A 143185-nucleotide genomic window follows, 5' to 3' on the forward strand; every position below is an offset into this window, starting at 1 on the left:
AACTCTGAGAATGTCAGCTGCTGAGGATTTAATAGCTGACAGTTGATGTAAGGTTGTAAGCTGTAAATCGGAAGCTGATGCAAAGACTGTAAGCTGATATAATGAGGTATCTATAGATATAGGTGGCCATTAGAGGGCGTTTCTCTTTCTCTCTCATCGTGTATCTCATTTCTCTCCTTGTGTCTGTAGCTGAGTGGTAAGAAATTTATCTACCATGTGTTTGGCTGTATATATGTATATATAAGCCACTATTAATTGTCTAAAGGCTTTGTGTACTGTGTGCTGTGTTTTGCTCCCAGGGTTTATCTCATAATAGTCACTCAGCCAAAATGCTAACAGAGAATTCCTAGGGAGGAGCCTTTTAAACTCTCTTTCCCCCAACCAGGTTTTATGACTACTTTGTCCTCTGGAATGAAGCCCCTCCTTTAAAACAAAAAGTTAAGTCCAAGGGGGAAGATTACTAGGAAATCCTAGGCTGTAGATCAGGGGTGTCAAACTCAAGGCCTGGAGGCTGGATCCAGCCTGCGGGTTGCTTAGATCTGGCCCACGAGGCTGCCCTGGAAACAGCAAAGGACCGGCCTGTGGTGCATCTGCCAGCAAAAACGTAGCTCAGGAGGGCTGCCCTCCCGAGCTCCCTTTTCACTGGCAGAGGATTGCAGGAGGCTGTCGCAGCTGAAAATGGAACTGGAAAGCCCAGTTTCACTGGCAGAGCAGTCGGGCCACCTCAAGCGCCCCAACACAGGTGACATCGAACTGATCACATCCACCCTGGCTATGCCCACCCCGGCTCTCCAAGTCAAACACAACCCTGATGTGGCCCTCAATGAAATCGAGTTTGATACCACTGATGTAGATTAACTTGGAAAGAGGTTTTCAGAAATCCTGGAAAGTCGATTTTTAAACACATCTGTTATGAAAAAACAACAACATGGATACTTTCAGGTACTGGTAGTACTGAAAATAATATTCAGTTCTCCCTTTACCTTTTCATGGGCCACCACCATTGTCTCTGGAAATAGCAAATAACTAAAGGAAAGAGAAAATGTTTGGTGTCCCTTGAGTGATGTGCCAATGTTTAAGAACAAACAGGTTTCACAATCAGTTTTCCCCCAAAGACCTGCAATTTCAAAGTGAAACCTGTACCCTTATAGGGCAAGTATTTCAACCTTCTCACATTGAGTCAAATGACAGCTGTCTAGGGATGACACTTACTTGGTGGTTGAACTCTTTTGAGTCCAGATGTAACCAAGTTTCATGGATTCATTCTGACATCTAGTGGTCACATCCTCTATTTGCACACTTGTGTTGCACATCCATTATTTGCACAGAAAAGCAATGGCAGATGACTTCTGTATTGTGCCAAGAAAAGTACACTAGACAGATGTGCCCATAAAATCACCAGTAATAAAAGCCTTTATGCTGCAGGAGAATGCCATAAACCTGATTCATACGTCATGCTAAATTATAACGTGGATTTTGGTTTTAGCTCAATTCAACATGTTATGCAAATGTGGGCAGAGGTCTATAAAATCAAGGTTTGTGCTTAGTGTGTTGCATGAATCCAGTCAATTGTGGTTTCTTAAAAAATCAAGATTAAAGGTAAAGGTTCCCTTTGCACATATGTGCTAGTCGTTCCTGACTCTAGGGGGCGGTGCTCATCTCAGTTTCAAAACCGAAGAGCCAGCGCTCTCCGAAGACATCTCCCTGGTCATGTGGCCAGGATGACTAAACGCTGAAGGTGCATGGTACGCTGTTACTTCCCACCAAAGGTGGCTCCTATTTTTCTAATTTCATTTTTTACGTGGTTTCGAACTGCTAGTAGGTTGGCAGAAGCTGGGACAAGTAATGGGAGCTCACTTCGTTATGCAGCGCTAGGGATTCGAACTGCCAAGCTGCCGACCTTTTTGATTGACAAGCTTGGTGTAGTATATAAACCAAGCCACCTACCCTTGCCTCTAATGTGACTTGAAAACTAGCTTTAGACTTTCATCTGAAGGGAAAAGTAGCTCTAAAATAGCCTTGTTCAGTTGCTTTTGATTCTTCATGAGCCAACTGACAACAGATCAGAATTTTATATCCCAAAGGGCTTCTCTAAGACCTTATAAACTCCCACTGGTATCATGACTGATAGCATCTAATCATCTTGTCCTCTTTGAGTTTCTTTTTGGTTTGCATTTGATTTTCCCACACATTAGGATCTACTCCAATAAACTTTTGCCTTCCTATTTATATGGCCAAATATTTCAGGTTCAGCTTTATCATTCCTGCATCCCAAACCAGCCTGATTTCACCTCAATCTCTTTTTGAATGAATTCTCTTTTCTTGAATCAAGGATACTCTCAAACATTGCCTCTGGCACCACAGTTCAAAGGAGATATTCAATCATCCAGGTCATGGTTGTCCCAAAGGTGCTTTTTCAAAAGGCAAGGATGATGACTGCAAGGAATATAAATCCTTCCATTACCCAACATTCAATCAGAACCGAAGAAGCTTCAGGATGTCCAGTGGCCTTTTGAAAAACCACTTTTGGGACAATTCAAAGATATCTATTTTTCTGTGTTCAGCCTTTTTCTTGTCCAGTATTCACAGTCATTTGTTACAACTGGCAAAGCCATAATGTTAACAATACACTTCTTTGTTGTCATTGTGATGTCTTCAATATTTTGTCTAGATCTGTCATAGTAACAGACACCACTATGGCTACAGTTACCATCCCTGTGAATTTTTGAGCCTAGAAACATGAAACCTGTCCGTTTTAAATTTGCTCAAACATCAGGTAAGGTTGACCGTACTTATCACGATTTTAGGTTTTTTAAAATAATGATCTCAACAGAGCTTTTGCCTTCTTTTTCTTTCTACCATGTGTTGGTATTTTTCTTCTTCTTTAATAACGTCACAACTTTCAATCCATAATTCTTCAAGCAATCAAATCTGATCAATTATTTTTTTCCTTTCCCATCACTTAGAAAATCTATGAACGCTACAGAACTTTCAGTTGATTATGTGCCATAAAGTCATTTTTGATTCCTAGGAACAACTTAGACCAGCGTTTCTCAACCTTTCAAACCGGTGGACTTCAACTCCCAGAATTCCCCAGCCAACTGTGTAGGGTGGGCGATTCTGGGAGTTGAAGCCCACACATTTTAAAGTTGCCAAGATTGAGAAACATTGGTTTTAGATGGGTTTTCTCCATGGGGGTCTGATCCTAACATGGCCCTTCAGTTCGCCCAAGGCTGCAGCCATCACCACTGTAACTGAGTTTATTCACTTTTCCGCTTGTGTTCTCTTCTTATCTTCCCCTCCAGCTTTTCTAGGGAGCCACCTCTTTGCATAAGGTGTCTGAAGTAGGATAATTTGAGCTTAGTCATTATTGCCTAAAGCTATTGTATAAAATTCCAACTTTTGCTTTGATAGACTGTATTACTATCTTTAATTTCTTTTGTTTATGTATATGTACTGGTGTGTGTGTGTACAGAGAGAGAGAGGGAGGGAGAGGGAGGGATGGAGGGAGAGGGGGAGGGAGGGGAAGAGGGGGTGAGGGAGGGAGGGAGAGGGAGGGAGGAGAGAGGGAGAGAGAGGTTTAAATTGCCTTGGCGACCATGAGTGCTCACCAGTGCAAAAAGGCCGTGCTGGTGGTTCAGGGGCTAAGATGCTGAGCTTGTCGATTAGAGAGGTTGGCAGTTCAGTGGTTTGAATCCCTAGCACCGTGTAATGGACTGGGCTCCCATTACTTGTCCCAGCTTCTGCCAACCAGCCGTTTAAAAGCACATAAAAAACGCAAGTAGAAAAATACTTCCCACCTTTGGGAAAGTAACAGCATGTGTTTAGTCATGCCAGCCACGGAGACATCTTCGGAGAGCGCTGGCTCTTCGGCTTTGAAACGGAGATGAGCACTGCCCCCTAGAGTCAGGAACGTCTAGTACATATGTGCGAGGGGAACCTTTACCTTTATACTGGACATCAAATGAATACATGCAAGCAAATAAATCGATACTATTCTATCAGGGCTGTCAAAAAAAGTTCTGGACGCCAGCCGGGAGAGTTTATGTAACTCTATCTATCTATCTATCTATCTATCTATCTATCTATCTATCTATCTATCTATCTATCATCTATCTATCTATCTATCTATCTATCTATCTATCTATCTATCTATCTATCTATCTATCTATCTATCTATCTATCTATCTATCTATCTATCTATCTATCTATCTATCTATCTATCTATCTATCTACCCAATCTATCTATCCATCCATCCATCCCAGTCAACTTCGCTCATTCATTCTGGCGTGCAGAATGTCGGCCTCTCGGAGATACGCCCCCTTATCCCGCCCCCTTATGAAATCCCAGCCTATAGAAAAACAACTTCGGGAAGAAGGCGAAACAAGCCGCGCTGCGTCTAAGTTCGCGCAGGCGTATACCCAACCCCTCAAAAAAAATAATATATAAAATGCGTTTCCATCGCGCCCGACCGCACTCTTTTGCCCGCCTCTGGCTCCGCCCTTCCCTCACCCGCCTCCGCGTGCTTTTTAAGCGCGCCCGCGCGCCGGCTCCATGCGTTCGTAGCCTCTGGTTTCCTGCCGACCTCGCAAGATTCTTCTCCAGACGCGGACGGGCTCTTTTTTTTTTTTTTTAAAGAATAAAGCCTTGGGAGGGCTCCGCGTCCACGCGCCTGCGCAGTGGACTGGCCCTGTGGAGGGTCAGTATCGGGGGGGGGGGGGGAGCAGAATTCGGGCGCGGGCGCGGAGTGTCTTTCCTGGGCCTGGCCCGGGAGGAAGGGGAGGCTCTCGGGCATCGCCTGTCAAACGCCGGAGCCGGTTTGCTTCGTGCTGGGATAACAGCTGCACCGGGGCTGGCCCTTGACACGGGTACGACGGTGGAGGGGGGGGAGGGAGGCTGTTCCCCAGATCTCTCCTCGCACTACAAAGCCCATCATCCCCGTGTGGACCGGGGATGAGATCCGACCCTGGATCTTCGGGGTGGGGGGAGGGTGGGGGATACACAAAGCGGCTGCCATGGCTTGCCTTTCGGGGTCCTTTCGGGCGACCCCCGCGTTGCCACGTGTACCGGAGGGGGTGGCGGCTGCAGACACGAGCGAGGTTGCCCGGATCTTTTGCGCGGGTTCTGACGAATGCAAGACCTCCAGGCGGCTGCTGGTCAGCTGAGTTTCGGGGACGTCCTGTGGGCGAAGGTCCTCTGGATGACACCCCCCCTCGAGCCTGGAAATGGGTTTGTTGTTGGGTAAACGGGATGGAGCTGGTCGTGGGAAAGCAGTCCAGGAGGTTTTGCATTGGTGGCCCTAAATGCCGGGGCTGCACTAAGTCAGCATCAGGATGGGGTTCTGGGCTTTCTTTTAGCTGACTTAGGATAGTGTTTCTTAAACTCTTGTCTCTCCAGATGCCTTCCTTTCTACTCTTAAGTTGAGATAGGTAGGTAGGTAGGTAGGTAGATAGATGATAGATAGATAGATAGATAGATAGATAGATAGATAGATAGATAGATAGATGATAGATAGATATAGATAGATAGATAGATAGATAGATAGATAGATAGATAGATAGATAGATAGATAGTGTTTGTGTGTATTCAAGTCAAAAGGTCTAGGAAGATTCTCACTCATCCAGGTTATATATATGTATAACCTGGTTGTCTGAAAGATGCTTTTTTCAAGAGGCAAGTGGACTTTCTGGTTTTTCTTTGAAGACATTTTTCTTCTTATCCAAGAAGCTTCTTCAGCTCTGACGACCATCCAGTTAGAGCTGAAAAAACTTCTTGGATGAGAAGCGAAATGTCTTCCAAGAAAAAAAAAATCAGAAAGTCCAAGTTGCCTCTAGGGATGCGGTGGCTCAGTGGTTAAGATGCTGAGCTTGTCGATCAGGAAGGTCGGCAGTCTGGCGGTTCAAATCCCTAGCGCCGCGTAATTGAGTTGAGCTCCCGTTACTTGTCCTGGCTTCTGCCAACCTAGCAGTTTGAAAGCATGTAAAAATGCAAGTAGAAAAATGGGAACCATCTTTGGTGGGAAGGTAACAGCGTTCCGTGCGCCTTCGGCATTTAGTCATGCCAGCCACATGACCACGGAGACATCTTCGGACAGCGCTGGCTCTTCGGCTTTGAAACGGAGATGAACACCGCCCCCTAGAGTTGGGAACGACTAGCACATATGTCCGAGGGGAACCTTTACCTTTACCTGTATTGCTTTTTCCATGATTTCATTGAGAATATTACCTTATACCTCTAGAAGACCCTATATTATCTATCTGTTTATCTGTCCGCTTGCCCATCCATCCAATTTCTATATCACCTCACACTTAAGCGACTCTAGGCAGTTTAAATACCTATAACCGAGGCTTTCTAATTTCAGATTTTTAATCTGATGTGAAATATTTAATTGCTGCTATCTTTCTAACCTTTCTCCTGATCCATTGTGTTCTTCGTTTATTTTAATGTATAATGGACCCATATGATGTTCTTTTGTGGAATAAAAAGATATATAAAATGAATTAGCAATTGCTCCCATTTTCACTGTTTTTTTAGCCTCCGATTGATCTGGGAACACATGCGTTTTGCTGTCTCATGATCCTCTTAATAAAACATTGTTTTTCAACCTTGGTAGCCTTACGATGTGTGTCAAGGTTGGAACACACTGTTTTAAAGAAAATGAAGGATTGTAAATAGAATAGTTTGCTAAAGTCTTTAGTTGTTCTGACCTTTCTCAAAGTGAGTAACTTGGTACTAAGTTATGTATGGTAGAGACCATAAAGCCTGGAGGTGTGTTTGTTGCTAATTCCTTAAAAGGGCCAGTTTATGGGGAGAGGCAAAAGTAGAAAGTGGGTCTGATTTTCATTAGTATTAATGAACTGGAAGCATGGCGCTTTATTTTATTAAACAGTACTGCATATATAGACAAAGTAGCTTGTAAAACATAAAGCCAAGTACAAAAGAAAAAGTGTAATCTTATATGGAAAACAAATGGGCAGCCAAATCAATAACAATGTAAAACTGAACACTGGCTTTAAATCTGCAAGATATACAATAAATATAATCTTGTTTTATGTTAAGAGATATGTATTGGTCAGCAAGACTGATCAACTCCAAAACCAATAAATCAGTGGCGATATTTTATGAAACTCGACTTTTTCCCCCTTTTTTTAGACATTGAAACAAATGAAGTACATTTTGGTAACAGGTGGTGTCATCTCAGGGATTGGAAAAGGAATCATTGCCAGCAGCGTTGGGACGATCCTCAAATCATGTGGATTACACGTCACTTCCATTAAAATTGACCCTTACATTAACATTGATGCAGGCACCTTCTCTCCTTATGAACACGGTAAGACGAGATGAAAACCCCTTCTTGATATAGCAGCAAGGACTGAGTATTTCCACATTCTAGTACAGAAGGTACATTTTGTAGAGTAGAGTAGAGTAGAAATAGAATACAATAGAAATAGGAATAGGAAAAGAAAAAGAAAAAGGAATAGAAAAGAAAAAGGAATAGAAAAGAAATAAGAATAGAAAAGAAATAGGAATAGAAAAGAATAGAAGAGACTTTGTGAGTCATCTAGTCCAACCTCCTGCTCAAGCAAGAGACCCTATATACCATTTCTGACAGATGGCAGCCCATTTTCTTATTTCTCTACTTTAAAAAAAATAGAATACGATACAGAGAGTCCAATCTGTGTATTGGGCTATTTTATATTATTTATATTTATAATTTTTGCTTTCGTTTTTATTCCATTTGCATTTTCTTTAACATCAGCCCCTCTCCTACTCATGCCTATAAAATGGGCAGCCATATACATGGACTTCAATGTGTTGAAGTCCATTCATCTTTAAAAGGAGGCCTGAGTGAGAAACACTGCTGTAGATGGTTCAGGCAACGAAAGCGACAGGCAGCAGAGATCCTTGCTGGGGTTTGGTCTACAGTGGGAAGCAAATGTTGAGGCTCCTTCGGAAAGTTGCACAGTAGATCCTAGGATGGTTCAGCTGGCGTTGCCATTGCTCACCAATCGGGAATATGCTAGGCTTGGGAAAAAGGTTTTGGAGGGACGCTTTCAGTACACAGACCTGGATAGGCGGAAGAAGGCGACACAAAGCTTACCTGTGGTGGTCATTTTGTTTTAGGTGAGGTCTTTGTGTTGGATGATGGAGGAGAAGTGGATTTGGATCTGGGTAACTACGAACGGTTTCTTGATATCCGGCTCACAAAGGACAATAATCTGACCACTGGGAAAATATACCAATATGTCATCAACAAGGAAAGGAAGGGAGACTACTTGGGTAAAACGGTGCAAGGTAAAGTATTAAACATGGATTCATTCTCCTTTGGCTGCAGACTTTGTTTAATTTCAACCATAAAGACCATGTATTTTATGTACTGTAGCTTATGTAGCTTACTGTAATGTGCTCTACATGGGGCTGCCCTTGAAGAGTGTTCGAACACTCCAGCTGGTCCAGAATGCAGCCGCGCGAGAGATCGTGGGTGCACCCAGGTACACCCACGTCACACCTATCCTCCGCGAGCTGCACTGGTTACCCATTAGTCTCCGGATCCGCTTCAAGGTGCTGGTCGTTACCTATAAAGCCCTTCATGGCATCGGACCTGGGTACCTGAGAGACCGCCTCCTGCCGATTACCTCCCACAGACGATTAGATCACACAGGTTAGGCCTTCTCCGGATCCCATCTGCCAGCCAGTGTCGGCTGGCGACTCCCCGGGGGAGAGCCTTCTCTGTTGCAGCTCCAGCCCTCTGGAACGATCACCCCGTGGAGATCCGGACCCTCACTACCCTCCCGGCCTTCCGCAAAGCCGTTAAGTCCTGGCTGCTCCAGCAGGCCTGGGGGCTTTCGAAATGTCCAACCCCTCGGAAATTGTGACTGTTGTACATTTTAATATGTTGTCTTGTGTATTATCCCCCTCCCTTGTTTTATTGTAAGCCGCCCGGAGTCCTTCGGGAGTGGGCGGCATACAAGCTCAATAAGTGAAATGAAGTGAAATGTACTGTACAATACAATACTATACTATACTATAGCAGAGTTGGAAGGGACCTTAGAGGTCTTCTAGTCCAACCCCTTCCTTGGCAGGAAACCCTGTACCATTTCAGACAAATGGCTATCCAACATCTTCTTAAAGATTACTGTAGTTTATGCACTGTAGTTTTTATGTACTGTGGCCACTGTCTCTCTTGGTGTTTTGATAACCTGGAGATGAGTAATTTGGGCACTTCGAGACACAGTTGAAAGCATTATTTAAAAAACATTTCTTTCCAGTACTACAAATAAATAAAGAAGAGAATAATTGTTAGAGCAACTCAAGGATGTCTTTAGGGAGTGGTCAAAAAATTAAGATATCAGCCACAGTGAAACAAAGCTTCATAGTAATCAAAGCTTCATAGTTTTTTTATGTGTGTCATGTACACAGAGCTTTGATTGCATCGTTAAAGTCGCCATCTTGACTTTTTTGACCTTACCCTGCTGGCATCCCTGGAACACCTAATACTATTCTAGTTGTATTTGCATGTTGCTGTAAGCCAGAACAATGGAGACTTTACTCAGGAATATGTTCACGAGAATGCAGTGTCACTAGCCAACAGGAATGATAAGGTATCCAGTAACCTTATTGGATAAAACAAAATAGCCAAATTGGTTAGAGTTGGATCGCATCTAGATTGAATTAATAAAATCAAATAACCAGAAATTCACCAAGAAATGAATGTTCAGTGTTAACATGAGATGATTCTAATTGAAACCAAGTATGTAGCCAGAAAAAGGGACGTGGTGGCTCAATGGTTAAGACGCTGAGCTTGTCGATCAGAAGGTGGGCAGTTTGGCGGTTCGAATTCCAAGCGCCGTGTAACGGAGTGAGCTCCCGTTACTTATCCCAGCTTCTGCCAACCTAGAGTTTGAAAGCATGTAAAAATGCAAGTAGAAAAATAGGAACCACCTTTGGTGGGAAGGTAACAGGGTTTCATGCGCCTTCGGCGTTTAGTCATGTCGGCCACATGACCACGGAGAATGTCTTCAGACAGAATTGACTCTTCCGCTTTGAAACTGAGATGAGCACTGCCCCCTAGAGTCAGGAACGACTAGCACATATGTGTGAAGGAAACCTTTACCGTTAACTTATATGATGTCAGCCCTGAAAACAGGAGAAGGGAGGTAATGGGGAAAGAAATCATGATGAAACCTATGTAGCCAGAAATTATTGAAACAATAGCTTTTTAAAAATTATTTTACAGTTGTGCCCCACATTACTGATGCCATCCAGGAATGGGTGATGAGACAAGCACGGATCCCAGTGGATGAAGATGGCATGGAACCCCAAGTCTGTGTGATTGAGGTTGGTGTCCATGGCCTTCTGTGTCTCTTGCCAGGACTTCAGATAAACTAAACCTGTAAGATATTGGTTGATGATTACCACCTGGGTATTGCGAAAGGTACCAAAAAACATTACCATACTTTATGGTCATTAATCAGCACAAGAAAATTAATATGCAAATATCCAAAATATCCAAATTGATAATGCCAGGATAATTGGGGGCTATATGCTGACTCTGTAAACCACTTAGAGAGGTCTTTAAAGCACTATGAAGTGGTATATAAGTCCAAGTACTATTATTAATGGATAATTAGAACTGCAGAAAAAACAATGGCTACCAACCTGCCTTCCATTGAGGACCTGTATACTGCATGAGTCAAAAAGAGGGCTGTGAAAATATCTACAGACCCCTCACATCCCGGACATAAATTGTTTCAACTACTACCCTTAAAACGATGCTATAGGGCACTGCACACCAGAACAATTAGACACAAGGACAGTTTTTCCCCGAATGCCATTTCTCTACTTAGCAACTAATTTCCACAACGCTGTCAATAATTTAGTTAGATTGCATTACTATTATTCTTCTCTTCCTTATTCTCTTCCAACTTATTACTAAAACCATGTTGCTTGTATCTTTCAATTTATATTCTTATTTGTTTCCTAATACGATTTGATAGCTTAAACCTGACTATCACTAAGTGTTGTATCTTTTTATTCTTGATGAATGTATTTTATTTTTCTTACATACCCTGAGAGCATATACACCAAAGGCACATACCTTGCGTGTCCAATCACACTTGGGCAATAAAGAATTCTATTGCTATAGTTAAGAAAAGTACATGAAGGGATTTGGCTGAAATATTGTTAAATTTGAATATGGTAAAAGGAGATGGGGGACAACGACAGGGTTTGTGCTTTGAAGAAAAGAGCTTTGCATTTAATTTTCGATGTCTGTATTTTAGCTCGGAGGAACAGTGGGAGATATTGAAAGCATGCCTTTTATTGAAGCATTCCGCCAATTTCAATTCAAAGTCAAGCGAGAGAACTTCTGTAATATTCACGTCAGTCTAGTTCCCCAGGTAAGATTCCATAAGGCAGTTCCTTGTAGTATTGGTCCCAGAGAACCAAGGTTGCTCTTTGCTAAGGCTTTGGGTTATGATATCCAAAAGGTTGGGAATTGTTTCTTTCACCTTGCTTGTTCTGTTTGTGATGATAGGAAACTGTTTGTGGAATTAGATGGCCAAGAAACTACCGTGTTTCCCCAAAAATAAGACAGTCTTGTTGTCAGCATTCCAAGTATCATGTAGAATTAAATCAGAATCAAAGGCAAAACGATCCTTAAAGTTCCAATTTAATAAAACAGACATCTTAGCACATCTGTGTTAATCCCAATACTAGAAATGCCATCAAATTCCACCCAGTTAAAAGTTCATGATCTTGTCCCCACACCCACAATCCATCACATGGTCCAATCTTCTTCTTCCACGCTGGCATCCACACCCAGCTTCTTCCAGTCAGGTCTACTGGTGCGGAGACAAAGGATGACCTTGGCTTTTAGTAAAGAATGAAAACAATACATTCCACAATCCTACTCCTTCTATTCCCCCCTCCCATCGACTATACTAATGAAACAGCATAATGAAATAAGACAAAGTGTGGCAGGCCAAAATTCTAAAAGGAATATAAATGCAGGCCTGACACTTGTTTTCTTTTGACCCCCGAAATAAGCACTTGTTCTTATTTTCGGGGAGGTCTTATTATTTTTGAGGTGCAGGAGGCGGCAAGCGTGGTCACCTCCTGGCTGTTGCTGTGTTGCAATATTTTCGGGGGAGGGCTTATCTTAGCGCATGCGCTCAAAAGCTCGATAGGGCTTATTATCCAGGGAGGTCTTATTTTCGAGGAAACATGGTAGACAAATAAACAAATGAATAAACGGACTGCAAGAACGACCTGAAGGTTTTCAAAGAAGTTGGGAAATAAATCTGATCTTAATTTGACACGTCGTCTTCTTGTTTATGTTTCTTGGCTTGTCTTTTTTAGCCAAGTTCTACAGGGGAGCAGAAGACAAAACCCACCCAGAATAGTGTTCGCGAACTTCGGGGCCTGGGTCTATCACCAGATCTAGTAAGTTTTGATACGATGTATGTAAAAAAAAAAAATACTGGCTGGATTTCAAACGGCTGTCAGGCTGAGGCTGGGAAGATGTTTTTCAGCAATTTGAGAAATATAAAATAAATTGCTGTGAAAGAGATAATTATCTGTTCCCAGAAGCTGAGAAAGTATAATGTGGTTAATTGTTCTTTGGTGAGCTAACCAAATTCTGTTTGAAGGCTAGATTTAAACCTTGGGCAAATCTTTTGAAGGTTTCGCTATTTTCTTTACTAGATCGTGTGCAGATGTTCCACGCCTCTGGATACCTCGGTGAAAGAGAAAATTTCCATGTTTTGTCATGTAGAACCAGAACAGGTAAAGTTGCTTCATGTTAACAGCAACGTTTGGCATAGATGTGCGTTTTCTGCAGGCTTTTGATTTCATGTAATAGTTTCTGCTTGCACAGAACAGATTTAGATTAGATTTAGATTTAGATTTAGTTTATTTGTATGCCGCCCTTCTCCGGGAGGGACTCAGGGCGGCGAACAACTCGAAAGGGGAAAAGGGGATACAAACACAATACACGTAATTAAAATACACAAGAGTCATACAGCCATACAAGTCGAGAGGGGAGGGGAACTCATCAACCCCAGGCCTGCCAGCACAGCCAGGTTTTGACAGCTTTCCAGAAGGCCTGGAGAGAGGTGAGGGTCCGAATCTCCGCGGGGAGTTCATTCCAAAGGGCCGGAGCTGCTACAGAGAAGGCCCTCCCCCGAGTGGTAGCCAGATGGCATTGGCTGGTAGACGGAACCTGGAGGAGGCTGACCCTGTGCGATCTAACGGGTCTATGGGATGTAATTGGCAGCAGGCGGTCTCTCAAGAAGTTATGAACTCCTATCTAACTTATTAATTATCTAGGGGAAAAAAAAGAAATGTACAAGGTAGATTTTCAGTCATTTATCACCAAATCACAGTGATGACGAATTGTAAAACAGGTGTTGAAGCATTTATCTGTAGGCTGCTGGTTGCCTATCTTTCCTTTTCATCAAAGCTCGGGAGACCCGCATCTATGTCAAATCAAGAGAATTCTGTGCAGCTGACTTTATGTACGGAAGCCCCCTTTTTTTCCAATTAGCTGGGACTTGCAATGCAGCGCGGCAATTAATATTTTGATTTTCTGTTTGCCAAAGCAGCAGTTAATTCTGTGCGTCGTTATGTGTATTTGCAGATACGGCTGTTAAGATCCTAGTAATATTTGCTTAACCAAATAATTTGCTTTGCTCCAACAGGTGATCTGTGTCCATGACGTCTCTTCCATCTATCGTGTTCCTCTGTTGCTAGAGGAGCAAGGAGTGGTGGATTATTTTAGACACAGGCTCAACCTTCCCATTGAAAAGCAGCCCCAGAGAATGCTGATGAAGTGGAAGGAGATGGCAGACAGGTGAGAGCTACTCTGGGCAAACAGTAATTCTGGCTAGTTTCACGCCATGCAGTAAACTTTTAAATCTAAGACGACAAAGCACAATGGCTGTGCAGTTTGATATCCGCAAAGAAAGCGTGTTATTGCTTACAATGATGTCCTGGTTACCCCAGCCAGCTAAGACAATCACTGGATTCCCACAACAATGAACCATATGGCACCCAAATGTAGATTGCTATAGTGTAGACCACACCACTTCAGACCACAGATGAAAAGGATAGGACAAGGAATCCTCCATTATAATTGTGGAGCCGTGACGGCACAGTGGTTAGAATGCAGTATTCTGCTCACTGCTACACCCACATTACACCTATCCTCCGCGAGCTGCACTGGCTGCCCATTGGTCTCCGGACACGCTTCAAGGTGCTAGTCGTTACTTTTAAAGCCCTACATGGTATCGGAACTGGGTACTTGAGAGACCGCCTCCTGCCAGTCACCTCCCAAAGACCTATTAGATCCCACAGACTAGGCCTCCTCCGAATTCCATCTGCCGGCCAATGTTGGCTGGCGACTCCACGGGGGAGGGCCTTCTCTGTGGCTGCTCCGGCCCTTTGGAACGATCTCCCCGTGGAGATCCGGACCCTGACTACCCTTCCGGCCTTCCGCAAAGCAGTTAAGACCTGGCTGTTCCGGCAGGCCTGGGGCTGTTGAACTATCCAGCCCCATTCGAGGTTACGGCTGTTGTAGAATTTTAAATTGTTGTTTTTTATTTTATTTTTTTGTATTCCTTCCCTTTTTATTGTTAGCCGCCCTGAGTCTCTCAGGAATAGGGCGGCATACAAACTTAATAAAACTAGAAACTAAACTAGAAACTAGAAGTTCAATTCCTTCAATCCTAATAGGCTCAGGGCTGACTCAGCTGTCCTTCCGAAGTCGGTAAAATAAGGACCCAGGTTGTCGGGGGGCAATTGGTTGACTCCGTAAACCACTCAGGGAGGGCGGTAAAGCACGGTGAAGTAATATATAAATGCGATAGCTATTTTTTAAAAGGATTTTTTTGGAGATATACAGTACACTGGACTAGTCTTTTTCCTGGCTTGAAGACCCAATTTGCTTAACTTGGCTCTGGCTGAGCTAAGTTTTAGTTTGCAGAATGTCTTTCATGAAGCCACCTCTGCATCCAAGCTCATAGTGTACCTTTTTAAATGTTACAGTCTACTTGCTTTGGACAGAGAGATCCGGGTTGGGGGGGGGGGAGATGTAAATGTAATAATAAATAAATAAAATTAGCAGTGTTAATAATTTGCATTTTATCCAATTTACTGCATGTGTGGATTTTGATGAGGGTGGTAATAGTGATGGTGCTTTGAGTTGGAATGGAGTCTTGGTTGCTATGTGGACAAATCTGTGTCATTTTTCTAGGTAGCAGTTTCAGAAATGGTTGCTCTGGCCTTCTTCCTAGGATCAGTCACCCCAGCTGGTTTTTGTGCCTATCCATGTTTTCCTGTTTCTTTGTTGTTGTTATTTGTGAAATCGTGTCCGACCCATCGCGACCCCATGGACAACGTTCTTCCAGGCTTTCCTGTCCTCTACCATCCTCTGGAGTCCATTTAAACTCCCGCCTACTGCTTCAGTGAATCATCCAGCCACTTCATTCTCTGTCGTCCCCTTCTTCTTTTGCCCTCAATTGTTCCCAGCATGAGGCTCTTCTCCAGTGAGTCCTTCCTTCTCATTAGATGGCCAAAGTATTTGAGCTTCATCTTCAAGATCTGGCCTTCTAAAGAGCAGTCAGGGTTGATCTCCTCTAGGACTGACTGGTTTGATGGCCTTGCAGTCAAAGGGACTCGCAGGAATCTTCTCCAGCACCAGAGTTCAAAGGCCTCAATTCTTTGGCGCTCAGCCTTTCTTATGGTCCAACTTTCACAGCCATCCATTGCACCTGGGAAAACCATAGCCTTGATTATACACACTTTTGTTGGCAGGGTGATGTCTCTGCTTTTTAGTATGCTGTCTAGATTTGCCATAGCTTTCCTCCCCAGGAGTGTCCCCTATTTCTAGTCCAGCATATTAACCAGTAAATTGTCTTGTGAGATTATAATGTTAATATTGGCTTTCTCATTCCAAACTTTTTGATATTCACTTTTTAAATACGTGCTTTTGGTTTTTCACACAGATACGATCGCTTATTGGAGACCTGTTCTATTGCCCTGGTTGGCAAATATACAAAGTTTTCAGATTCATATGCCTCTGTCATTAAAGCCTTGGAACATTCTGCTCTAGCAATCAATCACAAACTCGAGATAAGGGTATGCTTTTTCCACTGACTACCTCCCCAAAAATATTTTTTTCCTTGCTTGGTTTCGTTTGAAACTTAAAATCTATATGGGTGTCTGCCCTGAGTGGATATTCCTATGGCACCTAAAATGCTATTACTGGCACAAATTCTACTATGTTTACCAACAACGACAAAAACCAGCCCACCCCATACAGTCCAGCAATGTTAGAAATGATGGAGCTTATTAATGTGATAACAGTGATGCCAGCATTGGGTCACAATGTGTAAGAGACTCTTTGGGATGTTGATATTGTGTCAATCCCCCAATTGGCTACTGTACACTTTTCCATAGCTATAATAAACACAATGGGGAAAATGGATCAAAAGACAGAGTACACCAGCATTTCTTAGTGTGGTTCAGGGACTTCTGAGGGTCCCTCAAGACCGGGGTGTCAAACCTGATTTCATTGAGAGCTGCATCAGGGTTGTGTTTGACCTCAGTGTGTATATGTGTGTATGTGGCCAGGGTGGGCGTGGCCAGCTCGCCGTCATTTGTGTCGGGTGCTTGTGGCGGCCTGATCGCTTGCTGATCACCCCTGAGCTCTGTTTTCACTGGCATAGGGTTGCAGGAGGCCATCGCAGCTGAAAATGGAGCTTGGATGAGCCACGTGTAGCCCCCCTGAGCTCCGTTTTCACTGGCGGAGGCACTGGTCCTTCGTTGTTTCCAAGGCAACCCTAAGGGCCAGATCTAAGCACCCTGTGGGCTGGATCCAGCCCCCGGGCCTTGAGTTTGACACCGCTGCTCAAGATCCTCTCGGATGCACGAAATAAAAACTATTTGCCAGATATGGAAGATATTCCTAGAAATGTAAAATATATCTTATTATTTTTTATTTGTTAAAATAGTTTTTCACGAAACGCTTTATGTTAATATGTTTAATATTATTTTTATATGATTCAATAAATGTTCTATGTGTTAATTTTAATACAGTATTAATCAATGTAACCTACACAAACAAATGCTCTTTTGGGACCCTTCATAATTTTTAAAAGTGAGAAGGTCTTGAGAGCGAAAAGTTAAAGATTGGCATATGGAATTTCTTCTGTTCCTCCAAAGAAGACCGAAGGTTCTTTAAGAACGTTGATTGCATGCACATGTGACAACCCCCCCCCCCTGCTCTCTGTTTTGGGCCTAGCAGGCCTTCCTGAAGCCTCCTGGGACCAAAAATGAGGCACAAGGAGGGCAGGCCCCCTTTCGCTCCCCTTGCCCTCTGAGCATGCACACGCAACTCCCTCGCATGCATGGCGGAGACCTTAAAATCCGCTGACCAGCGGGAGGCGCAAATGCAGTAGAGCTGAGCTGGGGTGATGGCTCATGTGCACCCAGAGAGGACTCTATGTGCCCCTTGTGGCACCCTTGGCATAGGTTTGCCATCACGGGTCTATAGACTGATTCGATCACACAGGTTAGGTCTCCTCCGGATCCCATCTGCCAGCCAATGTTGGCTGGCGACTCCCCGGGGGAGAGCCTTCTCTGTTGCAGCGCCAGCCCTCTGGAACGATCTCCCCGTGGAGATCCGGACCCTTACTACCCTCCCAGCCTTCCGCAAAGCCACTAAGTCCTGGCTGCTCCAGCAGGCCGGGGGGCTCTCGAAATATCCAGCCCCCCGGAGATTGTGACTGTTGTATATTTTAATGTTGTTTGTGTATTATTCCCCCTCCCTTTTTTTATTGTAAGCCACCCGGAGTCCTTCGGGAGTGGGCGGTATACAAATCAATAAAACTATAGCTATAAACTATAACTTGGAACAGAGTTTTTTCAAAAGAAAAATATATATCAAAGCTATCATTTGGTTTCTATTTTGTCAGTTAGTAGAAAAATCAAGGCAATGATCAGCTAACCTTGACATTCAAGGCCTAACATGAGACAATCTTTTTCTTTCTTTCTTTCTCTCCAGTATATTGATTCTGCTAATCTGGAACCGGTTACATTACAAGAAGAACCAGTTCGATATCACGAAGCCTGGCAGAAGCTGTGCAGTGCTGAGTAAGGCATTCGTCCTCTTCCTTGCTATGATGAGAAAATGTCTCCTCTTTTTATGGAAGGTGTTTTTGTGCTTCTCCCAGCAATAACTTTATTTTTTATTAGGCCAGATTTGTTGAGTCAGTGTTAAAATGTCTTCCTTTTATGAGTTAGGCACCGGGCCTTGTTTCCTGTTTCTGAGCAACAGGATGAAATATATCGGAAACAAGCTTTTATTGCTGGCTCTAATTCCAGCTGGTTTGGAATTCTATTTAAAGAAGAGGGTGACATATAATAGGATGAGAAGGAACCTTGGAGTTCTTCCGGTCCAATTCTCTGCCCATGGCAGAAATCCTCATTTCATCCAGAACAAATGGTTGTCAGTCTTTTTTTGAAGACTTTCAGTGGGTGGAGGACCCACAACTTCATGAGGCAGGCTGTTTCACAGCTTCTTAGCTCCTTCGGTCAGGAAATCCCTCCTTATTTGGCGCTCTCACAATTAAAATTCCACCCATGGCTTCTTGTTTTATCCTTGGATACTCTGGATAATAAATCCAACACCCTCTTCCTTGTGACATCCCTTCATGTTTTGGAATGCCGTTATCATAGCTCCCTTCTCTTCTTTAGGCTAAACGTAGCAAGTTCCTTTAACTGCTTTTTTGTTTTGTTTATAAATATCATTATAAATAAATGCCATGTAGAAGTTCCTTGTCCACAAACCACATACTGCAGATTGCCTCTGGGTGATGATTATATGATGGTGCCACAGAATGAACAAATGGGATCCCCCCGAGCAGTGGTGCGTTTCAAAAATTTTTCGAACCTACTCTGTGGGTGTGCCCTCCTTTGTAGGAGTGGCTTGCCGGCCATGTGACCTGATGGGAGTGGCTTGCCGGCCATGTGTTTTCTCTCTCTCTCTCTCTCTCTCTCTCTCTCTCTCTCTCCCTCCCTCCCTCCTTCCTTCCTTTTGTATCTCCCTTTTTCTTTTTTTTCTTTCATCTCTCTCACTTTTTCTTTCTTTCTTTCTTTTTTTATTTCTTTATTTCTTTTTCTTTCTCTGTGAGCCTGTGTGTGTGTGTCTGTCTGTCTGTCAGTGGTGGGTTTCAAAAATTTTTGGAACCTCTTTCTTCTGTAGGTGTGGCCTGCTTTCTGGGTCCACTGGTGGAACCTCTTCTATTCTAACTGGTTCGGTAGATTTGACGAACTGGTTCTACCAAACTGGTGCGAACTGGTAGGAACCCACCTCTGCCCCAGAGCTATTGATATAGGTGTCAGGGGCTCTCTAAAGCTCACGTAGCAATAGCACTTAGCCTTATACACCGCTTCACAGAGCTTTTACAGCCTTCTCTAAGCAGTTTACAGAGTCAGCCCATTGCCCCCAACAATCCGGGTCCTCATTTTACCAACCTCGGAAGGATGGAAGGCTGAGTCAGCCTTGAGCTGGTGAGACCCGAACTGCCAAACTGCTGGCAGGCAAGCAGGCAGCAGAAGTAGCCTGCAATATTGCATTCTAACCACTGTGCCACCATGGCTCTTAGTAGTTTTCCTAGAGGTTTCTAGAGATTGAACTTTGGACAATCAGCATTCAGTAGAGGGGTGTTACTATGATACGCACCTCTGTCAAATTTCAGCTGGAAATCCCTGCTTGGCTGAAATATCTTCATTCTTGCTTGTGACTGATGTTGCAAAAACACCCCATTATTTTGAGCGGTGTTTCTGGATTTATTGTCTCATGTTGGCGGTGATACTATTTGCACAAACAACAATCTGGATAAATTCTTGCTGGATTAACGCTGGGCTAAATCATGGTGGTTTCCACTAAGATTGTTAAGTAAAGCACCATGGCTGTGCTTTATAAACAAAACGACTGGGATTGTTTTCACTAAGCCTCCTTCGTTCAGACTAGGTGGAGTGCATTGTGGTGTGTATTTTACTGTGTGAATCCAGTTCGTTTTCAGAGGACTAGGATAAATATAATGCAAAAGGTGAAGTGAGTGCTCAGGTTTATCCAATAGGCTTCCTCCTTCTTTGTTTAGCGGAGTCTTGGTTCCAGGTGGTTTTGGTGTTCGAGGCACAGAAGGAAAAATCCAAGCCATTTCTTGGGCAAGAAAGCAGAAGAAACCTTTCCTAGGTGAGAAAATATGCTTGAATGTTATTATTTTTTTTGTATGGAGAAAGATGTAGCAGAACTTTAGTTTACAAGGCATTGGGCCTATTCTTTGATCTCTGTGTCCAACCATTTCTACCTGTCCAGTAGGACCAGTAGGATGGGTGCCCTCCAGATTCTTTCAATTAATCAGTGTCATCTCTTGAGAGCCAAGAAGGATGTGCCAAGGCACATGCCCTCTGGAAGAGCATCTCTGCAGAGTTTCATGTGACCCACCCTTGTGATGTTCCCAAAGTCTTTAAAGACTTGGCTTTGTTCCCAGGCCTGGGGATAGAGTGATTGCTGAGTCCGTTGAATTTTCTTCAGCGTGTTGATGTTTGTTTCCTCTTGCCCATACATAGCACGTAGCAACAGCACTTCATAGTGCTTTCCAGCCCCCTCTAAGCGTTTTACAGAGTCAGCCCATTGCCCCCAACAATCTGGGTCCTCATTTTACTGACCTCTGAAGGAAGGAATCAACCTTGAGCCTGGTGAGATTCGAGCTGCCAAATTGCAGTCAAACCGGCAGTCAGCAGAAGTAGCCTGCAGTACTGCATTCTAACCACTGCGCCACCACAGCTCATGATCTTTTTCTCATAGTTCTTTATTACAGCATAAACTGTTGGGTGGCCTCCAAAGTTAATCCAATCAATCATCAATCAACCAACCAATCAATCAATAAGATAAATAAAATTCAACTAATTGCTTTGAACGTGAACCAGAATTGAAATGGTCCTTTCTGTATCAGCTTGCTTGACATGATAAAGAAATATTCTTCAGTATTATCCCAAGAAACCTATCTGATTTCTTTGAAATCGTGTGTGGCCAGACTGATGCATTATTGTAAGGCCATAAATTATCCTGTACCCGATCTCCAGCTGCTTATGTAAATTCTAATAAAGAAGGGTAATAGGAATTCTGCTATGTATTTGAGAATACCAGTGCATATTTTTTAAAAATATATCTCCTTGCTCTGTTTTCTACAGGAGTCTGTCTGGGAATGCAGTTAGCTGTTGTGGAGTTTGCCCGCAACATCCTTGGCTGGCAAGGTACAGGCGTGGGAAGATAAACATTTGGGTCTGTCTTTCAGAATGTTAACCCTTAAAATCGCTTGTGATATAATTGTTGTAGGGTAGCAATACGCTGGGAACATTTAAATCTCAATAAAGCTTTTTATACTTAAGGTAATTGTACTTGTTTCACTTTACCCAGTTTTCACAAGAGTTTCTAAAGGAATGAGCTTTTAATTCTCTAAACTGTTCACAATACAAAACACAAATCTCCATGTTTTTCTTGCTTTGTTTACTAGCCTAAGTGTAGAGGTCTTAATAAGAAAGCACCTATTTACAATGTTCAAACTTAAGTAGTGGATTATTAAAATATACAACATGGTATGTTGATGATTTGGGTAGGATAGCGTTGACCAGTATATGTGAATCGTTTGCTCCGAGTCTTGGGTTACATTGCCTTTCATGCTAATTAATGGAAAAGCTGCTTTCCACTGGAAATGTAGATTTCTTATGTGATCAAAGCCTTATCATCCACAGATGCCAACTCTACCGAATTTGACCCCAAAACTACACACCCAGTAGTAAGTGTGATGATACTTTTTAAAATCCATTGTGGTTTCTTTTCATGTGTACCAAGAACATTTGTTCCCTCCCTCCCTTCTCACAGCAATTATTTTGAAAGGAAATGTAAAAAAAATGCCCTGATTAGAATGAATTATGATGAGAATAATTAGACTTCCCTATAGTGTTATGATTGATGAACTTCTGTTAAAATGTTGTTTCATATTTGAAGTTAGGTGTTTTGAGAGTTGCTCTCCCTCCCTTTTTTTTGTAGATATGAATGTCCATATTTTATTTTATTTAGAGCCAGTGAATCTCTCAATTTGACCAAATAGGATGTGTGTTACATTTACTTGACTTTCCTGTGGCCCGCCAGTGGCCAGCAGAATTGGCAGCAGATTTGGACAGTGAGGAGGTTGGGGAGGAACATGGACCAGTCCTGGAATCTGGGGAAGGCTCTGAGGAGGGCTCTGTGTCGGAGGCAGAGAGGGGGGGGCGCAGAGCCGACTGGCAGTTATCAGCTGCCTTCAGAGTCAGACATCAGTGAGGCAGATGAACAGCCGGAGTCTGTTCCCAGTGTGCGCATGCGCAGAGTTGCCAGACAAAGGGAACAGCTAAAGAAGAGGGATCGACTTAGGAATAAGACCACAGGTGGATGATGAACGGCCCCTTCCAGAGGAAATAAAAGAGGAGCGAAAGGGGAGTGGAGTTTGCAGGAGACAATTAGTTCGCTTAATTGGTTCATGGCTCTTCGCGAAGTTTTGCAGATATTGGCCTGGCAGCTCTCCGAGCTAGATAAGGTCTGTGACTGTAAATCCTCCCTTGAAAGACTTTTCTGGATGTGAATGAGCAGAATTCACAGCAAATTAATGAAAGGGGTTTTGTTGGGATAAGGAGTTTGCTTCATGCTCTTGGGAAGCCTCGGTCAGAACAGTCTTTCTATTCAAGAGTGTTGTAAATACCTTAAAAGTAAACTTTTGCATGTTTGTATATGTGTGTTTAAGTTACATATGCATATAATGTTACACATTATGCACTCGCGTGAATACACTCTAAAACTCATGATAGACATGGCTGCATTGGCAGTTAGAAATGGGGGGTTTAAGCCCTTCTGATGGATTACCAATTTCGGAAACCATCAATTTTGTTTTTAGATGCTACTAAACCCGTGCAAATGAACCAACTTACATATTTTGTTTTTCCCTGCATACTTGCTTAACGTCTTTAGTTGTCTTAACTTCTTCTCCCTCATATCATACTCTTGGACTTCTCAGGTAATTGACATGCCGGAACACAATCCAGGTCAAATGGGTGGAACCATGAGGCTGGGCAAGAGGAGAACTATCTTCCAAACCAAGAACTCTGTCATGAGTATGCTATCCTTGACCTTCCTTTCTTTTGACCCCTGATTGTATTTTGATTATACAACTACTCAGGCTGCTTAAAGTAAGGGAAATTATAGCTAGCATCCGTCCCACTTTGCTAGGACATTTGGGACAATTTTGATGACTTTGGTAGTAACTCTACAAAGAATATATCTATCTATCATCTATCTATCTATCTATCTATCTATCTATCTATCTATCTCTATCTCTCTATATCTATCCATATCTATCTCTATCTCTATATCTCTATCTATATATTTCTCTATTTATCTCTCTATATATCTCTATATCTCTATTTCTATATATATATATATCTATTTATCTATATCTCTATATCTATCTATCTATCTATCTATCTATCTATCTATCTATCTATCTATCTATCTATCTATCTATTTTCTCTATCTCTCTATCTGTATCTATATATCTATATCTCTTATTTCTCTATCTATCTATCTATCTATCTATCTATCTATCTATCTATATCTATATCTCTATATCTCTATATCTCTATATCTCTATCATCTATCTATCTATCTATCCGTAGATTTTCACGGGTGTAGGTATGCTGGTCTTGTTGTATTCGGATCTTTTCCCGTGTAAGATTGAGATCTTGGCAACGTTTCAGCGAGGTCTCACTCGCCATTTATTTGGGAACCAGTTTGGTCTAGTAGTTTAAGGCAGTGTTTTTCAACCACTGTGCCGCGGCACACTAGTGTGCCGTGACATAGTGTAAGGTGTGCCGTGGGAAAATTACTTTATATGTAGTCAATATAGGCACAGAGTTAATTTTTTTTAACATTTTCTAATGGTGGTGTGCCTCGTGATTTTTTTCAAAGTGTGCCTTTGCACAAAAAAGGTTGAAAAACACTGGTTTAAGGCACCAGGCTAGAAAGCAAGAGACAGTGAGTTCAAGTCCCACCATAGCCATGAAAGCCAGCTGAGGTGACTTTGATCCAGGTTGTTATCCCCTCCCCGAGGTCAAATATAACCCTGATACGGCTCTCAATGAAATCGAGTTTGACACCCCTGGACTAGAAGATAGACTCATGCATTCTTTCTTTGGTGACCGCTTTCTAATAAATTTTTCTGTAAGAGGAAGAAAATCACTATATCAGGAAAAGGCCAGGGGTAGGTATGGTATTAATAAGTATGCTGGTTTCAAATAAGCAAATGGCCATGTATTTTCTCTACCAATAGGAAAACTGTATGGAGATGGTGATTACTTAGAAGAAAGGCACAGACACAGATTTGAGGTATGGCTCCTTGGAGTAGAGAAAGAAAGGCAGTGGGCGGGGAAATGATCAGTGGTTGGTTTCAAAAAATTTTAGAACCTCTTCTGTAGGTGTGGCCTGCTTTGTGGGAGTGGCTTGCCGGCCATCTGACTGGGTGGGAATGGCTTGCCGGCCATCTGACTGGGTGGGAGTGGCTTGCCAGCCATGTGATCAAGTGGGAGTGGCTTGGCAGTCGTGTGACTGGATGGGTGTGGCCAACTTGTAAAATGTGGTGAAACTCGCTTAACAACGCTCTTGCTTAGCAACCAAAATGTTGGCTCAGGAACTCTGGCATTGAAGTGTGCAAGTCTTAAAGCTGTCAAGTTCCAAGACCCTTCCACCCCTAACCCTTTAGGAAATAAAACCCGCAGGGGTGTTCAAACTCGACAGCTTTAAGACTTCCAGGTTTAGATAAGACTCTTAGAGGCGGGCAGGGCAATTGGTGAGCCAGCCAATCAATGAGCAGTGGATGGGGCAAACATGGTGCGGATGGGCACGGGGAGGGAGCTGGAACCAGTTCTAAATGGCACGGTAGATTTGTGGAACCTCTTCTATAGAAGAGATTAGAAGTGGCAGGAACCCAGCCCTAGAAAGGACCCTTTTTCTCCAAAGTCCAGTTAAAAACTATCACTTGGTGTCATCTTCTGTTCATAGGTAAACCCGGAGCTGAAAAACTCATTCGAAGAGAAAGGTATGAAGTTTGTAGGCCAGGATGTAGAAGGAGAGCGAATGGAAGTGGTTGAATTGGAAGGTGAGCATTGATCCGTCACGAGAAGGTTTGCGAGAGACCGCCTGCTGCCAATTACCTCCCAAAGACCCATTAGATCGCACAGGGTTGGCCTCCTCCGGGTTCCATTTACTAGCCAATGCCATCTGGCTACTACCCGGGGGGAGGGCCTTCTCTGTGGCAGTGCCAGCCCTTTGGAATGAACTCCCCGCAGAGATTCGGACCCTCACCTCTCTCCAGGCCTTCCGAAAAGCCGTTAAAACCTGGCTGTGTTGGCAGGCCTGGGGTTGATGAGTTCCCTTCCCCTCTCGATTGTGTGTCTGTTGGTTATTTTAAAGGTTTGTATTTGTAGTTCTTATGTTTCCCTTCCCCTCTTGGCTTTGTGAGCCGCCCTGAGTCCCGTTGGGAATAGAGCAGCATATAAATAAAACGAAACCTGAAACCCGAAACCTGCTATTGTTAATCGAGGAAAAGTTTTAGGGGTTTCTCTGAGATTTGTGGAAGTGATCTTTCCTTAGATAGGAAAAAAAAGAGAATTGCTATATTAGGTCTTTAAAAAAAAATGAATTTTAGTGATGGCTAACATGTGAGGTCCTTGTCTGAGCTTGGTTTTTTTTTTTTTGCAGACATTTCATTACCAAACTAGATAACATCAGTGATTTACCCAGTTTGGTAATGAAACATCTGCAAAAAAAAAAAAAAAACAAAAAAACCAGCCAAGCTCAGAGAGCACCAAGTTCAACCCTGAGTACAAATATTCTCTTCCATGGCTCCACACCTGTAGGATGCTAGCCAATAACCTGGCATTGGCTGGGTATTTATTTCTAGGGGGAAAATGTCCGGACCAAATGTAATTTCTAATGTTGGATTTTCCCCCTTACCAAAGGGACTCCCCCCCTTGTGGAGTACTGTGAAGCCGTTACCATGGGAACTCCAGTGCTGTACAGTAGAAGCCATTTTACAGCAGTACAGTAGAAGGCACTTCTACATTTTAAGGCACTACAGGCTGTATCTTAACAGAACCCAAACCCCGAGGGGTGTTAGGGGTGTCTTTACCCCCCCCCCCCCCCCAGTATTTGTCTCCAGAGAGTAAGTCATCTGTGTACCAAGTTTGGTTGAAATTGCTTGAGGCATTCCAGAGTTATGCCGGAACACCCACACCCACACAGCCGTTTATATATCTATATAGATTCATGTAGCCTTATGAATAGTTTTGGCCATTAAGCTAATAAAGCATGTCTTATTTTTTTTCCTCTAGAGCATCCTTTTTTTGTGGGGGTTCAGTATCACCCAGAATTCCTATCCAGACCCATAAAACCCTCTCCTCCTTACTTTGGCCTCCTCCTGGCTTCTGCAGGGAAACTCTCACATTATCTCCAGAAGGGCTGCAGACTCTCTCCCAGGTAAGTCCAGCCTGCATTGTACTTTTGGGATTTGCTCTGGGAGTGCGTGGGAGCTCCAGATTTACATCCGTCTGACACTGTAAGACCTCATGACGGCATCCTTTCCCCTTGCACCTGGATTAATATTATAATTAATATAATATTAACAGTGCATTGTGGGAGAAGTACATTATAAAGGCCTCTCTGCTCTGCCCGTGCTTCTGTTTCGATTCTCTCTGAAAGATTAAATTAGTCTTTTTCAGCGGTCCTCAATGATGTTGATTTTTTTTTGGAAAGATTTGGGGTGGTGGTTCATGGTTAAAGGAAGGTCAGTTCTTTATTATTCCCCCCCCCCCCGTTGCCATTAAGCAAAAACTTTGATCTCTGTCTGTCCCCAAGTCAGTTCTGGTTCTGTAAATTTGGCAAAGGATAAAGGTTATGACAAACCAGAAACGGCTTCTTTGTGAGATTATATTAGAAAGGTTAAAGGAGGAAGTTAACTTCTCTCTCTTTCCCTCCCTCCCTCTCTTTCCTGCCGTCACTCCCTCCCCCTTCCTCCTTCTTCCCGTCCCTCTCCCCCCTCCCCTCACCCTCTATCTCCCTGCCCCTCCCTCTTTCCCTCTCTCTCCCTCCCTCCCCTCCCTCTCTCCTCCCTGTCCCCCCTGTCCCTAACTCCCTCTCCCTCCTTCCCCCTTCCTCCTTCTCCCTGTCCCTTTCTCCCCCCTCCCCTCACCCTCTCTCTCCCTGTCCCTCCTTCCCTCTCTCCCCCTCCCTCCCCTCCCTCTCTCCTCCCTGTCCCCCCTGTCCCTAACTCCCTCTCCCTCCTTCCCCCTTCCCCCCGTCCCTCTCTCCCCCCTCCCCTCACCCTCTATCTCCCTGCCCCTCCCTCTTTCCCTCTCTCTCCCTCCCCTCCCTCTCTCCTCCCTGTCCCCACTGTCCCTAACTCCCTCTCCCGCCTTCCTCCTCCTCCCCGTGCCTCTCTCCCCCTCCCCTCACCCTCACCCTCTCTCCCCCTCCCTCCGCTCCCTCTCTCCTCCCTGTCCCTAACTCCCTCTCCCTCCTTCCCCCGTCCTCCTTCTCCCCGTCCCTCTCCCTCTCTCCTTCCCCCTCCTCCCTCTCTCCCCCCTCCCCTCACCCTCTCTCTCCCTGTCCCTCCCTCTTTCCCTCTCTCCCTCCTCCTCCCTCTCCCTCCCTCCTCCCTGTCCCCACTCTCTTTCCCTCTTTCCTTCTCCCTCTCTCTCCTTCTGTACTTCCCTCCCATATGCACATCCTTGTGCAAACTATGGATTCTAATTTTCAATGTACTCTTCTGCCTTTTATGTTGATGTATGAATTCCAAGTATTTTGTTTTCTGCATCTCATCAAATAAGTATTTATCTTAGTTTCATGTATTTCCGTTTTTGTTTTTTTAAAAAAAATAGTTTAAATTAAAACTTTCACGACCCTTGGGGTGGCCTATCTAATGCGGAGTCCTCCTGTAACAGATAATTTTGTTACAAAAACAAGAAGGGGTCCCCGCTATATAAAAAAAGGTTTATTATATAAAGACAGCCAAGCAACCTTATCTTCAGAAATGTTGAGACCTCCAGTATTTGCTCTGGATCACAGTTATGTTCTTTCTCTTGATTCCTCTTGTCTCAGTGGCAACGAATTCTCGCTGAATCAGTAGACCAGGAGCAGAATTTGTTCATGTATGTAAGAGAAATCCTGTTATTTTTCTAACAGCCTGAATTTTACAGGGATACCTATAGTGACAGAAGTGGAAGTAGTTCCCCCGATTCCGAGATCACAGAACTGAAATTTACTGCAGTGAATCATGAGTAAACTGCTGGTAAAATCTTATATTTCATTTTCTGGGTTTTTTTAAATGGTTTCTTTCCCGGTTTGCTGGGAGCAGGGGATGGTGGTGTTGTCAAAATTAACCAGGTTAAAAGAGTATTTTCAAAATACGATCAATTTGACATGTAGTAGTAGTTGTAGTTTATTCAATTTGTATGCCGCCCTACTCCCGAGGGACTCAGGGCGGCTAACAACCAAGGGGGGAAGGGGATACAAATAGGACAAAAGACAGACAGATTAAAAAAACAACAACAGTCGCAACATTTCAAGTGGGGCTGGAAATTCATCTGCCCCAGGCCTGCCGGAACAACCAGGTCTTAGTGGCTTTGCGGAAAGCCACATAAATAAAGCCACATAAATAAAGCCACATAAATATTTCTGATCTTCCTCTTTTTCTCTCTCTTCATCTCAACCTTACCCCACCCTCCAGGTGTTTGGAAATTCTTCACTGGACAACCCTACGTCCTGAGGATTTTGTAGATCATGTTATTATCATTATTTTTTTACTTTTGGAAACATCTTGTCATTACCTTTTTTTTAAAAGAAAGTATTCCGAGAAACTGGCCGTGCTGCTTAGCTGTGCTCACCTGGGAACTTACAAACCTGAAGTGCAGAAGCTGAGGGAGGGAAGAGACATTTTGGACACGTAAGGAGGTTTAACGTCGTAATTGCTCGCAGAAGAGGCCAAGCAGAATCTCTGCTCAGGATTGTCTGATTCTTCTACATTGTTGGAGGTGTACGTTGTATCGTTGGCAATCTCAGTGGCAAGTCGTACAAGGCAGCCTATATCACAAAGCTTCTAAAGTATTCAAAAACAAACTTGGTGCTACAGCCTAACAATCCCTTAACCTTTCCCAAGAGAATAATTTTCCTGTTCCCGAGAGACTCGGTGTGTACTCTGATGCTGGAGCCCCACAGTCAAAGATCCTTTGAAAATGTGAGTGTGTTAATTCCTGCCCCACCCTCCCCAAGCCATTTTACACATTGACCAGAGGAGCATGGCTTTCTTTAGTTCAGCTTCCTGAACTGATTCCTTGCATCAAGGGGGCAGGGGATGCAGTGGGGGTGCACGTGTATGAAAAAGTGACTTTTCAGAAGTTGCCTTTTGCACCTCTTATTGCGAGCTTTGCCTTGGACTAGAAAGAAGCACTGAGGGTCTTGTTTTTCGAAGTGAGACCATCACACTACGCGGAAGGAAGAGCTCCTGTGGGCGTATGGGCTGCCCTGGGCATCTGTTTTGACAAGGGGATGTATGTGTCCGGTGACACGCAGATGCAGCGCTAGGAGAGAGAAAGGACAAGCCTGCAGATGTGGGGGTTGAAGACAAACATGGTTTACGATCTTTTCCCAGTGCAGGGTTTGAAACTACATTTTCCAGCAAGTTACGCGAAACAGTGTGTTAGTGCAAACATATTGGATGTACAGATCTTTTTCAGTTCATTAAAACTTTGGGAAAACAATTGGTCTGCTCTCTCTGTTTATATAGCTTGAAAACCCTCCCCCCCCATGCCCTCCCCATTTGTCTTATTTAAAGAGTGGAATTTCTTTTGAAATTACATCCCTCCCTCCCTTCCTTCCTTCCTTCCTCCCTCCCTCCCTCCCTCCTTCCCTCCCTCCTTCCCCATCTCATTTAAAATTATATGGCCAGCTATCCCAAATACAGGTAGACCTCGACTTATGATCAGAATTGGCCCAAAAATTTCTGTGCGAGACACTTATTAAGTTAGTTTTGCACCATTTTACTTTTCTTGTCACATGTGTTAAGCGAATCGCTGCAGTGATTACATCAGTAACACGGTTGTTAAGTGAATCTCGGCTTCCCCATTGTTTGTTGCAAAACAGGATCCCTTCCTTGACCCCAGCACACTGCAACTGTCATAAATATGAATCAGTTGCCAAATGTTTGAATTTTGACCTCGTGACCATAGGAATGCTACAATGGTTGTGAGTGTGAAAAGCAGTCATAAGTTCCTTTTTCTAACGCCATTGTAACTTTCCACTGTTATAAGCTGAGGACTACTACCTGTACAGAATTACAAATCTGGCAGACCATAGGAGGTTGCTATTATTTTATTATCTGAAACATCCACCCATATAAATGCTGGTGGATGTCAGTTAAAGAATACTAGTCGTAAGCCAAGTTTAGACTTTTAACCTGTTTGAATATCCCTAAAATCCCAGCAATAACTCCCTGTTTTTGTTTCTAAAGAGATAATTGCCTGTAGCAGTAATAGCCACATGGCGAAAACAGGCAGAGGAAAGGGTAGGTTAGAGAAGGGGAACAATGGGGAAATTACCATTATACTATTAATATAATAGTTATGAATAATGTTTTCCCACAACATGAAATACAATAATAAAATAGCAGAGTTGGAAGGGACTTTGGAGGTCTTCTAGTCCAACCTCCTGCCTAGGCAGGAAACCCAATACTGTTTCAGACAAATGGCTATCCAACATCTTCTTAAAGACTTCCAGTGTTGGGGCATTCACAACTTCTGGAGGCAACTTCTGTTCCACTGATTAATTGTTCTAATTGTCATGAAATTTCTCCTCAGTTCTAAGTTGCTTCTCTCCTTGATTAGTTTCCACCCATTGCTTCTTGTTCTATCCTCAGGTGCCTTGGAGAATAGCTTGACTCCCTCTTCTTTGTGGCAACCCCTGAGATATTGGAACACTGCTATCAAGTCTCCCCTAGTCCTTCTTTTCATTAAACTAGACACACCCAGTTCCTGCAACCGTTCTTCATATGTTTTAGTCTCCAGTCCCCTAATCCTCTTTGTTGCTCTTCTCTGCATTCTTTCTAGAGTCTCCACATCTTTTCTACATCGTGGCGACCAAAACTGAATGCAGTATTCCAAGTGTGGCCTTACCAAGGCATTATAAAGTGGTATTAACACTTCATGTGATCTTGATTCTATCCCTCTGTTTATGTAGCCTAGAACTGTGTTGGCTTTTTTGGCAGCTGCTGCACACGGCTGACGCATATTTAAATGGTTGTCCACTAGGACTCCAAGATCCCTTTCACAGTCATCACTATTGAGCAAGGTACCACCTATACTGTACCTGTGCATTTTGTTTATCTTGCCTAAATGTAGAACCTTACTCTTTTCACTTGAATTTAATTTTATTAAAGAGTGCCCAATGTTCACGTTTGTCAAGATCTTTCTGTATCTTAAGCCTGTCTTCTGGAAGTGTTGGCTATTCCTGCCAGCTTGGTGTCATCTGCAATGTATTGATGCACAACAGTGCATGTGCAAAAGGTGATTTCCATCATTTTCACCAACCTGACTGGTTTAATAACACACCCACATACACACAGAGAGGAGGGAAAAACCGCTTTCTCCAATGTTGGTTGCAATAGGATACTCCATGTATTGTAAAGAGCAAAGCAGGGCCTAATCATGGCCACCATACTCCTGGCGCAAGACGACCTCAGCTAGATCCAAGCTTTTAACTGCCCAGGTATGTAGCTGTCCTCCAGATGATTATGGACGGCATGGCGTAATGCTACAAGATGACGCAGCATTTCGGGCTGTTATTCTGCGAACGTACCTGCTGTTGCAAGTTTTCTTTCTCCTTCAGCAAGTCGCCCATTTTCACATCCAGCTTCTTGATTTCCTCTGTCCATTTCTGGGGAATTTACAAAGTCATGGTCATTCCCTTCCCCATAATAGTGGTGGCCCAAAGACCCCCTCCTTTTGCAAGGTGGACTCTGGCGATGGCATAAGGAATACAGCGAGATTAAGAGCCGAGGTGGCGCAGTGGTTAGGGTGCAGTACTGCAGGCCACTTCAGCTGACTGTTATCTGTAGTTCAGCGGTTCTAATCTCACCGGCTCAAGGTTGACTCAGCCTTCCATCCTTCCGAGGTGGGTGAAATGAGGACCCAGACTGTGGGGGCGATATGCTGACTCTGTAAACCGCTTAGAGAGGGCTGAAAGCCCTATGAAGCAGTATATAAGTCTAACTGCTATTGCTATTGCTATAAAGCCAGACAGTCTCTTAAAAGTTAAGGGGATGGTCTAGCTTGCCCTTGTTACTTGCAGGAGCAATGTCTTAGTTATTCTGGAACACTTCATCTTTATTCTGCAGGAGGTTAGTTTATTGTTATTGTGCCTCATACAGCGAGATTAAATGCCATCTTCAGTGGACATTATAACTATAAAAATAAAACAAACACACATCTTTCACATGCTTTACAAATGAACTGAAAACCCCTAATATTGAATTAATATTGCACTATACAGTAGAATTCAATATAGTTATTGCTCTGGGACAGAAGCTGTTTTTCAGCCTATTTGTCCTTGTTTCTATTGCCCTGTACCGTCTGCCAGATGGTAATAGTTAAAAAAAAAATAGGGTGCCCAGGATGAGATGGATCTTTAAGAATGATTTGAACTTTCTCGTGACCCGACAAAAGGGCGAATGACAAAACCGCGCCCGACTAAACCGTGTCGCTAAAACCGCGATGTCATCAACGCGCCGACAACAGTGCGTTGACAACAGCGCATCGACAGAAGGGCGATTTACAACAGCGCGTCGGCAGAAGGGCGATTTAAGGTAAGAGTTAGGGTTAGGGTTAGGGTTAGCGTTACGTTTAGGGTTAGGGTTAGCATTACATTTAGGGTTAGGGTTAGCGTTACGTTTAGGGTTAGTGTTACATTTAGGGTTAGGTTTAGGGTTAAGTTTAGTTTTACAGCGCGCTTCTGTCGCCGCACTGTTGTCGCCGCGATTCAGTGCTCATTCGTCGGAGCGCTTTAGAACACGCGGTTTTGTCACTGCGGTTTAGTTGGGCGCTGTTTTGTCGTTCGCCCTTTTGTCGGTGAACTGAACTTTCTTAAGGCAGCGGGAGCTATAAAGCTCTTCCAAAGAGGGGAGAGGGCAACCATGTTAATCCTTTGGAGGGCTGTCCAATCTGCCACTGTGCAATTGGCCAACCATACACAGGTGCAGTAAGTTAAAATGCGCTCTCTGGTGCAGCGGTAGAATGTCACCAGCAGTTTTTCATTCAGTTGTCTCCTGAGAAGTCTCAGGTAGTTCACTTAAAAGCACAGCACTGTTGCAGAATTATTATTTTTTTGCCTTGGACATTTTCGTTGGGTTGCTAGAGAGAAGACTGACGCAACGACCATCAATGGCTAAACTCTACCTCTGATTTTAATTTGAAAGGATTTAGCAGTAAGATAAAACTGCTTTCTTCCAAATGGCCTCCGGGAGTTTTAAACTTGCTTTTTGAAAATATGAAAGTGTTTATTCCTGAGAAAAAGCATCAATTCTGATAGAAGCCTCCACCCCCAACCCCCCCCCCCAATTCTATATATTGGAGAACCGGAAGCCGTTTCTTATGAGCCATGGTGGCACAGTGGTTAGAGTTCAGAACTGCAGGCTACTTCTTCTGCCTGCACTTTTTTGGCAGTTCGAATCTCACCAGGCTCAAGGGTGACTCAGACTTCCATCCTTCCGAAGGGGTTAAAATGAGGACCCAGATTCCTGGGGGAGGGGCATAGGCTGAACTCTATAAACCACTTAGAGAAGGCCGTGAAGCATTGTGAAACGGTATATAAGTCTAAGCGCTACTGCCATTGCATATCGGATGGCCCTTTCAAACTTACTTCTTGGTGTGACAGCTAGAATTTGGTTTATGCGTCCCCAAGCGCTGCATATAAGAATGGCAAAATCTGAACGTTACCTGCCGGCACCACTCTTGGATAGCGCTTCCAGAGAGGGGTCCTTGAATGCTGCCATCTCGCCTCAGGTACACCTCCCCCTGATCTGTCTCATACAGGAGAGGCTCTGCGTGCGGCTTGGGAGGATGGACGCTCAGCCGGATGACTTTGAGGAAGATGCCCGTGTCTTCTGCTTTGACCACTGGGATGAAGCTCAGCGTGTAGGCGGTGGGGAAAACCTGGGGCTTGAAGGTTTTTAAAAGGGAGTCTGTCAGCAGGCGGATTCTGTCCTCTTCCTTGTGGTCGCATTTGACGCCACACACCAAGCCGTTGTCCTCAACCCCCACAAAGAGGCTGCCCCCTTCGCTGTTGAGAAAGCCACAGATGTACTTCCGCAAATGATGCTTCAGCGTTGTCGTCAGGTATTCTCTGCTCCCTTGCTTGAATTCCACATTCCGCGTCTCTCCACCAATGAAAGCGCCGTAGAATAGACATTCTCTCCCCACAATCTCTTTATGGACAATGGCACTGTCTGAGCGGGTGCTGTTCAGGAAAGTCACTGGCCAGTCGACCAGTCTCCAAGGGTAATGAAGGCTTTTTCTGATGGGCTTAGCTCTGTTGTCATTGGGCAGTTGCTTCCTTGTCTCGGGCCCTGGCGGTCCTCCTAGGAGAACATCTGATCTGCTTCCCATGGAATCACTCTGTAGGCATGATGAGTAAAATTCAAGCGTATAATCAAATGTCACCAGTAAAAGGACTTGCGGCTCTGCAAGAATGTAGGTTCCTGTTTTGGTTGAGCAATTGTGATAAAAATTACATACCTGCATAGACCCAATATTTCCTGTTGTGCTTTATATACAAACATTGGTGTTTAAACAGGGAAGGAAGGGATTAAGCAGTGGCGATGATTGTTCTTGAATTCTAAAAGCGGAGTGCTTTTTCAAAAGGCAACTGGACTTTCTTTTGTTTTACCTGGAAGAGCTTTCACTTCTCATCCAAGCTTTTTCAGAATTGAAGAAGCTCCTTGGATGAGAAACGAAATGTCTTCACAGGAAAAAAACAAAGTCCAGTTGCCTTTTGGAAAAACACCTTTGAGGCAACCATGACCTGGATGACTGAGAATCTCCATGGATACTGGAATAGTTGTCATTGCTGAAAATTCTGAAACCAGGGACGGCTTTATAATTCAAGATCTATACTGAGTTTGTCTCCTTTGTTGGTTTAAAATAGCCAATTGTTAATATGTGTAGCACATAGGATGGTTTGGATCTCTGTGCCCTGCATCCTAGTATGCCATGGACATATTTTCCCCAAACTTTGTGGCTAATAGGAGCTTCCCTTCAAAAAACCTAAGTTCCCACTTAGAGGACTAATATCTTTTTAAAAAAAGGTTTCTTAGGGCAAGCTTCTGAAAGTGGAAAAACAAACCTCACCAGATGGAACACTTTCACTTCTTTTCCTTCCGGAGCCGTCTCCGACTTTGTCAGCCTAGGGGCTGCCTGTTTGCCGCTGGTTGGAAGCACTTCCCTTGGGTCGATCAGGGACTTTGTGGTGTCCCTGCGACCAGCAAGGTTTTGTCTTCCTAGTCACCATCTCTTTGGGATGGTTTAGGTCCTACCGGACCGTCCAGGGGCAAAAGTGTCATCGGTGGACTCGGACTGTCGAGTCCGCACGATGTATCGTCACGACGTTGGAGCCGAGGTGGCGCAGTGGTTAAATGCAGCACTGCAGGCTACTGCTAGATCAGCAGTTCAGCGGTTCAAATCTCACCGGCTCAGGGTTGACTCAGCCTTCCATCCTTCCGAGGTGGGTAAAATGAGGACCCAGATTGTTGGGAGCAATATGCTGACTCTCTGTAAACCGCTTAGAGAGGGCTGAAAGCCCTATGAAGCGGTATATAAGTCTACTGCTAGTCTACTGCTATCCTCCTCCTTCTCATCTCCTTTTCAAAGCCAAAGAGCCAGCGCTGTCCGAAGACATCTCCACGGTCATATGACTAAATACCGAAGGCCCACGGAACGCGGTTACCTTCCCACCAAAGATGGTTCCTATTTTTCTACTTGCATTTTTACATGCTTTCGAACTGCTAGGTTGGCAGAAGCTGGGACAAGTAACGGGAGCTCACTCCATTACGCGGCGCTAGGGATTCAAACTGCCGATCTTTCTGATTGACAAGCTCAGTGTCTTAGCCTCCTAGAGCTACAGGGTTCAGCAATTATCGGCGTGGCAATCCAATATATTTAGATGGTGTATAATTGATGTACCGCATTGAGGGTGAGGCTTATATAAGTCAGTTTGAAATGATAATTGTGACTACATGTGTCTAAATTTCTTATTGTCTGTTGGCATCAATATGCTCTGAAGCTTATTGCAATAACTTGGGAGTTATTTAGCCACATGGAACCAATGTCTCCAAAGAACAAATCTATTCTGTATTAACTCCATTTGAAGTGACACTTAAAAGCTGAGTTTACCCTGCCTGCTGCAAATTAAACCTTGCTTAAGGGTACACAGAATGGTGGTTTTAGACTTGAGAGGAGGTAGCTGCGTCCAAGCAGATGCTAAATCCCCAATCTTTTGCAATTTTTTTAAAACAAAAAAAAAAACAATTGCAAAAAATGTACTGTCTTCCAACCATTTACCATGGCATGCTTATTTTAGTGCATGGTGGGTAACCAATTAGACTATTCTGCTTTAATACTATTTTAAAGGATTATGGGAAAAAATCTAGATGTGCTGAGAAATATTTTGTAATACATGAAGGTGGCCTCTGTTATGTCATGGTGAACCAAATTGGGTGCTATCCTTTTGCTGAGAGAGAAAAGGGGTTATGTGGCAAGGAATAAATCTCTTATTAGAATAGCCAAGCTTCTCCTGGCTATTGTGGCGCAAGGAAAACATTGATTGTTATTTATTTCCCTGCAAGAGAGAGAGACAGAAAGCAAAAGGCGTGCATTTCATGCACTTTGCTTCCTGCACATGTACTGTACGTGTATCTTTCTCCTCGTGTGCTTGGATAAGGGGAGGATTCTGAGAACCTTTAAGTAGCAGTTAACCAGTGGACTTTGACTTCTCCACTGTTCTGGCCTGCTTTGAGAATGCAACCTGATATTAAATACTTTTCATTGTTGCTCTTAAATGGAAGTTTGTACAGCGATTTTAAGTACAAGAATGATCTGGCTAGTGCAGTAAGGGTGATTCTTGATTCCTGTCTTCCCGGTGTTGCATAGAGAAGCTCTTATATATTCTCAAGAATTTAGCATATAACAGCTATCCTGCTTTTTCAAACTCTTAGCATGGAATCCCTCGTACAGGGTTCGGCAACCTTAAACACTCCAAGAGCCACAAAAGTCCTAACCGAAATCCCCCCATCCAATTCTGGAGCCAACTGGAAGTCCGGTTCCCCCACTACAGAGTCTCCTCCTAGTATGGCGTCCTTTTTCCCCTGCCAACTGGAAATCCGGTCCCCCCACCACCACCATAGAGTCTCCTCCTAGCATGACATCCTTTTTCCTCTGCCAACTGGAAGTCCAGTTCCCACACAATAGAGTCTCCTCCTAGCGTGGCATCCTTTTTCCTCTGCCAACCGGAAGTCAGGTTTCCCCTCACCATAGTGTCTCCTCCTAGCATGGCGTCCTTTTTCCTTTACCAACCAGAAGTCTGGCTCCCTCTACCATAGAGTCTCCTCCTGGTGTGGCATCCTTTTTCCTCTGCCAACTGAAAGTCCGGTTCCCCTGCCATAGTCTTCTTCTAACACAATGTCCTTTTTCCTCTACCTGTCCTAACCAAAAGCCCTAACCCTAACCCTAACCCTAATCAATTGTGGAACCAACCAGTGACAGGGAGCTGCAGCAGAGGGATGAAAGAGCCACACACGGCTCCAGAGCCGCAAGATGCTGACCCCTGCCCTAGTGTAACAGAAGACTTAGCTTTCTGGCACCTTACCTCTCTGCTAGTTTTGGTAGCAGATGCAGGCTTTTTGCCTTGTCCCACCACAAGAGTTTTCCCCTTCTGCACAAGCTCTTTGGAGAGGTTGTGTTCTGCCTCCGAAGCTAGGAGCAGTTGTTTGAGGACTTGCTCCAGGCTGATTTCTGTGGCCACCTGAACCAAAGCGAAGGCCTGCTTACGTTTCTTGATCACTTCAATATCGTATCTTTGGAGTGTGACACTTGCCATCCCGAGGATGTCCTTCAACATACTGCCAAGATCTTCACTGGAATGTTTGGGGTTTAAGTTTCCAATGTAAAGGAGATAGGTTTGGATCTGACCAGAATGATCATCATCTTCAGCTTTTGCTTCTTCCAAAGCTGCCTCTGGAACCTGATCTACATTGCTGGCTACTTGTACGGCTTCTACTACGATTTCTGGAATTATTTCCATTTTTGAGACCTTAAAGAAAGGTTTGCATTTGGTTGTATTTCTCAGGGGTTGCTAGATGGAGCACAGAAGAGCTCATTAGGTCATTCGACATGGGTCTTGCTTGAAGGCATCGGTAGTACATGATTCAAGAATGACCTCTTCTTTTATGGCTTGCTTCTGCGAAGTAGAAACAGAATTTGGCTCTTACAAAGGATCACGGGCATAAAACCTCTGTATGGAGATCAAAGCTTATGGGAGAAACAACCCCCCCCCCAAAAAAAAATGTCATGTAGGAGAAATGGAGTGTGGGTGTTAATTGTAATCTGGTCATAGGAGATTGTTGCTGGTGTTACTTGGCAGCAACCTTTCAAACAATAGAGTATGAAAGCTTTACAATCGGATTTGACTTAATAGATCATATAATGAAGATTCAGATATTAGATTTATGCAGTGGTGGGTTTCAAATAATTTAGCAACCGGTTCTCTACCCTAATGACCAACTGAGTAGGCGGGACTCGGTGGTCATAGCAATAGCAGTTAGACTTAGATACCGCTTCATAGGGCTTTCAGCCCTCTCTAAGCGGTTTACAGAGTCAGCATATTGCCCCCAATAACAATCCGGGTCCTCATTTTACCCACCTCGGAAGGATGGAAGGCTGAGTCAACCCTGAGCCGGTGAGATTTGAACAGCCGAACTGCAGAACTGCAGTCAGCTGAAGTAGCCTGCAGTGCTGCATTTAACCACTGCACCACCTCGGCGACTGGGTGGGCATGGAGATAAGGTTTGTGTTGATAAATATTCCTCTGAAAGACTGTTTGCCAACCTTGCTCTTCATGCTTGTTAAGGAAGCCTAGGTCAGAAGACTTGTGTCCACCCCATGTTTACCATACCTCATCATGGCCAAATGTTGGAAGCCTGCTGTGACTATAGTCGATGGAAAGAGATGGAAAGATAACACTAATGAAATGGGCTGAATGGATGGCAAAAATGAACCCAAGTTAGTTTATTGCTTCTATTACTAAGCTTGTAGCACAAGTAACTTGACACTCCATCCAAAGCTATACAAACATTTGTCTTACCTCGAGCTTCACATCCTTGTGCCATATAAGGAGTTGGTTCTCATACATTTCTTATTAGCTCCAGGTTTGTTCAAAAATTGTGCTACTGCTAACCGTGCTATTTCTCAGGCATATATTCCAAGTCTCTCTTTAAGAGTTTAAATTGTGAGGTCATAGATGTTCTTGTGACAATTCTAGCATATTCACTTGAGCCCATGGTAGACCACATGGTTAGGAAGCATTTCCCCATATAAAAAGATGTCCTTTATTGGCTCCAGACTGAACTTCTTAAAAAAAAGATCAATTTACAGAATTATTGGAACTATTGGAAAATTATAGTCGTTGCTATTGAAACTAACCAGTTGTAAGACTAGTATTACTTCAGGCAGTCAACAGTGTATAGCAGGGGTGTCAATTTCATTGAGGGCTGCATCGGGGTTGTGTTTGACCTCGGGGGGCATGGCCAGCTCGTCACTCGTATCGGGGTGCCTGTGGTGGCAAAGAGCTCTGCCAGCAAAAACAGGCTCCCGAGCTCCGTTTTCACCTGCAACCCTCTGCCAGTGAAAACGGAGCTCAGGAGGGCTGCCTGTGGCCCTTGCAAGCTCCATCTTCACTGGCAGAAGCACTGCGGACCGGCCCTTCATTGTTTTTCAGGGCGGCTCCGTGGACCAGATCCAACTACCCTGTAGGCCAGATCCGACCCCCGGGCCTTGAGTTTGACACCCCTGATGTATAGCAAACCTGTGCCACAAATTGCTTCCACTGTTAAGCAATTGCCAGTCATTAAGCAGTCATATAGGGTTAGCCATGGGCTTTTGTTGCTAGATACTGGCCGTAAACCCTGGTTTCTGAAAGAAAGTTATAAATTAGGATCACATGATCACACAGGGCTGCAAACAGTTGTAAATGCAGGCTGGTTGGTGAGTATCCAAAATGCAATCAACCTGATCGTATATTTTGGGTCCAGATGTTAAGGGGTTTTTGGAGGGGAGGCAGGCGGTGTAACTTCAAATGGCTGCTGAGCAACTGATAGTAATTTTTCTCATTGGGAGTCACCCAGATTGGTTATAAGATTAGGCCCAGGGTACTTGCGAGACCGTCTACTGCCACCGGTAGCCTCCCACCGTCCAGTACGATCCCACAGAGTTGGCCTCCTCAAGGTGCCGTTGGCCAGGCAGTATTGGCTGGCGACCCCCAGCGGGAGAGCCTTCTCTGTGGGAGCGTCTTCCCTTTGGAATGAGCTGCTCCCGGAACTTCGCATCATCCCCAACCTCCGGTCCTTCTGGCGCGCCCTAAAAAGTTGGCTTTTCCAGCAAGCCGGCCTGGCCTGAATAGAATAAATTATTAATTTTAAATTGTCAATTTTAATTTAATCCTAAATTTGATGTAAATTGTCAATTGAAGTTTATTGGATTTCCTGTTTAATCGTTTTTTAACTTTTGCCATATATGTTTTTATGTTGTACGCCGCCCTGAGTCCTTTGGGAGAAGGGCGACGTGTAAGTCCAATAAACCAAACCAAACCAAGCTAAATAAATGTTCTAAATCAGGGGTCCTGGAACTTTTTAAACAGGGGGCCAATTCACGGTCCCTCAGACTGTTGGGGCCCCGGACTGGCTGGGTGGGCATGGCTAGGTGGTCATGTGATTGGGTGGGCCTGGCCAATTTAGCAGTCCATTAAACAATACAAATTAAACTTTGCTATGCTCTTGGGGGTGGAAAACAGGTTAGTGAAGGGATGTGGCTGCTTTTGATGTGTGTGTGAGAGACTTCTGTTTGTGTGTGTGTGTGTATGTATGTCTCAATCTCTTTCTAGGTGGGCCGATGTAAGTAGGGCGGCCTTGTGGTGCCACGCGGGGCGGATTAATGCCTTCCGTGGGCTGTATCCAGCTCGTGGGCCGTAGTTTGAGGATCCCTGTTCTAAATCAATAAATCTATTTTGTATATCCCGGCAGTTCATGGGATAGTACAAAGCAATAATTCCCACCAATCTCAGACCATGCAGTCATCCAAGTAAAATTGTTTTAGAAAATTACTGTCTTGCTGAAGCAACTTTAAATGTTTGTAGAGATTCTCAGTCATCCAGGTCATGGTTGTCCCAAAGGTGCTTTTTCAAGAGGCAGCTGGACGTTCTGGTTTTCCTTTGAAGGTGTTTTGCTTCCCACCTGAGAAGCTTCTTCCGCTCTGAACCTTGGATGAGAAACGTCTTCAAAGAAAAACCAGAAAGTCCAGCTGCCTCTGGAAAAACCACCTTGGAAGCAACTTGAATCTTCGTTTGGGCTGTGTTATGAACTCGGATCTTGGAAGTCCTGCATTTAGCATCTCGTGGTTGACTTGAGGCCAACAGAAACATTCAAGTCATCTTTTTTTTGTTGCTTTTAAATTTTATTTATAAACAAAATCATCAGAGTAAGTGCAGAAAAAGAACATTGGCAGGATTCTTCCTGCTACCTGCCGTAGGCAGTGCTTACAGAAACGGTATTCTGCAACCAGGCAGTTAATAGCAGAAACAGGTGGCCTGGGCAACCAAGAGGGTGGCCATTCCAACGCACCTTTCCAGCGCGTTGCAGTCACTTCTGGAGCCTCCTTTCTGGAATCGGTTTATTGCCTGTGAATTTTCATTCTTTGTTTTAGGGGCCCTCTTGCCTTGCCTTCTGGCCTGGCCTGCGGAGGAGACTCCTCTTCCGGAAGTGTCTGGGAGAGGAAGAAGCGACCCCGGGGAAGGAGCGGCGGGGTGTGTAACTTGGCAGAAAGAAACGCTATGGAAGGCTTGTACCTTTGCCTAACGCTTTTTCCCAGTTCAGGAATCGGAGCAGGCGAACAGCCGTGGGCAACGGAGTCTCAGCGTTCATTTGTCTGCCTCCCAAAGGACAAGCTGCTGTGGTTATTGTGGAGGAATTTTTTTTAAAAAAGCATCACATACTTGCTTTCCAGACACAAAGAACACTTCAGTGGAGGACTGGGAGAAAAAGCAGAATTGTGGGCACCAGGTTAATGACCTCCTCCTCCTCCTCCTCTTACCTACTAGCAGCAGAACCTCTCTAACTACAGGACATTGGGGCCAACCACTCAAGTGCCATAAAAATAAATACATTATTTTCCAGCATACACGTACGACGATTCAGGTTTCCCTACCGGAATTGGTGGGGCAACATGAAAAAAGAAGGAAGGAGCCTATTTCTGTATCTCTCTGCTATCTCACCTGCCCGCCAGGTAGGTAGGTAGCTATCTAGGAAACTCTGCCAGAGTGAATTGGGAGGTATATTAAACGGTACCACACGGTAGAAGAGGAGACGTGGAAAATCCCCAGAGGAAAAATTGAAATGGTTGCCATCTCAAGAGCAAGTAGAAAATTTTCAAGATGGAGGGCAGGAGTGAGGGAGGTGTGTGTGTGTGTGTGTGTGTGTGTTGCTTAGTTGTCATGCCCTATGCCACTTCAGTATAGGACCACACGCCTCCCATCCTCCGGGCTCACCTGTAGTGCTGGAATGGTAAACAACATAAATGTTGCGTCAAAATAAATATAAAGAATTGTCTGCCCATCAGCCAGCAGTGTGTGTGTGTGTGTGTGTGTGTGTGTGTGTGTGTGTGTGGAACAGCTTGAGTCCTCAGTACAGGAAGAGATTAACAGCACCAAGTGAGAAGAAGGAAGTGAGATCTGCAGGCAGGGAGTACAGCTTGCTGGTTAGGGCTCCTGCCAAAACTCCCACCCCACCCCTGCACCCAAGGGAGTGCATCATCTGGAGTGCAGCAGCCCCATGTCCTCCTCAGGTGGCTTCTTCTCATCAGTTTCTTCTGCAGGGCACAGAAAAATGACCTCTTGACACCGTCGTCGTCCTCCTGTTGCACAGAGAGGCTTCTCGGAGAGAGCAGCGAAAGAAGAGGCTGTGATTAAAAGAGACGGGCCGAGCCGAATGCAAGGGCCACAGCTCCACCCACCGGAGGCATTCTCGCCCGTCAGATACGGTCCCCAGAGGCCACCAGCGGAGAGCTGAGGAAACTTCTCCCTTACGTCGAGAGTCCACATGGAGCTTCATACGATGATTCGGGATGCCTAGGACCTTCCTCCTGCAGGAAGTCACCTTTCTCCTGCTGGCTAAGAACGGTGTCCCGGTGGATTCCGTGGACGCGGTGGCTGCAGAAGGGAGACACGTATTTTTACGTGCCTTACGTGGAGAGCTGAGAGGGCCAATGATTGCGCCAGGAAGGGTCTTTTTTTTTTTGTTCAGAACTTGCCCTGTTTCAACTTGTCAATGTGGTAGGTGAGTTTCAGCGCTGGCCCCAGTTTCAAGCCCATGTACTTCATCATCATGTCACTACGCAACAGGAGCAAGGCCTTGCCGTCAATCTCCTGTAGGCAGAGAGAGCAGAAAGAGGCAGGTTTGTGCTGTGCCAGAAGTAAGAAGGGGCTGGATTAGGGCGACTGCTGATCTCTGAGATAATACATGGACAGGGCTGCCTCGTTCTGAAACGCCGGTTGCATAGAAAAGGGAAGTTCTTTCACATGCCTTGACATCAGGAGTGACACTTATCAAAACCCCTTCATTTGCATCGGCTTTACATGGAGATTAGAGGCTTAGGGTTTTGGCTTCTTTCTTAGCCTACTTGGGAGAAAAGTCTTTAAAAGTGGCATTCAGCCTTTTTAAAAGACTCCTCAAGTAAAGCTCCTGGGAGCAGCTCTTTACACATCTGCACTGAAATTAGTCCCTCTCTCTATTTCAGGGGTGTTAAACTCGATTTCATTGAGGGCTGCAGGGTTGGGGGGGGGCGTCCTCCGGAGGAGGCATGGTAGGCGTGGCCAGCTTGACATCACTCATGTCAGGGGCGGGGGTGCCTGTGGTGGCCTGAATGCTCTGCCAGTGAAAACCGGATCCTGAGCTCCGTTTTCAGCTGTGATGGCCTCCTGCAACCCTCTGCCAGTGAACACGGAGCACGGGAGGGCTGAACTCCTTTTTTTTCCTGTCTGAGGCACCATGGGCCAGTCCTCTGCGGTTTCCAAGGCAGCCCCTGTGGGCCAGATCTAAGAACCCCGGAGGCCAAACCCACCCACGGGCCTTGAGTTTGACACCCCTGCTCCACTTCAATTCTTATGCTAAGATTGATGGTCAGATACATTCATCCTACGTTGCCCACTGACTATCTGACTGACTCCCTGGAGAAGAGCCTAACGCTGGGAAAGATGGAGGGCAAAAGAAGAAGAAGGGGATGACAGAGAATGAGGTGGCTGGATGGAGTCACCAAAACAGTCGGCTTGAGCTTAAATGGACTCCAGAGGATGGTAGAGGATAGGAAGGTTGGAGGAATGTTGTCCATGGGGTCGCGATGAGTCGGACACGACTTCACAGCTAACAACGACAACAACAACATTGCCCAAATGATCCTGTTTACTGTTGAAAGGCACCAAAGCGTTGCCTCCTGAGTGTGTCATTGAGATATTGACCTTCTCGGAGGGAAGAAAAGCCTAACGGAATTATTAATAATGTGTTAAATTCTGCCTTATCAGGAGGAACCATATGTTGGGGGGGGGGGGGCAGCACTTCCACCAGGAGGAAAATACTACCCAGGCCAAGTCAGATGACCCTGAAATCATATTTACGTGTTTTCGGAAGAGATCTGCGTGGGGTCCCAGCTGGGGGTCAGCGTCTCTTATAAACTGCATGACGTCTTCTACCGTCCAGGCAGAGGGATGCCGGGTCCCCAACCGTGAAGTGTCTCGAGAACTCAGGTATCTGTCAGAGCCTGAAGGCACAATGGAAAAAAATAGGAGTAAACCCGCGTCCGGCGGAAGCTCAGGGACTATTGAGCTTTTGAAATAGAACAGCGGTTTCTGGTGACGCTTTCTAAAACCACAAGCCCTGTCAAATCTAATGAATGACCCATTTATCATTTGTGTAGAAAGAGGAGTCGAACTTATGACCGCAATGGAGCCCAATTGTGGCCTTAGCTCTGTAGCTAAGTGAGACCCTTGTTAAATGAATTTTGCACTCAACAAGTTAAGTGAACACAGTTATCAAGTGGCTTCCCCATTGACTTTGCTCTTTGGGGGAGGGGGAGTGTCACGTGACCCTGGGACACTGCAATCATCATAAATATGGGTCCAGTTGCCAAGCGTCTGGGTTTTGATCACATGACCAAAGTTCGTAAGTGTGAAAAATAGTCATACGTCACTTTTTGGGTCCCACTGTAACTTCTGACAGTCACTAAGCAAACTGTTGTGAGTCTGGGACCTCCTGTATTGGCACCAAACCATGGGTCGTTTCCTGCCAGTTTTAAGCTCTTCTATAGAAGAGGTTCCACAAATCTACAGTGCCGTTTAGAACCGGTTCCAGCTCTCTCCCACTGCCTGTCCGCACATCATCAAGATGAAGAGCGAGAGGAGGAATTCTGGGAGTTGAAGTCCACAAGTCTTAAAGCTTTCAAGTTTGAACACCCCTGGGGGTTTTTCTAAAGTGTTGGGGGTGCAAGGGTCTTATGTGCTTCAAATGCCAGAGTTTCTGAGCCAACATTTTAATTGCTAAGCAAGAGCGTTGTTAAGTGAGTTTCACCACATTTTACACGTTGGCCATGCCCACCCAGTCACATGGCTGGCAAGCCACTCCCACCCGATCACATGGCCAACAAGCCACTCCCACCCAGTCACATGGCTGGCAAGCCACTCCCACAAAGCAGACCACACCTACAGAAGAGGTTCTAAAAAATTTGAAACCCACCACTGCACCAAACGCTTCTAAAGGGATAGCTGGAGTGCCGCTTACTGCCCAGGATTCATGAAGTCCCTGTCCCCCACTGTTAATAGGACAAAGGTAAAGCTAGATTGCTTCATAGAAGGAAAGTTTTGAGATCTCTTACCCCCAGCACTCAGCCTGTGCCCAGCAGGGGTGCTGCACTGGGTGAGGCTGGAGGGCTGATGGAGGTGCCGGTATCCCTGGAGCCGGAAGTCCCTTGAGTTCCGAATGGGACTGGACATGCTAACGGCATTCAAGGCGGAGTCAATCGGGTCCAAGCGAGGCTCCAGAGGTCCAGGGAGACTGTCGTTCAAGACAAAGGTTTCCCCTGGAAGACAGAAGCAACTGGTCAGAGAGAGGCAAGCAATGGTGCTGTTGTGTATACAAAACGTCTCGAATTGTTAAGCCAACAACATGGAGCAAATTTACTCAGTTAGAAAGTTGGGAAGGAGGGATTCTGTTCACCGCTTTGTATCAAGTTCTTCAAGATAATTTCCCAAGCCGCTGCGGTGGCGCAGTGGTTAGAAGTGCAGTAACTGCAGGCTACTTCTGCTGACTGCCAGCTGCCTGCAATTTGGCAGTTCGAATCTCACCCGGCTCAAGGTTGAACTCAGCCTTTCATCCTTCCAAGGTGGGTAAAATTGTTGGGGGCTGTTAGGTAAGCTCCCCGTTGGGAGAGCGAGTACGTTTAGCGAAGCGTTGTGAGAGTTGTGTTGGAGAACACACAAACCAGCATAGAGAGACACTGCAGTTTAAATAGGTTTTTACTTTCGTGGAAATAGAGGTATCAGAATCCATCAAACAGTCCAAGTCATACACGGATAAGACAGTCAGTCATCAACATCTTTCAGTTAAGGGATAATCCAAATAACATAGTCCAGTATCATACAATCAGTTCAGTACTCAAAGTTTGCTAGCAGTTGCAAAACTTACAATAGCTCACGGCACTCAGATCAGATCAGCCCAGCATCTAACGAAACAGAGAGAGAACTAACAGTCGTTCTGGCTCCCTCTTATGGCCGACTGAGGAAAACAGCAACCAATCACATGTTACAGTAGATTATATTCCTAACAGGGACAATGGGCTGACTATAAACCACTTAGAGAGGGCTGTAAAGCACTGTGAAGCGGTATATAAGTCTAAGTGCTATTGCTATTCTCTCTACGTAACCAAGTACAGTCATTCTCTTCCTGTCCTAGAAGTTCTGCAGGGAAAACAGTCCATTGGTTCATCCTGGAGAACCCCTGAGATCTCTTTGACCAGCCAATGCACTGGAAAGGCCAAGCCTTTTCTTGCTAAGAGAGACCATCTTCGCATTCCCTACGCATGTTATGGCAGGATGGCATTAAAACAAAGCACCAAGTAATTTTGGTTCTGCTTTTTCTTTTGAAATAGGAAGCTATCTAGACATCCCTTCATCTAAACAGTACTGCTTTTTTTGTACACGGGTGCCAGCTCTTGGGCAGAAGAAACATGGAGCATTCTCTGGCATATGTTCCTCGTTTCATTCCGGCAGGAAAGTAAATTGTGGTTAAGGAAGAGACTCTCCAAAAACTCTGAAGTCCAGCAGTGAAACATTCAAAGCCAAATTCCATCAAACAGCCATTTCTTATGTGCTGCTGTTGGTTCAATGCTACGTGGAAGGATGCGGAGAACGGCTTGTGCCAGTAATGCTTCTGGACTATATGTGCCATCAAGCCCTCACATCTTCTGAGTGGGAGATTTTGATCTGCTGAACTATGACGTCCTATTTAAAACATCCTCCAAAGAGTGTCACACATTGGTCACCCAATGGCATCAGAGTGTGTTCACGGTTCAGCTAATGAGATAAGTTCAACTCACTTTAAAAAAAAAAAAATCACATCTATTTTGAGCTGCTCACCATAAGCCTTTAAACCAGTGCTTCTCAACCTTGGCCTACCTGAAGATGCATGGACTTCAACTCCCAGAATTCCCCAGCCAGCTCTGCTGGCTGGGGGATTCTTGGAGTTGAAGTCCCCGCATTTTCAGGTGACCAAGGTTGAGAAACACTGCTTTAAACGTAGTAAACAAGCCACAGTCCATACAAATTTTCCCTTTGTTATATAGAACACAGAACAGGAAGAGAAATCAGAGATCTTCTAGCCCAACCCTCTTCACAAGACTCTCTACCATTTCAAACCAATGGCTGTCCAATTTTTTCTTGAAAACCTCCAGTGATGGAGCATCTACAGCTTCTGTGACCAAGCTGTTCCACCGATTAATTGTTCCGCCAGGAAATTTCCTCCTTAGTTCTAGGTTCAAGGAGAAAAGCTCCTTGATTAGTTTCCACCCATTGCTTCTTGTCCTGCCCTCAGGTGCTTTGGAGAATAGCTTGACTTCCCTCTTCGTTGTGGCAACCCCTCAAGTATTGAAACGCTGCTATCGTGTCACCCCCTACTCCTCCTTTTCACTAGACTACACGTACCCAATTCCTGCAACATTTCTTCGTACGTTTCAACCACCAGTCCCCTAATAATTGTTGCTGCACTTCCTGCCCTCTTTCCCGAGTCTCAACATCTGTTTTATATTGTGGCAATCCCAACTGGATGCAATATTCCAAGTGTGGTCCTGCTTTCCTGGCACTTTCATACTGAAAGCAAGGCAAATTACTGCAAGCATAAAGGTAAAGGTTCCCCTCGCAAATATGTGCTAGTCGTTCCTGACTCTAGGTGGCAGTGCTCATCTCCATGGTCATGTGACTAAATGCCGCAGGCGCATGGAATGCTGCTCCCTTCCCACCAAAGGTGGTCCCTATTTTTCTACTTGCATTTCTACGTGCTTTGGAACTGCTAGGTTGGCAGAAGCTGAGACAAGTAATGGGAGCTCACTCCATTACTTGGCGCTAGGGATTCGAACCACCGAACTGCCGACCTTTCTGTTCGACAAGTTCAGTGTCTTAGCCACTGAACCACCACGTTCCTGCAAGCATAAGAAATACTATTTTCCCTCCTGAAACAGTTGTAACGGCTTCTGTGCCCATCATCATATGGCAACACCCATTCATAAATGAGAAAAAACTTTTTACTAAGAAGAGACTCTTTGCCATGAGTGGTAAACAGAGCTTACTTGTATGACAGAAGCTGACGGGACTCCCAAAGGAGTAAGATGTTACGAATTTTGAGGGCTCACTTATTTGTTTTAGTAAAGAAAGAAACATCATTTACTAAGAGTTCAATGAGCTCAGAGACCTGTTCCATCCAGCCATAAATCCTATTCCCAAGTATGTCCTTTGATGCTATCTGGGAAGCTCACTAGAATAGGAAGTTGTTGTTGTTGTTGTTGTCCTCAACAACCAGGACACAAAGGGCATAAGAAACACGTTCCATACAGTTATCATGGATAAGAAACAGTGACAAAAAAGGTCCTGGGCAACAGGCCTAATTTTGCCTTTCAAACCAGTTGGCATAAACGTCCAATGGGAACTGAACATTCATCTTCAGCTTACAAAGCGTCTCGCAAGAAATAAACTTGGGCTAGAGAAGACCACTCACCCCGCCTCCGCGGAAATGACAGAACTGATTACATGCAAGAATCAAAAGGCATTTTGTCCATCTGAACACTACCGAATAATGTATTGTATGTGGGACAAGAGGGGCCAATATTTTATTTCAGGATATTGTGACTGCTAGAAGAGCCATGGTGGCGCAGTGGTTACCACATAGTATTGCAAGCTAACTCTGCCAACCGCCAGCAGTTTGATATTGATTGTCTCAAGGTTGATTCAGCCTTCCATCTTTCTGAGGTGGGTAAAATGAGGACCCAGATTGCTGGGGGCAAGAGGCTGACTCTGTAAATCGCTTAAGTATAAGTATAATCTTTATTGTCATTGTACTTGATTACAAAATTGGTTAAATTTTTTTTGCTTAACTCTGCTGTGGCACGGGCTCTAAAGCACCGTGAAGCGGTATGTAAGTCTAAGTGCTATTGCTATTACTATAAAGTGTAGAAACAACCTCAGTTCCAGTAATTTAAATGTATAGATGGCTTTTGCTTTCACGGTTATGCACAGACGATGGGGAGCATGTAGATTAAGGAGCCCAGCAAAGAAGCTAGAAGGAAGGAAGGAAATGTGCTTCCTTGCTGTGGCCCACTGTCTGCAATCCTGCTTGATAAAGTAGAGCAGAAGGCAATGTCTGCAGTGCACAGCTGAGCTGGAAGTAGAACGCGGACATGAGTTTCAACCTACGCTGCTTGTTAAAGGCTGGGAAAAGAGGCTGTGCTCACCTTCCAAAGGGTGATGGTCATTCTTTGGTAACTTGGGGGACAGAGGAGCACTGTATGGAAGGAACTCTTGGGAATACCTCTTTGTACCCCGGCCTGGTCCCTGCAGAGAGCCATCTAACGAAACGCTCCTGTCTAGGAAGAGAGAACAAGCCCTGCTTAAGATCACCACACCTTCTTTGGGAAACGGACATTCTGCCTCGTATCAGCAGAATTGCCATACTATACGGACTGGTCATTGGCTGCCATAACAATTCTTTTCCTTCTCCTAAATGGCCCACACCAGCATCTATATTTCACCAGCAGAAACAACTGTATTGCCGAACTAAAAGATGATATTGAAAACTCTGGGTGTAACCAACCATCTCATTATTGGTTCTATGCAATAATTGGGGGAGTTTTATGAAAGGGACAGTGGCATTTTGAGGGCCAATAATTACTTCATTTGGAGAGCTTTTAATTTTTGTTTAAAAAGTCTTTTTTGTTGTCCTAACTGAAACAAATTGGTGGTACCATTTCCCGTATATCTTAATTCCTATACCCCCCGATGGGGAATCTATTGCATGCTCTTAATAGAGTTAGGGAATGACAAAATGCCTCTTTATAGTTCATTTGATCCCCTCTGTTGTTTTGTGCAATTGCTGGTTTCAAGCTTCCTGCGTGTCATTTATTCCTTGACTGTTTGCAGTGGTGCTTTTCAAAGTGATTCTTAAAATGTATTTTTGCTCATCACAGGTGAGTTTCACCTGTTTCAGAGCCCTTTGTTTGGCTGACTGGGGAAGCTTCAGAATATGAAGCTAAATGCCAAGACAGCTATTTGTGAAAATTTGTGTAAAGCTCAATATTAAAACATACAAAAATGTTACAAAATATTCAACATTTCCTTCTTCATGCAATGTCTACTTTTCTAACCCAAGTTTCTTAAGACTGGCACTGGTTCGTATTAAAACATATGGGACACCATCCCTCCCCCTGGGAAATTGATTAATTCGATTTAAAATTTACCACTGGTTCTCTAAATTAATTTAGTATCTTCTCTGAATTTTAGATGCACAAGAAAACCCAATTCCCACCTTTTTCCTATTACGTAATGAAAACAGTCATACTTGTTCTAGTCTTATCTTATTTTTACTGGAATTATTGGCTGCTCTAGTCAGAAATGACTCAGAGTCATGTTCACTTCAGTCGCCGTAATATGGATCAATAACTATGATAAAAAGGAACACATCAATATTATACAACCCACATATAGCACCTAGGTATATGATAATTGGCCACCTCAACTGGTCAGATGCGGTATCTCCAAGTCATTCTAGTAATATAATCCTCAAGTATTATGTCAAGTTGCAACTGGGAAACTCACACCACAGGTTATTTCAAAAACACACACATCACATCTTTGACATGTCAAAAGGAATGTGAGGGCAAGCATTACTTTACTGAATGCTGTTCAAAAATAAGATAAATAAATGGAAACTTGAACAATGGAACCCCAACTTAATGGACTTTGGATGCAACAAATTTTCATCCAGAGATACTCCTGAAATAACTGACAAATTTATGGCATCCGAAGTAGTCTGGGTATTTATGCTAATGATGCAAGTGACACAAATGAAATAATCGCGATGAATGAGGCAAACTTCCATTTCCACAGATATTTGGAGTCATCGGCACTCTTCTCCCCCAACTGGTCTATTCAAAGTTTTATTATAATGCATTGCTTTTTAGTTTTCAAGTGGGCTATCTACCATATTGAAAATCACTGTCGCCACCAGCAACAACCCATGAACAATAGTTAAGTCTGTCATTGGTTTTTGTCTCAGGTAACATACTTAGAACCTAGAATCTGAGGCACTTTAATAATATCATTAGGAGGAAAGACCCTATCAATAATGTTCTGTGCTGTATCAGGTAAAGAAAATGCATAGACAAGTCCTTGACTTACGACTGGTTGCTTAGCAACCATTCAAAGTTATGATGGAGTCCCCCAAAGGTATTTACGACCTGATTCAGACTCGCAAACAGAAACAACCCACCTCAATAGTTATGTGACCACATGTCAAGTACTCAGTAACCACAATGCATTGCAGCATGCACAGAGCCGAGGTGGCGCAGTGGTTAAATGCAGCGCTGCAGGCTACTTCAGCTGACTGCAGTTCTGCAGTTCGGCTGTTCAAATCTCACCGGCTCAGGGTTGACTCAGCCTTCCATCCTTCCGAGGTGGGTAAAATGAGGACCCGGATTGTTGTTGGGGGCAATATGCTGACTCTGTAAACCGCTTAGAGAGGGCTGAAAGCCCTATGAAGTGGTATATAAGTCTAACTGCTATGGTTGACACCATTTGGGCTAAAACTAGCATTTACTTCTGGTTTTCAGAAACAAATGCCCCATAGCAAACAAATGGGTTCCCTCTACAACTATGGTGTTGGTTTTAAGATTCTAACGGTCACTTTGAGACCATGGCGTTTGCTTAACGACCGCTGCAAAAAAGGTCGTAACAGGAGGTCACTCAAGTGGGTGATCTGTTTTAATGACTGTCATGAGTTACAACTGAAATGGGTGGGGCTCCGTTATGGTTGTAAGTTGAGAGCTATCCATATAGCTTTGAACTCCAGGTTTAAAAGAGATGCACAAGAATAGGCAGGTGGTAGAAACAGGTTCAAAATGATTAATGATGGGCAATGGTTTGGAATCAGGGGTTAAATGCTACCGGTTTGCAAAGGTTTGCCCGAACCGGTGGTAAAAATGCTACCAGTTCGCCTGAACTGGTAGTAAAAAAAAAAAATTGCTACCGGTTCGGGCAAAACAGTCTTTCCGATGATCAGCTGTGACATGCGATTTATATTAGCTGGAAAGCAGGATTTCCTGCTTTATAGGTAACCTAAATTATGTGGCACAGCAGATCTCCCTCCCACACTGTTCGCTTACCTTTGCAGGCACACTTGGTAGCAGGCTCCACCTGGACATCATCACGTCCGTTTTTGATGCTCTGCACATGTGCGGAAGGTCCTGAGCATGCGCAGAGGTGGCGCATGTGTGTGTGTGTTTACATTGCAAGGTAAGTTGATTTTACCCCTGTTTGGAATCTATTTGGGGAAATACTGTAGTCCACCTGCAGAGATTTCCATGAAAGCTCTCTGACCTAATCCTTACCTGGTAGGTATTTGTCATGGTCGTAGTCTCTGGAATGATGCATGTGGTGCTGAGTGAAGGGCTGGTTCCCAAAGAGGTTGTCACTACGCAGGTTGTGGCAAAGCTTCTCAAGGAAACGGAGGACGTAAGTGATGCTATTCACCGCTGGTAAGTTTAGAGTGTGCTGCTCATGATCAAACACAGCTGAAAGAGGAAACCAAGGAAGTCAAATATATAAAAATGCTATAGAGATGACCAGAAAAGATCAACATCCCACCACCACCCTCCCCAATCTGTCTCTGCTTGTCGTTCAGTGCATTAAAATGCTTTCCAGATTTTCCTTTGACTTCAATATCCCAGCGAGAATAAATTAGAACATTTACTCCATTAGACTAGAACAGGGGTCGGCAACTTTAAACACTCAAAAGAGCCACAAAGGTCCTAACCGGAAGCCCCCCATTCAATTCTGGAGCCGACTGGAAGTCCAGTTCCCCCACCATAGAGTCTCCTCCTAGCACGGCGTCCTTTTTCCTCTACCTGTCCTAACCGAAAGCCCCATCAAATGTGGAGCCGGCAGGCAACAGGGAGCCACAGCAGAGGGAAGAAAGAGCCACATGCGGCTCCAGAGCTGCAGGTTGCTGACCCCTGGACTGCATTACTTACTCCAATGCAGGGGTGGGCAATAATGATCCCTTTGCTACTTCTGAACTTCAAGCCCCAGAATTCCTAATAGAGTCAGAATTCTGGGAGTTGAAGTCCACAGGCTGTAAAGGGTCCACAGTTAGTGTATACCCCCACCCCCGCTCCAAAGGTTTCTAAAAACACACACACACACACACACACAATGCTGCATTGCTACTATTAGAACTTCATGGCTATATTGTGGCTGGCAGACATGTATCCTCGGAGATATTTTCCCAACAAAGTAGGAAGATCAACATGAGGGTTACCTGAAATAACCTCTCCTCCGTGGCCTTGTTTAAGGAATGAGAAGACAGTCTTCTGGTGGTAAGCACAGTCAATGCAAGCTTGGACTGCTTGCTGTAGGACTATGGATGCTCGAGCGGGACCAAAATGGTCAGGCAATTGCTGGATTTTCTTTTTGTCCAGGTGAGGCCCGGGGCTACCGTTTTTATTCAAGTAGATGCAAACTAGGGGGGTAGGGGGTTGACAGGAGAAAGAAACATATAAAAAGCCTTCAATACTTAATTTGACAATAACTTTGACTATGACTGTAGCTTTGTTGCTTGTATCCTTATGATTTATACTGACTGTTTCCTAGTATGATTCGATTGCTTATTTGTACCCTACGATTATCATACCTTATGATTCGTGACAAATGTATTTTTTCTTTTTATGTACACTGAGAGAATATGCACCAAAGACAGATTCCTTGTGTGTCCAATCACACTTGGCCAATATGCTATGCTATGCTATGCTATGCTATGTTATGCTATTCGAAAAAGCAGAGATACATTTCTTGTAACTCTGGATCAGGCAACAGTCCCTTCTTAATCTCTCTTTTCTGCAAATGAGTTATCTAACCTGGCTGAATTCCAGAGAACAGATCCATATGCTGCATTAGTTTTTTGAGAGTCTATATATCCTGAAAATTGCTCTTTTTTCTCTCTCCATTATATAATTTAATTTGCCAAAAGCTGCTGGATACACCATGAAGATGAGAGGCTGAGACTCAAGCTGCAGCTCTGTTTCTGAACCTTGACAACTTTCAAGATGTGTGGACTTCAATTCCCCTGATCCAGCCCCCCCTCTGTAGTGAATTAAGTGAAAAGCACTGCATCTGTATCTGAAAAACACCTTTACACCTTTTAATTGCGTAAGCCTCTTGAAGATTCTTCAGGGTGAGTGATCCTACATAGCTAGGTTTATGAATCCATTCAGCAGGCTCAAACAGAGAGGTTTGACACCCGCAGAATGGATTGTTCAATGCATATGAAACATTCAGATTCTGCTTCCTTATAACATCCTTCCCCTGGAGTGGAGAGGGAATGGAGATTTTGCGGTATCCTTCCCCTGTCACGCCCACCAAGCCATGCCCACAGAACCGGTAGTTAAAATCTTTTGAATCCTATCACAGATCCCAGCAAACTGCCCAGTTTTCCTCAGATGATAGCAGGAACTTTTAGAATTAATATAAGGCCATTCCTTACCTGTAGGGGCCTGCATAGCAGAACTGGGAATAGTAGCTGCATCTTGTGGTACCGTACTTGTGTCAGGCTCAGGAGTGCTAGTTGTCGGGGAAGTGGGTGCCGGGTTTAGTAACGTCCGCTGCTTTCTCTGAAAGAAGGAAAACAAAGTTCCACGGCTTTCAATGGGGGAACAAAGTCTACTAGGTAAAAAAAGGAAGAAGCTGTTCAGAACTGATATGACTAAATCAAGGATAGGATCTCGGGGACCATAAAGGGGAAATGGTATCTCTGTGACAAAAGTGTACGAAGCCTAACGAGCGATAAAAATGTCTTTGAGTCACCAGCAACCACCACGGGGACTGGCATAAAAATTGTGATTTATAGCGGTGACAAAGATTTTAAGCAGATTTTTGCTTTCTGCTTTTCCTTTATGGAGATTGAAAGCAGCCTACATGGAACTCTGGCCAGTCCAGAGTCTGTTCAGCTTTAGAATTAAAGCTCTTTCAAAGGTTTCAGTCCTTTCAGGGATTTTAAGGTAGTAAGCAGGAATATACTTTTTGCATATTGTATCTAGAGATTCGAACCTAGATACAATATACTTTCCCTGTATCCCTGCTTACTACCTTAAAATCACTAGAAGGCCACCCAGGACTGAATCCTTTGAATGATTCGAATCCCTAGCACCGTGTAACGGAGTGAGCTCCCATTGCTTGTCCCAGCTTCTTCCAAAAACATTGGGATGAAGATTAAATGTAGAGAAGAACTCATGTCAATACGTATAGCAGCTAGTCTTAATGCTGACATTGAAGTGTTTTCTGCCTTTTAGATTCAACTATCAGCAATGAGAGGGACGCAGTGGCTCAGTGGCTAAGATGCTAAGCTTGTCGATCAGAAAGGTTGGCAGTTAGGTGGTTTGAATCCCTCGGGCCGCGTAATGGAGTGAGCTCCTGTTACGTGTCCCAGCTTCCGTCAACCTAGCAGTTTGAAAGCATGTAAAAATGCAAGTAGAAAAATAGGGACCACCTTTGGTGGGAAGGCAACAGCGTTCCATGCGCCTTTGGTGTTTAGTCATGCCGGCCACATGACCACGGAGACGTCTTCGGACAGCACAGGCTCTTTGGCTTTGAAATGGAGATGAGCACCGCCCCCTAGAGTCAGGAATGACTAGCACGCGTGTGCAAGGGGAACCTTTACCTTTATATCGTATCTAGTCTAAGGTTTTTTAATTAATTAATTGCCAGGTTGGTCTGGTGGTTAAGGTGCTGACCTAGAAACCAGGAGACCCTGAGTTTCTAGTCTTGCCTTGGGCATGGAAGCAGGCTGGCTCACTTTGGACCAATCACCAGGAAACTGTGACTTCTAGTCCCGCAATAGGAATGTAAGTCAGCTTGGTGACTTTGGGCCAGTTACTCTCCCTCACTCCAACCCACCTGACAGAGTTGTAGGAAAGTTAGGAGGAGGAAAGAGCATTATATATGTTTGCCACCTTGAGTTATTTATTTTAAAAAAATAAAGTTGGGGTAATCAGCAAGCAAACATTATTCTCCCGTCGTTGGACACACAGTAATCTTGCTGCAGTGGCCATATCAGAGGGAGGGCTTATATTCGATAGTTTGGCCCCCGCCCACTGACCACCTACCTTCCCACCGGGCTTTGGCCCCCTCTTTTTGGGGAATTTTAAAGGCTCCACTGCCTTGGAAGGGTTGGGGTTGGGGTGGCTGGTCAGCACCTTGGGTGTCCGGCCTCTTTTACGACCAGGTTTTCGGCCTTTTTGTCCAGGCAGATGTTCCAGGATGCTCCTTGCGGTGTTGTGCATGGTGCTTTTTTCGGAGATCACGTCGGGGGTAGGGAACGGGGTCTTTGGAATGACAACTGGCATAAAAGAGGAAGGAGAGGAGAGGGTCAAGGACCACCATAACCTCATTCAAAAGACTGTCTTAGGAGACTTAATGCATACAATCATTCTGCTGGTGGGCTTCTAAGGAAGGTTTAAACTTGGGGTGTCCAAATTTGGCACCTTTCGAGAGTAGTAGACTTCATTTCCTAGAATTCCCCAGCCCAGCAGGACCGGCTGGAGAATTCTGGGAGTTGGAAGTTCACCAGTCTTTAAAAGTTTGGATTGTGCAGAGATGGGCAAATTAACACTAAAATTAAAAGATAAAGAAGAGTCGGAATATTATGAAATTTGGAACAATTGGTACAAATGGCTGCAAAACAAGAATAAAATTAATTAAGCCAAAAATCAATATATATAAATATATATATATAGAACTGTGTATAAAGTGTGTAAAAATGTACAGGCATGATGACATAACAATATTGATGTAATGACTGTAAGATGTTGTAGAAGGGAAAAAATAATAAAAAAATTCTGCTAAACAAAAGTTTCCAAGGTTGGACACTCCTGGTTAAACGCTTTGAACTTTTTCTGAAACAATTACTTGTTTTGTACATGAGTGGTTCTTTTAATCTGTCTCCGTAAGGAAAGAAATGTGACAATTGGATAAATCAGCCAAATGAATGGACCCCTTGAAATAACGTCAGAGTTTTACGGCATTTTCAACGCGAACCCATTTTACGAACATGCACCCAGTGCTGACAGGGTCTAACGCCAAGCTTTACCCACACAACGTTTTTCTTCCTACATCGTTTTCATTGGATGAGAACGTCTGGAAGATTATTTTTCATGGGACGGTTCAAAAACACAAAGTCACTCAACCGGAGATAGACTGTGTCAGGGTTTCAAGTAACACCCCTGTTAGGTAAGCTCTCCGTTGGGAGAGCGAGTGCGTTCAGCGAAGCGTTGTGAGAGTTGTGTTGGAGAACACACAAACCAGCATACAGAGACACTGCAGTTTAAATAGGCTTTTACTTTTGTGGAAATAGAGGTATCAGAATCCATCAAACAGTCCAAGTCATACATGGATAAGACAGTCAGTCATCAATGCCTTTCAGTTAAGGGATAATCCAAATAACATAGTTCAGTGTCATATAATCAGTTCAGAACTCAAAGTTTGCTAGCAGTTGCAAAACTTACAATAGCTCACGGCACTCAGATCAGATCAGCCCAGCATCTAACAAACAGAGAACTAACAGTCATTCTGGCTCCCTCTTATGGCCGATTGAGGGAAACAGCAACCAGTCACATTTTACAGTATGATTTAAAGAAACAGGTACAACATTATTACATGATTTATATATTGCCAACCTAACCGTTAGAATTATATTCCTAACAACCCTCAACATCTTTAATAAAATAGAACTTTGAGGAAATTCAAGCCTTGGAGACTTCTTTCATTGGGGGGGGGGGTGTTACTTGGAACCCTGACATTAACCCGAATTTCCATATAATCCCCCCTCCCGTTTTCCCACAGTAGAAATTGTGGCAGGTCTGAAGGTCCAATGTGAAAGATGGCTTCCAGGTCCGACAGACTGTCTATGTCAGGGGTGTCAAACTCAAGGCCTGGGGGCTAGATCTAGCCCCTGGGGTGCTTAAATCTGGCGCCGCAGGGCCACCCTGGAAACAGCAAAGGACCGGCCCCCAGCGCCCCTGCCAGCACAAACGGAGGAGTCCTCCCAAGCTCCGTTTTCACTGGCAGAGGGTTGCATGAGGCTGTCGCAGGCAAAAACGGAGCTCAGGACCCCGTTTTCGTTGGCAGAGAGCTTGGGCTACCACAGGCGCTCCCAACACGAGTGACATCGAGCTGGTCACCCCCCCCCCAACCCCACCTGCCCTGAGGTCAAACACAATGCTGATGTGGCTCTCAATGAAATCGAGTTTGACACCCTGTGGTCTAAAGAAAAGGAGCGTGAACGAAATCCAGAAATAGAATATCCTCACAGTCTCCATTTGTTCAGGGAGGGGGAGACTCCCTATTCTTCTAGGAAATGGTCTTCACTATCAAACCCTATGTATTTTCAAGTGATTTCTCCTGATGTTCTACCCAAAGTGTCTGTACATGCCTTAAAAGGCAGGGTGCTAATGATTTTGCACATGGAATATCTCACCATTATATAAACACTGTCTCCTTTCAACATGTAGAAATACATGGGAGATATAAGCCAATGCTCAGCAATCTGCACAGGATCAAAGTGTACTTTAAATAGGCCATAAAATGATTATGAGCTATCTCCAAAACAATGCTAAGATTATATTCCATGATTGCCACAAGACCAGGGTAAAGTTCAATCCCTATTTTCAGTCCCATATTAGTTATAGGGCATTAAATAATCTTCATGTATCAAAAATGGAGCTCACCACATATTCTTCTAAGCCCAGTGTTTTACTTTTATCCATCCTCTAAAATGGAATTATTTTAAGTTGAAACAGACATTAGAAATCTCCACTGCCATAACTCTCTTGATGGGTGCTAAAATCTATGTTCTTTATCTCCAGAATGCATTGTTCCAAGCATCTAATACTTTACCACCAACAACAAAACAGCTTAAGGGAAAGTTAGTACAAATCTAAGAATATGGTTGAATTTGGAATGTTGCAATTCAATACTATTAAACCTACTGTTGCTTCCATTATTTGGACCAGGATATTTGACTGATTATGGACCACAAAGAATGATTCTCTCCATGACAATTTATGGAGATCGACAATCTCCATGACACATCCTGGTCTTTTAGGTCTTCCAACTATCATATCATCACCATGGAAACTTAATCCATTGACCTTGCTGCTGGTTGTCCTCTTCTTCACGTTCCTTCCACTTTCCTTTTTCCCAGCATTCAAGCCTTCCCTAGCGAGCTAGGAGTGATCGTTTCAGCCAGCAGGAAGATGCCTATCTACTATGAGCATATGAAATCCACAAAACCAGTGTTTCTCAAGCTGGGTAACTTTGAGAGGTGTGGCCTTCAACTCCCAGAATTCCCGAGTTCAGCATTGCTGACTGGGGAATTCTGGGAGTTGAAGTCCACATCTCTTAACGTTGCCCAGGTTGAGAAACATTGCACAAAACCATTGGCCAGAAGGCTTATCTGCTGATCCTCTGGAACATGTCACCCCCAAAGTAGGTGCAGCACACTGCCTCCTTGCCTTCTGCAAGGACATTAACCTTGTTTCCTTCTATTGTGCTTTTGCTTTTAATTATTCTGGGCATTCAAATCTTTTCAAGAAAATAATTGCGATAGGTGCCCGGTGCCTCATTCTGTGCAAGTTCCAAGAGTCTGCAATAATTTATTGCCTAATGTTAATAGCACTAATCGAAATACAGGATAAGATGCCTCTGTAGGCTATTATGGAATGCCAAATGTTAATGCACAACTCCTGTTGAATTTTAGGGATTTTAATAATTTTATTTTTAGTTCGTCAAATTTATATAGTTGCCCATCTCATACAAGGCATCTCTGAGCAGCGTACAATAAAACCAATTATCCATACCGATTGTCATCAATCATTCCATCTAGACAAAGTAACGAGAACGGGCAAAGCCCACATTTTTAATATGCTGCCATTTATCGTGTGTTATGTTTTATATTTACTTTCATTCTTTTTTTCTTTAAAATAATTGGAAGCTTTGCTGAACAAGCCACACGGAGAAAATGTGTAAACATGTGTGAAATGAAAAGGACTTCATTTCAAAAAGATACCTGTGGGTGGAGCACAGAGTCACAGAGTTCACCTATTTCTGCCCAAGAACTAACTGTTCACACACTTACCACTCATACTCAGATGCAAGCATGTTCCTGAAGCCGTAACACTCACAACAAGGGCTACAGAATGATTCTAGTCCCACCCACTCCCCACCCTCCACCCCCATTACATCTTCTGCCAGTACAGTACACAATACGGTAAGGTACCAAGTTTTCTGTTCAACTTTCAAAACAGGCAGAGAACTTGGAAACGGTGAAGTCTAGACAGACAAATCTACAGTTATATCAGGGTTTATCTTCTGGCAATTCAACCGAATGAGGAGGAGGAGGAGGAACAGAGACATCGAATGAGGAGGAGGAGGAACAGACACATTGTTCCTACCAATTTCTGCCTCAAGCTATTCTCCCTGCCAGCCCAAAGGATCAAAGCTGACTAAACCCTTAATCTGTTCACAGTGATTTGGGGAAAAAATAGGTTTGACAGGTACGGGAAGAATGTCAGGTGCCATTTAATACATAGCTATAGTAACTTTAAAAACAATTAACTTTCGCACGCCTGCTGAGCACAATAAAGTTGTCTGAACGGGTGACTGCTTCAACCAGAACAAAGAAAACTGGGATAAATGCCTATAGTTGTGCCCCAGTGCTGTAACTTTCATTGCCCTTGGCACAGCAATGAAAAGAGTGCACCCTTTTTAAAAAGTCTCCTTTGCTTGGCAAGACCTCCCTGCGCCTCTGCCAGCTGGAAGGCTGCCAAGGTTGAAACTCTACTCTTCACATTCCAGATCTCTTGATAATGCAGAAAATTGCCTCTAGCTCACAGTCTGTCCAAAGACAATTAACTCTTATGATCCTGTCTCCCAGCTGCTAAGAGTGCCAGGCAATCCAGAAGAATATTCTGCAGCCTGCTTCTAAACAGAGTGTACGGACAAGGAATGTTTGTGATAAAATTGCCAGCACTCAGATCAAAGTTGTTCACAGTTCCTGGGCTCCAAGATCACCGCAGAGGGGGACGGCAGCTAAGAAATGAAAAGACGCTCGCTCCTAAGGAGGAAAACTATGGCAAATCTAGACAGCATACTAAAAAGCAGAGATATCACCTTGCCAACAAAAGTGCATCTAGTCAAGGCTATGGTTTTCCCAGTTGCAATGTATGGCTGTGAAAGGTGGACCATAAGAAAGGCTGAGTGCCAAAGAAGTGAGGCCATTGAACTATGTTGCTGGAGAAGACTCCTGTGAGTCCCTTGGACTACAAGGCGTTTTTGCTCTCCCCAGGCTCCAGAGGCTTTTTTCGAGCCTCCGGGAGGAGAAAAACAGCCTCCCCAGGCTCCGGATGCCCTCTGGAGGCCTTCCTGAACTTCCGGTAGGCCCATTTTTCACCCTCCTTGAGCCTCCTCACACGCCATGCACTTGCCTACATCAAAAACAGGCTGCGTGGGGACTCCTGGGAGGGGCGGGGTAGGGTGGGCAGGGCCAGCCAGGAATGGGATTTGGGGGTTCTCCGAACTGCCCAGAATCTTAGCTAGAGATTCTCCCGAACCCTGTAAACCCCCAGTAGCCCATCCCTTTTGTCTTCCTAGATTAGGCTACACCTGAAAGGAAGAGATGTCATTGGTTACCCGCCTTGGTCCTACAAGGACTGAGTTGCAGCATCCTCCTATTAGTTAGTACTTTAAGGATTGGCCCAGGCCATTTTTTCTCTTGATTTTCTGATCTTTATGAGATATAGATGGGTGAACGGTGGTAGAAACTGTGATGGTGCACTTACCTTTTGTTCCAGGGGGCTGTAAATTGTCACCAGTCAATGAGCACCAGCCAACGGGAAAGATGTCACGAGAATCATAGCGGCACCAGTAATCAAAGGCTCCCCTCCAGCCATCAAAAGTGATAAGGACTTCAGAACCCCGTACCTCACCAATAGTGGCTGGGCAGATGAAATGTGGGTTCTTCCTGTCTACAGCCTCAAGTTTCATCCCCATCTTAAAGAAATTCTGGGATGGAGATGGTGGCTCCTAGGGGGAGAAAGACCCAGCAAACATCCTTAAGTCAACCATAGGCCCAGACTCGTCTAGTCCTGCTTCTCAAAATGCTCTTGCACAAGGTACCATAAGAGGTCAAGATTCTGCATCAGAATGACTCAAATGCTTTGCAGCTCAATTTCAGATGCAGAGTGAAATTCTGGTGTTTTTTTTTTTTTTTTTAAATCTGATTAAGTTCTACATCTGAGCAATAATAGCCAGATACCCATTTTTTAAAAAACTAATTTGATTTTAAGAAATCATGCTGTGTGGAAGGGCCATATTTGGGAAGTCCTTATCTAAGTTCACCCAAAGGGTAACTTAGTTCAAACCAAGTTATCCTGAAGGGTGACAGAACAGAGGTGTGGTGAAAGTATCAAGTGCCCCATTTGGAAAGCGTTATGGAGAACAGAAAATGCCACAGCATAATGAGAGAAATAGCATTTTGCTCTGTGAGCTGGATCTGTTCCAGCGGGGCAGCATTAAAATAAGGGGGGGGGGGTTAAAAATACATCCTGGTTTTTGAGAAGGAGGCTTGAATATTACGACTGCAAGTCCAGACTTCTTGAAATAGCCAGCCAATCCTCCCTCTCCTAACATTCCTTCCCTTTTCCTGTTGTCAGGTTGAATTACCGTTTCTCCCAAATGTCAAGGTTGCTGTCAGACACCTGCAATAATTCTTACTAAAACCTGGCACACTCTGAGGAAATCTAGGACTCAACTTGATTATATAAATGTCCTTTGCTGCAGTTAAAGCAAGCCAAAAGAGATGAAGAGCAGTTTCTACCAAGCTAGAATACAGTCACCTATATAAGCTTGCTGCCACCATATCCTTAGATCTCACTTAGGTAAAAGTAAAGGTTCCTCTCGCACATATGCGCTAGTTGTTCCCGACTCTAGGGGGCGGTGATCAGTTCCGTTTCAAAGCCAAAGAGCCAGCACTGTCTGAAGACATCTCCGTGGTCATGTGGCTGGCATGACTAAACGCCAAAGGTGTACGGAACACTGTTGCCTTCCCACCAAAGGTGGTTCCTATTTTTCTACTTGCATTTTTTACGTGCTTTCGAACTGCTAGGTTGGCAGAAGCTGAGACAAGCAACGGGAGCTCGCTCTGTCATGCGGCGCTAGGGATTTGAACCGCCAAACTGCCAACCTTTCTGATCAACAAGCTCAGTGTCTTAGCCACTGAGCTTCCGTGTCCCTTTAGATCTCAATTGTCTGGTAGCTATTCTTTTCTCAAGTGTATCTCTTGCACCCACCTTAAGCCTTAAATTGATTTTTTCTATATTCAGCTTTCTCTCTTGTTAGCCTTTAATCTTAACACATTCACACAGAATGAATCCCAACTTAACTTGATTCCATTTTATTGCCTATAGAAATCAGTTCTCCCAAAATTTATCTCTTCAGCCTACAGATATTACTCACAGCATCTCATCCAGAAATCCCAGCAGATGTCCAAATACAATTCAAGATGCTGATTGTACATAAAGTAAGAAACTTAGGGCCCAGTTACTTGCAGGACTGCTTCTCCCTGATGGTTTCTGCCTGTCCCATCAGACTGGACATGTCTTCTCTACCATGGCACTTGTCCTGGGGAACAGCCTCCTACCAAATACGGACAACCGGTCAGTCTTCCAGAAGCACTGGACCAGGGGGCTAACAGAGCTGCCATGTGGGGGCCGTTTAATTAAACGCTAGTGGAAATTTTTTTAGGGGCCTTGACTTGGTATTTTTTATGTAATGGGTTGTTATCCGTTCTGTTTTTATACGTTCCTTGGCTGGTAGATATATTTTTTCCCAAGAAGTGGCATATCCAGCAGAATTAGCCAGACTTATTTATCACAACAAATGGAACCATGTGGTTTCAGGGATCAGAAAGGCTGCATGGTACAATACCTTATGGAAAATCCGAATGGGAGCCATTTCTGCTCCGTTCAGAGTCTTCAGAAGAAACATAGGCCAAGAGGAAGCATTCAGACGAAAACCTGAAGCAGAGATGGAGATTGTTAAAACAGTAGCTGCAATGGAGAACATCCCAGCAGTGTTCCTTAATGTTTAGTAAATATTTCCACAGTGCATTAATCTGTGAAAGTGTAAAGGAAGTGCAGAATTTACAGAAACAGAATGGAATGATCCTGACAAGAAATCTTCAGTGCAAAATGGAAAGCTCATCATTGTAATGGCAGTAAACAAAGGGAGCCAAAGGAAGTGGTGCTGATGTAGTTCAATAAAACAGAATGATTACCACCCTTTAATTTTAACATATTTTACCACCGATTCCAATAACACCACCTAGCTCAGATAAACAGTAAGAATCATTAAAAAAAAAAAAACAACACTTCCTGACCAGTAAGTCAACAAATGTTCAAGGAACAATCACTTATGCATCTCAGGAGCTACACTGGATCAAAAGCCTCCAAAATATTTAAATTTAGTTTAAACCGACTGTCAGCTCCTCTCCATTAATTAACTAGGAAAGAAAGACCACCGGACTCCATGTGTGGAAAATCAAGTGTACTTTTACTAATTAAGAATGGTTAAAAGGCAAAGCGTAGTGAAGTCTGATTAATTAGGCGCGAAAGCAATTGATATATAAAATAGCCCATTCCCCACCCCTTGGCATCATAGTCCCAGTCCAATCATAAGTCTTCCAAGTGTCAGGTGTGAGATAACTTCAAAAGGCATCACGAAGATGGAATGTCAGTGCCGTTAGTCCTGGCGGGAAACACCCACGCATGCGTAGTCTGATCAGCCGGTGAACTCCAGAACATTCCTCCAGCACAATGAGTAACCCCTCCCAAATACCATGCCCTCCCTCCCCGTTTCATGGCAGCTGAAGCGATAGCAAAGCAGAAGCTGACACCGACTTTCAGACTAGCTGCTATCCTAGTTACCTGTGATAAGGACAACATGACATAAGAACAACCAGACTTAGATCTTTTGCAGTCAATACAGAGGTCCCCAAACTTGCCAACTTTAAGACTTGTGGCAATGCTGGCTGGAGAATTCTGGGAGTTGAAGTCCACAAATCTTAAAGTTGTCAAGTTTGAAGACTTCTGCAGTAAACAAAAGAAAATCCTTGAGATGGCTAAGCAGTCCTCAGCTAGTATCTATCTGAGGATCCAAATTCTTGGGGGCCATAGGCTGACTCTGTAAACTGCTTAGAGAGGGCTGTGAAGCACTGTGAAGCAGTATATAAGTCTAAGTACTAGTGCTATTTATTGCTAGCATGAGCTGACTTGCTTACAACTTGGGAAGTAATTCCTTGGAATCCACCATGGACAGCAAAGAGGAAAGCAGAATTAACCTCAGTAAATTTAGGAATCCATAACAGAATGTGCTTTTCAGGAAGACAAAGCAAGACTCTTCATTTTCAGGAGTCTTCTGTTAGATATGGCAAGAGCACCAGGTGCTTGTGGTTTATTGAAGTCATGAGGGATTTTTCTCCTCTTCAGCATTAGCAGAGGAGGAGAGGAGCTTTTCTGAAAACAGTGAGTGATTTATATAAAAGAGATGGGACTTCCTCTACCAACACTAACCACAACAAAAAGGCAATTATTAAAACAAGAGGCCTCCTGGATTAGCAAACACCATATTTAGAATAGAAGAGTTGGAAGGGACCTTGGAGGTCTTCTAGTCCAACCCCCTGCTTTGGCAGGAAACCCTATGCCATTTCAGACAAATGTTTGTCTAATCTCTTCTTTTAAACATCCAGTGTTGGAGCATTCACAACTTCTGGAGGCAAGTTGTTCCACTGATTAATTGTTCTAACTGCCAGGAAATTTCTCCTTAGTTCTAGGTTGCTCCTCTCCTTGATTAGTTTCCTTCCATCTGTTGCTTCTTATCCTGACTTCTGGTGCTTTGGAGAATAGCTATCTTTCACACTACCAAAATGTAGTGTGGCGCAGCAGTTAAAGGGCAGTATTGCAGGCAAACTCTGTCCACAGCCTGGGGTTAGGTCCTGATGTGGTTCAAGGTTGACATAGCCTTCCATCCTTCCAAGGTCAGTAAAATGAGGAGCCAGATTGTTGGGGCCAATATGCAAATAATGCTTCTATGATGTAAACCACCTAGAGAGTGCTGTAAATCACTATGGGGCAGTATATTACAAGTCCTTCTTTTCATTAAACTAAAAATACCCAGTTCCAGCAACCGTTCTTTAAATGTTTTAGCCTCCAGTCCCTTAATCATCTTTGTTGCTCTTCTCTGCACTCTTTCTAGAGTCTCCACTTCTTTTTTACATCATGGCGACCAAAACTGGATGAAGTATTCCAAGTGTGGCTTACTAAGGCCTTATAAATTGGTATTAACACTGCATGTGATCTTGATTCTATCCCTCTGTTTATGCAGCCTAGAACTGTGTTGGCTTTTTTGGCAGCTGCTGCACACGGCTGGCTCCTATTTAAATGGTTGCCCACTAGGACTCCAAGACTCCTTTCACAATTACTACTATTGAGCAAAGTACCACCTATACTGTACCTGTGCATTTTGTTTTTTCTTGCCTAAATGTAGACCTTTACTTCTTTCACCATTGAGATTCATTGTGTTAGATAGCACCCAATGTTCAAGTCTGTCGAGAACATCCTATTTGTAAAAACATCATCTGCCAGGGATACCATTTCCTGGTATTGATGAAAGCAGTAATCCTCTTTTATGGCCAAAGGAGACTTGAACTCACCTAAAGGAGGCTGTAGCATCCCGCCATTTTTTTCACAGTTGCCAATAGGCTGAATTTCTGTGGAATCTACCAGACGCCAGAAGTCGTTCTTGTTGTCACTGCCATCGAGACGCAATCGGAGACGGGCACCCGTCAGCCCCACCACAGCGGCAATACAAGTTGACGTGGTGTTTCTGGGGTCTTGGGCTTCTAACTTCATGCTGATCTTGAATTCATTGCTGGGTGGGGCATAAGACTGAGGAGAACAAGGCTTTGGGTCACACTTCATCCTTCAGGCAGTCCATTTTATGTCCTCCCCAAACTCCTCTCCCTTCCTCCCCATTCCCTACATTGTCCCTGGCATCTGAACATCCATAAAGCTTTTGGGACTGTGATTCACAGTCAGTATGCAAAGAGAAATTAACAGGATAAAGAGCAGGGGGAAGAGAGGAGAATCCAGCCATCAATGGAAAATCAATTCTCTTGAACTGAAGACATTAAACTCTAAACTTTTCTCCTTCCTTTTGTTCTTCGGTATCTTTTGAGGTAAAACAGGCAGAATTTCATACTCCAACCAAACGGCCCCACTTTATTACTACTAAACCAGTTCCATGCTTACCTTCTTCATTAAACACTCGTGAGGTCATGGTAAGCTGCCTTATGCAAGTCAGACAGACCGTTCACCCAATTCCCACAATGTGGCCTGCTTTGATCCCATTGAACCCAAATATGCTAGGAATTACACCCAGTGCCTTTACAAGCATGTTACATCTGACACTTCCGCGGTACCCCAAAATCTTTGCTTCTCGTACTTTCACTTTGTAAAACGATATTAAAACAATGGGCTATGTTAAGAATTGCACATTGACTTTTTTTTTTTTTTTGTGGCAATTATTCCCTCCGGTGACTACAGTGCATTCCATCTACGTAAAAGTGGCTTTTATTTTAAAATTCTAGTCAAACACAATACCCAGCAGGTCACATCTGAGCTTAGATATTATGACAATAATCCTGTTTAATTAGCATTTAGTCTAAAGCAATTATTTACATCAAGTCTAAAACAATCATAACGTATTATGAATGCGTAGGCAACGGTCTAGGTCCTTCCAGGCTAGTTCGTCACATTGTCAGTGTTTTTTTTTTCCCCCTGTCTCTTTCCCTCTAACAGATTCCAATGTTAAAAAGAAGTAAAAGCAGTGTGGAAAAAGAGGGGAGGGAGAGGTCAGCAAGCAGGAAGCAATAGTGAACGAATTCCCTTTTCCTGGAGTTATTTTGTAAGAAAAACAAAGGAAATGTCTTAGCTGGACGTGCAGGTAGTCCCCGACTTACAACCATTTGTTTAGGGACCATTTTGAAGTTACAACAGCAGTGAAAAAGTGACATAACTTCCTCCCACACTTGCAATCACTGCAGCACACCCAGGGTCAAAATTCAGGGTGGGTAGGTGGGGGTAGCAACCAGCATATGTTTAAATGGTTACAGTGTCCTGAAGTCTTGTACACGCCATTTGCAACCTTCCCCGGCTGGCTTCCAACGAGCGAAGTCAAGGGTGGAAGCTGGATTCATTTTTAGCGGCTATACAATTCACTTAACAACTGCCGTGATTCAGTTAACAAGCATGGCAAAAAGACTGTAAAATTGAGCATGAGTCGGCCTTTGGGTTGGCAACGGAAATTCTGGTCCCAACTGGGTGGTCGTAAGTCGAGAACCCCTGCACCCTTAGCTACAATGCAGCCCATATTCAATCAGTGATACCTGCGAACTAAGGTTCCTGAGCTATTTCATCAACTCTAGAACTCATAGTGCACCCTTTTTTTTTCAGTTCTGTTCTAGTATAGAATTTACAACCGGGTACCTGCTTTGTTTGTTCTTCTCCCACCAACAGAAGGCAGAGGAGTCTATTCCATACTTGTATAGGAGCGGACTAGAAGCAGACCCCTTCATCCCAACTCTTTTAGAACATGGAATGCTCCATTACCTGCTTGAAGCAATGGGCAGGAGCTGGGATGGAACATGTCTCTTTCAAGTATTTATCCCAGGCAAAATGACCTGAAGAGAAGAGGGAGAACAGAGGTTGGCTGTGACAAAAGGTTTGGAGGCACGCTTGAAAAAGCCGCTCGGTCTTTAATAAACAGTTTGTCGCTCGGCTGGTTGCCGAGGGCCCTTTTGGCCTGCTCGCAGGGGGGAAAAAAAAGTCAACTCTTTTTCAACAATTCTGGGTCTATATGGAGATCTGAGACATGATAAATTACCTGGGGCATTAGTCATAAAAGGATCAGCCCAGGAGGAGAAAGTTTAACTTAGCCAAAGCTTAAATCTAATTTAGCTTTTACTTTATGTGCTGCCCTTATAGCCTGCTCCAGTTTCATTTTCCCAGGGACTCTCAGCACTTTGTTTATTCTAGCAAGTGGAGTTTTCTTTTGCAGTGGAATCAGAATATGTGCTTTTATATTCTTCTTCCTTTATTCTTCACAAGGTGTTCTCCATGCCTTTGGAATCCCGGTATTATTGCCCGTTATTAAAGAGATGGTTGCTTACTTTTTAACATTCCATCTCACTCTTAGCTAACAAGTCTCCCAAAAGCAGCTTGTAAATTATCAGAAGTAAAGGTGTTTCTGCCACAAGCAGCTTCCTCATTCAAACAAAGAATTCAAGACGGGACTGTTAGGGTTGAATTAGATGTTACGATGTTTGAGACATGGCAACGTAAATGGAAGCTGTGAATCAACTTCCCTTCTCTAATGTCTACTTCAACGTATTGAATTTTCTACATTTTTTCTATCATTATAACAAGATTTCTCTTGGCTCATCATTCTCAGGGATATGTTTATAGTACTGGTGTCAGGATAGTGGGTATCATGAATTGGAAAAGGAGAAAACACAAACCTGACATTTTGGAAATATTCTCAAATTATCTAAAATAGGTAGTTCTGTTTTTTATTGGTAGGCAAAGAATATAGTAATATTCCTCCAAACGTTGTACACTGTATTCTTAAAATGAATTGGCCTACTTAATATGCGAATGAAAGGAAACTGTTAAGGTTGCAGAGTTGAGTCTCAGCACAACACAGCTACTGTATTCACAAAACATGCTAGGTCAGCATTTTCCAATGATGTGACTAAAAACTTTAGAGAGACATTTGATTCAGACACAGGATGCTGACATTAGAAGCCAGATATGATTGTGATGATGTCATGCACCAGAGTTCTACAAGATTTTCAGTCTGGCCAAAGACGGTTATTTTTAACAGAATAACAGAGTTATTCCAAGGTACCTTGGAGGTTTTCTAATCCCACCCCCCCCCCCCCCGTTTAAGCAGGAAACTCTAACCATTTCAGAGAAATGGTTGTCTTATCTTAGATCATATAAACTTATACGATTGTCTTAGTTGAATATAAATATTTATTATATTATTATTATAATATTATATATAGTATATTGTCTTATCCTTGATCATATAATCTCAGTTCATGTGACTTCTGGCTGCTTTGAGTTAAGATTAATGTGATTATTAAATCATGATTTGTATATAGCAATAGTCAATCTTGAGTATGGGTTGTGCACAGGGGTGGGTTCCTGCCAGTTCTAACCTCTTCCATAGAAGAGGTTCCACAAATCTACAGTGCCGTTTAGAACCGGTTCCAGCTCCCCCCCTGCCCGTCCTCACATCATCAAGATGAAGAGCGAGAGGAGGAATTCTGGGAGTTGAAGTCCACAAGTCTTAAAGCTGTCAAGTGTGAACACCCCTGGTTTTTTTTTTAAGGGTTAGGGGTGCAAGGATCTTGTAACTTGATAGCTTTAAGATTTGCGTGCTTCAAATGCCAGAGTTTCTGAGCCAACATTTTGGTTGCTAAGCAAGAACATTGTTAAGTGAGTTTCACCACATTTTACAAGTTGGCCACGCCCACCCAGTCACATGGCCGACAAGCCACTCCCACAAAGCAAGCCACACCTACAGAAGAGGTTCTAAAAATTTTTGAAACCCACCACTGGTTGTGCATAACAAGAAGGCAACAACATGTGCAGAGTCTAGAAATGATTTTGTAAAGGGACATAGAATCAAAAAGGTTGCATAACCTTATGCTAAACTAAGATAAAAAGAGGTTGGCTAGTTTAGGTATTTTGTGATCCAGACCATCACATCAAACCCTAACATGATTTATTTGATTGGACATAGGTTATTCTATGGATAATCCTATTATGTTTGATTCTTTGATTTAGTGTTTACTATGGTGTATAAGCTGAGCCAGTATGAAAAGTCAAGTATTGTTCCTTTTAACAATAGCCATCTCAAGCAGAGAACGTCACTCTTTAATAATTACCTTTTAATATAGCAAAAAAAAAAGGTTTTCAGCTTATAAGAGAATTAACAAAACATCATTTGTTTTTATAGTTTTTCATGCAACAATTAGCTTCGTTACATTTTGATAAGCATCCAACTGTTTTCAGTGGCAACCTGCCCTCTTTTCTCTAAGGGCTTGCTCATATTGCCAGCTCCATATGGCTCATACTATGGGAATGCAGCAAAATTAACTCAAAAGAAAAGATACAAACAAACTCACATAAACAGCACACGCATACATATATAACATATACAAGCCAATTAAATAAGCATACCCAGCCTAATAATCATGTCTCCACAGTAAACAAAATAAAAAGGCAATTTTCTTCCCTACTGTTGTGTCCCAAATATTAGATATTGGTAGTAAAGTGGCCCTGGCATAAAGGTTTCAGTTAGACATCATGGGCTAATAGTGAGAAAAAGGCCATCCGTCAAGAACCCACCCTGAGGGGTGTTAGGGGTATCTTACCCCCCACAGTATTTGTTTCCAGAGAGCAAGTCATCTGTGTACCAAGTTTGGTTGAAATTGCTTGAGACATACCAGAGTTATGATGGAACACACACACACACACACATTGATATATATATATGTTATATTTATGCTGATAAATAAATAAAGGGAGACTAGTATAGATCTATTTCAAGCTATTTAGCTCTCATCAGCTAGCCATACCCAAGTTTGGGAATCGAACCTGTGCTCTATTGCCTCCCAGGCAGGGAGTTAACCATTTGAGCTACAGAGAACGACTCCTTGATGAGAGCTAAATAGCTTGAAATAGATCTATACTAGTCTCCCTTTATTTATTTATCAGCATAAATATAACAAATGTAACAAAAAAGGCAACAGTAAAAAATATTGGGTTTCTGTCTGGATGGACTCTTGTGACGAGCCTAATGACAGAGAGTGGAAGTGTGACCTTCCTCCCATACTTGGGCATACCAGGGGTTGTGACTTTAAGTATATACCTCCCACCCTGGCTGGCTGATAAAGGAGTCGTTCTCTGTAGCTCAAATGGTTAACTCCCTGCCTGGGAGGCAATAGAGCACAGGTTCGATTCCCAAACTTGGGTATGGCTAGCTGATGAGAGCTAAATAGCTTGAAATAGATCTATACTAGTCTCCCTTTATTTATTTATCAGCATAAATATAACAAATGTAACAAAAAAGGCAACAGTAAAAAATATTGGGTTTCTGTCTGGATGGACTCTTGTGACGAGCCTAATGACAGAGAGTGGAAGTGTGACCTTCCTCCCATACTTGGGCATACCAGGGGTTGTGACTTTAAGTATATACCTCCCACCCTGGCTGGCTGATAAGGAGTCGTTCTCTGTAGCTCAAATGGTTAACTCCCTGCCTGGGAGGCAATAGAGCACAGGTTCGATTCCCAAACTTGGGTATGGCTAGCTGATGAGAGCTAAATAGCTTGAAATAGATCTATACTAGTCTCCCTTTATTTATTTATCAGCATAAATATAACAAATGTAACAAAAAAGGCAACAGTAAAAAATATTGGGTTTCTGTCTGGATGGACTCTTGTGACGAGCCTAATGACAGAGAGTGGAAGTGTGACCTTCCTCCCATACTTGGGCATACCAGGGGTTGTGACTTTAAGTATATATATATATATAGATAGATAGATATATAGATAGATAGATATATAGATAGATAGATAGATAGATAGATAGATAGATATAGATATAGATAGATAGATATACAGACAGTTAGATAGATAGATAGACAGACAGACAAACAGATAGATAAAGTTCTGTGTCCATCAGGGCTATTGCACTCATTAGCTATATGCATCTTTATTGCACATCACAAATTGCATTTTTGCAAACTGCTTGCCCAGAACAGACGCCTCTGATTATGATTTCTTAATCAGCACAGAGACTGAGATTCTTCAAGTAAAAGCCTCTGTTCTATAAAGTCTCAGAGGTCTCCGGCATCTTTTCCTGAACTCATTTAAAAGAGCCTCTGCAAAGCCTCTGCTTGAAGCTCTGGAGCAAGAGTTAATTTTAATTAATCAAATTAAGTGACTTTAGTATAAGGCAGCTTCGTGGACACTTTGAATAGGATCGTTTCATCTATTTGTCATTCCCTTTTCTGAAGAATTACATCCTAATTCTCCAACGAAGAAAAAAAGAAGACAGAAACGTCCATACCTTGATACTGAGAAGGGGGTTCAGACAGACGTCCATACTTGTGCTTTTTGCCATCTTTCCAATCTATTGCTAAGATCATTAAAAGTGAGTAAAAAGAAAATAACACCACATTAATCACATTACAGTATTATCACTTTTTTTTCCCACCGAAGCAAATATGCAACATATTGCCCACTAGAGCTTGGACAAATTCAGAGCATCTTTAACCTTCGTTGTCAGCCATCTTTCTTCTATTAAGCAACTCAAGTCAACTTCTTTTTGCCTTCAATCCAAGGGAAAAAGGATACAATACCTGTATTTCTTCAGATTACCTGTTCTGGTTTATGTAATTTTTTTATTTAAACAATGTGTAAGCCTGGCTATCTTATACACAATAGTCCTAATAGTGGAAAGGAAATGAACAGAGAAATGACTGAGCAACTACACTGGTGAACCAGTAGACCCGCAGAATTAAATCTGGGTCAGTCACCAGGACAGGAGGTTTTGTCTTCCGAGCTTTCGGACTTGTACTGGAGCCCACCCTCAGGGAATTTCTTTCTAGCAGAGTGTGTGTGTGCTGGTCTCTGTATGGTATTTGTGGTGCCTGTTTCAAGTGGTTGTAGACCTATCTCTCAGAGCTGTCTAGTGCAGTCCCTTTTAACCTTTGTCCCTTTTTGCAGGCGGAGGGAGCCTCAAATTTTTCCAACTTTCAATTTCCAAACGTTAGGGGTGCTGAAAAGTTGGGACATGCCTTGGGGATTGTAAAGATATTTTGGTTACTCTGATATAACTTAAGTGTGCTTGGTAAGTAACTGCATCAATGTCATTAACTGTTTAACATTTTGTTTGTTTCATTTGAGGGGGAGGGCACATCATCTTCTGAAACTCTCAAGCGCTGCCACAAGACAGAAGTGTCCAAGAGTGTGTGGATAAATTTGCAGGGCGGTGGCACAGAATCGTGGCATAAATTCCACTGCTTGTGTTCATGTGAGAGAGACGGAGAGAGGGGGGGGGAGATGAGAGAGAGAGAAGGTGAGAGAGAGGGAGAGAGAAGGGGGGGAGAGAAGGTGAGAGAGGGAGAGAGAGCGAGGGAGAAAGGAGGGAGAGGTGTGAGAGAGGTGTGTAAGAGAGAGAGGAGAGAGAGAGAGAGAGGGAGGGAGGGAGGGAGGGAGGGAGGGAGGGAGGGAGAGAGAAGAGGTTGTCATATGGGCTAAAGAGGTGAGGTCTTCATTGTAATACTGTGTCTGATATTTTGCAAATGTATCACTCACCCCCCACCCTATGGGTTAGGGTTAGGCTGCCAAATCCAGGAGTCAGCAATCTAATGCCTAGACATCATGGCATCCTTGGTCTACAGGCCTCCGTAATGAAATTAAAACACATTTATTCATTTTCAATTAAGTGCCAAACGGCGTTTCACAAGACCTTGGGGTTTCCATCTGAAAATTCTAATACTCCCTCTAGACATTGTTTGGGAACTATTGGCCTATTGGCTGCAGCAAACGATTTCCTGGCTTTCGGAAAGGTGAAACTGTATTTGCAGCTGTCACGGATTTTGAGAGAAACAAACCCTGATGAGGACAGATGTTCTAAAGTGAGAAAAGAGAAGCAGCTGCCAAAAAAAACCCCAAACCAACGACTCCTGTAACAACGAGAAACCTTGTCTATCCTCCTATGGCTTTCGAGAGAGATGCACACATGGAGAACGAGCTGCCTGGGTTAAAAACACAGGTGCTAGTTCTGAATTATATAGTAGTCATAACCAGAGACCACAGCAGCACTTTCAGCTGAAAGGTTTGTGGTCTGTGAAAATGATGATAAACTGAGCAGGAGGTTTACATCCATGGAGGCCGGGCTCTGTCTCAACTAATCAAGCAGCAACTTTACTATCCAGGGCTGCAGCGGCTTCTCCGCAGGCTCACCTGGATTGCTCCTTTCCTCCCCAGGCGCTCTCATTTTAAGGGGCAAGGCAGAGTGGGAGGGGGTTACCAATCCTGTGGGAGGAGCCATCAGAGGCACAAAAGCAATTCAAAGCAGGAGGAAGTTAAAAGCGGAGAAGCAGCGAGCAGCATAAATCAGGCATGGGAATTTGTTCCAAAAGCCATCCTACTTTCTGTAGTAAATGAAGAGGACGGTGGAGAGCGGAACCTGGGCTCTTCACTACAATCTCCTCTTCTTTTATTCTGGATAAATTTAGCAGAAAGCTACACAAACAAACAAACAAACAAAAATCTTGGTTTTGATCAGAAACTCTTCTTTCCTTCCAAAGATGATTAGTTGTGTGGGAGAAGAGGAGGAGGAGGAGGAGGTGGAGGCAAAAGAGAGCAGTAAACAGAGTTTTAAGAAAAACCTGCCTGGCGTGCATATGCCACAAAACCCAAGCATAATTTCTCTCGGAGAAGAAAAGATTGCAGCCGCTAGAGGAAAATACTGGGAGGTAGCCTGGCGGTTGGTTTCATGCCTCATTAAAAGGCAAGGAGGCATCTGCCAACACAGTACTGGCTTGCCCCATGCTGGGATGATAAGCATATGGTGCCAAAGAGGCAGTATGGGCTCAAAAGAGCTCCCTTCAGCCTGTTCACAGAATGGGAAGCTAGGAACGTCTTTAAAATGTCACGAGAGGTAAAACAAAAAAATCCGCCACTGATGAGCAGGAAGGTAGGGAGTTTGCAGGGATGAAATCCAAAAGGCTGCCAGCCACTACACATCCTAGGCAAAATAAGTGAGTTGTCAGCATCACTAGCAGAGCATTCATTACAGCACTGATCTTTAGTACTAGTTTATACACAGTGGTGGGATTCGTTTACCTTCCCTACTGGTTCGCAAATGGGAGAGCACGCACCGCAGCGTTCGCGCATTACTTCGGGGGCGGATGGCCTCCGGCCGCTACAGGTGCCCCCTCCGATATGAGTGATGTCAAACTGGCCACGCCCACCCTGGCTATGGCCTCCAACACCCCCCCCCCCCGAGGTGAAACATAACCCTGATATGGCCCTCAATGAAATCGAGTTCAACACCCTGAAGTAGAGAACCGTGGTGAGAAAGAATGAAGGATTAGACCAGGGGTAGTCAACCTTTTTATACCTACCACCCACTTTTGTATCTCTGTTAGTAGTAAAATTTTCTAACCGCCCACCGGTTCCATATTAATGGTGATTTATAAAGTAGGGAAGTAACTTTACTTTATAAAATTTATAAAGCAGAGTTATAGCAAACCCCTACCGCCCCCCCATGAAAGCTGGAACGCCCACTAGTGGGCGGTAGGGACTGGGTTGACTACCATTGGATTAGACGGACGTGATTTAATCTAGGGAAGGCTCATTGTTCTTATCAGAAGAGTTTTCACAATAAAGATAAAAATCCTACACTGTTTTACTTGAGAACAGCTCCTTGCCTTTAATGCGGCCAACAAACATATTTATTGCAGGAATTAGATTTGTCTAAAAGAGCCTTAGCAGATAGGTAGGCAGGCAATGGAGATAAAAAGGATAGCAATAGCAATAGCAGTTAGACTTATATACCACTTCATAGGGCTTTCAGCCCTCTCTAAGCGGTTTACAGAGTCAGCATATCGCCCCCACAGTCTGGGTCCTCATTTCACCCACCTCGGAAGGATGGAAGGCTGAGTCAACCCTGAGCCGGTGAGATTAGAACCGCTGAACTGCAGATAACAGTCAGCTGAAGTGGCCTGCAGTACTGCACCCTAACCACTGCGCCACCTCTGCTCAGAAACAACCACAATCCAACCAAAGAAACAGGAAAGAAGAAAGGGATAAAAATAAACTTGAAGTGATTTTCTAGCTTGCTGATATTTAAAGTAGCCCAATTGTCTGGATGTTTGCTTAACAGCCTACACTCCCTTCACCAATGGCCTTATCCATGTCTCAGGTCATTTTATTGAAGCGATTAGCAAACCGAATGCTATGACTTACCTTTCTGAGGGCTGGGCTTCCGCATTATATTGCCTGATACAGGGCCTCACTCTGCAACTGGCTTAGGTTTACCAATCTGAAGAGGACTGGAAGTAAAAAGAAAACACACACAAAACTGTCATAAGAAGTGGTCAAGAATTTTAAGCAGCTCTACTGCAAATCAAAGTCCTCTTTAATCCCAAACTTCAAACCAAATATTCTTTGCAAAGATCTGTATTTTGGCTCCGGGGCTTATGAATGAAATCAACTATTTTGTCACTATTCCATTTTGGTTTTTTTTGCAGGGGACACTGCTTTAGCTGCTTTGGTATTGCTCTCCCTTTAAAGTAAGAGGTTTATCATTCATAGATTTTTTTAAAAAATCCATTTCACACACCCCCCCTACTGTCAAATGGCTGAGAATCCTGTTTGTCAGCCTCATACCGTAGTACATGCAATCTATGACCTCACTAGAAGCCAACAGGTGATTATCAATCATACTTCCATAATAGACTATGGCAGTGATGGCTAACTCTTTTGTCATTGCGTGGGTGCGTAACAGCGTGTGTGTGTGTGCTCAAGCCCATAATGCAATGCGTGCGTGACACCCCCCGTACTCCCTCTGTGCATGCACACATGCCCCCCGTGCTCCTATGTATGACCCGCCTCCCCCGCTGGCCCATTTTGGGCCTAGCAGGCCTCCCAGAAGCCTCTTGGGACCAAATATTGGACACGGGGGGGGCGCTCCCCCCATGCATGCATATGTGACCCCCTCACACCCCCATGCACATGTCTCCCACATGCGCGGTGACTCAAAAATCAGCTGCCTCGTGGGAGGCGTGTGAGCAGGCGCAGTGCTGCTGAACTGGGCGATGGCTCGTGTGCCTGCAGAGGGCTCTGCGTGCCAACCGTGGCAAGCGTGCCATAGATTCGCCATCACGGTTATGCAGACTGTGCATAACCTCAACTCTGGAATGCCTTTTGATCTGAAACATACATGTTTGGATGTCTTATGCAAAAAATTAAGATATTTTTGTTTTGATGCCTAGCACCTTAATTTGATTATTATGTTTTAATGTACACTTTTAAAATCTTTGCAACTCAATTAGATTTTCCTTTATAGGACTTTTAAGGACCAGAACAGAATCCTTTTGTTCTGTTACCAAAAAGATGCTCACTAAGTTCAAAAGACTTTTCCGGGCACATGTGCCCAGGAAGATTCTATTAAAAACCTTTTGGAAAATAACCAAGGATTTATATGTATGACTATCCCATATTCCCGGGGAACTTCAAGGAATGCCTAGCAAGCCCTTCTTCTGAGTTGCTCCCAATGCAGACTTCTTCCCGATGGCTGGCCTCCTCCTAAAATTGCAAAATAGCAAGGAAAACGGGAATCCTAGATCAGGCTAAGACACTTCTGGCCAGCAGCCCGGTGAAGCCTGGAGCTAACAGACATGCCACGAGGCAGGGAGCAAATGTAATTTTCCTGGCTACTAAAAGTCTCTTGGCTATAGCTTCTGCAAGGACAGAGGGGGGGGGGGGACGACTGTTGGGAAGATGGCAGGAAGGATCTTACTCAGCAGAAGATGACTATACACTCTAAGAAGAGAAAACAAGCTTGGCTCCCTTCCCACTGTCGATGTTAAAGAATGAGATCACGGACAAGATCCAGGGCTAATGAGCTTTCATAAATTCCACTAGAGCAATTATTGGGTGCGCTTGGAAAGACCATCTCTCTGACCCTCTCTTGTCTCGCTGTCAATACCAACACCACGTTAGGGGAAGCCCTGCTTTATGTCTGCTCACAAAGTCCTCAACGGGACAACAAGCGAATAGTTCCAGCAATTCATTAATCAGTACAACGGTTCCCTAGATACAGTTATCACAAAGAACTAGGAGCCTCCTGTAATTTCTGGCGCAGAGTCAGAGGCTCCAATAGTAGAGAAGCTGAGTTTGCCTGTGTATACATATTATTCTGAATGGGAGAAGACTAACATGCTCGCACAGTCGCAGAGGCCTATCAGTGTCAGAGGGCGAGGGGGAAAACCACACAGACTGAACAGATTTCTGGATTGTTTTGCTCTTGTAGATCCAAGAGCAAAAACAGAACAGGAGCCAACTTTTTGAAAGAATACAGCAGTGGAGAGATAGAGGGAGTGAGTAACCTCCAAGAAAGTGTGAGAATTCAATTTATTCTGATCCCTGGAAGACACTAAAGTTGTTAACCATTTTCAGATTAGAAATAACCGGGGAAGTAAAAGCTGTGAATTCTAATTAGGAGATGTTCCCTTGTCTGCACAAATTCTTGCAGATCAAGAATAGAAAGAGGGTGGGGGAGGTGGGGTAAAACACATCTTAAAACTTTGCCTTGGTCTGAGAGGAAGAAAAAAAGCATCTCCTTCATATCTGAATATCAAATACTCACTAAACATTCTAAAAATATTATATATATATATATATATATATATATATATATATATGTATGTATGTATGTATGTATGTATGTATGTATGTATGTATGTATGTATGTATATATATATATATATATATATATTGTTGAGCATTAGAAAAATCAAGAGAGAACGAACCCATTACTTCATCTGGACATACATACATACATACATACATACATACATACATACATACATACATACATATTTCAGCACTTCAAAGTGGGCCTCGATCAAATAACAACATAGCTTTGAAATGTATTTATGAAATGCTGTTTTAACTTGTGTTTTACATTTGTTACATTTGTTTATTGTGTTAATACACTTTTCCCTGTTTCTTGTAAGCTGCTCTGACCTCAGGGAAAGACTGGCAATTATATTTTCTAAGTACATAAATAGAAATTGGCATTAAAACGTATTTATTGTAACTGCCTGGTTTTAAGAGAGCCAGTTTGGTCTTGTGGTTAAGATATCAGACTAGAAACTGGGAGACTGTGAGTTCTAATCCTGCTTTGAGTATGAAAATCAGCTGGGTGGCCAGTCATTCTCTCTCAAACAAACCCACTGCACAGGATTGTTGTGGAGGAAATAGGAGAAAGGAGTCTGCCACCTTGAGTTGTACATCAAAAAAAAGGTAGGCTGATAATAATAATAATAAAAGAGATAGCTTTGCTGATTTAAAAAATGCAATCACAAAATAATCTTAACTGATTTATCAGTTAGAAGGTCTTTGCAGAAGGTCACAAGACTTTAAAGTGATAGACCTGCCAAGATATTTCATCTCTAAATATGACAGAAAATGGAAGGATTTTGCAACATCTGAAGCATCTCAGGAAAATCCATCAAAATATATATACCAACCAGATAGGCAGCCTTCAGCAACATTGCAAATGACCAGTCTTAGGAGGAGAAGCCACACCCACTTCCTGTGACGTGGAGATAAAAGGGAAAGATAATTCACAATTAATGGAAAGTGTTAAGTCTCACTTTTACCAATTCAATTTATTCTCCTTTTCACTTTGCTTTCTGGATAAGAAACCATATTTGGAAGCCCTGAGTACTAAATCCTGTATCATCCTATATCCTGATCATTTAGGTATTTATTAATGCTTATTAATGCTTATAGGCCGCCCTTTTCCCTGAGGGGACTCAGGGCGGCTTACATAAAATAAGGGGGGGGGTATACAGACAATAGACACAACAATACATAGAAGTAAAATAGTAAGCAACATTCATTCATCATTCGGGTGGGGACAGTTATCTTTGTCCCCAGGCCTGACGGGCTAGCCAGGTCCTAAGGGCTGTGCGGAAGGTCTGGACGGTGGTGAGGGTACGAATCTCCACGGGGAGATCGTTCCAAAGGGTCGGAGCTACTACTGAAAAGGCTCATCATCATCATTTTAGCCATTGTCCATCCACTGCAGGATGAAGGCCTCTTCCGCATGTTTCCAACCAATACGGTCCTAGGCTTTCCTTCGTCAATTGGGCCCACAATACTTGCTGATGTTGGTGATCCATCTTGTTTTAGGTCTCTTTCATGGATGCTTTTTATCAAGTGGGATCCATTCTGAGACTGCCTTGGTCTACCTAAATACTGGGTTTGCAACGTTGAGTCTTCCCAGACTATCAGCGAAGACACTGGAAGGCACAAAAGCATCATGGCACGACAAAACCGCGCTCGACTAAAGCGCGCCCGATTAAACCGCGTCACTGACGTCATCAACACGGCGACAACAGCGAGCGCGGAGAAAGAAGGGCGCTTTAAATAGCGCTTTGAAAGCAAGCCGATTCAAGTTAAGGTAAGGGTTAGGTTTAGGGTTAGGTTTAGGATAAGGGTTAGGTTAAGGGTTAGGATTAGGTTAAGGGTTAGGTTAAGGGTTAGGTTTAGGGTTAGGATTAGGTTTAGGGGGGTTAGGTTTAGGGGTTAATTTTAGGTTTAGCGTTTACAGCGTGCTTCTGTCTCCGCGCTGTTGTCGCCCTGTGATGACGTCAGCTACGCGGTTTCGTCGAGCACCCTTTAGTCGAACACGGTTTTGTGGTGGAACCCAAAAGCATCTACTATATATTAAAGTAAGATGCTTAAATTTGTTGGAGCTAACTCATGGTTTACATGTAATCTCCACACACACACACACACACACACACACACACACACACACACAGCCTCCCTGTCTTTTCTCTTATTGTGAGTAGTTTGGAAATCATTCTTTTCCACAAAGAATTTAATTCCCACCCCCAGCCCATTTCCCAATGCAACAGCTGGAGGTTATTTTTAAAATCATCAATCACACGTTATCTCAAGCTATGTGACAAATGTTACATCTAACTTGGCTTAAGCTGAGTACCTTTAAGTGCCACTTAATCAAGGTAGGATTCTTAGGGGTCATTCAAATAATGCTTCAACTATTCATGAATGCAAGAACATAAAACAGGAGATGGGGAAGGAATGCCAGACTTTTGGCGGAGCTAATCCAGCCTTCTTTTCTGCATAAGAGACAGTCCAATTCTTCTCTGCTGTTTTCCTCACCATCAAGTGTAGAACCCATTAATGATTATAGCCAACAACCATAAGACAATCCCCCCCCCTCTATGGTTTTATCTCTTTTCAGAAACAAGCCTCGTTTGTCATGACTTAATTTATTGAATAATGCGTTGTATAAAAAGACCAGGTTACTTGGTGTCTAGTACTTCTTATATCATGAGAAAGAAATTCTCTCTAGTAAATCTCTGCAGCATGCATAATTATGTACATTAAGGATGGACAATCTGTTGACTTCCGTATTTTTTGAAATACAATTCCTGTAATTTAACCACAGGCCAAACTGCTGTGGATGTGCAATCTCAAAACCTCTGGAGAATGGTATACACAGGTGACAATTTTGCAACACTGCAATGTTCCTTCATAGTATGTTTCAGATTTAAACTTCCCACAATACCCATTCCAAGTTAATTCAACTTTGAGCACTCAACATTCTTATATTAAAGAGAGTCATTACTTTTGGTTTTATTGTACAGGGACAAGTAAACTATTTTGTGAGCTTAACTTCAAGAACAAAACAATCAGAACAGACACAAATCTACAGAATCACCTCAGTCTAAACGGAATTCTAGAAACAGATACCTCAGCATTGTTTCATTTAATCCAGGGATCAACTTTTATATCGCTTTCCAAAGTGAAATTAAATTATATAAGACACAAGAGGCATTTTAATAGCAAGGGCTTTAGGTAGTTTTATTTCAGTGAATGTAACCACAGCTACCTTCCAATATTTGAGCTCAGAAGGTAAGTCTTCCATCTCAGAATCTGTATCTTGTTCAAGATTTGCTTTTTCTTTTGAAAAATAAACCACAACTGAAAATCACAGCTTTTCTTGATGAAAAGATAGGTTTTCCATTGTCTTGTTTAAACTGCCCTTTCTTAAAGCAATTTCATTTTGAACTGTGCTTAGTGGTCTGGAAAACAAATTGTTCATTTTCTTCTTTCACAGCGTGATAGACGGAGTTCCACATTTAAAAAAAAATATTTATCTCTCCTTATGGAATTTAAGGCAACCTGCATAAGCTTTCCAGATAATCTCCCATCCATTTGCCAACCAGATTAAAACCTCCTTATCTTCAGCAAGGCAGCTACATCGGGTACTTCCAAATAATTCATATTTTTTAAAAAAAATCTATTTAGAGTGAGTGGAAAAAGTCACGGGAATATTTTGAGGGGGAAAATGGCCAGGCAAGGAAAAAGGGGATCTCTTCTTTATGCAAAATGGCAAAACAACTGAGATTGAAATTTTATTATATCCTTTTTTTTAATAGATACATTTGGCACTTTAACTATATATTCACTGTGCATCACTAAATCAGAAAAAGGTTCAGTCATGCAATAGCATTTCAGCTTTAAGCATCTGAACTACAAAATGGATGATTGTCCATCCAATTGTGTGGCCTTCATTTCAGTAATATGGAATTGTCTCAGGAAGAATAGCTACCCCTTTAGGCCTCTTCTAATATTTATGTTTAGCCAACACAAATCCTTTCGTTGAGAGATTACATGTGCCCTATTCCTGACAGGTAAGCCACATTTACAGTTGAATGAATAACCATCAAGACAGAGCAAATTAAAGGCCAAGCAAGTTTTAAAAATCAAAGGGGCTACTAAATCTAGCCTATGAAGGGAATATACCAGAGACTACTGTAATAGAGCTCTTCACCATAGACATACCCCAGACTTAAAATAGCTTTTGAAAAGTAAGCCCCTTTCTATGTAGATGAATTTAAAAACTTTATTTCGTACATCAATCTATTTCTAAAACAAAATACTGGCATCGATCAGTGATATTTTTGGCTGAAGTTCAAACATGTAAGCCACATTTAAAATTAAGCATCAGGAAAAAAACACACAGCATAGTTTAAATTTCAAAAAGCCACCATGATATGGTGCTTCAAAACAAAACAGCATGCTTGCATGACAATCCAAAACATATGCACATACATCTGTAAACAAAATGGCTGAGTTCATACAACACGTTTAAACAATTCTGTTCCAAACTAGCGCCTGCATTCATACAGCATGCTAAGCTTGGCTGCCTGTAATGCTGATTAGTTTTCTGCAGATTAGTGTGTTTTGTTAACCCAGGCCCTTTGGTTAGTTGACAGTTGAAAATATTATGCAAAGCCACAAAATGGATTATCTGGTTTGTGAAGTAGCCAATTCAAGTTAAGTCTGCAGTTGTGTGTGTGTGTGAGAGAAAGAGACAGAGAGAGAGAGAGAGAGAGAACACTATTTTCCCCAGTAACTAGAATTGTTACTGTATTAGTATTATTACATTTATTATGGCTGCCCACTCCAGACAATTCTGGGTGGCTTACAGTTGCCAAATGCTTCCCAAGAGGGAAATTATTTACTTAATAATATAGTTGGATATGTTTTTTTTAAAAGAACCAAGTTAAAATCATATTTCCCCTATTTAAACTTAGGGCTTCTTTGTACTCTGAAGCCCACTTTCCTCAACAAACGCCAGTCCATCGTTTTAATCACAAGAAAGAAAGAAAAATCCAAAACATGCATCAGACTATCCCAAATTGCTTTTGGGGAAACATCAAACAATTAGGGAAGGTTTCTGAGAAATCAGTGAGCATCCCAGAGACAGGTAGAGGACAAGAGAGGAACCAGAGGAAATCCTTATTGTGGAGGAACAAATCAAGAGGGGAAGAAGAAGAAGAAGAAAAAAGGATTCAAGAAATCTATTCGGAAGAGACAAATTGTCCTAACTCCTGATTTCTGCAGCAGACAGAAAAGTGACTCCAGGAAGCCCACCATGAAACATAACTCCTGGTCCTGCTTTCATATCTCTCTCTCTCTCTCACTCACTCACTCACTCACTCACACACACACACACACACACACACACACACACACACTGCTGCTTTCCTGCTGCCCCTCACCCTGCAGACTCCATTTACCAACCCTGGTCCACAGCTCACCCTTTCCCCCCACCCCCATAATGCTCCTTTTCAGGACCCCTAAATCATCTTTCCCAAATTGCATCCCAGGACAAGCCCCTTCCCATGTGCCTCCATTTGGGTGTGTGTGTGTGTGAGTCTCATTCCCCAAGGGGCACTCTCCAGATGGGGCTGCCCCTTCAGATACTCTTGGGGGCTTGGGGTCTTCCTTGGAAAGCCTTCCCCTCCCCCCATAAGGCTCCTTTTCAGGACCCCTAAATCATCCTCCCCAAATTGCATCCCAGGACAAACCCCTTCCCACGTGCCTCCATTTGGGTGTGTATGTGAGTCTTGTTCCCCAAGGAGCGCCCTCCAGATGGGGCTGCCCCTTCAGATACTCTTGGGGGGTCTGGGGTCTCCTTTGGGGAGCCTTCCCCTCCCCCCATAAGGCTCCTTTTCAGGACCCCTAAATCATCCTCCCCAAATTGCATCCCAGGACAAACCCCTTCCCACGTGCCTCCATTTGTGTGTGTGTGTGTGTGTGTGTGTGAGTCTTGTTCCCCAAGGAGTGCCCTCCAGATGGGGCTGCCCCTTCAGACCCTCTTGGGGGGGTCTGGGGTCTCCTTTGGGGAGCCTTTCCCTCCCCCCATAAGGCCTTTTCAGAACCCCTAAATCATCCTCCCCAACTAGCATCCCAGGACAAGCCCCTTCCCACGTGCCTCCATGGGGGGGGGGAGTCTCATTCCCCAAGGAGCGCCCTCCAGATGGGGCTGCCCCTTCAGAACCTCTTGGGGGGGGTCTGGGGTCTCCTTTGGGGAGCCATCCCTTCAGCCCCACAGGAAAAGGAGGCCGTGGTGCTACAGGCCGTAGGATGCTTCACAGAAGGCCAGGCTTCCCCCAAGACGAGCCGAAGGGAGCCAGACCAGACCCCGCGCGCCCGAAGAAGCGGGGAGGCTGCTGCCCCCCCCACCTCGAGGCAGGGACGCCCCCCATCTCCCCCCAAACCACACACAGCACACCCCGGTCTCTCAAGCGAGGGAAGCGCCCACCCCGTAGGCCCATCCGCGGCGCCCGGGGAGGCAGCCAAGCCCGCCGAAGAGAGAACGGGCCGGCCGCTGTCACTCAGCCAGGATGGCCCGAGCTGCCCCAGGAGGGCCGGGCCTACGCGGGGCGGAGGCGTCCCGTACCCGGCGGCCAGGCCGCCTCCGCCCTTTGGAGCTCGTCCTTCCCCGACGCGGCGGCCTTCCCCGCCCGCGGGCTCACCTGCGGCCGAGCGCCGGGGCTGCTTCAGTCCCTCGCCGCCGTTATCGCCGCCGCCGCCATGTTCCGAAGCGCAGGGAGGTGGGGAAGGGGAGGGACGGGGAAGGAAGCCGCCTGCCCGGCCCGACGCCGCCCCCTGCCGCCTGAGGAGGCGCTGGGGAGGCCGGCCGGAGGGATGCCAGGCCCGGGCCGCGGCGGGGCAGGCGAGCTCCGCAAGGGCCCGAGCGGCCAAGCGGCACGGGCTCCCCCGTTTCTCTCGCTTTGGAGGTGCCCGCTATTGTTCACGGAGGCTCGGGAGAAGGTCGGGCCCTTTTCTGTTTGGGTCTCCTTTTTTATTGTCATGGTATAAATTACCTTTTATAAATCACTTTGATAAAATTATTTACAAAATACTTTTATTGTAATGTTATAAATTACCTTTTATAAATTACTTTTTATTGTAATGTTATAAATTACTTTTTATAAATTACTTTTTATTGTAATGTTATAAATTACCTTTTATAAATTACTTTTACAAAATTATTTATAAATTACGTTTTATTGTAATATTATAAATTACCTTTTATAAATTACTTTTATACGATTATTTATAAATTACTTTTTATTGTAATGTTATAAATTACCTTTTATAAATTACTTTTACAAAATTATTTATAAATTACTTTTTATACTGTTCCCATTTATTTGTACTCCTTTCCTATGTATATAGGTATACCTGCTTATAAGTATACATGTTTACTTTAGTAAACTATATAAGTATAGTATGTTTACATGTTATATTCATACTTATACTTGTTTTCTCTTACATGCGTGACAAGCCAAAATGAATAAATAAAAATAAGTTTTCAGACAAAAAAAATCTTCTTACTAAAAGTTCAGATTTGAGCGCAGGAGTGTATATATAAATATATAAGTTTGAGTCCTGTCCCACCCAATCTTACTGTAACGTTATAACTCTTGAGTTGTTGGATATTTCAATACAGATTTCAGTGCAAGAATATTTTAAGATTAAGTGGTTTTTTTCAATTGTAATGTTTAAGTTTGATCCATTGAATTACTTTTAATGTAGGTTTCGATGTAGTAATATTTAAATTTGGCCTGGTCCCCTCTTTTATTGAAATGTTATGCAGGAAATCTTGATCCATTGTATTATTTCAGAGTACATTTTAATGATTAGGTTTGGTGGTACTTCTTTCCCCTTTTATTGTAATGTTTGTTATAAAGCTCAATGTGTTGCATTATTTCAATACAGATTTCAGTGCAGGTATATTTAAGTTTGATCAATTTTTTGATCAATTTTTTTGATTAAATTGGATTTTTTTGGGGGGAGGAAATAGCAATAGCAATAGCAGTTATACTTATATACCGCTTCATAGGGCTTTCAGCCCTCTCTAAATGGTTTACAGAGTCAGCATTTCGCCCCCTCAGTCTGAGTCCTCATTTCACCCACCTTGGAAGGATGGAAGGCTGAGTCATTTCATTTACTGAATTTCTAGGCCGCCCAATCCCGAAGGACTCCGTCAACCTTGAGCCGGTGAGATTAGAACCGCTGAACTGCAGATAACAGTCAGCTGAAGTGGCCTGCAGTACTGCACCCTAACCACTGTGCCACCTTGATCTGTAGATAGACTTTGATCTTGTATCTGTTGTCTTCCCTGAGTTTTCCCTGAACATTATTAGGTATTAGGTATTAGGTATACTCCTTCCTGTTTTCCCCACAACAGTAACTCTGTGAGGTGGGTTGGGGTGAGAGAGTGTGGCTGGTCCACACAACCTGCTTTCATGGACTAGAATTCACTGTCTCCTGGTTTCTTGCCTGGTGCCTTAATCACTAAACCCATGATGAGCCAAACGTAAATGTAGGACATCCCTGTGGCTGTCCATGATGGGTGGTCCAGAATTAGCTAAGGATACTTGCATGTACTGCACATCGACATGAATATAGGTGACCCTTTAGCTGTATTCTGAGTCAGGGTAGAATCAATGTGTTGCAAGAGTGGCTGCCATCAAATTTTAGCCTTTGTCTGTACACAGGGCTTTGGGAGGCTCCTTTCCCCAGGATTATATTATCGTTCCCTGCACCAAGCTCATAGTTCTACCGAGGAATTATTGAGTCTGTCATCTGCAGCTCTATAACGCCTGGTTTGGCTCTGCAACCAAACAAGACAGACACAGACTTCAATTAGGACAATTAGAACTGCAGAAAAAAACAATTGCTACCAACCTGCCTTCCATTGAGAACCTGTATACTGCACGAGTCAAAAAGAGGGCTGTCAAAATATCTACACACCCCTCACGTCCTGGACATAAACGGCTATAGAGCACTGCACATCAGAACAACTAGACACAAGGACAATTCCCCCCCCCCCTGAATGCCATCACTCTGCTAAACAACTAATTCCAAAACACTCAAATTGTCTACTAAGACTGTATTACTATTATTCTTCTCTTCCTTCCTAGTACCTATCTCTTTCCTAGTACCTATCTGCTTCCACATGACTATAACCATGTTGCTTGTATCTTTAAAAATTATATTGTTTTATTTGTTTCCTAGTATAATTTGATTGTTTATTAATAACCTATGACTATCACTAAGTATTGTATCTTATGATTCTTGATGAATGTATTCTATTTTATTTTTCTTTATGTACACTGAGAGCATATGGACCAAAGACAAATTTCTTGTGTGTCCAATTATACTTTGACAATAAAGAATTCTATTCTATTCTATTCTATTCTATTCTATTCTATTCTATTCTATTCTATAGAAAGGACCCCAGGAAGGCCAACACTCTGTTCAGTTGAGGACCTGCTCAAGTTACTGAACACAGAACAAGAGATGGATGATTTTGCTCTCTAGGAATTTGAAGAAAAAGTAATAGTTTTCAAGCTGTTCCATTTTTACTAAGTGATGATTATACCATTGTCTTGGCAATAACTGACCTACTTGAGAGATGTTTGAAGTATTGATGTTAAAAATAAATCAATATTTCATATAGGGAAAATTCCTACATTGCTGCATTACTAAAATAAACTTTACATGCGATTAGAGGAGAAAATGATTGATTTATTGACTGATTAGATTTATATGCTGCCTTTCACGAGCTCAAGTAGAATACATAGCACTTCCTCCTTCCTTTCCTATGAAGTAGGTTGGGCTGAGAGAATAACTAGTCCAAAGTAAAAACTATAGAATATAAAGAATTAACAATGTCAAATGCAGTTAATTTAATTTAAATAGTTTTATATTAAATGTAATTTAATATTTGCCTGATCTTGCCTGCTTTCTGAACCTACCATTAGGCCTTAAAACTTAGTTAAGTTAATGAGAAACCCCCAAATCGCTTTCTACCACAGCTCTGGAAGGTATCTCATGGTTTATGAAAGTATATGGTTTTATAAAAACCATCCACTGACACTGTGTGTGTGTATGTGTTTGTGTCTGTGTGTGTGTGTACCATTATGGATCTGACTTGTAGGAAGAAGGCAGTAATCCTTTTTTTTTTTTCAACTGTTGAAAAAAAAACATAATGGAGATCCCTATGTAATCATCCCTATGATCTCTTTAGGTCAAAGGTGCATAATCAGAAGAACTAATTCACTTAACCACAAAAGAAATGGAAAAGAGCAAATTAAAAAAAAAATACAATTAAAATTAATCAACCCACATTAAATACTAAAAAAAACCTTCAAGCTAGTACACCCAGGAGCAGATGTAATCACTTATTAATGAGACCAAGCCAGACTACCAGCCCCCTTAACAGTGATTTCAGTTGAGCAAAACTTGGCTACCCTTCTTGAAATTTCAGTCGACTGTTGTGAAATTCTCACTTGACCCATGCAGATGGTTAACTAGCAGAAGCATTAATATGTCAAAGCTCTCGTTTTGTAGGAGTGTTATCCCAATAGTGCATGGAAGACTGGTTCAATTGTCCGCTTTGGACAGGAGCAGTGACAATCCTCTAAGCCCATGTTCTGTCTCTTTTCTACTACTGGGAGGGCAGGGCTTTGAGACTAGCCAGAGAAAAGGCTATTCTGCAAAGAACAGGATGGAATATTTGTAAGATAATTAGCAGGGGTGAAGGGTCTTCTGAGCAATTCATCTTTATATTAATGAGTTTGCTTCCATGTCACCAGGCGATAGTTTGAAATGCTTTATACAGCAGTTGTGCATGAAATATGAAGCTCAAGAAGCTTAAAATGGAATGGATACCTTCCTTATGCAAAAGATCTGACACAAAGAAAGGAAAGCCTTTATGTGCCATGTGTATATCTTGGTGCTGTTTGGGCTAGCACTTCCTAAGGAAAAGAGCATTTAGCAACAGCTGGGAAATCTGTTCCAGTCCCTTACAGCTCAGCTTCCATCTGTGCTTATTGAGGGCCTGCAAATACATGCGTGTGCGTGTGTGTGTGTGTGTATGGAGAGACACGTTTCAGTGCAAAGCAGCAGGTTGGGTACCATTCTCCAACTCGGGTCTATTCCTAGCTTCTTTCTGCTGTCTTTTTGTGAGGCCCATGAAAAAAAAGGATATACATATTGAATTTTATTCAGAGCCCCCCCCCCCCCCCCCCCCCCCCCCAAGAATCTGTCTGCAGTAGGGAGAAAATTATTCTGTTTATGTATCTTGAATCCAAGTGCTCCATATGGAAATATGTAATCACTGAGATTTACAGCTTGGTTGTCTCAGAGGCTTGCAAGTGAGTAAAAGTATTATACAAATAACCCTTGTCCCAAAGGAACAGAATCACAAGTAGCAAAAGAAAAGAGGTAGCTTGTGTTTCTGTGTGTGTATGTGTGTATGGTGGTGGTGAAAAATGGAAAAATAAAATAGTAGAATTAAAGTAGTTCCAGGTATTTCAGACAGCCAGGAAGTCAAAGAGAATGTATAATTCTCTTTGTTTCACCCACGGAAAATGTTTTCTGTTCTCCTGGGAATGTATATTTTAATGGCAAGCACAGATGTCCCTCATGCAGCAATTTTCTCTCACTTTCCAAAGATGTGTTAATTTTCTGCATTCATGGCCCTACTGTTAAATTAAAACTTGCAGCAAGACAAAAATTAGTTCTTTAAAATTAGCAGCTCCGTACCCCACCCCCACCCCCGGGTAGAGGTTTAGCTTCCTTAGGAGAAGGTACAGAAATAACTAAGTCAGGCATTCTGGATTGGCAGTCCTTCATGTCAACGCTCACTCCTGTCGAAGTTTATTCAACATTACAAAGAAAAGCTTTTAAATGGTTTCATTTTTGTCACATTTTTGCAGTATCCGAAGTGGGAATATTGTATGACAACTTCTATCATCCTGCTTTGTTGACTCATCCTTCCATCCTTCTGAGGTCGGTAAAATGAAGACCCAGATTGTTGAGGGCAACACGTTGACTCTGTAAACTGCTTAGAGATGGCTCTAAAAGCACTATGAAGTGGTATATGTCTAAGTGTTATTGCTATTGTTATTGCTATTCTTCAACCTGGAGTTAAATATTAGATAGGATTCATGAACCAGAAGCAATCAAACATTGAGAGAAAGTGTAGCTGTTTGGATTTTCTAGATTATATCACAGTTTTGCAAAATGGCTCCCATAGATAGATCTTACTTATTCCCAGAATGTTGGGTACAATCTGACATGAGCACCAAGAGGAAAACTGACATTGTTGGTTCTCCTCTCTCTCCTCTTCTACTAGGACATTTTGTACCATCTTACCTTTTAAATTAGAGTAGAGCTAGAAAGGACCATGGAGGTCTCCTAGTCTAGCGGTCACTGGTGGTCCACAAGAACATTTTGGTGGTCCGCAGAAAAATCTTTGCATTTTTTATATTGCACCAAATCAGGGATCCTCTAGGGTCAAAGCAATCAATCCCACTCGCTGAAGGGATGGGGTCCTTCAGGCACTTAGCTTGGCTGCCTGTTTAGTAGCTCCAGCCCCTCCCTCCCTCCCTTGGGAGTCCAGGTGCTTCAGTGAATGACACATGAAACTTCAGCCGGGCTCCTTGAGAGACAAGAGTTTGCAGGGGACCGATCTAGTGCCCGGGCTGGTTACAAGACCAACGTTCATTCTTGGCTGTATTTGAGATTTCTAGCTGCAATGGACAACAAAGCTAGGGTTGACCCCGGGCACTTCTCTTTGCTGACAGGCAGCCAAGCTAAGTGCCTGAAAGACCCCATCCCATCACTACTTCATATTAGTGTTCTGCAGGATTTAAAATTATGAATGTAGTGATCCCTGAGGTCTGAAAGGTTGGTGATCCCTGTCCAACCCCCTGCTGAAGCAGGAAACCCTATAGCATTTCAGGCAAGTGACTATTCAATCTCTTCTTAAAAACCTCCAGCGATGAAGCACCTACAAGCTATTCCACTGGTTAATTGTTCTCACTGTTAGGCAGTTTCTCCTTAACTCCACGTTGTTTCTCTCCTTGATTAGTTTCCATCCATTGTTTCTTCTCCTGCCCTCTGGTGCTTTGGAAAATAAGTTGACCCCCCTCCTCTCCTCTTTGTGGCAGTCTCTCAAATGTTTGTATTTGAGAGGCTGCCACAAATGCAACTATTTGTAGTTGCATTTGTATTTCTTTTTTCCTCCTGTGCAAGGCATTGATTTATCAACCCCAGTTGGCTGCCACTGCAGGTGATCCTGGAAAGTAACACAGAGGAAAACATGCATAGGATTTAATTGAAGCGTCATCAGAAGAAGCCAAGAAATTAATATTTAGGCACCTTTGAAATGGATTGACTGTTCATTGCAAGATCCACTCAAACATCAGAAGAGTCCATGTTTTACAAAACTGTCCTGAAATCACTATGCAACCCTATTGGGAATGTCAATGATGTTAAAAATCTTTCATATCTTACAAAACAAGAATTAAGACAGGGAATTTAAAGATCAGGCATTTCTCCAAATTCTGGGAATTGCAATTTTATGCATCTGGAAATAGATCTCTGGAAAGGTAATTCTCCGCTATCATGCCATCAGGAGAGGAAGAATAGATTAAAATGATCATTGTTAACTAAAATGAGCTGCAGTTACAATGGATGCACTCCTTGTAAGATGGCCTTTCCATTACATCTGAATACCACGTTTATTTGGTTTCTTAATTGACTGAAACGTGTACTACAAATGTAGACCTTGATCGTTAGAATCAGAAACTGTTAGAAACAGTAGAACTCTATAATTGACTAGTCTCTTTCTGCATTTTTGTCTTTGTGGTAGACTCAGGGACTTAATCAGGACCAGAAGGTGAGTTACAGTTTTCTACCTGCGGTGGGTTATGTTTTGAAGTTGTCCTTGCAACAGTGATCCTTCATTGTTAATTAAGAGTAACCATCATTTCCTCTGAAATCGGGGCAGTAACAGCCTGCGTCTATAATTCATGTCGCAATGAAATGCTTTTTATATAGTTAATGACACTCTGCAAAGACCCTTGTGTGGGATACAATGCCTCTTTTGATCAAAACCATTCTTTGGCTTTAATGAAATAGTGCACAAACTGCATTTGCCACCCAGACAAAGCTCATCATATTAGAAGTTAGGGATGACTCTGAAATAAGTTCACAGCTCTCTCGAGGCAACTGGACTTCCTTGTTTTTCTTTGGAAGACGTTTCGCTTCTCATCCAAGAAGCTTCTTCAGCTCTGACAGGATAGTGGGGAAAGGAAGGATTTATATTCCTTGCAGATACGCTGGTCATTTGCGTCCTTTTAGAGGGTCATTGAAGCACTTGGAGCTTTATCTGTGTCCTCAGGCTCACTTGAGTAGTGCTCCTGGTTCCTGTAGTCTGCAATTTCGTCCCCCCTGGAAATCCATCCCTACTCCCACACCATTCAAAAGGTGTTCATCCCAAATTGTCTAGTTAACGGTCTGTAGAGATTCTCAGTCTCCAGGTTATGATTGATCTGGATAACTGATAATCTCTACAGATTCTCTCAAGGATACACATTCCTCCACCACATAGTGTATTTGTTAATTCACCTGTTCTAGATGAGTTTTTCTTAAGATTGTTGTAGTTTCAGGCTTTGGTCATGGAAGGATTAGTAGTTCATACCCGTGACCCGACAAAAGCGCGAACGTCATAAGCGCGCCGACAACACCGCGGCGCTAAAACCGCGATGTCAAAAGCGCTCCGACAACAGTGCGCCGACAACAGTGCGCCGACAGAAGCGCGATTTAATTTAAGGTAAGATTTACAGTTAGGTTTAGGGTTAGGGTTAGGTTTAGGGTTAGGGTTAGGTTTAGGGTTACGTTACAGCGCGCTTCTGTCGGCGCGCTTTTGTCGGCGCGCTTTAGGGCTAATTCGTCGCTCATTCGTCGCACGGTTTTGTCACTGCGCTTTAGACACCGCGGTTTAGTCAGGCGCGCTTTTGTTGTGCGCGCATTTGTGGTGGAACCGTTCATACCTTATGGAACACAAGGATGCAAATTCCAAAACAAAAACTGGCAACCAGTGGCTTTCCAGTTTGGGCTGAATGCTAATTCCCATAACCTCTAAACAAAATGGCCAATAGTGCGGGGTAATAAATCAAGCAACCCCAAATCATTTGGATAGTGAATTGAGTGGCCAGTAAATTTAATAAATAAACGAATGAAAAATATTCATCGTATCTGAAGGATTGCAAATGCTCCGCTATTAGCCTGCCTTTAATATGGCCAACAAATATGCTTATGTCCTTAGAAAGATGGTTCTTTCTTCCTGTGGAAATTGCAGTTAGATATTTGACAAAGCGTTTTTCAAAGGAGCAGCAATGCTTCTCTGGACAGCCCCCTTTTCCTCCTGCGGAGTTTGTGTTTGCTGCCGAATGTCAGCCTGCGGTTTAATTTAATGTTATTTCACAGCCCAATCCTGCTGTAGAATGAAGGTGAGTGTGACAGCTGACTAAATGAATCGGTGCAGCATGGAAAGGTGGAAGAAACCTTTCCCTGCCTGAGTTCATTAGCACATTTCATGTCTCAGGTTTCCCAATCTTCCCTCTCAAGCAATGAGAAAATTTTCAGTGACGTAAGGAGCTTCGTACATGAAAAAGGGGTTGCAGGGCCGCCTGTTCCAATAGACAGTTTGACTAATACTATGACTTGTCCTTTCCCTCCTCAAGAGAAATGCCACTTGTGAACATCATGCCATGTGCTCTGTCCTGCTGTTAGCCATTTGCTTCTGTTGTTCTAACTAAAAACAAACCAAACCACAGAAAGTGAAAATCAACGTAACCATAGTGTATTAAAAAGGAGAAGGGAGAGGGATTTTTTTTTAAAAAAAAACAATATTAGTGATAAACCGTAGAGGTATCAATGGGTGGTGGGTTGTTCACAGCATTACTGCCAGTTCAGTGCGCGCAAAAATCTTGCAGCCATGCGCTCGCTTCGTTTGCGTGCATGCCAGACATACACTTCGTGCCCATGCACATTTGTACAAAAATAGGTCTGCACATGTGCAAAACGTTAAAAAAAGGAAAAAAATACATTTGTGCTATTACAACTGTTCTGTGCATGCATAGAACTGAAAATCAAGATGTTGGCCCCTCTGGAGAACCAGTTCTGGGGCATGGCATGCCTGGTTCGCTGCCGGTTCCAGCAACCCAGGTGGCCAAATCACTACCAGTTTGGCTGAACCAGTCCGAACTGGTAGGAACCCACCTCTGGTATCAGTCTCCTTTACAATAGAGATGTGTTAAAAATTCATGCATTCTTATAACCTGTTGCATTTCTTTTCAACTTTCCACTTCAGTAGTAAAACAAAGCAAAGCAAAGCAAAACTTCCTTCAGATTTTCTTCCTCTCGGGGAAGAAGAAAATAAGAGGAACATGGAATGTAAGAATTGGAAGGCAGTGTAGAGATCATCCATTTCAATCCTTGGATATATATTCAGTCTCATTTGCAACTGGTTCTTTGGCTTTTACTTGAGTTGGCCATGGAGAGTTGTTCCAGGAGAATCTATCATCTATCAAGTCAACCTGTTTTACTGTTGAACAGCTCATACTATTAGGCATACTATTATTTCCTTCTAAATTCATTTATTGTTCTGTCTTAAGGAATTACAAACACTACTTTGTGTTCTATAGGAAGACAGTTGTCTGGTCTCCAAATTAAAGGTACCCAGCACCTCCAACCATTCACCACAGATACTTCGGGATGTACTATAATTTGTCAGTGTCCTTCCTAAAATGCATAGCTCAGGACACAATATACAAGATGCATTTTGCCTAATGTAGACTAGAGAGGAACGGTTGGTGACACTGATCAGTTGTGTGTCATGTGTGCACACAGCGTTAATGCAGGCAAGGAAAGCAAATACTTGAAGCTAGTGCTACCCCAAAGAATGACTGTTGCAGTATGTTAGTCAAGTCTTTTGTTCATTTATAACAAATCTGGATCAACATGAGTTTTTAGTAATTAACTCTCATTCATTATTATCAGTCTTCTGTGGTGTCAGATCTTGCATTTCCCATATGGACATTAGGAAATGTATATTTGTCTATCTTTTATCACAGCCAATAGAAGTCCTGGCTGGTGAGATTATACCTTGCGTACTGGGTCCGGTTCTGACCAAGACATTTCCAGAAGGGTATTTAATGGAGTTAAGAGGAGAGCAACAAAATTATAACAGGAATTATACCCACCTGAAGATGAACTGAAAGAACATGAGAAGAACATGAAGAAAAGAAGACTTGGTGAAAACACAAGAATTGTATTCAAGTACATAAGGGAAGGAAATTTTCTACAGCCACAGAAGCTAGGACCAGAAATAATGGGTATAAATTGCAGCTACAAAGATCTTGCTTAAATGTAAAGTAAAACTACTTGATACTGAGATGTGTACAACAACGAAACAATTCACTTATGGAAGCTGTAGGTTTTTCATCTCTGGGAGCTTTTAAGAGACTGGAGAGCCATTCTACAAGATGGCTTAATTGATTTTCGTATGGATTGCAGAAGATTGGACTAGATGATCCTTGGGTCTCTTTGAACTCCACCATTATATGATTACTCTGAGAGATGTCTTGCTGTCTAAATTTAGGCTAGACTGCCAGGTGCAAATGCCCTAAAGCATGTTGTGGTAGCAGAGTTTCATGTACAGTATAGCAGTTTCATGTGCTGTCGCTGTCCCTTTCCTGGTGCTGAAGTGAGATTTATCTGATACTCTGGTTGTCTTTTGTAAGTATGTAGAACAGAAGAGACAGCCTTTTTTTCCAAGCAGGAAAATGCCATGAGTGGCCTATGACAATTAGTTCTGCTTACCAACCTACAGGTTGCTCGCGAGTAAGCAGAAATATAACCGGCCAGTCAATTAATCTATTAATCAAGAATGCCCTCCCCAGAGATACCTGCCTAGTACCAGTATTGCAATTTTTCTAGCACCAAAAATAATATATTTTACCAAATACCAGTAGTTTATGAATCCATTTTAAAGTTATCAAACAAATACACAAATTGGCCTGATGCAACCGATTCAGCAATTTGTTTTGATTTGGAAAGCTGAACTGAATTAATCAATTGGGTCGATTTGTTTTCCCCTCCCCCCATCTGTTTGATTTAGAGAATTATTTTGATTTGGAGGATAGATCTATGTGACTGAACTGTAGTGCTAGATGTGATATATTCTTCATCACCACCACTTATCACTTTTGAATTGTTGTATTTTGTATCTTATTTTACTATGTTACTTGTACATGAGATAGAATATAATCTTTGATACTCTAGAAATGTAATGAAAATGCTGTTTCCAAACCAGCTGAAAGAGGCAGCTGCTGCTTTCTGACTAATGTTAGTTGGTCTTACTAACTTTCTGGAAATCGGTATTTAATACAGATTCCCAGTCTTCAATCCATGGCCTAGTTTGCATGTTAAATAAGAGGTAGCCCCATTAGGTAGACCGGACCAAAAATCAACTCCACAGAAAAAGCTAGAACTATTCTTTATTGAGAAATGTTACAATAGCAGAATCTTGCAAGTCTGATTGTGCTGTATCTCCTTATAGCTCAGTGATTAAGGGCAGGGGTCTCCAAACTTGGCAATTTTTAGCCTGGAGGACCTCTGATTTAGGGAGACGCCTTCCTGAACTGTTTCTGAAGTATCTCATTGCTCTGGATTTTTTTTAAAAAATGTCTCAGCCCCTTTTGCTTTAGTAATGATTTCTGCATACTTCTCTCAAGACCATCACCCTTATTCTCCACAGTTTTTTTAAAGAATGGCTTATTTATTAAGTCGTGATTGGCTTCAGACATTAGACAACATCATAAATCATGGTTTGCAAATCACAGTGACTGGATTCTTAAAACATACTAACTCAAAGCCAAACAAATCATACAATGACTGTTTACGATGTCTGAACTGGGTCTGGCAGTTCTTTTCCTGAGTTTTTATCAGTTTTGAAGTTACGTTTGAAATGAACTTGGGAACTTGGCTTCAGCCAAGTATTGCCTTTGTTGCACATGTAATGAATAGTACATACATGCCATTAGCCTGATACCCCCCTCTCCCCCACCATGTATTTTGTATGTGGAATTCTGTGCTCAAATGTAACAAGATCCTTTTTTTTTTTTGAGGGCCTAAAGAGGTCTGAAGAATCTGTGTGCGTTTTACGAGCAGCTGTGAATGGCTTTTCAGAGCTTCTGAATAATAGATCAAGTCGGTTACAGTCATCGTTCCCCCCTCCTACATGCTTCAGTCCTGCTCCAGAGCCTGATACGCAGAGGGGTAACACTGCCAGAGTAAATGTGCATAACACGATAAAGAGCAGAACGCACGGTTTCCTTGGCAACTGAATCTTTCAGGTAATTTGAGCACTTTGGTGCTTCAAAGAGTAAGATGTATATATTTTTCTCCAGTGGAGGGTGCTAGATACTTGATTACTTGATAGCAGGATCTGCTTTATCCTCTCCTATAAAATCTGGAAGCAAGTCCAGTTATTATAAAGAAATGTCTACCGGGGATCTTTAGTGCAGCTATTCAAACTGGCTTGCAGGGTTGAGTTTTAACTTGCTGCGGGTCTGTAGAATGGATGAAACCTGCAAATAATTGCTGTTAATTAATCTGGCACGTGGCAATTAATCCTGGGCTTGGTGATGACTTAAGCAAATTCAATCCTGTGTGTTTATTTCTATTGTGCTTCCTATCAATTGGTAGCTGGGACAGCTTATGTGAAAAAAGAAAACAAACATTGGCATTAAAACATATTCTAAATACAGAATGGAATGGAATGGAATTGAATAACTGAATTGAGTTGGAAGGAATCTTGAAGGTCTTCTAGTCCAACCCCCTGCTCAGGCAGGAAACCCTGCACCACTTCAGACAAATGGTTATCCAATATCTTCTTAAAAACTTCCAGTGTTGGGAGCATTCACAACTTCTGGAGGCAAGTTGTTCTATTGATTAATTGTTCTGTCAGGAAATTTCTCCTTAGTTCTAAGTTGTTTCTCTCCTTTATTAGATTCCATCCGTTGCTTCTTGTCCTGCCTTAAAGTGCTTTGGAGAATAGCTTGACTCCCTCTTCTTTGTGGCAACCCCTGAGATATTGGCACACTGCTATCATGTCTCCCCTAGTCCTTCTTTTAATCAAACTAGACATACCCAGTTCCTGCAACTGTTCTTCATATGTTTTAGCCTCCAGTTCCCTCATCATCTTGGTTGCTCTTCTCTGCACGCTTTCTAGAATCTCAACATCTCTTTTACATCATGGTGACCAAAACTGGATGCAATATATCTTTAAATATCCTTTTAAAAAGGGTGGAAAGTAAAGTTACACTTCTGTCAAGGCTGTCATCTACTTCAGCCTCCTCCCATCAATAGTCTTTTCCATATAAATAAATGAAGTTCTGTCATTTGCCAATCAGCATAGACACACTGAATTCCTACACCGTAGTAATCAATGACTTGTTTAACCCGTTCAGTAGCAAATTCACTACAGTCAGCTGGGTTTCCACAACATGCCAAGATAAACTACAGTTCTCGAATTGCAATGGCTAAGTTCCTAAAACACGCTAAACCCCAAATCCCACATGACGAATGGCACATGTATGCCACTAACCTGATCTGATACAACTGTATTTTGTATTTGGAATTCTGTTCTTTTTTGAAAACCTGGCCTCTGAAACCTGAGGGATGTCTGAAGGTTTGTGCGTTCTATGAAGAACTATGAAGGTGAAGGTAAAAGTTCCTCTCACACATATGTGCTAGTCATTCCCGACTCTAGGGAACGGTGCTCATCTCCATTTCAAAGCCAAAGAGCCAACGCTGTCCGAAGATGTCTCCGTGGTCATGTGGCCGGCAGGACTAAACACCAGAGGCGCATGGAACGCTGTTACCTTCCCATCAAAGGCGGTTCCTATTTTTTCTATTTGCATTTTTTACGTGCTTTCGAACTGCCAGGTTGGCAGAAGCTGGGACAAGTAATGGTAGCTCACTCCATTACGCGGCACTATGGATTTGAACCGCCAAACTGCCGATCTTTCTGATTGACAAGCTCAGCGTCTTGGCCACTGAGCCACCACGTCCCTTTCAAACCCTCTTAACTCACCCCTAGAATCTGCAGTAGTTGCTGTCCCTCAACCCTCCCTGAATTTTAGTGGTATATTTTCATACCTTTTGGGGAAGCTGAAAGGATGATGGAGCCTAATCCACCCCAAACAAGTATAAAACTGAACCGTATGTATTTAGCAGAAGGTAACCTGTTTCCTTTTGGTGATACCAATCATTGGATCCCTTCCTATGGGATTCAAGAAGGTTGAGAAACCTGGTTCCCCAAGCCTTGCCCTTCATCTCACGGAATGGATTTGCGGCAAAGTTTTCAATAAGTTTGCTTTTCTTTCCAAAGGCAACACAGGATCCATGTATATGTTCACCGACTGCTGTTTACGCTTACAACTTAGCCCTGTGAATTTTAGCTGAGCGAGCAATTGTATTTGCACAAGAGTAAGAATATGGGGGGAAAAAAATCAGAAGCAACTGAGCACGCTGCTTTCCCTGGATAAACCGGAGGATCAAGAAATGGAATGGGCTGCTTTGATAAATGCTGGGACCATTTTCTTCGCAAGGTCTCCCTTCCTTATTAGCATTATTTTTTTTTCCATACGCTTTTCCATTTTGTCAGAAACCGATAGCAAAACAGAGGCTTTCTCCCCAGGAAAAAAAAATATGGTTTGAAGTACCGGTCTGGTTCTGCTCTCACTCACTAATCCAAACACTCTCTGATCACGACAGAGCGAGTCTCCTATGGAGGAGTAGTTGCACATTATTATTATTTTAAATGCAGCATATATTGCAAATGTCCCCATCTCAGCATTTCAGGGGTCCTTTGCTCCTTTCAAAGCCAGTGCTCGCATTGTTTGGAGAAGCCTTCCATTTCATACACTTTATACCATTAAGAGTGAACTCTGGTTCACTTATCAACGGGACATTCTGCCACCTCAGCAGAAAAAGTGACAGGGCAGCAAAACTCCCCCGAAGAGCCTACCAAGCTTTTCTTCCAATGGGCCTGCATTGCAGGAGAACGTTTTAAGGCAGCTTTTGAAGGAAGCAGGACGGCCTCAAACATGTGCCACCTGAAGACGGGAGAAGGTCTAGGACAGGGATGGCTAATCTTTGTCATCGCGTGCCGAAATGCAATGATAATACAATGCACGTGTGCCCCCCATGTGCCCCACCCTGTCCGTGCATGCATGCATGACCCCTGCTCTTCCCCAGCCCCGTGCATGAGTGTGTGACCCCCGCATGCACCCCCATGGATGCGCACCCGACTCCTGTGCATGTGTACGTGACCCCACGCTCCCCCTGCCCCGCGCATGAGTGTGTGACCCCTGAATGCACCCCCATGGATGCACACGCAGTCTCCCGTGCATGTGTGCATGCCCCCATGCCCCCCACCCATATGAATGCATCTCCTGCATGCACCCTGCCCTCCGTGCATGCAGGGCAGAGACCCGAGAACCAGCTGGCTGGCAGGAGGTGTACGCGCAGAGGCAGAGGAGCTGAGCTGGGGAGATGGCTCACATGCCCACAGAGAGGGCTCTGTGTGCCACCTGTCCTGTGGCATACATGCCATAGGTTCGCCATTATGGTTCTAGGATTTTTCATACTGCTCCCCATCAATGGTAGCACATCTATGCCCCTTTTAAGGCTCTCTCCTTTAGCTTGTTTCTTATAGGGTGCTTCTGTCTTCTCAGCTCCCTTAGGACAAGGACATTTCTGTGAAACAATGTTGCTTCCTTAATAAACTTGACTTGATCTTTTGGAGTTCAAGCGTTTGTCTTAACGAGCTGGGCTCAACTCAGATGGATTTGCTCTGCTAGATGCCTGGAATCACAGGATTCCAGGCAGGAGTCCAAAATTCTCCCCATGGCCAAGTCATAATAATATTTGCTTGATTTTGATTATTGGGGGAATACAAGCATTGTGCTTTAGTCAACAAACCACGATGTGGCATGAAGTGTGAACCAGCCTCTACTTAGATTGACTTTCCCAGATTACATGCAGGGAAGGCTTGCCAGATTTCTGTGAAAATGCCAAGAACTGGATAGAAAATCAAGTGGCTGATGACCTCTTTCTATCGGTCCACCATAGAAAGTGTCCTCACATACTGCATTATAGAATGGTATGCTGGTTTAACAGCTGCGGACAGGAAGGCACTACAGAGAGTGATCAATTCGGCACAAGAAACCATTGGTTGCCCTCTAACCCCACTGGATGACATCGGCAGATCTCGCTGCTTTAGCAGAGTAAGGAAGATACTCAGAGATGATTCACACCCTGGTCAGTGTCTCTTTGCACTTCTACCATCGGGCAGAAGACATCAAAGCATAGCCAGCCAAACAATTATGTTTAAAAATAATTTCTATCCTTGGGCTGTCAGACTTTTAAATCCAACCACAATCACTCCATGCACACGCAGGAAACATATGACTAATTTTTTCTCCCCTCTCCCGGTCTCTGCTATAATTTTGCACCAGTGAGGCTAAAACCAATTTCATTGTATTTATTTTGTACAACGACAATAAAGTCTATATTATACTATAGGAACTTCACGCAAAACATGAGCTTTTATCATTAAATTGCTACTCTGGCCACATTGCAATTAGATTCACACTGTTTGGGGCTTGCGCTAATATACACGGACACATTCCCTTTGGTTGCTCCCTGGTGGAGATCTCCTACTCATCCTATACAATACAATACAATAGCAGGGTTGGAAGGGACCTTGGAGGTCTTCTAGTCCAACCCCCTGCCTAGGCAGGAAACCCTATACCGTTTCAGACAAATGGCTATCCAACATCTTCTTAAAGACTTCCACTGTTGGGGCATTCACAACTTCTGGAGGCAACTTCTGTTCCACTGATTAATTGTTCTAACTGTCAGGAAATTTCTCCTCAGTTCTAAGTTGCTTCTCTCCTTGATTAGTTTCCACCCATTGCTTCTTGTTCTACCCTCAGGTGCCTTGGAGTAGTTTAACTCCCTCTTCTTTGTGGCCACCCCTGAGATATTGGAACCCTGCTATCGTGTCTCCCCTAATCCTTCTTTTCATCAGAATAGACATACCCAGTTCCTGCAACCGTTCTTCATATGTTTTAGTCTCCAGTCCCCTTACTAGCTAACCTTCTTTTTATATTTTTTCCTTAATTGTAAGAGGCGGAAGGTAGGAACCTGGGAGGAACAGAAGTATAGTCAGAGTTATTCCCCTCCACCTACACATTCCAGTAACATTTTATGAAAGGGACAGAGTATCAACAGAAGCCAGCATCTTTTGGCTGTATTCTGGCAACACACTGAACCTTGTCAATTCAGATAAGATACTACATCCCCAACACACACTTTTCTTTGATTTTGTAAAATTCTTTAGTGGCATAGGGTGTTATTAAACCCAGAAATGACTTAATTTCAACACCAAATGAAGGTGGTTGTGTGAACTCAGCCTTTCTCCGTGCCCCATATCTGCAGCGGAATAGCTGTACACAGATCTAACAAACTTGGATGCTTTTCCCGCAGCAAAAACATGACTTATTGTAATAGTACAACTTTGCCTACAGAGGGACCCAACGACCAGCCAAATTCGAAGAACACAAACCCAGGGGACTGAACGAAATGAAAAAGTCAAAAGTCTTTATTCACATTTCAAATTCCTCTACCGGAAAGCCTGAGAAAGCTTCATTGCGATTCAACTTTACCAGGGGTTAGCAAGGACATATCAGACGGGTGAAATAAACCAGCATTCCCTGCCTTTGGATTCAGTTAAAACAGCATTGCAGAAGCCTCGCTAAATTTTGCAATTTCGATACTCGACTAGAACGATGAGGTGTAAATCAAACAGTCAATTGATCAACCACTCAGTTTTGAAGCAAAGGAAATGTTTATAATTGGACTTTAATTTATCCGAGACTACTGGCTAACTTTCTGGAAGAATTAAGGGGGAAAAAATTCTTGGCAAGCTGTATCGAACAGCCATTCCTTTTGGCAATTAAATGATTAAACGGAACTTTGTCAAATTGGAGGAAGTAGTTTTAATATTGGAAGTGGGCAATGCAGTAAATAAGTAAGGGTAAAGTTTCCCCTCGCACATATGTGCTAGTCGTTCCTGACTCTAGGGGGCGGTGCTCATCTCCATTTCAAAGCCGGCATGACTAAATGCTGAAGGTGCATGGAACGCTGTTACCTTCCCACAAAAGGTGATTCATATTTTTCTACTTGCATTTTTTACATGCTTTCAAACTGCTAGATTGGCAGAAGCTGGGACAAGTAACGGGAGCTCACTCTGTTACACGGCACTAGGGATTCAAACTGTCGAACTGCCGACCTTTCTGATCACTAACCTCAGCATCTTAGCCGCTGAGCCACTGCCTCCCTACAGTAAATAGAGAGTTGAATAATTGTCCTGCTAATCACTTCCTGATCTTAAATGAATCTGATCTCTAGCATAAAACAGGAATATAATTTTGGTGAGCTCTAGGACTGCCCTTCCCCGCTAGGAAGAGCATGCTAAGGACTGCATTGTACAAAGAGGCTTGGTGACATATTTTTAAAAGCGGCAACAGGGATTAAACATATTAAATAAAAATGTGATTTAATTTTACATCATTGCTCAGATTACAACATGCACACATTTACCCATGGATCTTATCAATATCCTTTGATCAAGTTTATGTATTTGTTTATTAGCTTTACCTCCTGTCTTTCCTTCAGGGATTCAGGGTGGTTACAAGATTCAGAGCTTTGATCCACGTGGGTAAGGCACATTGGTGGGTTTCAAATTTTTTTCGAACCTACTCTGTGGGTGTGGCCTCCTTTGTGGGAGTGGCTTGCCGGCCATGTGACCTGGTGGGAGTGGCTTGCCAGCCATGTGTTTTCTCTCTCTCTCTCTCCCTCTCCCTCTCTCCTTCCTTTTGTCTCTCTGTCCCTTTTTCCTTTTTTTCTTTCATCTCTCACTTTTTCTTTCTTTTTTTCTTTTTTTCTTTCTTCCTTTCTTCCTTTCTTTCTCTTTCTCTTTCTCTCTCTGTGTGAGTCTGTGTGTGTGTGTGTGTGTGTGTGTGTGTGTGTGTGTCAGTGGTGGGTTTCAAAAAAGTTTGGACCCTCTTCTGTAGGTGTGGCCTGCTTTCCGGGTCCACTGGTGGAATCTCTTCTAATCGGTTCGGTAGATTTGACGAACCGGTTCTACCGAACTGGTGCGAACTGGTACGAACCCACCTCTGGTAAGGCAGCACCACACTGTTGCAACCTAAGGATACCCCTTTTGTAAGTGGAGGTAGTGCACAAAACCAACAAGGGGAACTTGAATCTGACCAAAAAGCAAGACTGAAGGATAGCAGCGCAACCTTCTAACAGGATCTTAGCATCCCAGCACCCACTTTTCTGACAGTGGGAAATTCCGGGAGTTGAAGTCCATACATCTTAAAAGTTGCTGAGGTTGAAAAACATCATTCTAGAATATTAGGAATATTTGGTTAATCCTTGCCAGCAGAGCACAGTTGATTGATGCATGCCCCACTTTATTTATATAGCACCAGGGGTGGGTTCCTGCCAGTTCTAGCCTCTTCTTAAGAAGAGGTTCCACAAATCTACTGTGCCGTTTAGAACCGGTTCCAGCTCCCTCCCCCTGCCCGTCCGCACATCATCAGGATGAAGAGCGAGAGGAGGAATTCTGGGAGTTGAAGTCCACAAGTCTTAAAGCTGTCAAATTTGAACACCCCTGGTTTTTTTTCTAAAGGGTTAGGGGTGCAAGGGTCTTTTAACTTGACAGCTTTAAGACTTGCGTGCTTCAATGCCAGAGTTTCTGAGCCAACATTTTGGTTGCTAAGCAAGAGCGTTGTTAAGTGAGTTTCACCACATTTTACAAGTTGGCCATGCCCACCCAGTCATATGGCTGGCAAGCCACTCCCACAAAGCAGGCCACATCTACAGAAGAGGTGCTAAAAATTTTTGAAACCCACCACTGTATAGCACATAATCACTCAGCGTGGTCCAGTTTATGTTATGCATGTAGTTCTTGGCACGCCAAATAAAACTGCACAAACCACCATCCCCAGTCTGACTTATTGTGACCTATAAGATTTGCAATTTGGAAGACACTAGTTTCTGCGGTGTTATATATCCCTTGTCTTCTATAATCTTGTTGGATGAATATGTGTGTTGTGGCCGGCCAGTGGAGCTGGTGGCTGACTCAGACAGTGAGGAGATTGGGGAGGAACATGGGCCAGTCCTGGAGCTCTGCATAGGAGGCAGAGATGAGGCCAGGGCCATCAGACAGTTTTCAGCTGCCTTCGGAGTCGGACACTAGTTTCTGCGGTGTTACATATTCTGCCGTAGGGACCAGTGGCCGACAGGCCATAAACTGATGTGTCAACCTATCAATCCCACTAGATAGATCATTTTATCAAGACTGGCTATAATAACAGAAGCTTGCAAATCTCATTGTGCTATATCTCTTTTCCCCCTTCAGTGAATTAGGGAGGTATCTATCTGAGCCATTTCCAAGCATTATCTGGGCAATCTGGACTTTAAAAATGTTCCATCCCTTGTTGCCTTGGCAACAGGTTTTGCATATCTCCTTCAAAGTCATCTTCCTTACAATCTTTAAAACCCAACCCACATGGTTAGTCTCTGGTTCGGAATGTTGTTCAAACTCAGAAAACTAAATTAGTAAAACTTGGTTAAGTTAACTGTGGGTAAGCTTGTTGTGTGAATGGTTAAACTGTAATCCTTGGGGCAAACTTTCCTTACTTCCGTATATGTTTGGCATATATTATATACATTTGAATTAATAGACTATAAATATTTTACATAAAGCAAATATATATACTTCAGGGCATTGTGGAATAAAATAAACTCTGGTTAAAATTTTTTAAGGATTTCCTCCTTTAGGAAAGTGGAGATCACGCAGCAGAACAGTATGTCAGTTTTCCCAATTTCAGGTTTGTAAACCTGATTCAGATTTTGGTGCCAGACTTTACCGGCTGGATCGTACATCATGCTAAGTTATAATCTGGTTTGTGTTTCATTTTGCCGTCAGTGTGCAGTGAAACCCATGTGGTTTGTAAATTATGATTATATGGCTTAGCATGATGTGCAAAGTAAACCCAGGGAAACTAAGCAGGGGGGTGGGTGGGCCAGACTAATATTTGAGTGGGGAAGCATTAGGGAATTTCAGGAAAAGAAGGTAGACCAGGAAATTAAAAGGAAGAAAAAGAAGACTAAGGCAGTGACAAACCAGCTCCATACTTGGCTAGAAAAAAAAATCTTGGATAGGTCTTAAAACCACCAGGAGATTTAAGTCAAACAAAAATAACTCTTAACCCCTCTCCTAAGCATTAATCAGGCTCCCAAATATAATATCTTAATCTTCTTCCAGAATTTGTTGAATTTTTAGCTCTTCCTAAGCTCCCCACACCAGATATTTGGAAAAGCTAACTATTGTTCTGACCGAGGCTTCCCAAGAGCAGAAAGCAAACTCCTTGTCTCGGCGAAAAACCCTTTTATTAATTTACTGTGAATTCTGCTCATTCATATCCAGCAAAGTCTTTCAAGGGAGGATTTACAGTCACAGACCTTATCTGGCTTGGAGAGCTGCCAGGCTGATATCTGCAAAACTTTGCAAGGAGTCTCGGAGAGTCACGAACCAATTAAGCAAACGAATTGTCTCCTGCAAACTCCACTCCCCTTTCGCTCCTCTTTCATTTCCTCTGGGAGGAGCCATTCATCGTCCACCTGTGGCCTTACTCCCAAGTCAACCCCTGTTCTTTAGCTGTTCCCTTCATCTGGCAACTCTGTGCATGCACACTCTGGGAACAGGCTCCAGCTGTTCATCTGCCTCACTGATGTCTGACTCTGAAGGCAGCTGATAACTGGCTTACGGCTCTGGCCCCCTCTCTGCTAACCTTGTGCCAACAAAATCTGTGCAATCTCATGGGTGGAAGAAAAATGAAGCCAGCCCTCATGTCTTTTTCTATTGGGGGCTTGATTTTCTGCATCCTGAAGGTCTTCAGTGTCTCCCCTGATGCTCTCCTGATCTGGGAACATATGGAAAAATAGTGTTCTTCAGAGGAGCTGTTCAAATAACTGGCATGCTTTGTAAACATAGGGCAGCACCACAGTGGCTCAGCGGTTACAATGCTGGGCTTGTTGGTTGGAAAGCCAGCAGGCCAGGATTGAAACCCGAGCACCATGCTGATGGGGGGGGTGACCTCCTGTCCTCGTCCCAGCTCCTGCCAACCTAGCAGTTCGAAAGCATGCAAATGCGAATAGATAAATAGGTACCACTTCAGTGGGAAGTAACAGCATTCTGTGATGTCATGCTGGCCACATGGTCACACCTGGAAGCCATCTTTTTACCTTTTGGATTTCAGGCCTGCCACATTTCCTACTGTGGGAAAATGGGATGGGGGGAATTATACAGAGTGTGGGTGGTATGTTGCCATAATAACATTCTTTCTCAGAAAGTCAAGGTCACCTGGCCCTGCAGCTGCGATACTCTTGGCTTTGATGATATACTTGATTGGATCATGTGATGGACATGTGGGTGCTGGGCAGGGAGTTGAACTTTCTCTTGGCTGGGGAAAACTTGGAAGATTCGGGTTTTCCCAGATGTGCCAATACGATATCTCTAATAAAATGGAACTTTGAGGAGACTCAAGCCTCGGAGTCTTCTTTCGTTGGGAGTGTCATTTGGAATAGCAATAGCAATAGCAATAGCAGTTAGACTTATATACCGCTTCATAGGGCTTTCAGCCCTCTCTAAGCGGTTTACAGAGTCAGCATATTGCCCCCAACAACAATCCGGGTCCTCATTTTACCCACCTCGGAAGGATGGAAGGCTGAGTCAACCCTGAGCCGGTGAGATTTGAACAGCCAAACCGCAGAACTGCAGTCAGCTGAAGTAGCCTGCAGTGCTGCATTTAACCACTGCGCCACCTCGGCTCTGACATTAACCTGAATCTTGACATTGTCTTTGGAAGTGCTGGCTGAATAGGCTTGAAACGGAGATGAGCGCCGGGTTAGCAACGGCTAGTGGAGTAAAATCCAAGAGGGATGCCTCTTTGTTTTGCAACCATAGCTGTGGTTTTCCTCATGGCTGGACCAGGAGCCCATGATGAGGCCATGGAGGCTGCAGCATGCTATTCCCAAGCAAACTGAGCCAGCAGAGACAAGATCATACAACCCCCAGTGGAGAGGAGGCTGCCCGGTCACCTCTCGAAATGCACATCCCACCGGACCCTCCTCACCTGAAATCCTCCGCTCGTCCGAGGTCACATTCCACCACTGGTCTCTGACTAATATCATTAAGATTCCTTTTCTGGCGCCTCCATAATAAGCGAAGGCGGGGATGCTGTGATTAATGGATGTTTGATGGATGAAGCCCCCCCTGTCACCATTTAATACCTGTAACAATAGATTCATTAACTGGGATTAGTTTCAGACATAAGCTTTTCTATACCCATGGCTATTACTCACTCAGTTCATTAACGGGACAGCATTAGTTCTGCTACCTTTGAGCAGGGATACATCCTGCATACCAATTACATTTGCTCTCTTTACTTTCATGGATTTGGAAGCGGTTCTATAAAGAGCTGGAATATCTTAATTCAGAGCTGTCAAGGAACACGGTCTGGCTTTGGTTCCCCCCCACCCCCGCACTTGCTTTCCACTTAATTCCTAAGGTGTAGGATGTTAAGTTAGGTGCCAAGTGGAAAAAGGAGCTTCTTGCATGCCCTTGGCCCTTCTTTTCCAAGGTGAGGATCCAGAGGTGGTATTCAGCAGGTTCTGACCAGTTCTGGAGAACCGGCAGCGGAAATTTTGAGTAGTTTGGAGAACCGGTAAATACCACCTCTGGCTGGCCTCGCCCCCATCTATTCTCTGCCTCCTAAGTCCCAGCTGATTGCGAGGGAAGGGGGATTTTGCAGTATCCTTCCCCTGCCACACCCACCAAGCCAAGCCCACCAAGCCATGACACGCCCACCAAGCCATGCCTACAGAATTGATAGTAAATGTTTTTGAATCCCACCATTGCGAGGATCGTATTAACAATTCCTGATTGCTTAAAAGCCACCTCCATGGCCTGCTTACATGGGATCTAGGACAACTCACCACAGCCAACTTGCTACAGCCAGCTCACCACGATCCATTTGCCACGGGACAGTTGGCCAAAGAACTCCCCATGGCCAACTTGCTGCGGGACAATTCAACACTGCATCAATCATTTCATCCCGTTACTTTTATTATCAGTGACCATGTTTTGATTGAAATGATCGTAACTCTTGTATTTCTGGGTTGACTTTCTTTCTTTCATTATTATTGGGCACAGTTCCATTGGAATTAATTTAACTTTTGCATTGGTTGAATCATTCCGCGGGGAGTTGTCCCATGCGGTCTTGGCTCTGGCAAGTTAGTTGGGCAAGTTGTCCCATTCTGGCTTACATCGGCGCAATAGTTAGAATGCAGCATTGCAGGCAAACTCTGCTCACAGCCTGGAGTTCAATCCTGACGGGGCTCAAGGTTGTCTCAGCCTTCCATCCTTCTGAGGTGGGTGAAATGAGGAGCCAGATTGTTGGGGGCAAGAGGCTGACTCTGTAAACCGCTTAGAGGGGGCTGTAAAAGCAACTGTGAAGCGGTATTTAAGTCTAAGTGCTATTGCTCCCTCCTTCCTTCCTTCCCTCCCTCCTTCCCTCCCTTCATCCCTTCCTAGTTGCTAGAATGCAGTATGCAAGCCCTTCATGGTATTGGACCTGGGTACTTGAGAGACCGCCTTCTGCCAATTACCTCCCAAAGACCCATTAGATCACACAAATTAGGCCTCCTCCAGGTTCTGTCTACTAGCCAATGTCATCTGGCCACTACCCGGGGGAGGGCCTTCTCTGTGGCGGCTCCAGCCCTTTGGAATGAGCTCCCCGCAGAGATTCGGACCCTCACCTCTCTCCAGGCCTTCCGAAAAGCCGTTAAAACCTGGCTGTGTCGGCAGGCCTGGGGTTGATGAGTTCCCCTCCCCTCTCGAATCGTGTGGCTGTTGGTTGTTTTAAATGCTCTGTATTTTCTGTTGTAGTTTTGTGTTTCCCTTCCCCTCCTTGGGTTTGTGCGCCGCCCTGAGTCCTGTTGGGAATAGGGCGGCATATAAATAAAATGAACCTTGAACCTCAAGCTGCCCACTGCCAGCAGTCCAATCCTGACCGACTGGTTCAAAGTTGACTCAGCCTTCAATCCTTCCAAGGTAGTTAAAATGAGGAGCCAGATTGTTGGGGCCAATAGGATGACTCTGTAAACCGCTTAGAGAGGGCTGTAAAAGCACCGTGAAGCGGTATATAAGTGCTATTAGTATCAGGTGAGTTGTTACTGTGTTTCCCTCACGAATCTATTCCCAAGTCCATCATTTCCGTGATAAGAAGAACAAAGGAACAATTGAGCTTTGCACATGAGAGACTTTTTACGTAAGTGTTATAGGTAGTCCTCAACTTATAACCATTCACTTCGTGACTGTTCGAAGGTAAAATGGCCCTGAGAAAAGGGACTTAATCATTATTTTCCTGTGGGGAAAAAACATGAATTCCTAATAGGTTTATAAGATTGCAGAAGAAGTTTTGAATGGCTAGTTTTATGGTTTTTGTTCTTATTTATAGTTTATTGAAACATTTGTAATTGTAAACAAAGCAACCTTATTGCCATTGCTGCTATGTCTTCCTTAGTAGTTTAGCTGTTTTCTCTCAGGCACATGGACTGGGTTCATGCGTCGCACTAAACCATGGTTTGTTGAACAAGGCATAATGGTCTGGAGCGTAAATAGGACTCAGCCATTGACTTTTATAAACCCCCAACGTTTGGTTTCACACATATAAAGCCCAGCAAAACCACATTAGAGCTTGGTGTGTAAAGGAACGCAGTCCAATTATTGGGGTTCAGGACAAAGGACACAAGCTGGGGCAGCTTGGAAACAAAACACCCCTAAAGCTTGTGGGTTGGTGGAAGCAGAAATATTGAGCTTTGCGAAGAGGCAGAATTTTAAAATCCATCTCTCTCTCTCTCTCTTTCTCTCTCTCTCTGTCTCTTCCCCCCCCTCTGTCTTTCTTTCTTTCTGTCTGTCTGTCTCTCTCTCTGTCTCTCTGCCTCTCTGTCTCTCTGTGTGTCTCTGTCTGTCTCTTCCCCCTGTCTTTCTCTCTCTCTCTTTCTTTGTCTGTCTGTCTCTCCCCCTCTCTTTCTTTCTCTCTTTCTCTCTCTTTCCCCCCTCTCTGTCTTTCTCTCTGTCTCTTTCTCTCTCTCTTTGTCTCTCTTTCCCCCTTTCTGTCTCTGTCTGTCTCTTCTCCCCTGTCTTTCTCTCTGTCTCTCTCTCTGTGTGTCTCTGTCTGTCTCTTCCCCGTCTTTCTCTCTCTTTCTTTCTCTCTCTTTCCCCCTCTCTCTGTCTTTCTCTCTGTCTCTCTCTTTTCCCCTCTCTCTGTCTTTCTCTCTGTCTCTCTCTCTCTTTCTTTCTCTCTTTCTCTCTGTGTTTCTCTTTCCCTCTCTCTGTCTCTGTCTGTCTCTTCTCCCCTCTCTGTCTTTCTCTCTGTCTCTCTCTTTCTCTTTCTCTGTCTGTCTCTTTCCCTCTCTCTCACTTTCTCTCTCTTTCCCCCCTCTCTCTATCTTTCTCTCTGTCTCTTTCTTTCTTTCTCTCTTTCTTTCTGTGTCTCTCTTTCCCTCTCTCTGTCTCTGTCTGTCTCTTCCCCCGCTCTCTTCCCCCCCCCTCTGTCTGTCTCTGTCTATCTCTGTCTGTCTCTTTCCCTCCCTCCCTCTCTCCCTCTCCCTCTCCCTCTGCCTCCCTCCCTCCCTCATTTGAGCTCAGCACACTAAAGCTTGGCAGGATGGAATAGAACATAATAATATTAAGCATGCTTTTAAATTTTTAAAAGTTTCCTTATACCACAGTTTTTAGAGGCACCAGATCAAAATTGCATTTTTACAAAACTCAAAAATCGCTCTACTCTAAATATGATGTTACCCAGGGATGAGCCAAAAGGATTGCAGAACTTCCATATTCATAAACCATCGCTTCTCAACCTTGGCAATTTGAAGCCCGCTGGCTAGGGAATTCTGAGAAATTAAAGTCCACCTATCTTATGATGGCCAAGGTTGCGAAACATCATTGCAAACAAGTGCACAGTTAGTCCTTGACTTATGGCCACAATTGAGAGCAGAATTTCCATTGCCAAGCAAGGCTGTGCTTAAGTGAATTGTGCCTGATTTTTTGTTTGTAACAAAATGTGAAGCCCACCACTGGAGCTATTGTATGAAAAATAGGGGAAAGACGGTAGACTTTATGGAGCCTTGACTTTCGCTGACAGAAATCTAACAGCGAGAGAAAGGATATGACGTTCTCTTCACAAATCTCTCCAAATAGGTTCGGTGCCAAAAAATAAGCAAGCAAATATCAAATGTGTTTCTTAAAGTAACAGACATTATACAAAGGTTAGTCAAGTTACATTGGCACCTGAGATAATAACCACACAAGAGCACAACAATGTGAAACGCAGTTTCTGTAATAGTAACAACACTTAACTGTTCTTGGCTAATCCTCTGAAATATTGGATTTAGTTCAGAGCTTGGGATGCTACCAGAACATCTTATCATTGTAAACGAGACTTGGAAGAGCTTGGAAGAGAGATACCCACCTCTTTCTCCCTCCCTCCCTCTCTCCTTAACCGTCTTTACATTATCTATCTGTCTGTCTAGCTACCCATTCATTCTCATTCATCTGTCCCATCTTTCATCATCTGTCTTTCTGTCTGTCTGCCTGCCTGCCTGCCTACCCACCCACCTACCCACCCATTATCATTCATCTATCCTCTCGCTCTCTCCCTCCATTATCTATCAGTCTATATATCTACCCATCCATCCATTATCAATCATCTATCTATATATCCTCTCTGTCTCCCCATCCATCCATCCATCCATCCATCCTTTATCTATTGCCTTCCTTCCTTCCTTCCTTCCTTCCTTCCTGCCTGCCTGCCTGCCTGCCTGCCTGCCTGCCTGCCTGCCTATCTATCCATCCATCCATCCATCCATCCATCCATCCATCCATCCATCCATCCATCCATCCATCATCTATCTATCTATCTATCTATCTATCTATCTATCTATCTATCTATCTATCTATCTATCATCTATCTATCTATCTATCTATCTATCTATCTATCTATCATCTATCTATCATCTATCATCTATCATCTATCTACCTATCTACCTATCTACCTATCTACCTATCTACCTATCTACCTATCTACCTATCTACCTATCTACCTATCTACCTATCTACCTATCTACCTATCTACCTATCTACCTATCTACCTATCTACCTATCTACCTATCTACCTATCTACCTATCTACCTATCTACCTATCTACCTATCTACCTATCTACCTATCTACCTATCTACCTATCTACCTATCTACCTATCTACCTATCTACCTATCTACCTATCTACCTATCTATCTATCTATCTATCTATCTATCTATCTATCATCTCTATTCATTCTTTGGAAGAAGACAATGCCATGCCATTTTGTGTCATGGCTAAAAAAAAAAATCTAAGTAAAACTGACCCATGTAGTTGAGCTCCACTTCTTTTTATTATTTTTTTCCTTCCCCACCAGACCCAGCAGTAAAACAATTTGCTGCCCTTGCGTGCCTCCCCAAATCTGCAGCCGGAGGCAGCCACCTCATTCTGTCTAATGACAGCACCGGCCTTGCTACTGTCACTCTTCCAGCTGCCAGAGGCTCCAATGTACGGCTCTGACTTCTCGCCTTCATTAATGCTGCTGGCATGAAAAGAGGAAGAGAGGAAAGCGAGTGAGCGAGCAAGCATGTGTGTGTGTGTTTGTGTATGTGTGTGTGTGTGTGAGAGAGAAGCATTTTGTTCTTCGGGGCTCGGCGGTTCAAGTGTTTTGAAAGGGCAGCGCTTCTCCAATGTGGGGGCTAATGATAATCTAAATTAGTTATTGGAAATAATTACCGCGGCTTTTATTGTGCCAAGCCGAGCAGCGCCCTGGAGAGCCGTCTCGCGCAGACACAGCCGTGCAACTAAAAGCTTTGAGGCTTCATTAATATTCAAGGAGAGCTCTGCCAGGCCTCCTTCGTTCCCTTTCCTGAGCGAGCTCGGGTGAGGCTCGCCTGGAGCGAAGGAGGGAACCAACTCAGCAGGCCAACCTTGGGCCCTGCGTTCCCTTCAGGGAACCCATCCCTCTGCCCAGCCTGCCTCCCCTTTGAACCCGACAGGGGATGCAGTAGTTTCAAACTGGGTTGCCTTGGTGGGCCCTGCTGGGGAAAAGAGGTGAGTTTTAGAAGACTAGCTGAGTCTGGGGGCAAAGGGGTTTGGGGAAAAGAGGGGCAGCGATGGGCTTCTAAAATTTCAGCAACGGGTTCCCTGCCTGGTTGCTGGGGGGGGGGCATGGCCATGTTGGGCATGGCCTAGTTGGCCTCCTGCATCAGGATGCCCCCCCCCATTTTTGCCTTCCCCAGGTTCTGGAGCAGTGGTGGGTTTCTACTGGTTTGGACCGGTTCAGACGAACTGGTAGTGGTTTGGCGGCCTGGGTTGCTGGAACCGGCAGCGACCCAGGCCTGCCACACCCCGAACCTGTTTCCCGGTTGGCGCCGCCATCTTGTTTTCCAGTTCTGCACATGCGCAGAACAATTTTAATTGCGCTGTGTATGCGTGTGCAGCACACCTCAAGCATGCATGCGCAAAGCACGCGCATGAGCAAACCAGCAGTAGTGCCAACCAGAACCCACCCCTGCTCTGGAGGCTTTCCTTGAGCCTCTGGGAGGGGGGGCAAAAACCTCCTCTCCCTGACTCTGGAGGCCTTCTGGGAGGTCCATGTCCCCCCTCTCTGAGCCTCCACGTGGTTTGAGTTTGAGTTTAATTTTATTTATAGGCTGTCGAATCCCGGAGGACTCTGGGCAGCTTACAGCAAGGGGGAAAAAAAAGACAATAAAAGAAAATAAGAATAAAAATAGACAGGTTAAAAAACAACACAGATACATTCGTTTCGGTTGGGGCTGGACCTCAACAATGAGGTCAACAGCCCCAGGCCTGCTGGAATAGCCAGGTCTTGACAGCTTTTCTGAAGGCCATGAGAGTGGGTAAGGTCCGGATTTCTGGGGGTAGTTCGTTCTAGAGGGTGGGCCCTGCACTTATTTTGCATCCAAAACGGGCTGCATGGAGACTCCTAGGAGGGGTGGAACAGGGTGGGCAGGGCCAGCCAGGGGTGGGATTTGGAGGTTCTCCAAACCCGTTAGCTATGGGTTCTCCCAAACCTGGGCAAATCCATAACACCCCACCCCTGGGTGGGAGTGGGGTGGGGAACAACTTGGAGGTACCTGTGGTGGATGTCCTTTTCAGTTCTTTTTTGATGATACTGTGGACAAAACGGGTTGCATAATTATTCAGCCTCTTTGCTTCTCTCCGTTCCTCTTTCTGTTTTCTCCTTGTACAGTAAATCTTCCGGTAGTGGCTCGGTTGGATCCTTTGAATGAAGCCAAGCAGCTAAAAACTACACTTGAATTATTTGCGTTCCCAGGGAGGGAGAAAGAGAAGATGAGTTTCCCTGGATCAGACCAGAGCATTGAAATGTTGCTTCCCACAGACTTCAACCAAATGTTTCCACAAAGACCACAGATGGATGAGGCATATTGTTGGCCCTTAGTCAGGCAAGGACTGGGATTCAGACGGATACTATAGCAATGGCAATGGCATTTAGGCTTATATACCACTTTGCAGTGCTTTTACAGCCCTCTCTAAGCGGTTTACAGAGTCAGCATATATTGCACCCAACAATCTGGGTTCTCCTTTGACCCACTTTGGAAGGATGGAAGGTTGAGTTCAACCTTGAGCCTGGTGAGATTTGAACTGCCAAATTTCAGGTAACCAGCAATCGGCAGAAGGAGCCTGCAGTACTGCACTCTAACCCCTGCACCACCATGGTTCATATTCCCTCTGAGGCACAGAGGTTTCCCTTCATTCAGGAGGGCAGGTCAATTGAGAAGAACAAGGAATAGCATCCCTTTCTTCCCTCTCTTTAGCAAATCTTCTGCCAAGTTCAGCATCAATGTTTAAATGGAGGAAGAGGGACAGGGCGGGGCAGCATCTTGTAGAGGTTTTATTTTTCAATAACGGTTTTATTTTTCAGGAGAATTTGCAGGGACATCCAGGCTGTGGACCTGGGATTGGAGCCACAAGCTCAGCCCTGTTTTTTGTGGGGTGGGTGGGTGAGTGGGTCCGGAAGAGAACAAGAACTGGCAATCAAAGCAAAAAGCAATAGCACTTAGACGTATATACCACTTTACAGTGCTTTTACAGCCCTCTCTAAGTGGTTTACAGAGTCAGCATATTTCTCCCTGCTATCCTCATTTTACCCACCTCGGAAGGATGGAAGGCTGAGTCAATCTTGAGCCTGATGGGATTTGAACTGTCAAATTGCAGGCAATAGGCAGAAGTAGCCTGCGGGGTTGCACTCTAACCGTGGCTCATTAGATCTTACAAGAAACTTCTTTGGTTCATCGTTGGGGTGAACTGCACACCTTCAGCACATCTTTGTAATGACTATCACCTGGATGACCCTCAATAGCAATAGCACTTAGAATTATATACTGCTTCACAGTGCTTTTACAGCCCTCTCTAAGTGGTTTACAGAGTCAGCCTCTTGCCCCCAACAATCTGGGTCCGCGTTTTACCCACCTCGGAAGGATGGAAGGCTGAGTTCAGCCTTGAGCCTGGTGAGATTCGAACTGCCAAATTGCAGGCAGCCGGCAGTCGGAGAAAAAGAAAACGGAACAAAGCTGAACCAGGGATAACAAGGAGCAGAGCCAAACCATTCTGGATTGCCACGAGTACTTTGCAAGATGGTGCTTCCTGGCTTGGGCTTGTAGCAGTGGTGGGTTTCAAATTTTTTTAGAACCTCTTCTGTAGCTGTGGCCTGCTTTGTGGGAGTGGCTTGCTCACCATGTGACCGGTTGGGAGTGGCTTGCTGGCCATGTGACTGAGTGGGAGTGGCTTGGCAGTCATGTGACTGGGTGGGTTTGGCCAACTTGTAAAATGCGGTGAAACTCAACAACGCTCTTGCTTAGCAACCAAAATGTTGGCTCAGAAACTCTGGCATTTGAAGCATGCAAGTCTTAAAGCTCTCAAGTTACAAGACCCTTGCATCCCTAGCTCTTTAGAAAAACAAACCCAGGGGTGTTCAAACTTGACAGCTTTAAGACTTGTGGACTTTAACTCCCAGAATTCCTCCTCCAGTCATGTTGGCTCAGGAACTCTGGCATTGAAGTGTGCAAGTCTTAAAGCTGTCAAGTTACAAGACCCTTGCACCCCTAACCCTTTAGAAAAAAAAACCCAAGGCGTGTTCAAACTTGACAGCATTAAGACTTGTGGACTTCAACTCCCAGAATTCCTCCTCTCGCTCTTCATCTTGATGATGTGTGGACGGGCGGGGGGGAGGGAGCTGGAACCGGTTCTAAACGGCATGGTAGATGTGTGGACCCTATTCTATAGAAGAGGTTAGAACTGGCAGGAACCCACCCCTGGCTTGTAGTGACTTATGGGGCTTCCCATCTTCTGCACGAGAACTAATCATCCAGCCGGCAGAACAATACAAGCTTCCTGCAAAAGTTCACCCTTGTTCTTTAGCAAGATGGATGCCTAGCAACCTCGCTAGGTCTGAGTTCAAGAACTGGCATTTTATTTCATTCCATTCTTTCTTCCCTGTTCTGCCGTGCTCTGCTTTGCCCTGTTAAAGCCATCTCGCAAACAGGCACTTATAATTCCTGGTCAGGTCTGCTAGCGCGAGCCAGTAATATGTCTCCCTGGGAAGGGAGAATGGTTTCTTGGAAAAAAAAGGAAGAGTTATGAGGAGTAAATTATTTAACCTAACATGACTGGCTAGTTGGCTGCTGCCCAGTATTGCTCCCTATGGCCAACACTTTCTAGGAAAGAGAAGCAGCCGGGTTCTTTCTCTCTGAAGCTCCTGGCCCCAAAAATGCTTGTGTGTCTTGAAAGTTAAGGCTAAAGGGAGGTAAAATTGAAATGGATGACTTGCTATCCACATATGGCAGATGATTGACTCAAGACTATCCTGGCAAATTTCAGCAGTGCAGTTCTTTGGGACGAGAAACACACCAGGATTTAGGTTTAGGTTTTTAGGTTTTATTGGGATTTATATGCCGCCCTTTTCCCTGAGGGGACTCAGGGCGGCTTACAACCACAGGGGAGGGGAAGTGCAAGGTCAAAACAAACACTTTGTGAACAAAAGAAAAATAATAAAACACAACTTTCATTCAGCAATCAAACACTCGGGCGGGTAATTAGAAGCCTATCCCCAGGCCTGCTGGGAGAGCCAGATCTTGAGGGCTGCGCGGAAGGTCTGGATCGTGGTGAGGGTGCGGATCTCCATGGGGAGCTCGTTCCATAGGGTCGGGGCAGCAACAGAAAAGGCTCTCCTCCGTGTGGTCGCCAGTCGACATTGACTGGCAGATGGAATTCGGAGGAGGCCCAGTCTGTGCGATCTGATTGGTCGATTTAGGGAGGTAATCGGCAGAAGGCGGTCTCTCAAGGATGATGGGATAAGCCTTAAAAATAGCTATAATGCCAGGTACGCATAACTTCTAACAGCTGGAGGATTAGGCCTAGCTTGCTTCAAGGGTCAGGATCCAGTTGGCGGGGAGGGGTTTTCAGTGGGGACATTTGCACCTAATAAAAAGAGGTGGGGCTTCAATTATACAGTTGCCGCCACCATTTTGATTCTTATGAGCCCCTCATCCCCTCCCTGTGGGTGACTTGGGTTTTAAGGCATGAAATGGGTCTCTTAAACCACAACAAGAACCCTGGGGGTGCTGTGGTTAAAATGCTGTATTTCAGGCTAATTCTGCCGACTGCCAGGCGTTCAATACAGACCGGCTCAAGGTTCAATCAGCCTTCCATCCTTCTGAGGTTGGTAAAATGAGGAACCAGATTGTTGGGAGGGCAACCGGCTATTCTGTAAAGCGCTTAAAGAGGGCTGTAAAGCACTGTGAAGCAGCATATAAATCTAAGTGCTGTTACTATTGCTATTTCTCAATCTCAACACCTTTAAGATGGTGGATTCTATTCTATTCTATTCTATTCTATTCTATTCTATTCTGGGGTGGGGAGAAGCTTCCTTAGGAAAACTATGAGAGATCCTTTGCCATTACAGAATCCTCCCTCATTTTCCTTTAATGGACATCCAACGTTCTCCAGCAGATGCAAGGCAACACACAATGTTTGTGCATCGTGTTTCTTGTGTTGATTGACAGAGCTGACAATCAGAGAGACTAAACAGCTATATATTTTTAGTCTGCAGCTGGGGCATCTCATTCTTGAGGACTTTGAAAGGTTGATTTGGACCATAAGAACATTAAAAAAAAAGAGAGTTCAAGGTGACCAGTTTTGCATTTCTCTTCCTCCCTAAATGGAAAACAGAGACAACTGATTTGCATGAAATGTGCGAGCTCTTATTTATATCAGAAATGCAAAGCTTACAAGGACTCTGAGTGAAATGGACATCTATTACAAGAAAAACCCTTACTGGAGAAAATGATGATGGGTATGTTCCGTCTCTGTTCTCGGGAGACACGAAGGGTTGATGGTCAAGTTAAAAGCTGAAAGCTCCTGCAGCTCTCCTGAGATTTAGCATCTTGATCTTTAAACAAGCCTTGGACAGCTTTTCAAAAAGAGGACATTTTCAAATACTGAACATCTCCCCCCTGAGTAAAGTAGGTTAAACATTTACCTTAAATTAAAATAACAGTCTCTTCTCTTCATGGTGAAATGAAGTTCACAGAAGGACTGAGGAGAAACAAGTGAGGAGCCACCTCAGTGTTCTGACCAAGGCTTCCCCATCAGCACGAAGCCGGGTCCTCGTCCTGATAAACCCCTTTTATTTAAATTACAGTGAAAGCAAAAGTCTTTCTTCTCATACAATCTTTCAAGATAGTTCACAATTACCAACTTTTATCAGGCTTAGAGGTGGGTCAGGCTGATATCTTCCAGACGCCGCAATAATTCGCAAGAATGCAGGAATGAACTAATTGTCTCTTGCAAACTCCACTCCCCTTTCGTTACTCTTATTCCCTATGGGAGGGGCCATTCACTGTCCACCTGTGGCCTTCCTCCCAAGTTGACCCTTGTTTCTTAGCTGTTCCCTTCATCTGGCAACTCTGCGCATGCGCACACTGGGAACAGGCTCCAGCTGTTTGTCTGCCTCACTGATGTCTGACTCCGAAGGCAGCTGATAACTGGCATATGTCTCTGGCCCCCTCTCTGCCTCCGACACAGAGCCCTCATCAGAGCTTTCCCCAGACTCCAGGGCTGGCCCATGTTCCTCCCCAACCTCCTCACTGTCCGAATCTGCTGCCAGCTCTGCTGGCCGCTGGCAGGCCACAACACTCATGAAAAAGAGAATGAGAGATTGAAAGATAAATCTCCTGGAAGGAAGAGAAGTAGAATTAGCAAACCAGAGTTTTAAAAGATTTTATATAGCATAAATAAAAGAAAAAAGTTCTGAGGAACTTGTCTTGACAACTGCTTAGTTTATTTCAATAGTAAGCACATCACTGACTTCCACAGAGAATGTTAAAACAGTGTATCTCCATTGGACTGCCATAGCCACCATCTTGGTTTTTTTTTTGTCCATATTATTCAGACACTATATCTTAAAACTTCTCAAAAAGAGAAGTTTGAAAAAGGTGTAGGATTCAAGAACCGAGTCATCACATATATGAAGAACTGTTGCAGGAATTGGGTATGTGTAGTCTAGTGAAAAAGGGACGTAGTGGCTCAGTGGCTAAGACACCGAGCTTGTCAATCAGAAGGTTGGCAGTTCAGCGGTTCAAATCCCACCTCACAGGAGTGAGCTTCCATTACTTGTCCCAGCTTCTGCCAACCGAGCAGTTCGAAAGCATGTAAAAATGCAACTAAAAAAATAGGAACCACCTTTGGTGAGAAGGTAACAGTCTTCTGTGGGCCTTCAGCGTTTAGTCATGCCGGCCACATGACCACGGAGACATCTTCAGACAGTGCTGGCTCTTCGGCTTTGAAATGGAGATGAGCACCACCAGTGGTAGGTTTCAAAATTTTTTCGAACCTACTCTGTGGGTGTGGCCTCCTTTGTGGGAGTGGCTTGCCTGCCATGTGACCTGGTGGGAGTGGCTTGCTGGCCATGTGTTTTTTCTCTCTCTCTCTTTCTCTCTCTCTCTCCTTCCTTTTGTCTCTCTGTCCCTTTTTCCTTTTTTTCTTTCATCTCTAACTTTTTCTTTCTTTTTTCTTTCTTTCTTTCTTTTTGTCTTTCTCTTTCTCTCTCTATGTGAGCCTGTGTGTGTGTGTGTGTGTGTGTGTGTGTGTGTGTGAGTGGTGGGTTTCAAAAATTTTTGGAACCTCTTCTGTAGGTGTGACCTGCTTTCCGGGTTTACTGGTGGAACCTCTTCTAACTGGTTCGGTAGATTTGATGAACCGGTTCTACCGAACTGGTGCGAACTGGTAGGAACCCACCTCTGAGCACCACCCCCTAGAGTCAGGAATGACTAGCACATATGTGCAAGGGGAACCTTAACCATTACCTTTTAGTCTAATGAAAAGAAGGACTAAGGGTGACAGGATAGCAGTGTTCCAATATTTGAGGGGCTGCCACAACGAAGAGGGGTGTGTGTGTCACCCTGCTTTCCAGAGCACCAGAAGGCAGGACAAGAAGCAATGGATGGAAACTAATCAAGGAGAGAACCAGCCTAGAACTAAGGAGAAATTTCTGACAGTGAGAACAATTGATCAGTGAAACAGGTTGCTTCCAGAGGTTGCAGGTGCTCCAACACTGGAGGTTTTAAAGAAGAGATTGGACAGCCATTTATTTGGAGTGGCATAGGATCCCCTGCTTGAACAGGGGGTTGTACTAGAAGACCTCCGAGGTGCCTTCTAACTCTGTTATTCAGAATTTGAGAGAACCCAAAGCTCTATCTCAGCAGAAGAATTTTGTTTTTTGCTTTAGGATTTACAAGGGACATTTCAACGAACAAAAGTGAAAACCACTTTGGAAAATATGAAGGGTGGGTCTTTTATTTTTTTTTTAAAAAATCCCACTAAAAACAAACAACTGGACATTTCCCAAAGTTTTTTTTAAATGTTCAGTGGCAGATTATATTGTATAAAGATCTTAGTTTATAAGAGAAGAAATTATGAAACCCCCGCTCAGCTCTTGTCAGGTGTTCAGAGAGCATTTCGGAGTTTCAGACATTCTCTCTTCAAAGTCTCTTTTGCTGAATGCAGGCCTGAGGCTTTGATCTATGGCCTGCATAAACAGAGATATCGGGATGGCCAGAAAACACGGGGAACTTCAAGGCGTCACCACTGCAAGTGTTGTGTGTGCGTGTGTGCGTGTGTGGCATGCAATGCTTCCAAAACAAAATGCATAAGACTCTCATGCTGCCTCCAGCTTTCAGTTAAACCTAATTTTAGCCATCAAACACCTGCCAAATTGATTTTATGGGCTTGATACCAGTTAATCACTTTACATTTCAAGCTCCAGCCACATTTGCAATCTACTAAACTAAACTCCGGGTCCGAGGTACACCTGCAGCAAAATGACTAGGAAATGAGGCAGTTGGAGTTTGAGGTGACAAACCAGGCTTAGGAGGGTCATCTCATTTTTTTTGGGGGGGGGGTTGAGGAAGAAAGTCCAGCTTCCTTAGAATATATGTTTTGATTAGGCCGACCAATGGAAAGTTTGGATAGGAATTACAAACTCTGGAAATTCCGAAAGCTCTTTATTAAACAAATAAGTTAGAACAGGTGTGTCCAAACTTGGGAACTTTAAGACTTGTGTGCTTCAACTCCCAGAATTCCCCAGCCAGCCATAGAAGTTGGTAGGAGAAAAGGGTTCCACCACAAAACCGCGGACGACAAAATCGTGCTCGATGAAAGCGCGCATTTGACGTCATCACAGTGCGACGAAAACATCGCGTTGTGATCGATAAATGTAAAAATAAAGCGAAAACCTTACCCTAACCCCCCCAAACCTAACCCTAAACCTAACCCTAAACCTAACCCTTAACCTAACTGCTTTAATTTTATGTTTATTTCAATTTTTAATTTTTTTCGTCGCGCTGTGATGACGTCAAATGCGCGCTTTCGTTGAGTGTGATTTTGTCGTCCGCGGTTTTGACGGGTCACGGGAGAAAAGTATGGCTGATGTTTAAGACAGCGTTTCTAAACTTCTGCAGGTTTAAAAGACGTGGAATGTAGCTCCCAGAATTCCTCAGCATGTCACTAGCAAACAAGTTAGGAAGGGAGTTCCGCCTGTTAAGAGTCTACATCTCTCAATGTAGGGATTCGAACCGCTGAACTGCCGAACTTTCGGATCAACAAAGCTCAGCGTCTTAGCCACTGAGCTACCACATCCCAAGAATTACATTACTATCGAAGAAATGGTGGAATGGAATCATTAGGAAAAAGAAGCAAAAGGAAGGACAAAATGAAACATGAGTGACAAAAAGTATTTAAATTATCTTAAATCATTAAATTGGATGAATTGTTGAATTGCCAGTTGTGGAATCATCCCATGGCAAGTTATCCCAGGGTGAGTTAGCTGTAGCGAGTTGTCCCTTTCTGGCATGTCTCAGCGGTCTCAAAATGTTCAAAGCCAAGAATAAGATATTCAATAAGAGTATGCAATAAGGATATCTTCTCTGTATATCTTCTCATTTGCAAACCAAGCAACTTCTCTGGCAATGTCAGGTGTGCGCAGGTTTTAATGCTCTCCAGTTCCAGGGTTGAATTTCATATTGAAGATTTCTCAATTTGAAGTTCGACAGCGTTGTACTGTTTGACCACGATGCAATAAGAGGTGGAAAGGTTGGTGATTTTGTTCTGGTTTTTCCTCCTCCTCCTCCTCCTCCTCCTCCTCCTCCTCCTCCTCCTCCTCCTCCTCCTCCTCCTCCTCCTCCTCCTCCTCCTCCTCCTCCTCCTCCTCCTCCTCCTCCTCCTCCTCCTCTTCTTCTTCTTCTTCTTCTTCTTCTTCTTCTTCTTCTTCTTCTTCTAAGTTTTTTGGGTGGAAACCTAGGTACAATTGGCGGCTGGCATAAAGTCATCCTGTAGAGCATTTACTCGTTTTTAAAAACTGCAAAATTGCATACCCAGATTTTGTTGGTTTTTTAAATTTTATTTTGCAAGAACAATTTTGGGAGATTCCAGGAAGCTGAAGACTTCAAGAAGTCCAGAACATGGCCACTCCTGCACTAAGCCAGAGTGGGTGTTTTAATGCTAAGCTAAAACCAGATAAATTACAATGATGGCTTAATATTATATGTAAATGAGAGACTCAGAGATACTTATGGCAAGCAGAATGAACTTGCTGTTGGTTTCCATTGATCGTCAGCTATCATTTAATGAGATCTCCAGGTTATTTTGCTCTCTGCTTTGAGGCTTCCAGGTCAGGTGGTAGAAAATGGACAGAAGGTATCCATTTAAATAAAGGAATGACATCTGGATTTAATTTTGTGAAGAAGAAAAATCTGTTACATTAAGGTGCATTTCTGCCTTGTGGCATCTCCTCTGCTGCTTCTATTTCCACTGGCTGGAGATGTTTCTGATGGCCCTTAATCTCCAGGAGGAAATTAAATGGCTTTGCAAAAATTATTTCATCATTTGTTGCAAAGGTGTTGGAATAGAATGGATGGATTCACCATTCTTTTTCCAGAAACAGGGTCACTGTCCTTAATAAATGTGACACTCAGAATTGGTTGCTGCATCAAAGATGGGAGCGCCTACCTCCGAGGATCATGGCCTCTGCAAAGAGATCCTGGATGGTTCATGCTCCTGTCACATTACAGCAGTTGCAAAAGCCTGCCAAGTGCCTGGCGCATATCTGTTCCCAGAGGTTTGTTCACCCACACACAGACACACAGACACTGCAAAAGAGGAGAAGTGCTTTAGTGTACGGGCTACCTGTCTGGAGTCATCAATGCTTGGCACTTCCTTTGGAGAGGAATGAGCCAGCTAACTCAATCAGTGGAACATGTGGCACAGGCAGAAGGGTGGGCAGGGAGCACATCATTATCACACTTGTTTTACATGTGAGGGCCCTTTGCTTGCAGTACACCTGCAGCACCAGAAGCCAGTCTTAATGAGAGGCAGAACTCAGCCAACCTCTGGAATTGGCTTTCATGCCAGCATGGATTTGTGTGTGTGTGTGTGTGTGTGTGTGTGTGTGTATGTGCGTGCGCAGGCAAAAAGAGAACCCGTTTGGCGCATTTGCATTGGCTGCTTCTGCTAACAAAAGACACCTTTGCCAGCCGTTCCTTTGCGTGTGCGGCAGAGGTGGGTTCCTACCAGTTCGCACCTGTTCGGTAGAACCGGTTCGTTAAGTCTACCGAACCGGTTAGAAGAGGTTCCACCAGTGGACCCGGAAAGCAGGCCACACCTACAGAAGAGGTTCCAAACTTTTTTGAAACCCACCACTGGATTTGATTATTCTACACTATCATGCTCATATTCATAAAACTCAGTGCCTCTGTGAAAGGTAAGGATGACTACTGCGTTTGTGGTGCAATCAGAACATTGCGTGTGTTGAAGTTGTTTTAACGCAAACCAAAGATGCCTTTTAAAAAACAAGTTGACATCATATTCTTATGCATGCCAGTGCTGCGTGTGAGGTAATTTAAGTGTCGTCGGCATCTTCATATCCGGTCACATGGGCAGCAAGCCACTCCCATCCAGTCACATGGACGGCAAGCCACTCCCACAAAGGAGGCCACACCCACAGAGTAGGTTCGAACAATTTTTGAAACCCACCACAGGTGTGCGGGTACACGCTGATACACATGCAGACACACACACACACACACACACACACACACACACACACACACACACACACAAGCTGATCATTCCAGAGTGAATAGCATCTTCATTGCATCATGTAGATTTACTTTTTTGTGTGTAAAAAACCAGCAAACGTGCCTTGTTGCTTTAGAGGAGAAGTTGAGACTTTTGACAGAATCACCACTCAGCTGGTTATTATAAGAACCTCGCTTGTCGTTTGAAGAAGTGGTGATTGATTTTGCTCTTTGGTCCCCTCTCTCTCCTCCCCATCCTGCCTTCCTTTTGTGTTGTGGTGTTGTTGAGAAATTCAGCCTTCCAGAGAGGGCTGCCCTGTTTTTATTGCTTTTCAGAGCTTGTAGTGGCAGGGTTTTTTTTTAGACGCATAAGTTAATAAACAAACATACGGAAAATAGCCTGATTTGCTTATCGCTCAGCCTCCTTGCAACAATACGTTCTGGGTTTCGGTTTTTGTTCGGCGTTGAAAGGAGTTCAGCAAAACGTCTCGGCTGGGGTTGGCTATGGGAATGCATTGGACTTGCCAATTTCACTCACCTCTCCTGGCTGAATCAAATGGGGCAACTTTGGGAATCCGATCAGTGCTACGAAAAGTGTAATTAGGTGTAATTGGACTTCCTGCATGGGAATGAGGAGGTAGGAGAAGAAGCAGAGTAAAACAAAGGGAACATTTCAGAAACTGCCAAAGTTGAGAAATAAGCAGCCGCTACACAACGGTTGACTCCGAAAAGCAGGAAGGCGAGGTCCAGGTTATCAACCTGGAAACCAACCTCCACTGAAAGCAAAAGCAATAGCAATTATATATCACTTGACAGTGCTTTACAGCCCTCTCTAAATGATTTACAGAGTCAGCCTATTGCCCCTGGCAATCTGGGTCCTGATTTTACCCACCTGGGAAGGATGGAAGGCTGAGTCAACTTTGAGCCTGATGAGATTTGAACTGCTAAATTGCAGGCAGCTGGCAGACAGCAGAAGTAGCCTGCAGTACTGCACCCTAACCACTGCGCCATCGTAGCTGGGTTCCAAGGAGGTGCTTGATGGTCAACTTCTCTCTAAGCAGTATAGATTTCCTAATTCTCTGCCATAAATCTATGATCTGACCTGTTGTGCCTAAGGGAAGAAGGTTTAATCAACCTACTTGGTCTGAATAGCAATAGCAGGTAGACATATACCACTTCATAGGGCTTTCAGCCCTCTCTAAGCGGTTTACAGAGTCAGCATATTGCCCCCAACAACAATCCGGGTCCTCATTTTACCCACCTCGGAAGGATGGAAGGCTGAGTCAACCCTGAGCCGGTGAGATTTGAACAGCCGAACTGCAGAACTGCAGTCAGCTGAAGTAGCCTGCAGTGTTGCATTTAACCACTGCGCCACCTGAAGCCTTTGACCTGTACTGCAATGGGCAAATCTTGTGTGTGTGTGGGTCCATTCTTGCTAAATACACGGATTCCCCTGAAAAGGGAACTAAAGAATGTAGAGAGCTCATAACTCAGCATGATATAAATGCTGACAGATGTTCTGGGCAAACTGTTATGCCAAAGCGGGCAATCTGTCTACAAAGTAAGTCACCATGTTATGCCAAATGGGCAACAAGTGTTACTTTCTTTTCCTGTCATGCCGCCAATTATCCCGTTTGACCCCAAATGTGAAAGGAAAAAAAATGGCATTCTTTCCTTTGGTTGGGATACGCGTAAAAATTATAGCATTGTACAAGTCCTTAACTAGGTTTAACAGGAATATTTTTTAAAAGCAAAATTGAGACAGGCTTGTGTTCCTGATGTGATCCCACTCCTGACTTCTGGCATTTTAAATACCGTGTTTCCTCCCCAAAATAAGACCTCCCTGGATAATAAGCCCAAATGGGCTTTTGAGCTCATGGGCTAAAATAAGCCCTCCCACGAAAATAAGCTCTCCCCCAAAATATTGCAACACAGCAGCAGCCATGAGCTGACCATGCACACCATCTCCTGCAGCTCAAAAATAATAAGACCTCCCTGAAAATAAGGCCAAGCGCTTATTTTGGGAGGTCAAAAGAAATAAGACCATGTCTTATTTTTGGGGAAACGCAGTATATAAGTCATAATTTCCTGCTGCAAAGGAGTCCTTCTCCCTTATGTGACACAATTGGGATTAATAGCCTTGATGTTGTTTCAAATAAGAATGTTGATTACCCAATCACTTGGCCTTTTAGGCAATTTTTTGTGATCAGCAAGTGCATTAATAGTTATTAGGCATATATGCAGAGGCTTAATTTGCAGCTTCGATTCAGAGGTGATTCCATTGAATCATCCTTTCAAATTGAATCTTCAAGCTGAATTGCTGAATTGATTCAATGGATCAAACTGGATAAGTTCAACTCAATTAGCAGATTCATTAGACTCCTACGCACCACGCGAGTGTCCTTGTATGTGCGCTCCCATTTTTTTATCAGCTTCATTTGACCATTCAAATGACGTATTGGAATTAGTCTGTGATCTGAATCACAACTTTGCACCCCCCCAATCTTTGTTACTTTGGGGAAAACTCAGATTATAGGTGGCTTGGGGTAGAGGAATCTTGTAACATAAGATCTTAGCATAACGTAAGATCCCAGCCTCTACTTAAAAGCCTTGCCTTGGCTCTGTCCCTTCATAATTTATTTTTTAAAGTAGCTTTATAATATTGGCTAGGGTCACATAAAGTGCTTAAACTGGTTACTGAATGTATGTGCTTCATTTATTTATTTAGTTAGTTTGTCAAATATGTAAAAGATAACAGGTATAAGCATAAACATAAATATGAACACAGTATTATTTATTTATTTATTAATTAGACTTATATACCGCTTCATAGGGCTTTCAGCCCTCTCTAAGCGGTTTACAATTTTTTTTTAGCAAATTGAGTCAGCAACTTGCCCCCACAGTCCGGGTCCTCATTTCACCCACCTCGGAAGGATGGAAGGCTGAGTCGACCTTGAGCCGGTGAGATTAGAACTGCTGAACTGCAGATTACAGTCAGCTAAAGTGGCCTGCAGTACTGCACCCTAACCACTGCGCCACCTCGGCTCTTCCAGTAAATAGGTACCAATAAATGGGGACAGTAGGAAAGGGAGGGTAGGCACACTTGTGCGCTTATGCACACCTTACAGACCTCTTAGGAATGGGGTGAGGTCAACAGTAGACAGTCTTCATTTAAAATTATGGGGTTTGGGGATGTAACAACAGAGTCAGGTCGTGCATTCCAGGCATCGACAACTCTGTTGCTGAAGTCGTATTTTCTGCAATCGAGTTTGGAGCGATTTACCTTGAGTTTGTATCTACTATTTGCTCATGTATTATTGTGGTTGAAGCTGAAGTAGTCAGTGAGAGGTAGGATGTTGTAGTGGATAATTTTGTGTACTACATTTAGGTCAGACTGTAGGCAGTTCTAGGTTTTCCAAGCCCAAAATTAATCCTTTTTTTTACTTCCAGTATAATGTTGATCCAACGTCTATCACCATTCCAACAAGGAAGTAGCAATAGCAATAGCAGTTAAACTTATATACCGCTTCATAGGGCTTTCAGCCCTCTCTAAGCGGTTTACAGAGTCAGCATATTGCCCCCAACAATCCGGGTCCTCATTTTACCCACCTTGGAAGGATGGAAGGCTGAATCAACCCTGAGCCGGTGAGATTTGAACAGCCAAACTGCAGAACTGCAGTCAGCTGAAGTAGCCTGCAGTGCTGCATTTAACCACTGCGCCACCTCAGCTCCTAGTAGGAAATGGCCAGGCTGAGCTTGAGGGAGTGGTCAAATGCATCATCAGCTTGAGTCTATTTGCACCCACAAGAAATCTAAGTCCATCTCACCCTGAATTCTGTTGACTCTTATCTACTGACAATTTGCTTTTAATGTTAGTAGTTCAGATTCTTGTAGAGAGCATTAACATACAAAGAATATGTATTCATTTGAATTGCCTGGACTTCTGATTTCCTGTATTTGACAAAGAAACTAGTCAGAATTCTGGTGACAAAGTGGACTGTTCGTGTATCCCAGCATGGACACCAGTTGAGTTCTCATGGACCTTTTGTCCTCAGTTTCCCTAAACAATTTCTCAACCTCTTCTTCCTACACCCACTTGAGCAATCGGCCACACATCTAGTTCAGATGAAAGCGTTTGTTTTCCTGCCTTGAGACACACCCAACGCTTACGGGGAATTGCCCAACATCTCTCCATCACTCTGCCAATTCCAGTATCTGGATTTATCTACATGCCTTTCAGGATGGAATCGGGCCACTTCATGGCAAACATCTGCTTGGAAAATCAACAATTAGCTTAGCAACATTCTTCCGAGGTTCTGGAATCCTCCCTTACCTCTGCTTCGATTTTAAGGCTATGTTCCAGGGAGGATGACACAATGCAATGTCTTCTCTTTTCTTAGAGTGCTCAAGCGCTTCTCTAGCATTGAAACTATCCTCTCGTGGAAGCTGTTGACCAACAAGGCCCTTGTGACTCCTGGCCAGGAAAGTATAAGAGTCAGAAGTGAGGGTGGAGAGAGATTTTTCTAGCTGATATTTGGGTTCCACCACAAAACCGCGGTAGACTAAAGCGCGCTCGACGAAAGCGCGTACCTGACGTCATCACAGAGCGACGAAAACATCACGCTGTGAGCGGTAAAGTTAAAATTAACGCGAAAACCTTACCCTAACCCCCCCAAACCTAACCCTAAACCTAACCCTAAACCTAACCCTTAACATAACCCTAAACCTAACCCTAAACCTAACCCTTAACCTAACGCTAAACCTAACGCTAACCCTTAACCTAACCCTAACCCTAACCCTAACGCTTAACGTAACCCTAAACCTAACCCTAACCCTTAACCTAACCCTAACCCTAAACCTAACCCTTACCTTTACGTCAATCGGCTTGCTTTAAAAGCGCTTTTTAAAGCGCCCTTTTTTCTCCGCGGTCGTATTTGTCGCGCTGCTGATGACGTCAGGTACGCGCTTTAATCGGGCGCGCTTTAATGGACCGCGGTTTTGTCGTGCCACGGATATTTGATGTTGTGTCTCTAGTCCAAGGTAAGCCCTGGAGGAAATAACGCTGCTCTGGGCATAACAGTGGAAGAAACGAAGCTGCAACAGCCCCTGAGCATGTGGGATTTCCCCATTTTCTCCTTCCACAACAATCCTCTTTATGGCTTTTCTTGTTGCAAGATGCAAGAAGGACTGGAAGTGGGAGTTTGAGGAAAGCGAGCGGAAGCCTTCGCCTCTGTGGTCAATTGTTTTCATTCTTGTGCTACTATTTTATGAAACTGAACCAGTGGTGGGATTCACATAATTTGACAACCGGTTCTCTGCCCTAATGACTGGCTGGGTAGGCGTGGCTGCATGGTCATGTGACTGGCTGGGTGTGGCCAACCTCACATCTCTCACATCAGAGGGGGGTTCCTACCGGTTCGGACCGGTTTAGCTGAGTAGGTAGTAACTCGGCCTGCCACGCCCCCGAATTGGTTCTCTCTGAGATGCCATAGGTGCCACCATGTTGTTTTTTGCTTCTGTGCGTGCGTTGAAGCATTTTTTAGTACTGTGCATGTGCGCATAGCAAGCATCAAGCATGCGTGAAGCGAGGGTGCGTAGTGCATCCCTGAGTGAACCGGCAGTAGCAGCAGCAGCAGCCAGAACCCACCCCTGACTCACATCAAAGGGGGCTTCCCCTCGCCTGGCCTCTTCTCTTCTCGTCCTGCTCCACCCTGCCCCACTCCTCCCCTTCCAGCCGCTCCTTGTCATGCCTGGCCGGTGAGGTGTGGCTGGGAGTAGTGGGGCGGGGTTGGGCTTCAGCCGGTTCTATCGAACCGGTGCGAACAGCTGAATCCCACCACTGAACTGAACTATGGAATTTCCTGATGGTGATGTTATCCATTCAGTCATGTCTGACTCTTGGTGATTCTATGAGCCAGGACTCTTTCACATCTTCCAATCTTGCTCTACTTCTTTGAGTTTTACTATACTCTGGCTCAGGGGTGGGTTCCTGCCAGTTCTAACCTCTTCTATAGAAGAGGTTCCACAAATCTACCATGCCGTTTAGAACCGGTTCCAGCTTCCTCCCCCCGCCTGTCCCCACATCATCAAGATGAAGAGCGAGAGGAGGAATTCTGGGAGTTGAAGTCCACAAGTCTTAAAGCTGTCAAGTTTGAACACCCGTGGGGTTTTTTTTCTAAAGGGTTAGGGGTGCAAGGGTCTTGTAACTTGACAGCTTTAAGACTTGCGTGCTTCAATGCCAGAGTTTCTGAGCCAACATTTTGGTTGCTAAGCAAGAGCATTGTTAAGTGAGTTTCACCACATTTTACAAGTTGGCCATGCCCACCCAGTCACATGGCTGGCAAGCCACTCCCACCCTGTCACATGGCCGACAAGCCACTCCCACAAAGCAGGCCACACCTACAGAAGAGATTCTAAAAAAATTGAAACCCATCACTGCTCTGGCTGATTTCAGCCTTGATGGTGTCCCGCTCTTGTGTTCTTTGGCAGCCTGGTTTCCTTTTACCACTAACTTTTTCCCAATATAATAGCTTTCAGCAGTGAATTCTCCTGCATACATGGCCAAAATACATGAGAAAAGTTTTTGTGGTTTTTCCTTGTAGTAACATGTCTGGTGTTAAGTGCTCCGATACTTGCTTGATGGTCCAAGGAATATACAGGAATCTTCTCCAGCACCACGGCTCAGACGAGTCAATTTTCTTCCTCTCTTGTTTATTTAAAGGCTGGCTTTTTCTAATTTTGCAATTTCTTCAATCGAGTGAGGACAAAGTCTTCTGTTAATTTCTCACTTCATTCCTGGCTTGGATTGTTATACTCAACACCATCCTTGGAAAAGGTCTTTGGAATCTTCCTTTTTTAAAAAACAAAACAAAAACCCATTGGGCATAAGGTTTGCTAGGGAGGTTTTTGATTTTGGGGGGGAAAAGCAGGAAAAACTTGGTTTAACTAGAGTTGTGCAACTTTTTTCCGGATTGAGAGTTATCCTTGGCCACAAGTTCATGGCCCAATTTCTGATCAGGAAAAGAAAAAGGTCTTAAATAAATAGATGATTGTGGGTCTGGATGTGCCACCCTTTATGACTGTCCCTTGTTTCCCAGCTGTGAGTCTAATAAATGCCATTATTCTGTCTGTTCTACTTGTCCACCGCAGTCTCGGCTTTTGTGTTTTTGAAAACCCAAGGCGATTGCCTGCACTTGCCTTTAAAGAAGCAATTTTACAAGACCGGCTGAGTTGCCAACAGCATGGGGGGGGGGGGAGGGATCATTATGGGATTGTTGAAAGAAACACTTTGAAAGCGGCGAATAATGTGGTGAAATGTAAATTGTGCCCAAATACCCTTTCCTGCTGCTTTCAGTAACAGGCTCTGCATTGGTGGCCCCCATTCAAAGAGACCTCGGCCAAAATACTCTTGAGATATCTGAGGTTGCTGGCATTGCTTAGGACGGTGGCTGGGTGTGCATATACCAATAGCAATAGCAATAGCAATAGCAATAGCAATAGCAGTTAGACTTATATACCGCTTCATAGGGCTTTCAGCCCTCTCTAAGCGGTTTACAGAGTCAGCATATCGCCCCCAACAACAATCCGGGTCCTCATTTTACCCACCTCGGAAGGATGGAAGGCTGAGTCAACCTTGAGCCAGTGAGATTTGAACAGCCGAACTGCAGAACTGCAGTCAGCTGAAGTAGCCTGCAGTGCTGCATTTAACCACTGCGCCATCTCGGCTCTTTATGACAGCATATGACATCTAGCCCAGTGTTTCCCAACCTTGGCAATCTGAAGATGTCCGGACTTCAACTCCCAGAATTCCCCAGCCAGCGAATGCTGGCTGGGGAATTCTGGGAGTTGAAGTCCGGACATCTTCAAGTTGCCAAGGTTGGGAAACACTGATCTAGCCGTCGAGCTTCCACCCATTGTAGAAGGAAGAACATTGGTGGAGGGCAGGTGAGAATCAGGCTGAGAGCATCAAGGTTTGCCGTGCTCTCAATTGTGCTCCGGATATAACGTTGATGGAGCTTGTGAAAATGGCAACGGGAACACATTTGGTCAGGAAAGAAAACAATAAAGAAGCCCTGGGAAATGGTCCAAAGATCCATACCTTCCTACCTTCCAGGTCTTGAAGAAACCCCACAGCATTGTGTAGATGCAGAGACTGTGGTTGTAGCAAGACGCAGGGTTACCGTGTTTTTTGGAGTATAAGACGCACCCTTTTCCCTCAAAAAAGAAAATCTGGGTGCATCTTATACACTGAATACATAATTTTTTTGCCTCCCCAAACCCCACCCCTCCCCAAAATGGCCGTGCAGAGCCTTTAGAAGACTTTCAGAGAGCTCCTAGGGGCTGGGGAAGGCAGAAATGAGTGAAAAACAGGCTGTTTTTTTGCTGAATTTTGCTCCCCCAGCCCCCAGGAGTACTCTATAAGCCTCCTAAAGGCTATGCATGCAATTTTTTGGACTAAAAAAAGGACCCGTTTTTGTGAAAAACGGTCCTTTTTTGCTCATTTTGGGGGTCCCCCACCCCCCAGGAGCACTCTGCAAGCCCTCTAAAGGCTATTCATGCCTCCTTTGGGAAAAGAAATGGGCCCATTTTTGCGAAAAATTGGCCATTATTGGGAAGTTTGCAGAGTGCAAAAAAAAAATTTTTTTTTAATTTGCCTCTTCAAAACCTTGGTGCGTCTTATATTCCAGTGCATCTTATACTCTGAAAAATATGGCAATTCTGCTTTCAGTTTTTGAACTAGGCTAACCTAAACCAGGGATTTAATGACAAACATTGCCCTGTGCCACCATATATGCATTAGCCTAGGTCAGTGATGGCGAACCTTTTCGGCATTGAGTGGCCAAACTGGAACGCATGTGCGTGCACACACCCTGGAGCGCCGGAAACCCGAAGGTTTTGGGGTTTCTGGCATGCGCATGTATGCCGGCCACCTGTTCTTCACACATGCCAGAGCACAGAAACTCAAAGACCAGCTGGCTGGTGCACGCATGCCTGTTTTTTGGCCATTTATGACCGTTTGGGGGGCCATTTTCAGGCTGCTTTTCAGGCCAAAACCAGAAGAGCAGCTAGTGGTAAAATGAAGATGAGGAAGATGATAGGCAGGATGAAGGATAGATAACTGTTCTGACCCCCCTTCTCCGTTCAGGAATGAAAGCCAAAAGCCACGTAACTAAAAAGGTTTCTTTTATCAGCAGGAGGGGATCTTGATCAGCCTCAGGTGTTCGCAATCACCTCCTGTAGTTACTCCTTTGTCCTTTACGCTGAGTAGACCTGCATGCATCCTGATACAACTCCCAAATGCTTTCATGAACATTCCCTTTGATCCAATGCTCTGCTGCCACCTGGTGGCCAACCAGTCCCTCCTCGCCCTGCTCGGAGTCGACACCCTGTCCAGGGTCCTCCACCTCCTCCAAGACCGACTCATAAGACCCCTCACTGTTGGAGTCTGGCGACAGCTCTAACGACTCCTGCCGGGCCACAACAGATAACTAACAAGGAGGTAGTTGGACTTGATGACAGAGGAGGCACTACTAGAATATCTGAAGGACCAGGTTGGGGAAAATCTATTTGGTCACCAAGACTTGAAACTGTCTTGATAACACATCATCCATCCATCCATCCATCCATCCATCCATCCATCCATCCATCCATCCATCATTACATTTTTTGGGGAAAGCCATAAAAACATGGCTCTCCAGGATAACATTTGGGGCTGAGTAAGATAATGGGGACGCAGTGGCTCAGTGGCTAAGACGCTGAGCTTGTCAATCAGAAAGGTGGGCAGTTCAGCGGTTCGGATCCCTAGTACCGCATACGGAGTGAGCTCCCATTACTTGTTCGAAAGCACGTAAAAACTGCAAGTAGAAAAATAGGGGCCAATTTGGTGGGAAGGTAACAGTGCTCTGTGTGACTTTGGCGTTTAATCATGCCGGCCACATGACCACGGAGACGTCTCTGGACAGTGCTGGCTCCTTGGCTTAGAAACAGAGATGAGCACCGTCCCCTAGAGTCAGGAATGACTAGCAAGCATGTGCAGGGAAACCTTTACCTTTATCTTTAAGATAATGCAGCCCTTGACTGATAGCAGCTTGGATTGACTGTTTACAATTATACTTTTTAATATTTTATTGGAAGCTATTCAGAGTCTCTAGAGATGGAGTGGTATATAGGTTATAATATCAACGTCACCACCAGACTCAAAATAAAACCACTTACTAGCCCTCTCTAACTCTTTCACAACATATCAACTTCTGATTAATAGCAATAGCAATAGCAGTTAGACTTATATACCGCTTCATAGGGCTTTTAGCCCTCTCTAAGCAGTTTACAGAGTCAGCATATTGCCCCCAACAATCCGGGTCCTCATTTTATCCACCTCGGAAGGATGGAAGGCTGAGTCAACCTTGAGCCGGTGAGATCTGAACAGCTGAACTGCAGAACTGCAATCAGCTGAAGTAGCCTGCAGTGCTGCACTCTAACCACTGCGCCATCTGGGCTCTTAAGGTAGGTGACCAGCTTTAGAACACGACAATTCAGTTCCTAAAAGCACTGAAGCCTTTGCTCCATACTCTTCCTTGTAGGGAGTAAGGAAAGAAATGTAAAAAAAAGAGAAAAGAAATGCATCAAAGCATCCACAAAACTAGGACTCTCCTCTATGCTTCCCTAAGCTGAATAAAATACATTTGATTTTTTTTTAATTAAAAAAGGTCATTTTTTTGAAGTCCCAACATTTAGTCACACAAATGTCTTCCATGAAATAACAAGAAAGGGAGATGGTTGTTTTTCCCCATTCAAAAGAATGACAACAAAATTGGATCTAAATGAATGTTTTCATGAAGATTCTTGTCATTTTGGTTTTTAAAGACCGTAAAAGCCTCAGGGGAGAGGGGGGGGGGAAGGAAGAAGAAAAAGTAAATTGCAAATGGACCTTCTTCTGATAGTCATGATGGAGTTGTGATAGCATAAGTAACAAGCATTATGGGCATAATCTGAGCTTTGCATGTCAGATTGATTTTTTTTTTTTGATCTGGTATTTGAAGGAAAGCAATATGGGACCCATTTTGTTAAGGAGCATCGTCTTGATGTGAAGCACCACAATCAAGGAAGTTCTCTCTTCAAGGGGCATAAGTCATAAGGCAAGATCAAAGGAGAAGGCCCAACTAGACAAGTTACAGGAGCTGAATATCCTGTTGTTCCATTATAGTGAAATGGAAGCAGCACCTTCTTCCCCAGAAGATTTTGACTGCTAAATTCACACAAAATGCTACACTGTAGTAGTTTTAACCACTCACCAATAGAAGAGTATTGAAATAATCAATATGATAGGTGGTTTTTTAATGAGATTATGGCACAGGGCATAGATCCCCCCCCTTTATGTAATGTACTCTTATATTTAACCTCAGAAGTACCCATGCTTTGGCTTCTTTTAAAAGAGTAGCACGTATTTTCAATGCATTACCCTGTCATCTAATTTGCAAATAAAAGGGAATGTGAGAGTCCATTCTCTTTTCATCTGTACCTGCTTAAGGGTAATACACAGAAGGGAGGAAAGTGGAAAGTAAAAATTAAAAAAAAAAGAGAAACAGTTCATTTTCTCCCTTGGCTCCTCCTGGTACATTTTTATTTCTCCTTTTTTGGGGGGGGGGTGTTAAACATTGGTTCTAATTCGTATATGCATGCACGCGCATAGGCAGGCTCTCACACATCCACACGCTTGGGAACGCCAAGGAAAATCAGTGCCGTTCCTGGAGCAGATCCACCCCTGTTTTTGGAAAGCAAACAGGGGGCCAGATTTTCAATCGTGCTCCTCCGTGCCCAGTTTTTCACCCACGCTGCTGAGTTTTCTCAAAACCTGGCGCTTTGTGTCTCCGCTACCATATGAATTGGAACAGGAGGCCAGATCCCTGCTGGTGGCAACTGATGTCATTCCATTGCATGGAACCGACTCCTGCAGTGCCTACTGACTTGTGACAGTGGGGGGTGGGGTGGGGGAGAGGGGAGGATCTGGCAGTTGTGTTTCGAAGCGTGACTGGGGATAACCTCGCTGCCATCGGGTTTCCTGAAAATGCCTGGCTTCAAAGCGCTCGCAAGATTTTCTTGGCAGACAAATTCTAGCGTGACTTTGGGTGAATCCATTCTCTTCTGCCTTGTGGTCCACATATGCTGGATTCCCTGGGATCTGTGTTGAATCTAAAAAGGTTTCCTGGGGCTGAAAGGTTTAGGTTTCGTTTTATTTATATGCCGCCCTATTCCCAGCGGGACTCAGGGCGGCTCACAAACCCAAGAAGGAAGGGAAACACAAGGACTACAAATACAAGCATTTAAAATAATCAACAAACACACAACCGAGAGGGGAAGGGAACTCATCAACCCCAGGCCTGCCAACACAGCCAGGTTTTAACGGCTTTTCAGAAGGCCTGGAGAGAGGTGAGGGTCCGAATCTCTGCGGGGAGTTTGTTCCAAAGGGCCGGTGCTGCCACAGAGAAGGCCCTCCCCCGGGTAGTAGCCAGATGGCATTGGCTGGTAGACGGGACCCGGAGGAGGCCAACCCTGTGTGATCTAATGGGTCTTTGGGAGGTAATTGGCAGCAGGCGGTCTCTCAAGTACCCAGGTCCAATACCATGAAGGGCTTTATAAGTGACGACAGGTGCTGAGTACTTGCCAATAACCTAGGATGGGGTGGGGGTGGGGAAATATTAGTTGACCCATTATTTTCTCTGCCTACCTTCCCCATCTGTAATTTTTAAAACTGGGCAAACATTGAAGGGATGCTTTGCTTTGATGATGCTTGGAGCCAAGTATTCCTTTTCTGGAACAGCGGTCCTTCCAGGAAAGGAGTGCGAAATTTCTGTTTCCTGGATTCTTCTCAGCTGTAGCTCAGGTTGACTGTTCAAGCAACGCATGTCTTCCAGGTCAACAAAACACAATTGCTGTTATACGTATCACAAGTAATGCACCAGAGCAAGTAAACCAAATTCTAGCTTAACATGATGGTTTTGCTAAGGGAACACCTGGGCTGTTCACAAACAAGCCCATTTTACTTAACCTAGCATTAATGCTTTTTAGGCCCTCCCCCCCAAATAAACACATGTAGTCCAGTGGTGGGATTCAAATAATTTAATAACCCTAATGACCAGATAGGTAGGTAGGGCTTGGTGGTCATGTTACTGGATGGGCGTGGCCAACTCAGCATCATTCACGTTGATGGGCGCTTCGCCTTAGCTGTGACAATGTAATAAGGGTTAATCAGAGAGGCAGTTTCTATAAGCAGGGCAATAAAGATCAGGCTAGAAACAACACCAGAATGTTTCCTTCCTACCTTCCTTATAGGATTAGCCCTGTAAAGTGGAAAAAAAACAAAAGGAGATTTCTTCCAACAACCGGTTCTCCGAACTGCTTAGAAAGTTACCAACCGGTTCTCCCGAATAGGTGCGAACTGGCTGAATCCCACCACTGATGTAGACAGAACAAAATTCTAATTTAAAGGACCCTCTGTCTAGATGAGACCACCCAAGCCAACGTTCAACCTATTTCTGTGGTCTGCTTTGGTTGGCTCATCGCAGAAAGCAAAGTGGGATCAGATCTGGTTAGCATTTGAATGGGAGGTAAAGGTTCCCCTTGCACACATGTGCTAGTCATTCCTGACTCTAGGGGGCGGTGCTCATCTCCATTTCAAAGTCGAAGAGCCAGCGCTGTCAGAAGATGTCTCCATGGTCATGTGGCTGGCATGATTCAATGCCAAAGGTGCACGGAATGCTGTTACCTTCCCACCAAAGGTGGCCCCTATTTTTCTACTTGCATTTTTACATGGTTTCGAACTGCTAGGTTGGCAGAAGCTAGGACAAATAATGGGAGCTCGCTGAACTCCCGGCCTTTCTGATCCACAAGCTCAGTGTCTTAGAATGGGAGACCATTCAGGAAATTCCTGGTGGTACGCTGGAAGGAAAAAGTTGAAAAAAACATCTAGAAAGAAGATACTCACTGACTATCCACTTCCATATTTTCCCACGAGAACTACAAGACCTCCAAATCACTACATTGACTTAAAGATGTCTGTAGCTTTTTAGCTTCTTTGAATCAAACCAGGTAACGAATTTTACTCAGACTCATTTTTGGAACAGAGTCATGATGCAATCCTTCAGAGAAGAGCAACAAAGATGATTAGAGGACTGCAGGTTAAAACATGAAGAACGGTTGCAGAAACTGGATATATCTAGTTTAATGAGAAGAAGGACTATGGGAGATATATAGCAGTGTTCCAATAACTCAGGTTCTG

The 143185-nt window shown here is 43.9% G+C and overlaps 3 protein-coding genes and 1 long non-coding RNA gene across 9 annotated transcripts; 2 read left to right on the top strand and 2 right to left on the bottom strand.

Moving 5' to 3' along the window:
* Positions 1 to 4524: 4524 nt before the first annotated feature.
* CTPS1 (CTP synthase 1) lies at positions 4525 to 29914 on the top strand. 3 transcript variants are annotated; one of them, XM_032228305.1, is made up of 19 exons: positions 4525 to 4700; positions 7154 to 7331; positions 8126 to 8296; positions 10239 to 10339; positions 11284 to 11400; positions 12362 to 12445; positions 12707 to 12787; positions 13702 to 13853; positions 16006 to 16138; positions 18066 to 18154; positions 20167 to 20261; positions 21263 to 21325; positions 21824 to 21867; positions 23122 to 23218; positions 24433 to 24488; positions 25161 to 25257; positions 26492 to 26636; positions 28341 to 28446; positions 28885 to 29914. In XM_032228305.1, exons 2-18 carry the CDS (start codon positions 7166 to 7168, stop codon positions 28411 to 28413), a joined length of 1764 nt encoding a protein of 587 aa, XP_032084196.1. In that variant the 5' UTR covers positions 4525 to 4700; positions 7154 to 7165; the 3' UTR covers positions 28414 to 28446; positions 28885 to 29914. The 3 variants fall into 3 exon arrangements, with proteins under 3 accessions (XP_032084196.1, XP_032084194.1, XP_032084195.1); XM_032228303.1 differs by having other exon boundaries at positions 4528 to 4700; positions 28355 to 28446; XM_032228304.1 differs by lacking the exon at positions 4525 to 4700 and adding an exon at positions 4731 to 4869 and having other exon boundaries at positions 28355 to 28446.
* Positions 29915 to 31729: 1815 nt separating this feature from the next.
* Positions 31730 to 39605, bottom strand: SLFNL1 (schlafen like 1). The gene is made up of 4 exons (XM_032227738.1): positions 39558 to 39605; positions 38064 to 38549; positions 34142 to 34819; positions 31730 to 32084 (listed from the first exon to the last, which is right to left on the bottom strand). The coding sequence occupies exons 1-4, from the start codon at positions 39603 to 39605 to the stop codon at positions 31962 to 31964; spliced, it is 1335 nt and encodes a 444-aa protein (XP_032083629.1). The 3' UTR covers positions 31730 to 31961.
* A 2836-nt stretch (positions 39606 to 42441) lies between these two features.
* Positions 42442 to 87691, bottom strand: SCMH1 (Scm polycomb group protein homolog 1). Of its 4 annotated transcripts, none has more exons than XM_032227807.1 (16): positions 87609 to 87691; positions 81771 to 81835; positions 78481 to 78566; positions 74570 to 74638; positions 70040 to 70110; positions 68083 to 68317; positions 65301 to 65389; positions 63155 to 63398; positions 57515 to 57657; positions 55807 to 55933; positions 54586 to 54786; positions 53657 to 53839; positions 50507 to 50638; positions 46385 to 46588; positions 45132 to 45274; positions 42442 to 43886 (listed from the first exon to the last, which is right to left on the bottom strand). In XM_032227807.1, the coding sequence occupies exons 3-16, from the start codon at positions 78503 to 78505 to the stop codon at positions 43761 to 43763; spliced, it is 1992 nt and encodes a 663-aa protein (XP_032083698.1). In that variant the 5' UTR covers positions 78506 to 78566; positions 81771 to 81835; positions 87609 to 87691; the 3' UTR covers positions 42442 to 43760. The 4 variants fall into 4 exon arrangements, with proteins under 4 accessions (XP_032083698.1, XP_032083697.1, XP_032083699.1 ...); XM_032227806.1 differs by having other exon boundaries at positions 57425 to 57657; XM_032227808.1 differs by lacking the exon at positions 50507 to 50638 and having other exon boundaries at positions 57425 to 57657.
* A 126-nt stretch (positions 87692 to 87817) lies between these two features.
* LOC116515664 lies at positions 87818 to 106121 on the top strand. Its single transcript, XR_004256272.1, has 4 exons — positions 87818 to 87906; positions 94808 to 94834; positions 100131 to 100358; positions 105603 to 106121. It is a non-coding gene; the product is annotated as an uncharacterized LOC116515664 (long non-coding RNA).
* The last annotated feature ends 37064 nt before the right edge of the window (positions 106122 to 143185 follow it).

Source organism: Thamnophis elegans, chromosome 12 (genome assembly GCF_009769535.1).
Source record: "Thamnophis elegans isolate rThaEle1 chromosome 12, rThaEle1.pri, whole genome shotgun sequence".
Lineage (NCBI taxonomy): Eukaryota > Metazoa > Chordata > Lepidosauria > Squamata > Colubridae > Thamnophis > Thamnophis elegans.

Excerpts from the sequence above, each read along its gene's own strand:
- SLFNL1 (XM_032227738.1), bottom strand. The coding sequence starts at position 39,605 with ATGTATGAGAACCAACTCCTTATATGGCACAAGGATGTGAAGCTCGAG. Across the intron at positions 34,820-38,063 it reads CTACCAAAACTAGCAGAGAG|AGTGATTCCATGGGAAGCAG; the intron begins GTAAGGTGCCAG and ends TCATGCCTACAG. Across the intron at positions 32,085-34,141 it reads TCCAAGAGTGGTGCCGGCAG|AAATGGACAGAGGAAATCAA; the intron begins GTAACGTTCAGA and ends TAAATTCCCCAG.
- CTPS1 (XM_032228303.1), top strand. The coding sequence starts at position 7,166 with ATGAAGTACATTTTGGTAACAGGTGGTGTCATCTCAGGGATTGGAAAA. Across the intron at positions 12,788-13,701 it reads GTCATGTAGAACCAGAACAG|GTGATCTGTGTCCATGACGT; the intron begins GTAAAGTTGCTT and ends TTGCTCCAACAG. Across the intron at positions 13,854-16,005 it reads TGGAAGGAGATGGCAGACAG|ATACGATCGCTTATTGGAGA; the intron begins GTGAGAGCTACT and ends TTTTTCACACAG.
- SCMH1 (XM_032227806.1), bottom strand. The coding sequence starts at position 78,505 with ATGCGGAAGCCCAGCCCTCAGAAAG. Across the intron at positions 74,639-78,480 it reads GAAGCCCAGCCCTCAGAAAG|CAATAGATTGGAAAGATGGC; the intron begins GTAAGTCATAGC and ends TAATGATCTTAG. Across the intron at positions 57,658-63,154 it reads ACAGCCCCCTGGAACAAAAG|TTGTCATTCCAAAGACCCCG; the intron begins GTAAGTGCACCA and ends CTTTTATGCCAG.